This window comes from Furipterus horrens, unplaced genomic scaffold, assembly GCF_987537825.1.
Source record: "Furipterus horrens unplaced genomic scaffold, mFurHor1.1.pri manual_scaffold_7, whole genome shotgun sequence".
Lineage (NCBI taxonomy): Eukaryota > Metazoa > Chordata > Mammalia > Chiroptera > Furipteridae > Furipterus > Furipterus horrens.
The window spans coordinates 45894984-46039162 of NW_028327177.1; the positions used below are offsets into that span (position 1 = coordinate 45894984).

At 37.9% G+C, this 144179-nt stretch overlaps 3 protein-coding genes, 1 long non-coding RNA gene and 1 pseudogene across 6 annotated transcripts in view; 4 read left to right on the top strand and 1 right to left on the bottom strand.

Annotated features, from left to right (window-relative positions):
• Positions 1-5285: 5285 nt before the first annotated feature.
• On the top strand, positions 5286-73705 carry NSMAF (neutral sphingomyelinase activation associated factor). The gene is made up of 31 exons (XM_090283659.1): positions 5286-5686; positions 21948-22037; positions 26559-26637; positions 26726-26793; positions 26873-26909; positions 32051-32101; positions 34624-34695; positions 35005-35052; positions 35157-35209; positions 46558-46687; positions 48222-48293; positions 49808-49916; positions 51883-52059; positions 53583-53662; positions 54205-54295; positions 54388-54451; positions 55392-55443; positions 55547-55667; positions 56049-56180; positions 57189-57231; positions 57534-57697; positions 62501-62609; positions 63692-63750; positions 66526-66593; positions 67398-67465; positions 67896-68019; positions 69794-69877; positions 70825-70975; positions 71490-71592; positions 71720-71829; positions 73020-73705. Exons 1-31 carry the CDS (start codon positions 5628-5630, stop codon positions 73112-73114), a joined length of 2763 nt encoding a protein of 920 aa, XP_090139785.1. The 5' UTR covers positions 5286-5627; the 3' UTR covers positions 73115-73705.
• Positions 73706-74368: 663 nt separating this feature from the next.
• Positions 74369-99520, bottom strand: SDCBP (syndecan binding protein). Of its 2 annotated transcripts, none has more exons than XM_090283662.1 (9): positions 99415-99520; positions 89306-89371; positions 85197-85275; positions 84036-84145; positions 81801-81959; positions 79807-79982; positions 78296-78467; positions 76636-76727; positions 74369-75526 (listed from the first exon to the last, which is right to left on the bottom strand). In XM_090283662.1, exons 2-9 carry the CDS (start codon positions 89354-89356, stop codon positions 75472-75474), a joined length of 894 nt encoding a protein of 297 aa, XP_090139788.1. In that variant the 5' UTR covers positions 89357-89371; positions 99415-99520; the 3' UTR covers positions 74369-75471. The 2 variants fall into 2 exon arrangements, with proteins under 2 accessions (XP_090139788.1, XP_090139786.1); XM_090283660.1 differs by having other exon boundaries at positions 81801-81962; positions 99415-99519.
• Positions 99521-99561: 41 nt separating this feature from the next.
• Positions 99562-104140, top strand: LOC150004384 (uncharacterized). Of its 2 annotated transcripts, none has more exons than XR_016512291.1 (3): positions 99562-99617; positions 102601-102654; positions 103855-104140. It is a non-coding gene; the product is annotated as an uncharacterized LOC150004384 (long non-coding RNA). The 2 variants fall into 2 exon arrangements; XR_016512290.1 differs by having other exon boundaries at positions 103868-104140.
• Positions 104141-124672: 20532 nt separating this feature from the next.
• Positions 124673-125057, top strand: LOC150004385 (ubiquitin-ribosomal protein eL40 fusion protein pseudogene; annotated as a pseudogene).
• Positions 125058-135536: 10479 nt separating this feature from the next.
• CYP7A1 (cytochrome P450 family 7 subfamily A member 1) overlaps positions 135537-144179 on the top strand; it is an 8886-nt gene continuing 243 nt past the window's right edge. The window contains exons 1-6 of the mRNA XM_090282840.1: positions 135537-135659; positions 137144-137384; positions 138547-139124; positions 140745-140875; positions 142466-142641; positions 143213-144179. The exon at positions 143213-144179 is cut by the window's right edge and continues 243 nt beyond it. Of these exons, the coding sequence (XP_090138966.1) occupies positions 135580-135659; positions 137144-137384; positions 138547-139124; positions 140745-140875; positions 142466-142641; positions 143213-143512 (1506 nt within the window). The 5' untranslated portion in view covers positions 135537-135579 and the 3' untranslated portion in view covers positions 143513-144179. The remainder of the gene's footprint in view (positions 135660-137143; positions 137385-138546; positions 139125-140744; positions 140876-142465; positions 142642-143212) is intronic.

Here is a 144179-nt window from a genome sequence, read left to right on the forward strand (position 1 = left end):
CTGATTTCCAGGTACCTAAGCTGAAAATTCTCTTTGTTATTTAAGCAATAAATGAAAATGAAAAGAGCCAGTAACAGTTCCTATCTAACTTTCAAAGCTGTCCATATGGGTTCTGAGCATCTCCCAGATGAGTTACACAGTAGTCAAATTTTAAATTTTAAATCAGATCATGTCACTCCCTTGTTCTTAATCCTCCATGGCCTCTATCACACATTGTTGACAATGACAATGTTGTTATTAATAATAATGATGATGATGATGATGATGGTTCCACATGCTCTGGCCCCTGCTGTCTTGGCACCACCTCCATGAGTGTGCTCTAGCTACTACGGCTCCTGTCTCAGTGCTATTTCACTTACTATTCCTTCTGTCTGAAATGCCTTTTTCCAAGATCTTCACATTCAAGCTTTGAATTCATTCATTTACCAGCTCAAATATTGACTACCTTCTTATGTAATCTACACTAATTTCTGATAGCAATACCTACCCCTTTCTGCTCCATTTTTCTTCATGGTACTTACCTCTGCCTGGATTTATATTATTTGCTTCTTAAACCTGTCAATCTCACCAGAATATAAGTTCCTTAAGGGCTAGTCTTTATTTTATTCACAACTTTGTCTCCACAACCTGCAACATTTCCTTGCATAGAATAAACACCCAATAATTATTTATTGAAGAAACATAAAGAAAATAATAATATCAAAAAGTGATCTTTCTTAAGAAGAACTATCAATGTAGAGTCCTTGACTATTTTTTTATTTTAGTAATGGGTACACACCATTCCCTGCCTCCTTCTGCCTGGCTGTTTTCCACTAACTTGCCTGCAAGATCTGCTCATTTTCTTAGCCTCCACTGCTGCTACAGGCTTGCCTATATTAACAGTTCTGGTCTATGAGAAGTAAGTGGAAGTCTGGAGTGCGTTTCTGGGAGTGCTTTTGGTTGCCTGGTAAAAGGTACAAACAAAGCTGACTCCTTTTTCCTTATTTCTGCATAGAAGCCAGGAATGATCATGGTGATGAAGAAGTGCTCTTGTGACCATTGGCTATAAGCCTAAGAGAAATATTATAGCATATTACTGAGCTGTTCAAACACTGCCAATGAGAAAAGGAACTCAACTGTTGACTTAGTTTTCTGTTAAAGTGCAACAAATCATAACAGACACAGTGGTGACCAAAGAAAGTGCAAAATTAAACAGATAATTATTGAGCAACCACTAAGTGCAAGACACTGCAGTGAGAGGTAATGTTGATATTAAGACCAACAAATTCCTGTTCCGAAAGAGTTTGCAAACTAAATGGGGAGACAGGCCCTAATAATGTAAGGTGGAATGGGATCACTGCTAAAATCTCCATCTGACTGTGACCCTTGTGAAGTCTCTATGCACAATGGTGTCTGACATATTGGTGTAAAATAAACATGTACTGAGTAAATGAATGTGAGATGAATTCCACCTGGGTACATCAGGGAAGACTTCAAAATCTTGAGTGGCAATTTTAAAGTATGGGTAAGATTTCAACAGGGGGAAGTGTTTGGAGAAAGGTAAAAAAAAAAAAAAGCATTTTAGGCAGAGAGACAGGGAAGGCTGAAAGGTATAATGGAAGAAAGTTGTAATATATAAGAGAATAGTGATTGTCCCTTTTTTCTAGGTTAATAAAAAGTGTGTTATTACTTTAAACATCAGGAGCAATAATTAAATATTTCTGCTTTTATAAGATCTTAAAAATTATTTTAAGCATTCTTCAGAAATATGCAATAGTTAAAAATATTTATTTTACAAACAGAATAAAGACATTGGGTCTAGTGGTTGACACCCAGCAAATGGGAGGTACATAAATATCCTCATCTGCAATCAAATGCAATTTTATAAAACTGAGTACAAGGTTCTTGGAAGTTTTTAGGGTTTAGTCTGTAAAGTGAAAATAAAAACATCACTGAGAGCTTAAAGATATGTTTTATGATTACAAAATAGCTCTGAATGAAAACTGTTCCAAGAGAACAAAGCTCTGACTTTTATGAGGACAAGAATAGGGGTGGGGATGCTGTATGAGGAGATGAGATCTCTTCCAGAGCTTACCATATCTCCTGGGATGTGTAATCACCTTCATTTGAGATAGGTAATATTACCTCGACTAGTTTTCAGCCACTAAAGATCAAGGTAAGGTAAGACTGGCTTAAGGCTGAGTAAAGCCCTATTGAAAGTTCAACGTTCTGTCGAAAACTTCATTTACTGAAGGATATACAATTCAAAGTAATCTTTCATTCAGCCCCCTCTGAAAAATTTTCCTTTGCTGTATATCCTGAGATTTTTCCATCATGTCTTCTGTGGTAGGTATCTACATAGTAAAACTTTGGAAATATGCTACTCAATTTAATTCATAGGCACCAAAACAGAAGACTTTATCCTCCTGCGCCCCCCCCCCTGCTTCCCCTAATCAGTCATGGCATTGGGTAGAAGGACCTGTATAGCAAATCAACGTTAAGAAGTTAAGCAGGAGAGAAACCAGCAGAGAATCAACATTAAGAAGTTAAGCAAGAGAGAAACCAACCAAGGAGACTAAGAAAGAGTATGAAGCAAGTTAATTGAAAAGCAAAGAAAGTAGTGGGACCTTGGACTTAATTAGGGGAGAGGGAAGGTGCCTCAACAAGGAGGTATGTTGAAAGCTACTGTCAACTAATCTGAATTCTGCTGAGAGTTCAGAAAAACTGAAGCTAGAAAAGTGGCCAATGAATGTTGTGATTTGACAAGAACCATCACAGTGGCGTAGTGAAAACAGCAGTCCAGTTGGAATGGATTGAAGAGAATGCAAGGTGAGAAAATGGAAACAACATCTGTAGATAGATTTTTCAAGAAATTTTGCTAAGAATTGGGAGCTAGAGGAAGATGTGGGAATAAAGGGAACATTTTTCTGAAAACTACATATTCTGATGGAAACAATTTGATAGTAAGGGAGAAATAGACAAAGCAAGAGAAAGAAGGGAGAAAGGATAATTATAAAGGCTATTCTGTTGAGAAAGAAGGTGGCCTTTGATAAGAGTAAATATACCTCAAAACAGCAGGGACGAAGACAAGGGAACAGATGCTATGAGGCTGGATGATTAGATGGTGGGAGAATGAAGAAGTTACCATCTCAGTTTTCTCTTAATTCTCCACAAACTCTGTAATAGCAGAAGTATCTATCTGCTGAGCTATTCAAGAAAATCCTTTTGGGCCTGTTTGTTCCCCTCCTCCTGTCACAGATAAAGCTGGGAAGTGAAAAATCACAAAGGGTCGACCATGGGCAAATGCTATACCTGTATCTGCTAGTTGGCAATTATCTTCCCACAGTGACTGGAAGACAGAAGCCATATCCTGACTGATGATTATATTTCAAATAAATGGTTTTCAAGTCCCCATGGAAGGCAGTTCTGAGTTGTAGGAACTGGTACAGAGACAGAATTCACATTTGTAAGCCCTCTTTAGTAAATGCTCTAAGAAATGTAAGTCAGGGGCCTATGTCTGGTGTCGGCTAAAACTAGTTTGGGGACAGACTTGAACTTTCTCAGGTAGGGGACTTTAAGAGGGGCTAGGGTCACCATAGGGATAAGGCGTTGAGCTGTTAAAAACTATGTCAGCTAAGTCTTTTAATGTGGGGAATAGGTAATGGATAAAATCATTTGTGCTGAGAAGCTATAGGTTTTATAGGCCAACGTTGAGGCCTACTTGAGAAAAGGCTCAAAGAATCCTGGTTAGAAGTTGGTCAAAGAGAGAATCTTTGTCACTCTCCACCTACCAGGATCACATTATCCTTCAATGTTTAACTAAAAGAAAAATTTCTATGTTTTTCCACTTTATCCAGCCAAAGTGATTTCTCTCTTCTGAACTAATAGCATCTATTATAGTGATTCTCATATAGAAAGTTATTGTAGTACCTTTTAGCAAATTTTATTTTCTTACTTCAACATGTACCTCTCATGCATTTGTCTTGGCTACCTGATGAGGTCATAATTTCCTATAGGAATATGGGCTAATGTCTCTGACATCTTTTTACAGTTAAAGGTTCTGCATAGCACTTGATCACATGAAAGGGACTCAATGCAAGTCACAGGGTAACCATGTATCTTCATTCATTCTAAAAAATTTTAATGAGTACTTGCTATATGCATATAATTTTTCCAAGTTCAATAAGACCCAGCCCCAACTTTTATTCTTGGCTCCCACATTTTCCCATCAGAGTCCTGAAACATACCAGAGAGCTCAAATACACATTTGCCTTGAAACTGGGTCAAAAATCTGACCCTGTAGCACCCAGTCTATAAGACAATTATAAATATGTGTCAGTTATTACACAATTTAGATGTTCATTATTAAAGAATCTCTCAAAGGTAAACAATCATAGACTCACACTCAGGACATATTAAGTGGTCACAATCACAGTGAAACACCACTCATACCCACAAGGATAGCTCTAATAAAAAAAGTCAGACAATAGCAAGTGTTGACAAGGATGTAAAGAACCTGGAACCCTTATACACTGCTGGTGGAAATGTAAAATTGTGCAGCCACTTTGGAAAATAGTTGGACAGCTTCTCAAATGTTTAAACATAGAGTTGCTGTATGATCCAGCAATTCCACTCCTAGGTATGTAGTTATGAAAAATATGTCCACATAAAAACTAGGACAGAGCAGCATTATTCATAATAGCAAAAAAGTAAAAACAATCAAAATTTCTATCACCTGGTGAATGAATAAACATTATTGCACTGTATAGACATTTCCATGCAGTGGAATAACTCATCAGCAATAAAAAGGAATGAAGTACTGATACATGGCTAAACCTAGAAAATAGTATGCTCAATGATATAAACCAGACATAGAATGCTACATATTGTGCGATTACATTTATATGCAATGTCCAGAATAGGCAAATTCATAGACAGAAAGGTGATGAGTATTTGCTACAGCTGGGTGTGGGGTTTGTGGTGAATGTGTGATGACTGAAGGATATTTGTAGGGGGGACGGGTTGATAACTAATTAGTATGGATTGTTTTTAGGTAATAAAAATGTTCCAGAATTAGAATGATAGTTGTACATATCTGTGCTTATATTAAAAACCACAGAACGGTACACTTCATATAAGTAATTGCTTGTTGTGTGAGGTATATATCAATAAAGTTACAGAAAGAAGAAAAGTCATGCGACCAATTATTTCAACTGCCAGGGCCCCAAACGTTATTTCCAGTCCCCGTGACCAACAAAGTGGCATCGTTTATGGGCAAGCATCCGTTTTCATGTGTAAAATGTTAAACATGGAGCAGTGCACTGGCCGGTGAAGCGCGAACACTGAGTGTGGAAGGGCAGATCCTAGACTGACCTCTCGGTCCTTGGCGAGCACCTGGGCCGCCTCGGGTCACCGCGCGCCCCTCCTCCGGGCCTGAGTCACTGCGCCAGAGTCCCCACGCGAAGATGCGGTGAGTGCGGCCAGGACGCTGCGGGCCCCGGGGCGCAGCGACAGGCTCTCGGCCGCCGAGTGGCGCCGCACGGAAAGCTGGGCCGGCAGCCTCCCTCTCCCTGCCCGGACCTCGCAGACCAGCTCCTCCTCGGCGGGCGGCAGCGGGTCGGAGCCGTGCGACCGCCCGCCCGCCCTCCATGGCGTTTATCAGGAAGAAGCAGCAGGAGCAGCAGCTACAGCTCTACTCCAAAGAGAGGTAAGTGCCCGGCCCCGGGACGGCGAGGAAGGTCGCAGCCACGGGTCTCTAGAGGCAGGGGTAGGAGTCGGGTTGCCGGCGGGAGAGCTGAAGGAACGATCCCGTGTGGGCCAGGCTCGGAGGCCGCGGCCGCAAGCGCGTTCGGCGCCCGGGCCGGGGGCCGCGCCAGAGCCCGGAGTCAGGGTCAGACCCCGGGGCCCTGGTCCGGACCTGAGACCTCCGGGGCAGGAGCTGGGGCCTGGGCCGGGGCTGGATGTCGGGGCGCAGGCCGGCGGGCCGCAGTGGTCCCGGAGGCTGCGGCCCGGGTCACCCGGAAGAGGCCGCGCGGGCTCGGGGCGGTCTCTTCACGCGGGCGTCCGGCCCGAAGCTTGGGGACACCCCGCTGCGCGCGAGCCCCGGCGTTCTCTGGGGGCGAATGGCAGGGGTTGTGTAAGCTAGCGCGGCGGACAACCCCTCATTCTCACCGCAGCCGCCGCCCCCCCGCGCTCCCTGGCCCCGAGATAACCGACGTAAGATCGCGGCGCTTGGCTCGGCGCGGAGGAGCTCCAGCCGGCCCGCTCGGAAGTCCGCGACCCCAGAGCCCGCACCCGGGTCGGAGAGGGGAATGGGGCGGCGGGAGCTGGGGGTGGGGGGGCGGAAGAGGCGGAGGACGTACACGCTGATGCTTCACATCACGGAGTCTTTTTTTCTGACATGTTCAACTTTTTCAGACATAAAGCAGATGCTCCACTGGGCCGGGAGGAGGGCCACAAACAGGGTCTCATTCTGGGAAAGCCAGCGTCCAGTCCCCCAAATGTTTGCTGCTAAGCAGTGAATCTTATTGTACGTGTCATTGAAGGCTTTGCATTCGAAAGCTTGGTGGGGCACTGCAGTCACCACCTGCATCCCGGGAGGGACTGGAGTTCCAGGAGAAGCTAAAATAGCCCCAGGGCAGTGCCCTTTCAGAGTTTCTGATCCTCAGTCTCCACGGGAAGCATCTTGTAAGAAAGAAAGCTTACTTCTGCCCCAACCAGACTTCCCAATGCATTTATGGTGACCGAAACAACGGCAGATGGCAGAAGGAACTGGGGCTGAATTATTTTACACGTATTATTTTAGTTGTGGGAGCTAGTTATGTCAGAGTGCTGCTAACCTGTCACGTTGTGTGATCAGTGGACACCAACAAAGCAGCTTATACGTGCCGATACAAGTGTAGACTTGAAGGTTTGTGTGATCTTGCAGCATCCACACTTGTTTTAGAGATGTTGGCTGGACCTGTTTTGTCATATATTCATATGTCTTTCTAATCTCTACTGTTGGCCTGGCCATCATATCCATAGTCTGAATTTTTTTTCACTAGCGTGGAGAAGGAGATAAGATATACCAAAAAACATCTTGCATATGGCTTCCAAGAACTTTTTAGCAGTGTCATTACATTTTAGCTGTAAAAAGTCTTTCTTATTCACTAATAATTGGACTATAAGGTATTCACACTTGTAGAGGCTCTTCTGACTTCGTTTGTAATGCTTGCTTCATGTAGAAAGAGCTTGAGTCTCTTTGTTTCTGTACCAGTAACATTAGGATATGATGGTATTCTGTGTTAAATATAGAGGTATGTTCAAATTTTACATTGTGAGAACTTTAAAACACTTGAATTGCCATCGTGTTCTATGATCTAAGCATCATTTGTAACAATTCCATTGCCTCTTTGATAGGCAGGAAAACCTGTTTTCTTTAGATCTAGCAGTTATTTCAGTGGCAGTAATTTGTGTTGAATTTGGTTAGCTTACATAGCTCTGCATTGTCACAAGAGTCTGCAATTATATTTCTGTGTAACGTCTGCTTTGTTGGTATTCATTGATCAGACAACATGACAGGCTAGCAGCACCCCAATGTACGAGCTAGCTCTCATAACTGAAACATTTATTCATTAGGCAGGAGGCAGCAACTGTTCCTGAAAAAGTTAGGGCCACATATTTTCTATTTATTTGAGGCCTACTTGCTGACTGCCCAAATTCTTTAATGCTCTCTGCCCCTTGGCTCTGTAACTTCGGATGGGCAGACTTGAACCAGGATGGATGGTGTCTGTAAAATATCAGTTTGAATGACAGGAATCTTGTCTCACAAACTGATGTGGGCTAGAATCAAGCAGTCTCTCTATAAGTCTTAGGATTCATTCTGAAAGACAATATTGCAGCCAACTTTGTTCATTCCCAAGTTTACCATTTTTATACATGTTTTTTCTGGCTAAATCCTTTGGTGTCAATTATCACTAATTAGCAAAACGATTGATATGGTGTATTGACTAGGGCATATATCCAAGGGAACTGTTACTTTCCTTGGGGCTGTTTCATGAAAAGGCCTCACCTCTTCAGAACTGTGAGTTCATAGGTCCCTCTCATGCTGCTTTAGAGATTTTATATTTCTACTGCTACCAAGTGATGACCCCAGAGAAGGAGAAACTTGAAGTTAGCATTTATTTCCTTTACTGTTAAGTTGATGCTAGTGCATTTCACGGAAGTGGTAATTCAACAAAGTAGAAGCAGAGAGCCTAGGAGATTCCTGGATTGGTGGCTTACGTCATGGTGGTGGCGGAAGACATGGAGAAAAGTGAATGGATTTTAGATGTTTTAAGGAGGTAGCATTGACAGATCTTGGTGTGATGGATTGTATGTAGGAGATAACAGAAGAAGAATCCCAGCTAGAGTTGTCAGATGAACAATGAATAATCTTAGGATAACTATATCCTGTGCAATATTTCATATAAATATTTATATATTTATACTGAAAAATTTTTGTAATTTATCTGAAAGTCAAATTTAACTAGGTGTCTTCCATTTTTATTTGCTAAACATGGCAGTCATACACTCAGGTTTGTGGTTTGAACAACTGTGATGCCATTTATTGGTGATGTCTATGAAGAAATGCTCTGGTAATTTTCAATATACGAAAATGAAGAGATACTTGGCCTTTCAAATTAAGTACACTAGCATTCTGGTTAAGATTTAGATGGCAGAAACCATATTGATTTTACTGTTTTTTGTTTTTGTTTTTTTAATTCCCCATGTAGGTATTAATGAAGATAAAGGGGAAATTTTTTTCAAAAGACAATTCGCATATCCTCCTTTGGAATTGTTGGACATGGTAATGTGTACAGTGGGTTACCAGTTGAGGATATTCTACAAACTGCTGCTATTTAAGATATTTCTATTTTAAGATTTAAGAATAAAATAATTGTTCAATGATTTTTATCTTCACATCTAAAAGTGTGGGGGACTAAAGCTATTTTCTTCTTGGGTGATGTAGAAATTTAGATAATTGAGGCATGTTCTTACTGGGGGAGAGTCAGTTTTCTCTCTATAAAGTCGTAGAACAGGTTACATAACTATGGCTCATAAACTGCCATTCCAGGCTAAAGCATTAGAGATCACAAATTCTGTACTGGGCACACATATTACATTAATAGCTTTACAGGCACTTCTTAGACTTCAGCTTTGCTTCAGACATTCCATGTGTATAATTCTCATGGTTATGCTGATATTAAATTTCTTGGCTAATATTAAATATCTTCCACTTCATATGTTTATTTTATCAGTTGATTATGTATTCATTATACTAAAAATACTTGTTAGAAAGCAAAGTGATTTGTTATACTCTTATTTAATTTTTCATTTCTAAAACTGAACATCCTATTTTTAAATATCTCTATGGGATATACCAAGTGTTGAAAATGGAGGTAAATAGCAGAATCAGCACTTAGAACGGCCAATGAGCTGAAATAAATTGCATTACATTAAGCTTATTAATTGTGATTAGATCTTCTATTTCCTTAATGAATTTTTTTTCTGATTGACTTATTAATTACTGAGATGCTTCATGATGCAAACTTTGCCTTGTACTTCTATCAAAGTTTGCTATCTGTACTTTCAGTGTATGTTATTAAGTCTGCGTAAGTTTAGAATTGATATCTTCTTAGTCAATTGAATTTTCATCAATATATAATGACCTCTTTTAGTATTTTTTTATATTTTATCTGATAGTAATATAAAATATCAGTTTTCTTTTGATTATTTGCATTATATACAATTTTTCATTCTTTCAACTTTTGTGTGTCCATAGGTTTTAGGCATATTTCTTCTAAGGCTTATAGTTGGAATTTTAAATAATTCATTCTGATAATTATTGTCTTGATAGAAGAGTCCATTTACATTTACTATTATTACAAATATATTTTGATTGATTTTTACTTTGTTGTCTTATTTTTCCTTAGTTTGAATTAAGATCCCTCTTGTTCCCTTTCATTTTTCCTGAAGTGTATAGAAGATATATAGATAAGATATAGATATAGATATAGATATGTAGATATAGTAATTCAGTTTTTCTAGTGGTTACCTTTGAAATTTTAATGTTTGTATTTAACTTAAGGTCTGAAGCTAATCATTCTCTTTACCCTACTCTCTAATAAGGACCTTGGAATATTTAACTCCTGTTGACCCATCCTAAATTATAATTTGTTATTTAAATCTACAAATTAGACATTACCTTAGTCTCCCCTTATCCATGGGGATACATTGCAAGAAGTACAGTGAATGCCTGAAACTGTGGATGGTACCGAATCCTGTATATATTATGTTTTTTCATATACATACACACATACATACACTTTACAGCTCTTCTTTGGCATATTCGAATTGCCAGCATTACTGCTCTTTCACTTTGGGACCATTATTAAGCACAATAAGGATTATTTGAACACAAGCACTGCAACACCACAACCGTTTATGAGATAACTGAGGCAGCTAGTAAGTAACTACTGGGTGGGAGGAGTTGGACCAAGGGCTGATTCATGTTCTGAGTGGGACCCAGCAGAAAAGCACAAGATTTTATCATGCTTCTCAGAACAGTGCCACCATTTAAAACTTATGAATTGTTTATTTCTGGAATTTTCCATTTAATTTTTTTGGACTGTGGTTGACCACTGATAACTGAAACCACAGAAAGTGAAATTGCCAATGGGATGAGGGGTCTACTATATAATTGTCCAGTTAATGCTAATGTAGTTTTACATGCATATTTTGTTCAGCATTCATTCTTGCATATCATATCTTCCCTTTGGAATTACTTTCTCTTTCCTGAAGAATATCCTTTAGAAGTACCCCTGATGAGGGTCTGATGATAGTAAATTATGTTTGTTTTTGCCTGTCTGAACAGGTCTTCATGTTATCCTTGTTTTGAAAATCAGTTTTGCTAGATGTATCATTCTCTGAGCATCTTGAAAATTGTGCAAACGAAGGCAAATGGCCAGGCAATATGCTTGCTAGAGCAGCATTCGCTGGAGGAAACTCTACAGGGAAAAGGTAGTGACAGGTGTGCCATGCCCCACTATTGCAGCATTTAGCTGCCTTGGCAGGGTCGGGCTTCAGACTCCAGGAGAAACCTGCATCCCATGGAATGCTTGGGTTGGGATATAGTAGAGCTACACTGTGATACAACCTTGGCTCCTTATATCCAGCTCAGCTTTTGTGGCTGTGGATAGGCCTTGCCCCTTTCCTGGCCTGACTGGGGACTGTCTATGCCTTTGCCCTTAGGTCTGTATGATGTGACAGGACAGGGCAGTATTTGTTGTATCTGTGTTCATGGTTAGGGGAGTATGATTAAGACACTGGGATCCTAGTCTCGTGGTTGACCAGAACTGTTTCCTTTAACACAAGACCACAGCAAGTTTCCATGTAGCTTTGCAGAAGGCTACTTTTTCTTCTGGGAGACTAGCCTGCAATAAACCCATATCATTTAAGTCTTAATTGTTCCTTGTAAGTAATGTCTTTTCTCTGGCTGCTTTTCAGATCTCTCTGTAGTGTTTTGAAATAGAGATTTCTTTATATTCATCTATCCTGATTCTGTAAACAGTTTGGAAAATTTTGGAGCCAAGCCTTTAGCTCTTGGAATATTGCACCTCCCCATTCTTTTATATCTTCTAACCACTCTTTAATATTATTTTTCTGTACTATGTTGTAGGTTATTTAAATCCATCTTACAATTTACTAATTTTCTCTCTAGTTGCCGAATTTTCTGTCTGTTCCATTAGGTTAAGTTTTAACTTCAGTTATTATATTTTAAAATCTCTAGTTTTATTGGGTCAATTTCTAAGTGCCTGGTCATTTTTTATAAGGGTTTGTTTTGTTATATTTTGATGTCCTTATATTCTTTAAATTTATTTATTGGGATGATCATATACAGAAAATAAATTATCCATGGCCTTTAAAGATTTGATTATTTTGCTGCTTATACTGACACTCATTCGATAATTTTATTTCCTTACTTGTTTTATGATTCTTGATTGTAGCCTCCTGTTCCTTGGAGTTTATTCTTGGGAATTCTTAGAGGCCTGCATTTGAAGGGTGTTTTTCCAGAAAGTGTTTTTATTTACTTCTGCTAGCCCCCCACCTCCATGACCATCCTTTCAAGGCACATGGTCCTAATCAATTCAGACTCTAGACTACTCAAAGAGTTGGGCAAAACCCCAGGGGAGAAGACTGCTCCAATGCCTGCTAACTTCTTTGTTTCTCTTTTCTAAGTTTTTCTCTTTTTCATCACTTCAGCCAAGCATTTGAAATTTTTTTTTAGTAATATATCTAGCAATTTTAGAGTATCTGTACTGAGATTGTTTTTCTCTACATCTACTCTGCCAAGTGCCTGAAAAGGAATTCCTGCTGATTCTTTAAGTGCAGGTTTATTTAATAAGTCTATAAACCCACTGCTTTAAGAAAAGACTTCTGAGGTCATCTAGTCTGTATCTCCCTCCCCTCAACTTTACAGTTGAGGTCTAAGTAGGTAAAATGATTTGATTAAAAGTCCAACAGCCAAGTCATGGCTGAATTAAGGCTAAAACAAATGTTTTCTGATTCAAGTCCAGCCCCTCTTCCACCATAACATGATGCTTTAAAAAAAAAAAAAAATACTAGGCCAGTGCTTATTTTTATAGTATCTCTGGAATTTAGAATGATGCAGGAATGATCAGAAGCCTGGTTTATGTAGACATTAGAATCTTGTTACTCCAAGTGTGATCTATGGGTCAGCAGCATCAGCGTAGCCTCTGAACTTATAAAATGCAGAATCTCAGGCTCCGCTCCAGATCTACTGCTCAGAATCTACAAGATTCCCAGGTGGTTATACACACTCTAAAGTTTGAGAAGCAATGTTTTAGAAAACAGTACTTAAGCATTTATCTTGATTTTTTTGTTCGTTTGTTTGTTTGTTTGCTGTTTTGGTTCCTTCATTTTGCCATTTGTTCTTAAAGATAATGAGATTGGAAAATTGAAACATGTCTTTGGGGATTGTTTCAGTGAAAGTGACTTTGATGTCTGAACCATGCAAAGTAAGTGCATCTCACATAGTCAGAGAGGAATGTAATTTCCTAGGGTCTGGCCCAGTGATAGAGCTTTAAACTTACTCCCAAGCAAAGGGATCAAAAGGCCAGATGAGCCCCTGACCAGTGTGGCTTAATTGGTAGGGCATCGATCCACAAAGTGAAAGGTCGCCAGTTGGATGTCTGGTCAGGTCACATGCCTGGGTTGCAGGTTTGGTCCCCAGTTGGGGCACATGCGATTCACAGCTGATCAGTATTTCTCGCCTCAGCTCTTTCTACCTCTCTCTAAAATAAAGTAAAATAATATTAAAAAACAGAAAGGCCAAATGAACTAGTGAGATTGATTACACTGGAGGACAGCAGGCATGTGATGAATTGCTAATCCAGAGGAGGACAAGCCAGTAATCTACTTGAGAAAACAATTGATTCATGGACTAGAAATAACATTTAGTCACTCAGACGGTGCTATGCAGGTATGTAAAACATGGATAATAAAATCAGTGAAATTGTATTACAAAAGAGTGTAATGTATGTCTTAGGTGTCACTGAAGATTGTTACGATGGGTCTCAAGATTGGAATCTAGTGCTAAAAAGCTACAGACCCATTCATAAGGAAAGACCTATTAGGAGATAAAACAATGGGATCTGAATTTCAAGAAGATACAGGTCTGCTGGGGAATGCATGAACCAGAGATAGGGGGGAAATAGAGAACTTATTGGAAAGAAGAACAGAGATAACATAATTGTGTTTATTTGTTACAGGGCATCTAAGCAGGTAGAAAAAATAGATGAGAACCTGATGTAGATTGAAAATAGGAAGTGGCAATACCAAAAAAAATGACAGGAGGCCTTACTTAGTCAGTGCTTACTTAGCTATACTTACAGTTCTTTGACTTCCCTTGTTGGAGTTTATTTATCTTAAGGCAGAGAATTTGAGAACTTTACAAAATTCTAAATATTAAAGAGAAATTAGTCAACTAAGTAGCAATGAAAGAAACCTGCAGAAAAAGCTGTCATATCCAGTTATTTGCTGTTGGAGCCCAGGAGGATGAAGGAAGATTCTGTCACATATAGAATCAGATTTTTCAGAAGACAGTTATTGGAAGTTTCAAGGGGAAAAAAAATAGGTGTTTTTATGGGACAGTTCTGGAAAGGATATTGAACCAGGAGGTTTGTGAAACTACAATTCAGAACATCCAGTTCAAATGGTGCTTGGTGAAAAGTTAAAAAAAGAAATTAGACAAGCAAAGAAATATAGAATGGTTGTGTATGTACTGTTCCTCTGGGCAGTACAAAAAGATCAACAAACAAGTATAGATTGAGAGATGTTATAGACTTACACAATTAGCATTAAGAAACTTACTGAGGAAAAATAAAATGAAACTCAAAGCCCCAAATGAGTGGTGGTTCTTAAAAATGCTGTGGATGAAAACAATTTTTAAGTCTCCAAAAGTTGTGTTTAAAACTTGGCTGCTGCCTAGGGCCCAGCCTGGTAGTGTAAAGTTGATTGATGATGGAAGAAGTGGCTTTTATTTTGCGTCTGTTAATGATACCAACCACTAGACTGAAAGTGACAGATAAACTTCCATAAGATGGGTGAAGATGCAAAGGGCACCATATACTTGTGTCTCCTGGCATAAACTTCTGGGAGAGTTTGAGGTTAGAACCCCACAATTGTTCCAGTGATGTAGGAACTTTGAAAGGTGCAGAAAAAACATAAGTAGGCCAAATGCTAGTTCTAGATCGTACAGATAGTTTGTAAAACCACTGGAAGAGGAAGTTGTTGTCACCAGTCTCCAGCATGAATTTCCACTATGAAGTCTTATTGCTAATCTAATCTCTTTTACCGAGTTCTGACTGGTAGATCAGGAAAATGCAGTAGTTTTAGTTCATCTAAACTTTGGCAGAGAATAAAATTTGTTTTTGTGATGTCTTAATAGCAGATTTGAGAAAGGAGAAATAATGTTAGTGTAGATAGGTGGAATGATATTTGTTTGAATGAGTCTATTCAGAGGTTGCCTGTCACATGTATTACTGGGGGAACATTTCTAATGGTGGATCTTAGGACTGTGTTCTTACCCTTATCTTTTCAACATTTTTCTTAATGCCCTCCTTGTTTGAGAGGCCGTTTTAGGAAGCTTACAAAAACAGCCCAATTTAGGTAAACTGACTCTCTAGGTGGTGGGGGCACTACAGTCCAGCTTAATCCAAGGATAGTGTTGGGGTTCTCAGAGTAGAAATGGTAACTACATGACACTCGTGCCCTTTCCTGTACCTGCTCACACATCACTAAGGTAGCATGGCACTTTCTCCCATTGAGCCCCTTTTACAATCCTCCTCAACACAGTGGAGCCTGTTTTACACCTCCAATCTAAAGAAATGATTGACTAGCAAAATCATCTGTATGCATAATCAATACTGTTCATTAACAGAGTGTTGAATAATTGCTGAGTGGCCATGAATGCAAAGGCTGCCTGAAATGAACTTATTTTATGTTGTTGGTTAAGTGTTGAACACTATGCTTTAAAATTTGGGTGACGTGAGGATGGGACAGCATCTTTTAAGAAAATTAAGCTGCTGAATGAGTAAATTCATCTAAAGGAAATGCCACCAAGCCTCTGTAAACATGGAATAAATTAAGGAATACTCAGGGGCAGGACCGAGTCCCCTTAAAGAAATAATTCATAGTCTGATATAATCCTAATGAATGAGATCATAAAATTATGAAAGGGATTTAAAAAATTTAAAGCATAGATAATACAAAGGGAGCAGAGCCACATGGAGGGTGGGCAACATGGTGCCTGGCCAGTGATTTGCCCAGGATTTCTCCAGGGGTAGAGACCCCTGGTGGAGGGTTTTGCCCCACCACTACCACCCTTCCTCCTCTCACCATCCAGTCCCCAGAATCCCATTCCTTCCTTTCCTTATTCTACTGAGGGCAGGGAGGGGAGGCAGACCTGGTTCCAGGGATACCATGTCAGACTCTGAGGAGGAGAGTCAGGTCATGCCTGGACGGCACCTCCGGAAAGACCTCCTCCTTAGCTCCATGTTTTGCTCGAGAAACTTTTGGGAAACAATACAAACAATCTGTAGGATTGGATTTTTTTTTTGAGAAGGATAGCATTGCCAGGAAACTTGAATGTTACTCTTCAAGTTTGGGGTGTAGGAGGGCAGACAATAGGGGGCAAGATGTCGGGTAAATATATCTATGGAGCACAGGGAATCCACTTGCTATATGATATTACAAATTATCAAAGCTTTGAGAATTTAGAAGACTGGTGTACTGTGGTGAAGAAAGTGAGCAGAGTCAGAAACTCAGCCACTGATTGCCTTGGTGGGCAATAAAAATACAACTTCCCTGAAGTAAGCAAGGTGATTGAGAAAACGCCTAAAGATGTGTATAATATTTTTAATAACAGTTTTGATGATTGATACATGTAACTGGTCTGTTGCTTTGGCCAATTCCTGTTAAGAATGCAACCATAGCCTGCAAGCCAAGTGCTGCTGTTTCGATTCCCAGTCAGGGCACATAACTAGGTTGCACGTCAGGTCCCCATTTGGGGGCGCGAGTGAGAGGCAACCAACCACACAGTGATGTTTCTTTCCCTCTCTTTCTCCTTTCCCGTCTCTCTAAAAATAAAATAAACAAATAAATAAATTAAAAAAAAATGCAATCATATAATAAAGTATGCAGTCACACAGAATGTTATATATGTAAAATGAAAATATTATAGATGAACATTTTCCTGAATATTATTTACTGCATATTCTGTCACTGGCTCAGTTTTGTATGATCATGTTATTAGGTCCAGTGAGAGTGAGAGGAGAAACAACAGGAGAACAGGCCATAAGTTTAAAAGATTTATTTTCCCAGCTGCACAAATGGACTGAGACCAGGAAGGCAGGAAAGTAGGAAGGTGTCAACAGCAAACAAAAAAATGCATGGGTTTTTAAGGGGCAAAGGGGAAGGGAATTGAAGGGACTCTCTGTTGATGGCTTTGGGGGAGTTGACCCTCAGAACAGAGAGGCTTCCTAAAACAGAAGAGTTATTAAGTTCTTGCCAGCAGACTACGGTATCTTTGAAGGACATAGGCCTTGCCAGGAAGCTGAGATATCTCTGAAGGACACAGGCCATCACTGGTGTCAGCAGTTACTGTGGGGGCAGCAGATTTATTGGGGGTTAGGTAGTCCCTGACACCAGCAGTTACTGTGGGGGCTTGCTAAAACCAGGCCTGGGTTCCCAGAACTCAGGTCCTATGTCTAAGACATGTAATTAAAGATGTTACAATTTGTGTTTCTAAGTTGATGTTACGTTAGTATAATAGAATGCATTCATTTTCTTTTTTGGAGATAAAATTATTAGTTTGGCCAAAAAGTTTGTTGGTTTTTTTCCTGTTAGATGATTCTAATAGTGCTTAGTTGTCTTTTAACTTCATTTGAAACTATTTTGTTAGATTGTATTGTGAGAGCTGTCATATCAGCATGCATTTTAAAAAAATTATCAAAATTGGTGAATTTTTGTGTAGTCATTTTAATATTGAAGATGGAAGAAAATACGCAATGTTTTCGGCATATTATGCTTTATTACTTCAAGAAAGGTAAAAATGCAACTGAAATGCAAAAAAAAAAAGATCTGTGCAGTGTATGGAGAAGGTGCTGTGACTTATTGAACGTGTCAGAAGTGGTTTGTGAAGTTTCATGCTGGAGATCTCTTGCTGGGCGATGCGCCATGGTCAGGCAGACCAGCTGAAGTTGATAACAATCAGATCGAGACATTAATTGAGAACAATCAACCTTTATACCACACAGGAGAGAGCCAACATACTTACAATATCCAAATCAATAAAGTTATTGGTGAATATGAAAACTGTGTCTTTTATTTTACAGAAAAAACCATACGGACTTTTTAACCAGCCCAATATATTTTTAAAAATTTAAGCCATGTAATCTTTTATGTAGAGAATGTAGTTTGAAAAATCATTGTTCAAAATAGCATAAATCTTTATCATAGTCATTACATACAAAAATTTTAAAACAGGTATAACTGAACACTTCAATAAAAAGAACAAATAACCTCAAAAAGTTATTTAATTCTTCAGTTTTGAATAATATGATTTTGTTTTATCCCTTCACCAACCACGTGTTTTGCATTCCTTACAAAATACATATATTAATAAATTACTTGAGGATACAACTCATTTACCAAAATAATGATTCTAGTTCTATAATAATCCCTATAATTAAATTTTATTGTGGTGAAAAACATATAACAAAGGTTTACCATTTAAACCATTTTAAGTATATAGCACAACAGTGTTAAGTATGTTCACATTGTTGCGTGACAGATCTCTAGAACTTTTTCATCTTGCAAAACTGAAACTCTGTACCTACTGAACAACAACTCCCCTTTTTCCCTACCCCTGGCTCCTGGCAACCACCATTCTATTTTCTCTTCAAGTTTGACTACTTTAGATACTTCATATAAGTGGAATCATGTAGTATCTTTTTGGGACTGGCTTATTTCACCTAGCATGATGCCCTTAAGGTTCATCTATGTTGCAGCATAGGACAGAATTTTTTTCTTTTGAAAGGCTGAATAATAGTCCATTTTCTGTGTATATCACATTTTCTTTATTCATTCATCTGTGTATGAACATTTAGGTTGCTTCCACATCTTGCCTATTATGAGATGTTGCAGTACACATGAATATGCAAATATCTATTTGAGATCCTGTTTTTATTTCTTTTGGGTGTATACCCAGAATTGGGACTGATGGATCATATGGTAGCTCTAATTTTAATTTTTTGAGGAACCTCTATACTGTTTTATGAAGCTGCTGCACCATTTTACAATCCACCAACAGTGCGCAAGTGTTCTGATTTCTCTGCATCCTTATCAACATTTGTCTTTTTTCTGTTTTTTTCTTTTAATAGTGTGTGAGGTGATATCTCATTGTAGTTTTGATTTGCATTTTCCTGATGATTAGTGATATTGAGCATTTTTTTCATGCACTTGGATATCTTTTTTGGAGAAATGTCTATATAAGTCTTTTGCCCATTTTTTAATTGGGTTAATTTTATGTTGTTAAGTTTTGTATATAATTTGGGTATTAAATCCTTATCAGATATATGGTTTGCAAATATTTTTCCCATTTCTGTAGGTTGCCTTCTCATTCTGTGGATTGTTTTTTGTTTTGTTTTTGTTTTCTGCACAGAAGTTTTTAAGTTTAATGTAGTCACATTTGTCAAATTTTGTAGCCTGTGCTATTGGTTAATATTCAATAAATGATTGCTAAATTCAATGTCAGGAAGCTTTTCCCCTGTGTTTACTTCTAGGAGTTTTATCGTTTCAGGTCTTACATTTAGGTCTAATCCACTTGAGTTAATTTTTGCATACGGTGTAAAGTAATGGTCCAGCTTCATTCTTTTGCATGTGGATATCCAGTTTTCCCCAACACCATTTGTTGAAGTGACTGTCTTTTCCCCTTTCCCCATTGTGTGGCCTTGGAATCCTTGTTAAAGGTCATTTGACCATATATGTGAGCGTTTATTTCTTAGCTATTCTGTTGTATGTCCGTCTTTATGCCAGTACCATGGTTGTTTTCAAACAGTAGCTTTATAATATGTTTTTAATTAGGAACTGTGAGGCTTCCAGCTTTTCTTTTCTTTCTCAATTGTTTTGACTATTTGATTCCATATGAATTTTAGGTTTTTAATGTCTGCAATAAATGCCATGCAGACTTTGATAAGATATTGCATTGAATCTATAGATTCCTTTGAGTAGTCTGGATATTTCAACAATATTAAGGGTAGAATTATATTTTAATAATTATATGGAAGAGCTGGTTGTCTGTGAAAGCTACTCAAATTTCAAAGCAATAAAATTATGCATTGTCTTATTGAAGAATACTTACTTTACCTTCTCTAAGAGAAGGAGAGGGGAGATCAAGAGGGAGAAGTAGGGTTGCATAGCTCTAGCCCAAGCAAAGGGTTTTGAGTTATTAAGATACAAACTAAAAATAAGGGGCAAGGTAATTAGTATCTCTCTGAATTATGCCTTCCTGGAAATTATCTGATATATGAATGAACTGTTCCTAGCAATCTTAACTCTTGTGATTATATTGAAATTCAGAGTATTAATAGTGAGTGCTTTACATTTAGCTCTAGCAGGTTAACCTATGATTAATTCTTGTTCATATATTTTAAAATGTAGAACAGACCAATAAAAGTTGCTTGTTAAGATGGTAAACCAGTTCCTGCTCTCATTATTTTTAACTTACAAGTTATTTTTCTTTTGGTTCAGATATTTTTAATGAGCAATATCTTGTTTCATGAATGAAATTTCTTCTTTGTAAGGATATTCATTATAGTCTTTTAACTTTTTCTGCGTTGTCTGTAGTCGAGTCATGTTCTGCTTGTTTTGATCTAGTTTTTTCATGTTGGAGCCCTGTAATCTTGAGTTGGTCATTCATACTTAAGTGTGAAGTGTGTAATTCTCTATCACTGTTATCTGTTGGACTTCTCTATGGGATGATGTTGTAGAGACCTGGCTCTTTCAAAAATCCGTAGGTCTTTTCTCTCCATCTATTTAGTTTTTTCCCAAAATAATGCAACCGACTGCTGCTGGGAGTGGTACATGTCTTCCTGCTTTTTGCTTAATCACCCTCTTTTTGCTCTGTAGCCCTGCCCTCCCCTGTACTTGATGTCTAGTTTGGAGCCTCTTGTTCAGTTTCTATATAGAAAAACCATGTGCCAGAGTAAAACATGGATAACCATCAGGGGAGGAATCTAGGCCACTGACCTCATTCAGGCTGTCAGTCATCCACCTGTGCTTCATCCCTGCCTTCTTGGGATGTGATACCTGCAACTATGGACTTTCTGGAAGTGCTGTGACTTGTGTTGGTTTTCTCTTCATTGGTGCCTTCTCTGGAGGCATCTGCTCTTCTGGTTTCAGATCACTCCTAATTCCTCCCATCTGCTTTACATAGTAGACATTTATTGATATCTCTTACCTGTTTTTATGTCTTTGCAATTTTCTTTGGTCTGTGGGTTTAACCATTTAAAAAATATTTTGGTTCCCTTTTTAGTAGTGTTCCCAGAGGAAGGAGAAATAAACATGTTTAATCTGCCATATTTAATGTAAATATCTTCCTCCATCACACACCAGAACTTTAAGACCCATTTCAAGTCCCACACTTTTCATGAAAACTTTTCATGGTAACTCTAGATGCTGTTGATATTTCCTGCTTCTTACCCTAAAACAAACAAAATAGTTGTTTGCAGTTCTTTGTCATTTATTTGTTTCTGGGGCCATATAACTAAATTTATACTTTTCCTTGCTACTTTATTTTGTTTTTAAAAGTTTAAAGCATGTAAAACTTTATAAAGAACTAGATTTTAATCCCATTTAGTTCCATTTACTTATTTACTAAACACCCATTGTGTAGAAAGCATTACTTTGGTTATTACAGGGGATATTGTGGGAGTAGCAAGATAGACTCAACTAACCATGGGACTTGACATTGGAGGGGATGTGTGTGGTGGGGAAGGGGACATGGGGATGCCTAGTGTGTCAGTCAGGGGGAATGGGGTCAAAACTCCACCAGTGGGAAAGCACCAAGCTTGTTCAGGCAAGAATAAGTTTTATTTCATGAAATTTGGGGATTTGGTAAAGAAATAATTAATGTGCCTGGTAAACAGTTTTATTTATGCATTTATTTTTGGCAATGCCAGCTTATCTGTCTATTATTTTCTCATTGGACAGAGAGGAGTACTTGGCATATAATATGCACTTAACAAGCATTTTTAAATTTATTGTATGAAAAGCACTTTGGGAATGGATGCTATATATATTCTGCTTTCTTATACTTTAAAAAAAATAAACATGAGGTTTCCCTTCTTCCAACCCCACTTTAGATTTTCTTTGCTCCTGCTTAACTTGGAGGAATACTACTTTGAACAGCATACAGCTCATCATATGCAGCATAAGGGCAGTCAGAATGAAAGGTAAGGAAGAGTTTTGAATCTCTGTGGGCTTTCTATAGTCTGATATTTTTAAATTAAATGTATGGTCATATAGGTTCTTCTCTCCTTTCATATTGAGAAAGCAATGAGAAGAGGTGGGATTTTTAAATTGCTGTCATACTTCAAATATTTTTCAAAGCTAAGGATCAGTATGTACTAATTCCTTTAAGGTTGTATCTCAAATCAGCTGGCTAGGACTCTGATTCATTCTGTCATTTTTTTCTCTTGCATCCCTTTTGTACTTATACTTTCATTGATTTGGCTTATGATGTTATAAAGTAATGATCATAAAACAGAGTTCTATAAAAATAAGTACTGTCAATTTGCACTAGAAGCAACATTTTCTCTATATTTTAATAACTACTTATTACTTACTATAAAGAACAGATTCTGTTTCTTTGGTCATACCTTCTGAAAGTTACTTACAAAAATATACAATGAAGTCTTTATTTAAAATGCCAGCTTGGAATTAATTAAGATGGAAGTTGTCCCATCAAAAATGTTTCTGCTAATGATTTCTCGTTGTCACTTAACAACTATAGGCCCCAACTTACAACATGCTTTCATATCAGATGCTTGAATTTTTATTGTTCTTCATGATTTGTCCTGAAAAGATCAAAGCCTTGTAGTATTTGTTTAAATACAAGCCAAAGTAAAAATGATTTAGCTTTTTGTTTATTATCTTAGGACATGTTTTCCTTAGCATTCAATCAAATTAAACAATTATTATTCCTTGAAAGTAGCTCCTTGCTTTCTTAGATCTGAAATTTAGCTCATATTCATCTCTCTAATTTCATACCTTTTTTTTTCCTCTCAACACTCCTGTGTCCTGTATCATATTAATGGCTTGCTTAAAATTAGATACATTCGTTTATTTTTAAAACACAAATATAAGCTAGCGAACTGAAATCTAGTTTTATAATTTTAAAATTATTATTAGGGTAAAATGGTTCAACCCCATGGAAGCAAATTTGGTAACATCTAGAACAATTGCATGTGCATTAACCTATTGATCTAGCAATGCTACTTCTGGGAAACAACCTCAAAATACACTGGACAGTTTATAAATGGATATATGTACAAGTTTCTTTATTATAGCGGTACTTGACTAGAAACAGTCCAACAAGGAACTGATAGAATAAACCACACAGAGTACACATAGTGGAGTACCATGCAGCTGTGACGAAGGAATAGGGAAGTTCTCTGCCGCAGTGGAGTGATGAGCATGTTAAGTGCAAACAGCAAAGGGCAGAATACTGTGTATTGTATGCTATCTTTCACATGAGAAAGGGGGGAATAATTTTTTATTATGTTTTTAAAATTGAAAAATAATTTATATACTTTAAAAAGCATAAACTAAAAGTTGATGGAAAAGGTTATCGGCACAGAAGAGGGGGGAATCTAGGTGGTAGGTAATGTGGAGATCACAACTCAGCCTCTCTGGTTGTACCTTATTTTATAACTTTGGTTTTGGAACCATAGAAATATTCTTTACATATTTAATACAGAATTAAATTTCAACAGTAAATTTAAAAAATCATAAATTGAAACAAATAAATTTAACTATATAAAGTTAAGGGTTTACCATAGAGAAGAATTTTTTTAATCAACTTCACAGCATAATAATTTGACTATGTCTCTAGTAAGATATATCCTAAGTTGAAAACGAATTGCAAAAAAGTTGTAAACTTTTTAGTGGCAATATTATTGTTAATGATTTTGATATTATTATTTTGGAACTGTTTTATGCACACTTGCACATAGATTTATATAAGTTAAAGCAAATGAGTAATATGCTAATACCAGGACTTAGATTGTCAGCACAAAATAGATACAAATCTAATGCTAAAGGAGTTAAGTAAAAGCCTTGTAATTTTATGTTTTAATGGAAATACTTATATAGATTTATATACTTTTCTTTTAAAAGAAGGTATTTTCTAGCTCTTCCCTCTGGAAAGGCCTAGAAACCACTCAGTAACAAAGAGTTCAGAGATTATGGTCTCTTGAGAATCTCACTTCCTACTAAAAGGAATAATGGCTCCTCAGAAAACAGACTGAGTCTCTCTGGGGCAGAAAAGGTGCATGAAGAGTCTGGAGCATCTTGTCATACTGACAAATAAGGAAGGTATCAAAAACTACTGTACTTTGAATCAAAAGTACACAAAGATCAACTTAAAGAGTTGGGCAAAAATATGGGACAAATTAAGCATCGAAAAATAATGACTACAATGGATTGAAATAGATCAGAATTGTTAAAATCCATGAACTCAATATATATTACTTTTGAAGAATACTAGGAAACCAACTGATTTTTTTTTGAAACTTGATTAAGGTAAAGGATCAAGTTTTTTTGTTTCCTTGTACAAATTGCTTTTCAGGGCACCTATATCATAGATAAGTTGTTCTTTGTTAAGGAGGTCTAGATAATAAACACAGAGAAATGATAAAAATTTCAATCCCTAATGAATAATGGATCTACATTCATTACATAGATGCAGATTACAGCTCTTGGGTAAAATCTGGCCTGCCACCTAATTTGTAAATAAAGTTTCGTTGGGACACAGTCACACTCATTTGTTTATGTATGGTGTGTGACTGCTTTTCTGCTACAACAGCAGAGTTGAATGGTTGTGGCAGAGACCATATGGCCTGCAAAGGTTAAAAATATTTATTATGTGGCTCTTCATAGAAAAAGTTTGCTAGCCCCTGATCTAGACAGAATCTTCAATGGCTGCCTAATCTAGCAGGTGAAAAGCTACCGAGATTTTATAATGTATATATCAAGGCTGACATCACCTGAACCCATTGGAGTCTCCTGATATGAAGTACATGCACGGTGCCACTGAAGCATTTCTTGTCAGAAATCAAACTGGAGTCTGGTTAAGTCTTAATTTTGTCAATTATTTGAAGGAAATGGTATAGAGGAAAACCGCAGAGATGCATTCAGTAAAATTCATAATGTAGAAAAATGAAAATTGTTTTAGATTAAGAGATAATAAGAGACATTATCAATTAAGTATAATATGGACTATGGGTTTTGGTTTGAACAAACCAATTATTAAATTAAAAATTTGATTTGTATGTATTTGACTATATACTTGATGACATTAAGGAATTATTAATTTTTTTGGTGTGATAATGATAGGTCATTTATTTAATGAGTCTATCTTTAGAGATGTATTTATGAAGTGTATAATTTTCAGAATTTTCTCTATAACCCAGCAGTTAGACACAAAACAAGAATGACCTCATGTTAACAGTTGCAGAAGCTAGGTGATTGGTACTTGGAGTTTTCTATTCTATTTGTATATGTAAGAAATTTTTATAAAAGTACTTAAGTTGTTCTTAAGGAATTTAGGATGTTTGAAAAGTAAGTACAGTTAACAGCATGGAAAAAATGATGTAAAATCAAGGATGTAAAAAATCCTTTCAGAATGAAAAATTGCAAACTCTATCATGAACCTTTACCATGATGAATCTTTTCATCCATTCAATACATACATATTGAGCACTGAAGGTAGAAAGCTTCCTGTCCACAAAAGAACAGGGAGTATTACTCTGGTTATGGTAGAAGGAGCAGGGACAGTATTCAGACTGTAAGACTATATTTCTCAGTGTGATTTTTTTTTTAGATACTGTAAGTTTCCAACCAATAGATGATTTAAACTATATAGAGATGACAGATATAAATCCAAGAAGTGGAATTAAAAATCTTAAATCTAATTGGTACTCTTTAAAATTACTTATTATTGCCCTGGCTGGTGTGGCTCAGTGGATTGGGTGTCGGCCTGCAGAGCAGAGGGTTGCTGGTTCGGTTCCCAGTCGGGGCGCATGCCTGGGTTGCAGGCCGGGTCCTCCATTTGGGGTGCACAAGAGGCAACCACAAATTGCTGTTTCTCTCCCTCTTTCTCCCTCCCTTCCCCCCCTCTCTAAAAGTAAACAAAAAAAATTAAAAAAAAAAATAAATAAATAAAGTAAAATAAAATTACTTATTATTATGGAACAAATTTTTTCCTGAATCATACCCCAAAATCACTGTTAAAAGAGTTTTATGTGGTAAATTCAAACTCAGTTTATTTTGCCATTACAATAAGTAAGAAAAAGCTCTCTTACATAGTCAATTTTAGTATTGCCTTCTGAATAGTTTTTTAGATACAGAGAGTTAAAAGGATTTACTAAAGACAGGATAGAATCAGTGTTTCTTAACCATCAGTTCTCTGCTCCTCAGAGTGTAGTTGTGAATACAAAATGAAGTAACACAGATAAAATGCATGGGTAAGTGCTCACCAAATGAATCCGTATTACAGTGTATGCAGATTTCGTTAACCTAGGAGATGAGGAAAATTATTTTGCTATATTTTCTAATCTTTCTTACCCTTCTCTTTAATTCTTTTGTTGATCTTTTATTAGTTGATGCTTTCTAGTTAAAATGTATTATAATTCTTTTGTGACTTTTGTTAACATTCATTAATAATAACCCTTTCTTTGTACTTTGATCTCTAGGAGAATCAGGGGCTCCTTAAAAATATGTTCAAAATCAGTTATTTTTGAACCAGATGCAATATCCCAGCCCATTATTAAGGTAAATCCACTGTAAAAATAGACATTCCTGTTATTTGAATATATTTTACCTTTGCTTATTTTTATATTTTTCTCTTAATTTTGTACAGATTCCTTTGAGAGATTGCATAAAAATAGGAAAACATGGAGAAAATGGAGCCAATAGACACTTTGCAAAGTATGTCATTGTCACTGTTTAATTTTACTTCTACCAAAAAAAATGTATATATGTTTAATAACTTTTTTCTGCATTTTAGGGCAAAATCTGGGGGGATTTCACTCATTTTCAGTCAGGTAAGTCACATAGTAAACATTTTGTCCTAACCTGAATGAACATTTTGTGTGTGTATGTGTGTGTGTGTTTAAGCATGATTAAATTGTAGGAATCTCAAATGAAGGCCATTGAAATAGATGTTTACATTCTTTTAAACAGTTTAATCACTAAGGAATATATATTTTTAAAAGATATGATCCCTAATGAGATAATTAATGTTTATTAAGTGTGTGATACCCGCAGGCTGTAGCTTCATCTTTAGGAGTCCTGGCCCTGTTTGATGATTGATATCAAAGGACTGCGGTTCCTCCTGTGTTGGGTACCCCAACCCGCAGAGATCCCTTGGTGTCACAGATGAAATGAAGACTTCCCCGGCAGCCTGTGCTAGGGAAGAGAAGACTGGCAAATGTCTGAGAGACAAATGCTTTGATTGCCTTCCTCCAAGATCTTTTACTGAGTGCAGTAAGCTTAAGGGCATATAGCATGCAAGTAAAGCTCATCAACCAATGTTAAACAGTGCTGATTACAGAAAACAGATATCATTCAGGGATAACAATTGAAGGAAAGTTGAGATCTCCCTCAGGTCCGGGTGTGTTGGACACAAAGACTTCAGGTGGCCATAAAATAGGGAAGGGTGAGTTCATTTTAAGTTAAAGTTAAAACCTCTGCTGCTAGTACAATAAAGCGATCAAGGGAGGTAAAAGAACAGGGCAAGCCCCAAAGGACATAAAGCATTTTCTCATGGCCTGATTCCCACCGGGGCCCATTGGCTATAGCATTGAGGCACATATGCACCCAGCTTTCCCAGTTTTCCAGTCAGGTCCTACGGGCTTCATTTCCTTCACCTCACCTGCGCAGGGCTCCAAGTCTTGGTACTTTCCCAGGAGGATCCCAACACTCCTGTGGCCTCCTCCTCATTTGGTATTTGGGAGGCCATCAGCCACTTAAATGGATATCAGCTTGACTCATAATGACAGTCAAGGCAGGGACTCAGGATATGTAGCTTTGTATAATTGTGATGCTTGGCATCATGACTTTTTAGTCATTCCATATTTACTTGGTATACAACTATGCACCCAGTACTGTACTTAATACTGGCAATACAGAGATAAACTAAAACATGGTTTTTCTCCTGTCATATACTTTATTTGTCTGTAGATTTTTGAAAAATTGTCAGTAAGATAGGAGTAGAGATTATCTACCACTTTCTTTTGGCTCTGGATTTTACCTTCGTCTTTAAAATGAAAGGGTTAGAGGAGATCAGTGTTGCCTCAGCTACAAACTAGACCCCTAGTTCCTTGAAGTATTCAAAGAAAAAAATCTTTCTGTGATCAAATAAGTGGAGGAAGAACTGTGGGAAACAAAGATACATAGATTTTTTTATTTCAGGACTTGACTCAAAGCTTTCACATAGAGAAGTGCATTGAGTCTCAAGGAGGCCAAAGGTTAGGAGCAGAGAGTGCTCCCAGCTGTTTTCAGATCACCAAATCCTTTGGTCATGGAACACTTTTTAATGTATACTGAAAATTATGTTATGAAAGCTGGGAGAGATCAGATTAGATGATTTTCCAGGTCTGCACCCATGAGTCCATTAATTTTAAGGCAGAAAACATTTCATAGTCTATCTTTAACTTTCTATCTTTGACTTTAACTGACATATAGAAAACAGTTATAGCTGTGTATTACTCAGGGCACATCAGAGAAGGAAAACTCTGATTCCAAAAAACCTCCGCTGCCTTGCGGCATACCTCTTCAGGGGAAAGGCTAAGGGAGTAAACCCCGACAGAAAATCCGGAGCCGGAGTCCCTAAGGCGGTTTGACGTTGTAGTCAACACCGGCAACTCCTGCGGCGCACCTGAAGCCAAGCTGTATTGACTCCGTCTTTCCCTTGGACCCTTCAGCTGCGAAGAGAGGGGGGGTCTGCTGCATGGGCAACAGCAGACCCTCCATATCACCCTGCCCAGGCTCTGTAGCTTCAGCTCCACTGGAGAGGACACTCCAGCGTCATCGCAAGATGTCGATTCAACACGGGAGGAGACAGATACCGTGTCACTCCCGAGTTGGACTGCACAGCCATTCTCGGCGGTGCAGATAGACTCTTAAGAAGCTACACCATCGTCTCTCGAGACGGATGGCTGCCGCCGCCGACTTTGGGAGAGAACACCATTATTAATAATGCTAGTCTGCTCTTATGTTTTCCTTATTTCTATAGTATCATTCTATATCATTGTCTTATTCTGAAAAGTCTGTATCTTGAAAGGAAGAAATACTTTTCAATTGGAAATATGGTTTCCATTAGAAAAATATACATTTTGGTAAAACTTTAGTAACTTTGGGCTTAGAAATAAAGCCCTCAAATTCTCCCACCTACTCTTAATAGTTTGTAGAAGAGGTCTTATATCAAACAAACTCAAAATCAACTCTTTTAACACCAGGGCATGACTAGACACAGGTTAACTGTTTTCAAGTTTTATTTTAAGCTTCCTGAGTGTTAAATACACAATCAAGAAATACAACTTCTATGTTTTTTTTTATTATTTACTAGGTCACAGTGTTTCAGAAACATAATGGCCTCCTCTTATCTGCAGGGGATACATTCCAAGACGCCCAGTGAATGTCTGAAACTGCAGATAATACTGAACCCTATGTATATATCATGGTTTTTCCTATACATTGTACATTTTCACTTAATGGAAGCACTTTACAGCTTTTCTGGGCATGTCCTAATTGCCATCATCACTGCTCTTGTGCTTTGGGGCTATTGAAATAAGGGTGACTTGAGCACAAGCACTGGGATACTATGACAGTCTTCTGATAACCGGGTCAGCTACTAAGTGACTAATGGGTGGGTAGCATATTCAGTGTGGATATGCTGGACAAAGGAATTATTCATGTCTGGGTGATTGGAGAAGGAGGACATGAGATTTCATACTGCTTCTCAGAACAGCACACGATTTAAACTTATGAATTGTTTATGTTCCATTTAATGTTTTCAGACCAAGGTTGACTACAGGTAACTGAAACCATGGAAAGTGGAACCATGGATAAGGAAGGACTACTGTATATTAGTTTCTTTAGGATTTAGTTTTGCTTCCAAATTTTCTTTTACTGGTAGATTAAAGAGGGTGTGTGTGTGTGTGTGTGTGTGTGTGTGTGTGTGTGTAAAGAATAGTTTTAATTCATGCACTGAATAAGTATTGCATTCAAGGTTTTAGAGATATAGGGAAGAACAAAATATCTGAAGCTCCCCCTCCCCATGTATCTTCTATAATGTCAGGTAGTGATAAATGTCATGAAGAAAATGAAAATAGGACAAAAGGATAGACTACGATAAGGGATACATGTGCTAGTCTAGATAGAATGGTCAGGTACGCCTCACTGAGAAGGTCCTACTTGAAGGCACACCACTCAGAAGGCGAGAGGGAGTGAACCATGAGAAATGGTGTTTCAGAGGCAGAGGGTGGCAGGAGTGAAGCCCTGAGGTCCAAATGTCCTCTACAGGCAGAGGGCGCAGGGAGGGTGAGTGTGCCTGGGCCGTGGATCGAGGGGAGTGCTGGGAAGGCAGGTTCCAGCAGTGACAGAGACCATGTCATGGAGGGCCTTCTGGGCCACAGTCAGGGGTTAGAGTAAAACACAGAAAAGGAAAGCCACTGGAGAGCTGACAGGGAAGGGGCATGATCTGACCATGTGTATTTGTACATCTCTCTGGAGGCTGGGCAAAGGATGTGCTGTAGGGGCCAAGTGTGGAAGCAAAGGTGTTCAGAAACCAGGTGTTCTCGACCAGGATGACAGCAGAACAAGGGTGAAGGGTGGTCAGTGTCTGGATATATTCTGAATAAAAACTAAACAGATGTGCTAATGGACTAGTTCCAAGTGTAAAGGAAAAGAGAACAACTCCAACTAGGTGGTGTCCTTTATTGTGATAGAGAAGCAGGCTTTATTTAGAATGCAACCTCTCAGAGGAGACGTTTGCAGGCATTTAGAATTATTTGTTGGGGCTTCAGAGAAGCAGAGGCCGGAAAGGTAAACTGGAAGTCAGCAGTTTTGAGACACATTTTTAAGCCCTGGGTCTAGAGGAGGTTTCCCTGAGACTGGGTGTGGACAGAGAGGCCTGAGAAGGCCCTGCAGAGAGCACTCAGGAACGTTAAGAGGCTGGGAAGAGAGCAGGGTTGTGAGGAAGACAAGAGGAGCAGCTGTGAGGTCAGGCAGAACCAGGAGCAGGTGGCGGGGGAGCCAAGTGGAAAACTGCGTCAGGCAGAGCCATCAGCTCTGTCACGTGCTCCAAGAAACAGTCAAGAAAGTCCGGAGAAGGGCCTCTTGGATTTGGTGACATGGAGATCTTGTGCATTTTTTATGGCCCTCTCAGGAGTGGTCTCAGGAACGTGGTATGGGAGAAAACCTGTCCTGGGCCTAAGACAGGGTGAAGTTGGCCCTTGCAAAGAGTTTTGCCACAAAAAGGAGCAGAGGGATGGCCAAAGGAAGCTGGAGACCGTGGAGGGATTTTTACTATGGTTTGTATCAAATGGGAGAGAGTGCAGCATATGATCACTGGAGCGAAGTTTTTGGTGGGGGAGGTCCACATTCAGTGCCCTAGTAGAGGGACTGGTTTCTGAGAGTCCAGGAAGAGCCTCCATCACAACAGGAGAGAAGGCAGGGAGAGAAGCACAAGTGCGCAGAGACTGTCAGCTCTGGCAGATGATGGTGCTGTCTGACACAGTTCCTAACATGCAGTGTAAGGACAGGTGGCCCGGGCATGTGAGAGCGCTGTGTGTCCAGGTCGCCTCTAGGGAGGAGGTTTCTTTGTATTAATGAATGTATGCCATGCCACAGCGATTTGTTTTACTCATTTTTAAGAAAACTGGCACTTAGGTTTGCTTCCTTAACCTACTTGGTTACTTGATACAAATAATGACATTCATGAAAAATCTTAGATATTTTATTTATTTAGTAGTAGTTGATACTGTGTTGCCTTGATGTATCTCTTTAATTTAATATTTGTTATTTCAACATCAGAAACTCAAAGCTGTACTAATATTAATGTAAATGCTTTTGGAAATTGGAGATCATGTAATGATTTAAATTCAATTTATAATATCTGAATTTATAGTAACTTATTACTATGAACATTTTTATTTCATAAATATTGATTTGTCTTTCTCAGGTATATTTTATTAAAGAACACAACATTGTTGCACCATATAAAATAGAAAGAGTAAGTAAAGCTTTTCATTTATTTCCATAAATTAATATAGTGCTTTTATACAGTAAGCTTTCGTGACTATTAACATCTTTAATCTTTAATCAAATATAATAATAGTGGGTATTTAAAAACTTATTACCTAATAGTTACAACAGAATTACCCAAGGGAATCACATATTTTAGTCCAAGAGATTTCAATTACCTTTTGACTTTAAAAAATGTGTTTAATAGGCAAAAAAAAAAAAGCTTAAATTACTAGAATAAAAATTGAAATCAGAACATACATCATTTATAAGATTATTTACTAGATATTGTTGACAATTTTTTTGAGAAATATGGGTTATAAAATACTCTTATTTGAGAACTCAATAAATTCAATAACTTATAAATTCTCTTAATTGGGTAGGAGTAGACATGAATATAATATCTGGTTTCCCAGGATTTGTCAAGTAAGCATAGACATTACATTTAACCATCTTGTGTTTTATTTAATTTTTTATGCTTCAGCTTAATGTATTGTAAAGGGATAATTCTACCAAAAGAGAATTTTTACAAGACCTAGAGACAGGGCTAGTGCTCCTTATAATGACACCTCTGTCAATTAGGAAAAATCACCCTCTCTGGGGAAACACAGTCTCATAGGCAAATCTCAGTCCCAGTTCAGGTGTGTTTCTCAGCCAGCAGCTTGTGGAATGCGTGAACTATGACATGCAGTGTGGCCTTTGGGTTTTATGTACCAGAAACAGTTGTATGCACTGGTTACTCAGAAACTAGAAATACGGAGATTTAATTACCCTCAGGTGGTTCTGTTGGTATTTGGGGCAGGCTAGTTCTTTATTTTGTGGGGCTGTCCCTCAAATTACAGCCTATTCCCATTCACTAAATGCCCTAATACACTGTTCCTCCATTGTGTGTAGCACTGCCACACACCCCCAAATTGAGAACCACTGCCTGGGGTGCTCTCCCTCTAAAGGCTCTCCTGGTAGTCACCTATAGTGCAAAGCTGCACTCGGTTCCTTGAAACATTATGTAAAAGGAAATGAGTGAGGTTGCCGGAAGCAAAGAAAAAGTCTTTTGTTCCCATGTGAATTAGAAAACCAAAGGATTCTCAGTTTTAAAAAAGGTTGGAGAGTGTTGCAGATAGTGACATCAGTAATAAGGATGAGAGATGTCAGGTTAGGAAACCCCAGACCCTTGTTTTTCTCATGGACACTTCAACAACCCTGCATGTACCAGCTTCCTTTGTGAGGAATTTGAAAACCTATTAAAACCTGCTGTATTCCAGGTTAGCATAAAATCAGCCCCACTGAAGCTAGTAGGAAAATTCATAGCTCCCCTACCCCACCCTGGCACAGTGCCATATGATTGGGAGGAAATTCCCAGCTCCCAACTTCTCCCTGGGGAGGGAAAGATAGCCCTGGACCATATGTTCAATGTTCTGACTTTTGGAGGCAGCTGCCTGAGGGACAGGCTCTGTCTTGCCCATCTCGGAGCACTGACAGGACCTGGCCTGCGCTAGATGCCTGAGGTCCACCAAAACCAAGAAAGAGCAGAGCCTCCTGCTGCTGCTCCAGAGGACCCGTGGTACAGCAGGCAAGGCCAATGCAGCTAAGCAGACTCTCCCTCAGGGGAAAGAGGAGAGAAGAGCATGTGACAAACAAAATTAACCATCACAACATATATGCACCCAACCTCAATATATGCACTTAAACATATGAAGCAAACTTTGATAGAATTGGAGGGAGAAATTGGCAGCAACACAGTAATAGTAGGAGACTTCATGCCCCACCTTCAATATTGGATAGAACGTCTGGACAGAAGATTAATTAGGAAACAAAGGACTTAACACTACAGACCAAATGAACCTAACAGACACAAAGAACATTCTTCCCAACGGCAGCAGAATACACTTTCTTCTTAAGTACACATGGAATAGTCTTCAGGGTTGATCACATGTTAGGTCACAAAGCAAGTCTTAATGAATTTAAGAAGATTAAAATCATACCAAGTATCCTTTGCAACCACAATGAAAAAAACAAACAAACTAGAAATTCATAGCAGAAGGCAAATTCACAAGTATGTGGAAATTAACACCCTTGAACAACCAATGAGTCAAAGGGTAAACATAAAGAGAAATCTTAAAATATCACAGAACAGACACAGACACAGCATACCAAAATCTGTAGGATACAGCCAAAGCAGTACTAAGAGGGAAGTTTATAGTGAAATGCACCTATGATAAAAAAAAAAAAAAGAAAGGTCTCAAATTTTAAAACCCAACTGTACACCTCAGGGAACTAAAGAAAGAACAGCAAACTGAGTCCAAAGTCGGCAGAAGCGAGAACATAACATAGCAGTAAGTCCCACAGGCTCTGCTCCCTGGAGCTCATTCCTGGGTGGCATGAGGGAGGACACACTGGGCGGATACATACAGCATTCAGCCAGGGATTTGCTAATGCTCTTCACGTATTGTTTGACATGATTCTTTTCTTCTTTTGTTTCTGTTTTTTCTTTTTTTTTCTTTCTTTTGTTAGGGCAAAATGGAATATGTCTTTGAATTGGATGTTTCAGGGAAAGTGGAAGATGTTGTGGAGACGTTGCTTCAGGTAAGCCAGTGCCTCACTCAGGCATTTACTTGGCAGAGAATTCAAAGCAAACTTAGGCAGAAACTTCCTTTTAAAGTTTTATATATATACATCTTACTGAAACCCTAATCTCTTATATATATGAATCATATTTACTTGATTATGTTAAATTTGAAAATGGTATATTAGGAAGAAGCCATAAATGTATCAGGAGCAATCTTAACTCTTAATAAGTAACAGAATGATTGCTATTTTTCATTGCTTCTGAGGAAAGATCTTTATATCATCCGAGAGAAAAAAATAAATTCATGTATATTTATAATATTGTAGCTTCACAGAGCATCCTGCCTTGAGAAACTAGGGGATCAAACTGCTATGGTAAGAGTTTCTAAAGATCTGTATCTTTATTATAAATTAACTTGTATTGATTTTTACTTATAAATACTTATATCCATACTTTTTAAATGATTCTCTTTTAATAGATAACAGCTATTTTGCAATCACGTTTGGCTAGAACATCGTTTGATAAAAACAGGTAAGGTTTGTTTTTTTAAAGTATATTTTATTGATTATGTTGTTACAGTAGTCCCCATTTTTTTTCCCTTTGCTCCCCTCTGCCCAGTAACCTCCTTTCCTCCAGCAATCCCACACTGCTTAGTTCATGTCCATGGGTTGTGCATATAGTTCTTTGGCTTCACCCTTTCCTATATTATTCTTAACTTCCCCCTGTCTATTTTGTACCAACCAATTATGCTTCTTAATCCCTGCACCTTTTCCTTATTTTTCCTTCTTCCCCTCCCCCTTCCAGCTGATAACCCTCCAAATGATCCCCATACCTATGATTCTGTTTCTATTCTGGTTTACTTAGCTGGATTTTGTTTTTATTTCTTAGATTCAGTTGTTGATAGTTGTGAGTTTCTTGTCATTTTAATGTTTATAATTTTGATCTTCTTTTTCTTAACTAAGTCCCCTTTTACATTTCATATAATAATAACTTGGTGATGATGTACTCCTTTAGCTTTACCTAGTCTGGGAAACACTTCATCTGCCATTCTAAATGATAGCTTTACTGGATAGAGTAATCTTGGTTGTAGGTTCCTGCTTTTTATCACATTGAATACTTCTTGCCAGTCCCTTCTTGCCTGAAAAGTTTCTTTTGATAAATCAGCTGATAGTCTTATAGACACCCCTTTGACACCCCTTTGTATGTAACTCTCTTCTTTTCTCTTCTGCTTTTAAGATTCTCTCTTTATCTTTAACCTTTGACATTTTAGTTATGTGTTTTGGTATGATCTTTCTTGGGTCTAGCTTCTTTGGGACTCTGTGCTTCCTGGACTTGTATGTCTATTTCCTTCGCCAAGTTTGGGGAGTTTCCCTTCATTATTTTTTCACATAGGCTTTCAATTTCTTGCTCTTCCTCTTCTCCTTCTGGTACCCCTATGATTTGGATGTGTTGGTATGTTTAAAGTTGTCCCAGAGGTTCCTAAACCTCTCCTCATTTTTTCAAGTCTTGTTTCCTCATTCTGTATTGGTTAACTTTTTTTCTTCCTATATTCCAAATCATTGATTTGAACCCTGGTTTCCTTCCCTTCACCATTGGTTTTGTGTGGATTTTCCTTTGTTTCATTTAGCATTACCTTCACATTTTCCCTTTTGTGTCTGCCATATTCAATCAAGCATATCTGTCAAGCCTGTGAGCATCTTTATCACCATTGTTTTGAACTCTGTGTCTGGTAGGTTGGCTATCTCCTCATCGCTTAGTTTTCCCACTGGAATGTTGATCCATTCCCTCTTCTGGGCCATACTTCTCTGTCTCCTCATCTTGACAGGCTCCTGTATTTGTTTGCCTCTGTGTCTTAGGAGGAGCTGCCCCACTTGTTACATTGTAAGGGGCGGAGCCTTAGGGATTCATTAGTACAGGACAACCTGTTTCACCACATTGTGGTGCTGTGGGGGGCGGGGGGGGGTCTGAGAGGGAACAATGCCGCCTGTTCAGCACTCACCCCTTATCCAGGCACTTCTCCCACTTCCATATGGACTGGCACCTCTCTAACTGTTGCTCTGGCCATTATTCCCAGAGTGGGTGGGTCTGCGGAGGTTCTAGGACCATGGGGGCCCTTTAAAGAAGCAAACTCTACTAAGAGACCAGCAGTTTCTGCCTCCACCCCAACCCCCACTGGTTTGCACAGTCAGAAGCAATGAGGCTTTATTTTCCCTGGCACTGGAACCATGAACTGCATGGTCTGGTCTGGTGTTGGGAGAGCTCCCCAGGTGTCCCTCCTGACTTTTTAAAATGTGTGACTGCACTTTCCGCCGGCCAGTTGCTGCTGCCGCTGTTGCCACCACCACACCACATCCTTTCTGCCCTAGCTTCTCCCCTCCTAATTGTCTGGATGAGTATTTCTTCTTTATTTCTTTGTTTGTTGGACTTCCATGCAGCTCTGTTTTCTGGAACTCCTGGTTGTCTCTAGTTTTGAGGTAGTTGTACTCCTTCTTAGTTGTGGAGGAAGACTCAGCATGTCTATCTAGGCCTCCATCTTGGCTGGAAGTCAAAACAGGTAAGTTTTTAATGATTTTATTTACTAGTTATGAAAGCAGCAGATGTCTTCTGTTTGCCTCGCTCAGCATGTCCACAACTGACGTTACCCTCTGCCTCACCCTAAATGTGCTTATCTTAGAGAGTGGCTCCACCTCAGTGCAGGAGCAATGTCAGGGGCTTCCGCCACTCTTCTCCATCCTGGCATCTGTCCTCATGCCTGCAGACTGATGCTCTCTAAGGTCTTTCTGGACTGTCAACATCAATCTTTTCACATTGTTATTGCGTCAGTCCAGGCCACCATCACCTCCCACTCAGAATGCTATGACAGCTTTCAGCTTGTCTACCTAACTCCAGCTTCCCTTCCCTAATCGTTTTGCCCCATTGTACCTATTGTACTTTTAAAATATGTTCTTTCTAAAGAACGTATTTAATTGTATCACTGTTTAAACTCTTCAAGACTTCCCATTGCCTTCAGCATAAAATCTTAACCTTACTTGGCACACAACAATTTATGTTCTAGTCCTTGTTGACTACCTAGAGTTACTGATTGCTCCTGAATTCTGTGCTCCAATTCTTTGCATTAAATGCAGTTCCTAAGTGTGCTCCCTGGTTTCTCACCTCTGAGCCTCAGTACATGTTCCCTCTACTGAGAGTACTCAACCTTCCTCTTTTGCACCTGGCTCGCTCTTCCATATTCTTCTGATTTCAGCTTAGCTGTCAGTTTTTCTGGAAAGTCTTTCCTGACCCTTCAAATTGTGATAGGTACCTTTCTGAGGTATCCTGTAGGGACCACAAGACTGCATTTTTACTGGTCTAATATTTTTTTAATTTTCTTAGCTTTTCTAAGTATACAGTATATTTTCTGATAATAATTATACTTTATTTTTTAAAGTTTTAATGTTTATGTTACCATAGTTGTTCCATTTTTCTCCCTTCACTCTCCTCCACCCAGCTCGACCCCCACCTCCATGGTCAATCACCGTTGTCCATGTCCATGGGTCTTTCATGCATATTCTTTGACTAATGCCTTCCCGTTCTTTTAATCAGGCCTCATCCTACCCTCCCCTCTTACAGCTGTCTGTCTGTTCCATGATCCCATGCCTCTGGTTCTATTTTGTTCATTAAATTACCCTTATAAGTGATATCATATGGTATTTGTCTTTTACCAACTAACATTTCACTTAGCATAATACTCTCCAGTTCCATCCATGCTGCCACACAGGCAAGCGTTCCTTCTTTTTTTTTTTTTCCTGCTGTGTAGTATTCCATTGTGTAAATGTACCACAGTTTTTTTAATCCACTCATCTACTGGGCAAAGGACCTGAATAGACAATTCTCTAAGGAGGACATACAGATGGCCCAGAGACCCGTGAAAAGATGATCAACACCACTAGCCATCAGAGATGCAAATTGCAATGAGATATCACCTCACATTGGTCAGAATGGCCATCATTAATAAATAAACAAGTGCTGGCAAGGATGTGGAGAAAGGGGAATTCTAGTGCACTGTTGGTGGGAATGCATACTGGTGCAGTCACTGTGGTAAACCATATGGAATTTCCTTAAAACATAAAAAATGGAACTGCCTTTTGACCCAGCAATTCCACTTCTGGGAATATACCCTAAGAATCCTGAATTGCCAATTCAAAAGAATTAATGCACACCTATATTCATAGTAGCACTATTTACATTAGCCAAGATTTGAAAACAATTATACCTTAATATTAACCTGTTCTCTTGTTTCTTACCTTGTTAAGTAGATTTCCTTATATTAATAGATTTGGATTATTTGTCTATATCTTTATCTGCAGTACTACTGTATTAATTACTATAGCTTTATAATTACTATACTTGATATCTGGTAGTTCAGGGCCCCACACCTTACTTCCTTTTTAACTGTGTCTTTACTATTCATGGCCTTCAGCACGTCTATATAAATTTAGAATCAGCTTAAGTTTCATAAAAGAAAGCCTGCTGAGATCTTGATTGTAATTATAATGAATCTCTGTTTATTTAGGTCTTCTGTAATGTCTTCCTTATGACTTTTGTCACAAAGGTCTCATGTGCTAGATTTATTCCAAGTACTTCATATTTTTGTGTTGTAAATTCTATCCTAAATATTTTTATTTTCTGTTTATTGTTGATATATAGAATGTAGTAGATTTTTTTTGTATTCATTTTATTTTCAACAGCCCTGCTAAACTTTGTGATCAATTTCATTACCTTTATATGTAGGTTCTTTAATAGGTACAGAATGTTATGTATGAATTATTGCAGTTTCTATCCACCAGGTATCATTTTTATTTTAGATTTTTGCATTTGTAATCATTCCAGCTTAGGACAAAGTAGAAAGTATTGGTTGAATAGATTCATTTATATATTATTATGTGCTAGGCTTTTGCTAGAAGCTTATGTTTATAAATGAGATTAATTTGTAATATTCTGTTTTATTGCTGTCTTTGTGAGATTTGTGACCCTTAAAACTTGCCCTTAAAGCCATCTGGCCAATGATGTGTTTTCTGTGTTTATGTTTGGTTCTTTTTCTGTTTCACCTGTATGGCACTCATTTTCATTTTTATACACATAAGATATATTAGGTAAGTGGATTGCCCTGGAGAATAGCTTCCATTTTAGAAAGGAAAAGGAATAAGAATAATTAGCTTCTTTTGACCTACTTAGAATACATATTTTCTTTCTTCTTCTTCTTTTTTTTTTTTTTGCTATGCCTGTCACTTTATTTTTTTTTATATATTTTTCCATTACTGTTTATCCCCATTATACCCTCTTCCACCTCCATCCTCTGCCCCTGCGACCACACACTGTTGTCCATGTCCATGATTCCTTTTTCTTTCCTGCTCTGTCCCTCCATCCCCTAACCTCCTCCTACATAATTTTTCTAAGTAGCAGTTTAGACTTCAATCCTGGGCTTCAGCATAACATTATTTTTTAAAGTTCAAGGCCCTGGCTGCTGTGGCTCAGTGGATTGAGTGTCAGTCTGCGAGCCAAGTGTCACTGGTTCAATTCCCAGTCAGGGCACATGACTAGGTTGCACGTCAGGTCCCCAGTTGGGGGTGCAAGTGAGAGGCAACCACACAGTGATGTTTCTCTCCCTTTCTCCTTTCCCCTCTCTCTAAAATAAATAAATAAATAAACAAATAGTTTTTTTAAGTTGCAAAACTTATTTTTTTTAAAAAATTGTTCATTATGAAAGTTTTAATTTATCCAGTCTCCAAGATGTCTAACTGAAGAATTTGGGGAAGAAATTTTTACAATACAAAATGAGATATTCCGGTATTTATATACTTCATTTAAAAGAAAGGTAAAGTTTTGCTAAAAAATACAAGCTTTTATCATATTTCTGAGGAAATACTTTTTATTGAAGAAATACAGGATAACTATATTTATTTTTTCCTACTGCCCATTCTGAAAATTTTAAATCCTTGCAAGTTAAAAGAATAATATAATGACTACAGATACTCTGAGTCACCAGGTGTTAATTTGTTAACATTTTGCCAAATTGGCCTTAGTTTTTACATGTATATGTTCTTAGTTGCTTGTTTTCTGTGTATATACATATACATAATGTATGTATGTATGTATATATGTATGTGTCATGTATGTATGTATAGGTAATATGTATATGTTCGTATTATATATATAATAACATATATGAGTATAATTTTTTCTGAACCATTTGAAATTACATTGCAAGACATCATGACTTTTCACTCATAACTACTTCAACAGATATCTGTTAAAAGGATATTTTCTGACTTTCCTCCATACCATCGGTTCTCAACCTGTGGGTTGCAACCCCTTTGGGGGACGAATGACCCTTTCATGGGAGTCGCCTAAGACCATCGGAAAACACATATATAATTACATATTGTTTTTGTGATTAATCACTATGCTTTAGTTATGGCTGGGGGTCACCACAACATGAGGAACTGTATTAAAGGGTCGCAGCATTAGGAAGGTTGAGAACAACTGCTCCATATCATTAGAATACTCAAGGGGTCGTCGGCAGCCGTCCGTCTCGAGAGACGATGGCGTAGCTTCCTGAGAGTCTATCTGCACCGCCGAGAATGGCTGTGCAGTCCGATTCAGGAGTGACAATCCCTGCCGCACTTGGTACAGGTGAAGGCAGATGGCTGTTGTTGCTGCTGCTGACGCTGCTTCCGCCTCGATCTTTTCTGGACCGCCTCCTCGTTGCGCTCAGCCTCCACGCGTGACGTACCTTGCCTGACCGCGAGCCTCCAGGCTAGGCGGTCGTCTGCTTGAACTTCCCATGTGTTGAGATTGATGGAGCATTGTGTCATGTCCTTTTTGCAGATGTCTTTGAACCGCAGTTTTGGGCGCCCTGTCATCCTCTTGCCTTCTGCTAGCTCGCCGTAGAGGAGGTCTTTGGGGATACGGCCTGCATCCATTCTTTTGACATGGCCGAGCCACCTGAGGCGTCTCTCGCTAAGAACTGCATGCAAACTGCTCATATTGGCTCGCTTCAGCACCTCGGTGTTGGGGACCTTATCCTGCCAGGCGACATGCAGGACGCGTCGCAGGCACCTCATGTGGAAGCTGTTGAGTTTCCTTTCGTGCCTTGCGTAGGTGGTCCACGTCTCGCTGCCATAGAGGAGAGTGCTGAGTACGCAGGCTTGGTAGATGCGCAGTCTGGTTTTCTCAGTGAGGCTGGAATTGTTCCACGCTCGCCGGTTCAGTCTGGCCATAACTGTGGCTGCCCTGGCGATTCTCCGGTTGACCTCCAAGTCGACTGACAGAGAGCTCGAGATGGTGGACCCGAGGTAAGTGAAGTCGTTGACAACCTCCAGGGTGTATCCGTCGATGGTGATGCATGGGGGAGTCCCCGTGCCTTGAGCCATAACATTCGTCTTCGTCAGGCTGATGGCTAGTCCGAACTCCTTGCATGCGTGGGAAAGGCAAGTGACTAGCTGCTGGAGTCCCTTTTCGGAGTGTGATGTCAAAGCTGCGTCGTCGGCGAAGAGCATCTCACGGATGAGCACCTCTTTGACTTTGGTCTTGGCTCGTAGACGGGCCAGGTTGTAGAGCTTGCCATCGGATCTGGTGTGAATGAAGACACCCTCGCTGCAGTCCTTAAAGGCGTATTGGAGGAGCATGGAGAAGAAGATTCCGAACAGCGTAGGCGCGAGGACGCAGCCCTGCTTTACTCCGCTGCTGACTGGGAAGGCCTCAGAGGTTGCGCCGTTGTAGGACACCGTGCTGTGCATGTTGTCGTGAAAGGACATGACCACAGCAAGCAGATGTGGTGGACAGCCAATCTTCCGTAGCAAGCTGAAGAGTCCGCTTCGACTGACCAGATCAAACGCCTTCGTGAGGTCAATAAAGGCGAGGTAGAGTGGTTTATGCTGCTCGTGACACTTCTCCTGCAGCTGGCGTAGGGAGAAGATCATGTCCACTGTTGATCGGCCAGCTCTGAAGCCACACTGGGACTCTGGGTAGACGCGGGAAGCAAGGGTCTGCAGGCGGGCAAGAGCGACCCGGGCGAATACTTTGCCGACGACGCTGAGGAGAGAGATGCCCCGGTAGTTGTTGCAGTCGCTGCGGTCTCCTTTGTTCTTGTACATGGTGATAATGTTGGCGTCTCTCATATCCTGGGGGATGTAACCCTCCTTCCAGCAGAGACAGAGTAGATGGTGGAGCGGCTGTAGCAGGACTGGTTTCCCGCTCTTTAGGATTTCTGGAGGGATTCCGTCGCTTCCTGGTGCTTTCCCGCAAGCGAGGCGGTCGATGGCTTTGCCGAGCTCTGCCGCAGTAGGTGGGGTGTCTAGCTCCTCCATGACTGGTAGGTCTGGGATGGCGTTAAGAGCAGTGTCTGTTACGGTGTTCTTCGTTGCGTACAGCTCGAGGTAGTGCTCGGTCCACCGCCGCATTTGCTGTTCCTGGTCAGTGATGACCTCACCTGTCTTGGACTTAAGGGGGGCGATCTTGGAGGGGATTGGGCCTGTTGCCTTCTTGATACCCTCATACATTCCTCGTGCGTTGCCTATATCGGCGGCTTCCTGAATGCTTCTGCACAGGTTTAGCCAATAGGTGTTGGCACAGTGGCGGGCGGTCTTCTGGACTTTGTTCCTGGCAGCCCGTAGAGCTTGAAGTGTACTGGGAGTGGGCGTGACCTTGTAAGCCAGTAGGGCCTTCCTCTTAGCCTCGATCACGGGTTCCATTTCTTCCCAGTGAGCCTCATACCAGTCAGCGTTCTTCCGCTCTTTCTTCCCGTAAGCAATAATGGCGGAGTTGTATATGGCATCGCGGAGACGTGGCCAATTGGATTCGATAATGTCATCTGCCGCCACTCCCTCGCCGAGTGCATCTTCCATCTTGTTGATGAATTGCTGGGTCTTAACTGGGTTGCTGGCACAACTGGTGTTGATGCGTGGGCGACCCTTCATCTTGGAGTGGTGCAACCTCTTCGGCATTATGCGCACCTTGCTTACCACGAGGGCGTGAAGAACACGCTTGTTAACTCCATAGAGCCACCCACAGGAGGCACAGAGAGATTACTTACCCTCCGATTGTCAACAACTTTCGGCCCAGTCAGCATTCTTAGCGCGTATGCCCCAACCCTCTGCGCCACCACCGAAGAGAAAGAACAGTTCTACCATGCACTGGACGAAGCGTTATCCAAGATTCCCATAAGTAACGCTCTCTATCTCCTTGGAGACTTCAACGCAAGAGTAGGAGCCGACCACATGGCCTGGCCCACCTGCCTTGGAAACTTTGGGAGAGGAAAGATCAATGAGAATGGTCAGCGACTGCTTGAGCTTTTGTGTCACCACGGCCTGTGCGTGACAAACACATTCTTCAAGTGCAAAGAGATCCACCAGGTGTCATGGAGGCACCCCCGCTCCCGTCATTGGCACCAGCTTGACCTCGTCATCACCAGAAGAACGGATATTGGCAGCACCCTCCTCACCCGCAGTTACCACAGTGCAGACTGCGACACGGACCATGCCCTCGTGGTAAGCAAGGTACTCAAGGGGTAACAATTTTAAATAATGTCATGTCATTTATAGCTCCATATTCAAGTCTCCCCATCTGTACCCCAAATGCCCTGTTTAAAATAGTTTACTTTGGGTTAATTTCAGATTTCAAGAAAAGATGAAAACATAGTACAGAGTTCTTTTTCCCCTCACCCAGTTCCCCCATTGGTATATGTTTAGTGTCACAATGCTGCCACTTTTTGTTGAATGTGTTCCTAGATTTGTGATTTCTTTGATTTTATTTATCAACTATTTGTCACTAGGGTATAGGTACACAGTTGGGTTTGTTTTTATATTGACTTTGTCTCATGATTTACAATTTCACTCATGAGTCATAATGGGTTTTTGGTATATTCCATAGTTTTCTGTGTACATAATTATTTAATCTGTGAATAATGACAGTTTCACAGAAATCCTTAGGGCTTTTATTCCTACTTCCTGCCTCATTGCACTGTTGCAGTAATAGATGTGGTGAGAGTAGACAGTCTTGCCTCCTTCTTGCTATGATATCGAAGGGGTTTAATGTTTCACCATTAAAGAATGATGCTAGCAGTAACTTTTTTATAGATGCCTTTTTTTTTTTTCCAAATGAGGAAGTGCCTTTTTATTCCTGGTTTATTGAGAGTATTTTTGATAATAGGCTTAGAATTTTTTTAACTAATTGCCTGCATTTACTGAGATGATCATTTTTTTCTTCTTTATTCTGTTGCTAATATCAATTATATTGATTGATTTTTTGATGTTAAATCAAACTTGTATTCATGGGATAAATCCAACTTTGTCATAATATATTTATTAGCCTTTTCATGTATGGTTGGAATTGCTTTGCTAATATTTTGTAAAATATTTTTGCATTTATGTTCATGAAAGATGTTGCTCTGTAAATCTTTATGTATTTGTCAGGATTTGCTATTGCCAGGGGATTGCCAATATTATTAATCTTTTCAGAGAACCAACTTTTGACTTTATTAATTTTTCTCTGTTTTTCCATTTTACATATGACCGATTTCCACTCTTACAAATTCCTTCCTTTGGCTTACTTTGGGTTTAACATTTTTGCATATCTGCTGTCCAGTCCTGATCTGGCTTTCTGCTTCTCTAAAGATCTCTCTTCACCCTTCAGCCCCTAGGTCCTTCTGTAATAGGTTGGTCCTTCTCCTGCCACTCAACTGTTGTCCCCTTCATTTAGGTTTCTTTGCATCTTCAGCTTTCTGATGGGTTTTTTTAAAATAATGAGGATTGTGTTGCTTATCTAGCTGGATTTTGTTGTTAGTGTGAGAACTGTGAGGTCTTCTTTACATCCTTACTGGAAGTGAAGACTACTCTTGGATCCTTTTGTCTTGTGACTCATGAGGGAGATTTATTTTTAACCCAATTACTTAACTAAGTAATTGCCTTAAAATATTGATTATTTGGTTCTTTCCTCTCTAAATTCTTTTTAATTAGTAAAGCACAAAGACTGGATTTTTTTTTTTTTTTTACTGTTAATAGAATTTCCAAGGAGGTAGTAGAGAAATCATCTTTGATTGGTATTACTGCAGTAAATCCACAAAAGAATACACAGTTGACACTTGAACAACGTGGGAGTTAAGAGTGACAACCCCCCATGTAGTCAAAAATCCACATATAACTTTTGACTCCCCCCAAACTTAACTACTAATAGCTACTGTTGACCTCACTGATAACATACAGTCAATTAACACATACTTTGTATGTTATATATTCTTACAGTAAAGTAAGCTAGAGAAATTAAAATGTTATTAAGAAAATTAAAAGAAAGAAAAAATACATTTACAATATTTATTTAAAAATCCTCGTAGAAGTGGGCACTCACAGTTCAAACTGTGTTTATGGGTTAGCTGTACTTGGGAACTGACATTCAAGTAATTGTAACTGTGTATTTATAGCCTTATGAAGTGTAGTGTGAAATAAATGCTGTTAATGCAAAAATGACCCATGTGATATAAAAATAGGCCTTAATGACACAAAAATAGAAGATGTTGTTAATATAAGAGTAGTTTCAACATCAATTTATTTTGCAAGGAGTAAGAGCTGAGCTAAAGGGTTATTTGGCTTCACTTACTTATCTCTCTTCCCTTCTGCAGTACATAGCCTCATCTGTTTTTTAAAAACTGAATATTCATTATACCATTTAAAAGAATGTCAGTTTTATTTAAGCAACCAATTTATATTACCATTTATTTTGTATTCGATCAGTGTTTAGACAAATTTTATGCAAGCCACACTGTAACTCTCTTAAAGTTAAACCAGAAAGTAGATCAGTTTCTAATTTTTTTTTTTTTCTTTTTGGCATTTGCTTAAAATTATCAGATTCCAAAGTGTTTCTGAAAAGCTGCACATGGAATGCAAAGCAGAAATGGTGACCCCTCTAGTGACAAATCCTGGACACGTGTGCATCACTGACACCAACCTGTACTTTCAACCCCTCAATGGGTACCCAGTAAGTGAAGACTGCAGGGTCAGATGGAGAGCTCTTTTAGTATTGGAGTATTCACCTATACTCTCTTTACTGTGAACTTGACTTTACCACAGTGTTCTCTGATTTTAGAGAGGATTAAAATTACCTCCCCCGCCCCCTCCATCATCTGTCTTTCACAGTCTCCCTGTGTAATCCTAAGGAGTCTGGGTTTGAGCTCTTTTGATCAGTTTTGATTTTGGGGTCACTTGTTCTCAGTGTTGTGAAAATAAACACTTCACCTCCCCATTTTAGTAAACGGTCATGAGAGTTTTATACCCTTCTACTGAAAAAGACAAGTGAAATATACTAAGATTTTGAAGAAACGAATGTTTTATGTATATGTATGCCCATGTTGGTACCATGTTGCTTTTCCTTTATTACCAACGAAATCAGTAGATCTGAATCTTTCCCAATGAACTGTAGAGGTGCTGCAATAGGGCAGCTGTGGGGCTCCTACTGTGATGGTGCAGCCAGTCACAGTTAAGGTGAACTCAGATATCTACACCAAGTCGTATGAAGATGTGTTGTTTATCTAGATCTGGCCCCTTTGGGGAGTGGTTCATTAAAAGAACAGAAACCATAATACACGCTGATGGTGTTTGGCAGAGCAGCTGAAAGAACACGAGTGTTTTCTGCCATAGAAGGCTACACCCTGGAAATTCTCCAGGGTGGTCAGTCATTGTACGTCACTAAAACTTGTAATGCTTTTGGCAAGTGAAAGACGAAGCTATAATAATTCTGTCCACCAGGGGGTGGGGCACACTCACCAAACCCTCCAATAGAAGCACTGCACATTGCTGGTGTGCGTTCTCCAGTGGTGAAATAAATTGGCTTGACCACTACGGTTACTATAGCTTGGGGCGAAAAACTTTTGGAAAAATATTTGAGTGTGTGCCATAGCTTCAGGATTCATAGTATGAGCATCGATCTCTCCCACTCAAAAAGAGGAAAATGAACTTGTCACCTTTTAGCCAATCTCATCACCATTTCTTACCTTGTTTCTCTTACTAGCATTTTAAAGTTCTAGAGAAACAAGAAGATTGCTGTCCTCATAAAGAAAAAATTAGAGGCCCTGCTTTATACTATAGCTGTTTGTGAGCCTTAATACACTATTGTTTTTAAGGAGACAAAGACAGGATTCTAAAAAAGATGAGTCAGTACTAAGCAAACCATTGCTCTATAAAAGAATAGCAAAATTCCTGAGAGGCCATCTATCCCAATCCTTTAATATTCTGTGTCTCTCAACAGCCTTGCAATGACCTGAAAGATGAATGTATTACCCTATTTTTTTGGTACTGAGTGGAGGTAGGAAGACTTGTCCAAGGTCATAAAGTAAAAAAGGGCAGACTAGGATGTAAAACCCAGATATGCCTTAAGGTCTCCCTTTCCGATTGTTCACTTTGTAACACATTGAGAATACAAGATTTGGTCATTTGTTTCTGCTTTCTGATACTAAATATCAACTTTTAACTGTGTCAGAATGTTGACATTTGAGATTGTCTTTTTACTTTTACAGAAACCTGTAGTCCAAATAACACTCCAAGATGTCCGCCGCATTTACAAAAGGAGGCACAGCCTCATGCCTTTGGTGAGTTCAAGTGGAATGTCAGTTTTAGGTGAATGATTGTCCTAGTTTCAGTTTAACCAATGGTTTATTAACTTATAAACACCTATGGCGTGTCTGAACAGTGTATGTTGTGTTGCAAGCAAGTGGACTCTGAGTTGTGCTGCTCTTTCTTTTGGATGAGCTAGAAATTTATAAATAACTGCTTTCTCTACATAGAGGTCGTTTGTGAACATGTATTTGGCTCCAAGAGCAAGAGGGAGAGGGTGTGCTGCCTTGAGTTTCTCACTCGTGTGTTCTCAGAGTTTCTAGGTTTATGCAGGGATAATGTATGCAGAATAATCCAGTGTGACTCGCACCATCTGTTCATAACAGCTAAGCCTCAGAGTAAAATTTGGAAGCTAATACAAAGTTAACTCTTCAATGGAATTTTAGTATCTTCACAGTTATATTAATTTAGCCTTCAGCTTGGTAGGTGAGAGAAATGAATAAAATAACCAGTTAAATCATATGGGCAATTCTTCCCACCATTACCATAAATAAGCATATGTCCATATGTATGTTAGCCCTACATGCTGACCTTGGAAACTAACCCCTAAAAGGTGAGATTCCAAGGTGTTTTAATTTGACATCAATATAAACTCATTTGTTTTCCTTTGAAGATTAACCGATAACCTGGTAGCATTACAAAAGCACTGGAATTTTAAGCACCTCATTGTTGTTTGAAATTTGTGAAATATACCAGTTTTCCTCCCATTTAACTTAAAAGGCTACTCTTCATTTCTAGTGCTAATGGAGGATCATGGAAACATATTGTTAAAAACCTCCTCTGGGTTTGCAGATATGGTCAGAAAAAAGAAGAAATTGACATTAAATGTCTTTTGTGTCCTGGGCAATTTATGTACAATATTTTGTTATCATGACAATCCCTATGAGGTAGATGATGTCCTATTTTATAAAGAAATTGAGATTCTAAGAGTTCATTTCCTCTCTTCCTTCCCTTAAATAGTAAATGGTGAGAGCCTGTGTTTGAACCAAGGACTCTGCTTTCATCATTTCATTGTCTATTCCTGTCCTGCCTCAGCCTCACCAACACAACAGTCACAAAGCTCGTAGTTTTCTTAAGAATAACTACAAGTTACTAGTTGAATTGTTATTATCAGTTTGTCAGATTGACATAATAATTAATTACAAAAGAAAGATAAACATTTGTATTTGAAGAAGATATGAGAAGACATGAGCCAATTTTGAATTCCAAAATACTAAATTCACAAAAACTTTTATCAATAAAAGTATTCAACACCAAAAGGAATTTTATAAAATTTAGAGATACAAGTCTTGTTCCTAGGAAATTTATATATATTTATATGGGTATGCATTACTGAATCAAATTTATAGTTGGAAACTATAAATACAAGACCGACAAGTAAAAAATACAGATGTTTAATTGGAAGGTTTTTGTCATTTTGTGGCTTATATAGCAATTGCAAGATTAATAAAATGCTATTTGTTTTATTCTTTTCTTTCTGAATTTATAGGGCTTGGAAGTGTTTTGCACAGAAGATGATCTGTGTTCTGACATCTACTTAAAGTTCTATGACCCTCAAGATCGAGATGACCTCTATTTTCATATTGCCACATATCTAGGTTTGGTGCTCACCTTTCATTGTATCTACTCATGTGAAAGTAGTTCAACTCCTACGTAACTGAGATAGGATATAAGAGAAGAAAAAAGAAAAATGTTATATCTAGAATCACCTCTTTGTGGTTCTACTTATTTCTTCTCATTAGTAAGTATAGTAGGCAAGATAGCATTTTTAAAACTAAGGGAAATGTAAATGAAGTTTGGTAATAGTTCACTTTCATTGTGCGTTTTAAAAACTCTTATTAAATATTTAAATTTTTTGTGTGTTTTAACAACACAGAAATTGAATGGATTATAAAGACTCCACGTAATTATTTTTATGTCCAGTCATGCCTTGTATTAGTTTATGAAAACCAAGATTCAATTTCTTAATGTGAGACAGTGAGTTAGCCAGTCATATGTTTGTAATCATTAATCGTGGTCTTAATCATGAAGCTAGGAAAAAATACAAAAGGAACACATGAACCTTTCTGCTCAATGTAGATAGTACCCTTGGGACTGAATTTGCTTTTAATTAATATTTCCTCAGTATTTCATGTGAATTTTCCCACTTTTATTAGAGAGAACACCTGTGTTTTTCTTTTCAAACATAAATATATTAAGTTGTATGTCTGAATTATTTAATTCTTGTTTACAGATTTACCAGATGACTAGAACAGAATAATTTTTAAAAATAAATTTTGAGATTATATTAATACTATCTTAATTTCATTTGCTGTTCTGGTGTATAGTGAAGCCATTTATGAACTATATTGTGAAATACTCCCTTAGGAATGAAATTTTTCCTCAAGTAAGAACAGTTTATTTTCAATAAGGAATATATCTTATTTTACAGTAGGTTTAGAGTTTGTTTTTTTCTTCTCACATTAAACTATTCAGTTTAACTTAATGCATAAGTAAGTATAGATTTGGTACAAGTTTACTGTTATCTCCTGCCCCCTGGTTTAATTTTTTTCATTTTATTTTTCTAACTCTAACAAGATTACAACAAAAAACTCAACTGTCATGGTGAGTCCTAAAATCTCAAGTCAGAAACTTGCTATGACCTAAAAAGTCTGTCTTCTATAAAGCTGTTAATTTTCTCTGTGTTTATTTCTAATATTGTTCAGACTTTCTCTGAGGTGTTTGAGAATTAAAAATGAGGAGAAAAACTTTTTCAATTTTTAAAGCCCTTTCCTAGTATCTGATTAGAGAAGAAACTTGGTAAAAGTAAATAAGAATAAATGTTGAATCATTAATGAGTTAGATAAGTTGCTTGATGCAGCCAATAAAATGTTATAAAACAGAAAATTTTGAACAAAATACAACAGTTGTCTCATTTTATACTCTGAAAGGACAGTTATCATTGGCGCCACATAATCTGTGGTTCTAGTTTCCTTAGGTATTTCTGGGGGTGATCTTTTTGGTTCTACCATAGTTTGCAAAATCATGTCTTCCTGTCAAATACCTTTTTTCTCCATCAACAATGTTTTTGTTCCTCACATGAAGAACTAATATAGCTATTGAAAAATTAGCAGTAGTGCACCTCTTCCAGATCTGAAAGAAAACTGAAAGAGTGTTTTACAAATAGTCATGGCTTCTTAAAGGCTTTAAAACTTAAGCATATTTGGAAAGATTCTTTGTTATATACTATCACCTATATGTAATATAGTAAATGCTATATATTGTTATGAATATTTGTGTATTTGCTCCATACTTTTATGTTTCATATTATATATGTCATATATGTGATATGTTTTATATCATATATTTAATAACTTTCCCTTCTGGATCTTTGAGATATTCATTCTTAATGGAAGAGCTATTTAGTGAAAACAAACTCTACCCCACTTTTGTTTTTCTTAAAATGCATTTTTCAAAAATGCATTGAAGGGACTACATTTAAAGTGTCCAGTGTTTACATGCCACATAAAACTTAGCCAACATTTGCCAAGTTGAGTAGTGACCGGTGGGCCCTGTCCTCCTCAGAGCACCACGTGGCGGAGCGCACAGCTGAGAGCTACATGCTGCAATGGCAGCGCGGGCACCTTTCCAACTACCAGTACCTGCTGCACCTCAACAACCTCGCCGACCGCAGCTGCAACGACCTGTCCCAGTACCCCGTATTTCCGTGGATAATCAGCGATTATTGCAGTTCAGAATTGGGTAAATGATACAAAGCTAAGTTTTTAAAGGACAGAAAAAATTCTGTTGTAGAATTATGATGTCATCTTTGAACAGATTAGAACCCATTTTGACTTGATTAGTAAAAAGATTGTCAATTTTTATTTCCAAGATACTGGATAAGTGTTATATAAGTTATATGTGTTTTATATGTTTTCTCCATTGTTTCTTAATCCTGTAGTTTTCCACTTTGAATGTTGTCTCAGATTATCCTATTTTTAAATTTACATTAAAAATGTGATTACCAAACTAGTAAATATTCATTATAGGACATTTAGAATGTTCTGAAATATTTTAAAAAGTAAATAAGGAGATAGAAATTATCAATAATTATATTACTATGAGGTAGCCATTTTAATTTTGTGGTATAAGTAGCTCTCAAATTATTTTAACAAAAATAGTGGTTTTATTGTAATTTTATTTTGTAATATTTTTAAATTATATATTGTGAACAATGCCCTGGCTGGTTTAGCTCAGTGGATTGAGCGTCGGCCTGCGAGCTAAGTGTCGCTGGTTCGATCTTCCAGTCAGGGTACATCAGAGAAGGAAAACTCTGACTCCAAAAAACCTCCGCTGCCTTGCGGCATACCTCTTCAGGGGAAAGGCTAAGGGAGTAAACCCCAACAGAAAATCTGGAGCCGGAGTCCCTAAGGCGGTTCGACGTTGTAGTCAACACCGGCAACTCCTGCGGCGCACCTGAACCCAAGCTGTATTGACTCCGTCTTTCCCTTGGATCCTTCAGCTGCGAAGAGAGGGGGGGTCTGCTGCATGGGCAACAGCTGGCCCTCCATATCACCCTGCCCAGGCTCTGTAGCTTCAGCGTCATCGCAAGATGTCGATTCAACACGGGAGGAGACAGATACCATGTCACTCCCGAGTCGGACTGCACAGCCATTCTCGGCCGTGCAGATAGACTCTTAAGAAGCTACACCATCGTCTCTCGAGACGGACGGCTGCCGCCGCCGCCGATATTGTGAACAATAAATTACTTTTAACAGTGCACTTATTGAAACTTGTACTTGAAAGAGATGCAGATTTTCTAGGAATATGATCATTTATTTCTCTGATAATATTCAGGTCCCCAGTTCTCAAATTATACTATTATTACAGAATAATATATTCACTGTAATTCAAACTTAAAAAGTAAATCATAGATGAAAAATGTGTTGGTTTTTTTGTTTTGTTTTGTTTTACTTGGAATATAGTTTTTGTCAGTAGGCCTTTTTAAAAAGAAATCGATATTCATGGTGTTTTCAAATTATTCTTGAATGGCTGTTGCTAAATGAAAACTCAAAAGTTCTCACGTCTACAGCTATGTAAATGACTATCAGAAATACTGTAATTGTAATGGATCTGTCTCAGTTTTTAAAAAACTTTATTTTTTGGAAATAAATAAATGTGTGCATGTGGATCCATTCTGAGAGGTAATGTTATTAAGTATAAGCTCACTTGCTTCATTTATTCTAATTAATTAATTAGTTTTTAAAATGTGTTTATTTATATAGATTTGTCAAATCCAGGAACCTTCCGGGATCTTAGTAAGCCAGTTGGAGCCCTAAATAAGGAGCGACTGGAGAGACTATTGGTGCGTGGATTTAAGGAGTCTTGGTCTATAAGGAAATTCCTAAGCGATGCCTATGTTTTTATAGTAACTGAAACTCATTTAGTCAAGACTTAGGGGAAATATGTCCAGGGTGATTACGTTTTTTTTTCCCTTATTCCTCTCCCTCTCTGCCTGTTGCCTTTCCCTATGAATTTAGCTGCTCACCATTTGCATTTTTTGCCTACAATTCAGAAGTAGGAAGCTGACCTGATCATGATCTACTAACTTATTCTCATGAAGGTGCTCTCTGGTAAATCGCACAAGAGACTAAAAATCCCTTCTATTCAATCCAGCCCCAACACTGTTACCACTGTGCCAAGAAAACCAAAATACTTATCACAGAAACAGTGTGTTTATTCACAGATTCCAGCCCCCTCTTTTTATCTTTCCATTTCTTATTTAAGAAAGAAATTAAGGGTTATATTGGATGCATGTCATGATTTGTTTTAAGCTTTTTTACTACTTGAGTCAGTTGTTATTTTCATAGCCAACACTTACTAGTATTTTTTTCCTACATATTATAGACACGCTATCAGGAGATGCCAGAACCGAAATTCATGTACGGCAGTCACTACTCTTCCCCGGGTTATGTTCTGTTTTATCTTGTTAGGATTGGTAAGGTTCTTTATCATTACCCAAGTCAGTGTTATTTCACCTGGATTCATCAGTGAATCTGTAGCTCATAAACTCTGATTTTTCCCCTCTAGCTCCAGAGTATATGCTGTGCCTACAGAATGGAAGATTTGATAATGCAGATAGAATGTTCAACAGGTTTGATATAAATGCCTCACCTACCATTTTTAAAACTTCCTAATTAAATATACACAGTATGTTTATTTCAAAAACTATATGTGAGCAAAAATGTAAAGATATACAAAAAAATTACTAATTGTTATCTATTCCTTTCAGGCTTTTTCTAGGGGTGTGTGGGGGGGTGTGTGTGTGTGTGTGTGTGTAAATGTGAGAACATATTTTAAATACAGTTTTCTGTCCTGCCTTTTGTAGCCTCATATTAGATCTTGAAGTTTTTATGTATTATTAGATGTTTTTCTAAAGTGTCATTTTTTAAATTATTGTATCACATCATAATGTATGACAGAATATATTTTAACCATTTCTCTATTGTTGGACATTTAGACTGTTTCCAGCATTTCATTATTCTAAATAGTTCTGCTTTGAATTGAATACAATTCCATATGCGTGTGTAAATATATAACTTTTTAAATTATAAAAGTAATATTTCTTTACCAGAAAAATATCAGAAAATATAAAGAAGAAAATAAAGTTCACTTGGCGTCTGACCATGCTGAGATAATATTCATTGTTAATCTTTGGTCTCTGTCTTTCCAATCTCTTTTAAAGCTCTACACATGTTTATTTGTAATTCCTTTCTGAGATGAGCTATTAAAATAGTTGTGCTAATTTTTTAGTGTGTAAACACCTGCCTCCATTGGTTCAACAATGAGGTAATATGTGTATGGATGTTCGTGGCATGGACTTAGAAACCATCCACCTGGGGCAGTGTTTTGCCTCCATGTTCACTCCCATGTGTGCCTAGATATGCAGATGGATGTTGAGAATTTGAGTAAACGAGGGAAATGAATTAACATAGTTAAAATGTAAAACAGTCCTCTAGGTGCAGAGGAAACACTGTGGTCGCTGTGTCTATACCCTAGAATTAAAATCAGTTTAATAATTTTTATATATTTAGTATTGCAGAAACTTGGAAAAACTGTTTGGATGGTGCCACAGATTTTAAAGAGGTAAGCGGTTTAAAAAGCAAATGATTCACAGGGCTGGTGGTTTCTAACTGCTTTAAAAAGTGTTTGTTGCTCTTCTTTTTTTTTCCCCTCCTGGAACTTTCAGTTGATTCCAGAATTTTATGGTGATGATGTCAGCTTCTTAGTAAATAGTCTGAAACTGGATTTGGGGAAAAGGCAAGGAGGGCAGATGGTGGATGATGTGGAACTTCCACCTTGGGCACAGAGTGAGTACCACCTCGGAGGTGTTGCATTGTAGACATTCTTTTCCTGATGGTGCAATTTTAGTAGTAATTATTTAGTTGCATAGATTTTTAAAAATAACAGCATAATTCTCTACCTAAATGAGGCAATATCAGTCCTATTCCAAATCAAAAATATTCTGGGTCTATGCTGTAAAAATATTGACATATATCTGAGAGACCTAAATGTGGTGAAAATGATTCTTGCTCCACAAAATTTATACCTTATGTGATGGGGGCAAAACTTCATTAGGAAATATGTGCCTCTTGCCTCTCCTAGAAGCTTTATCTACTTTCGGATAGATGAAGGAAATGAGAGGAGATAAGATGGATGCTATCATGTTTTGATCAAATCTAATCTAATAGGTCCCCAGGACTTTCTCCAGAAAAGCAAGGATGCACTGGAAAGCAATTATGTGTCAGAGCACCTCCATGAGTGGATTGACCTAATATTTGGCTACAAGCAAAAGGGAAGTGAGGCTGTTGAGGCGTATAATGGTATGTAATAGTCACTGGAAGTTCATTTAGCATTTAACAGAAAAAACAAAAACAAAAAACTGAGAGCAGAGCAGTCAAGGTTATTTCTTCAGCAAAAGCATCTTATATCAGCAAACAATGCCTGCTGGCTCAGTGACCCGGGATGAGATACTGAGTAACATAGGAAGTACTTTTGCCTTAAGAACATCTATTTCACAATGATCCCAATAGGTCTTTTTCTAAAGTCTTCTCATTTTAGCATGTGCTCTCTCTATCCCATTAAATAATTTCAATTAAAATTCAATCACAACAGCCCTGGCCAGTGTGGCTCAGTTGGTTGGAACATTGTCCCGTAAACTGAAAGGTTGCAGGTTTGATTCCCAATCAGGACACATAACTGGGTTGTGGGTTCAGTCCCTGTCCAGAGCACATACGAGAGGCAACCAGTCAACGTTTCTCTCTCCCATAGATGTTTCTCTCCCCCTCTGTCTCTCCCTCCCTTCCTCTCTCTAAAGTCAGTGGGCATGTCCTTGGGTGAAGATTAAAAACAAATTAAATCAGAACATGATAGGTCAGCAACCTCAATTGCTATGAAGGGCCCCGGAGTTTCTTTTTCATTCAGCTGAAAGAAACCAGCAGTAATGCCCCTCCTCATCAGTTTCAGTTTTTACCTGCCTCCAGGTGTCTCAGGTGACAAGGACGGGGAGCTGGAGGTTCAGGCTTGCTTTTTCACTCGCCTGAGCAGAGAGCAGTCAGAGCGGCTGTGCATCCCCTCGTGGGAACATAATGCTGACCGGGAAGAACATTGAGACAACAGGTCATTGACCTGTCAATGAAATTTCTACTAAGCAAAAGATCATAATTCAAATTGATATTTCCTGAAACTGGAAATTAGTCCGTTTTGCAAAGTGAAAATCAATTTCTTTGAATAAAAGTTTAAAGTTGTTATCGGGCTTTTCAGTGCTGAGCAGGGGGTGTATTGTAACTCAACAGTACATCTTTCATGGTGTTTTATGTCTCTCTTTTCAGTGTTTCATCCCCTGACCTATGAAGGAGGTGTAGACTTGAACAGGTACTTATGTCTATATGGAGCTTCTACTTGAGTTACAAAGTACCTCTTTAAATGATTAATGCACTTATTTAGTAATGTTAAGGTATGGAACATTTACAACTAATTATATCTTGTTTTTATTATTCATGTGAGTTTACTGAGCCTCAGAAAGTTTTCAAAAAACCTGTAAAAAGATGTAGACAATCCTGCTGTTAGTATTTGGAGGTTAACCTCTCTCCTGTTTAGCTATAGTATTTGAAATGTGGGCTTCGGAGAAACTTGAACCTGGGGGCTCACTGCATTGTTTGTGTTCTGTCCTAAAGCATTGACGATCCTGATGAGGAAGTGGCCATGCTGACCCAAATCTTGGAATTTGGGCAGACACCAAAACAGCTCTTTGTGACACCACATCCTCGAAGGATCACTCCCAAGTTTAGAAGTTCGTCCCAAACCTCCAGCTACAGCGCTTCTGTAGCAGATTCTCCAGGTAAGTTTGCAAAGAGATAAGGTGTGAGCCCCTCCTGTTTGTCTGTGATTAAGATGTTATGACGATTCTGAAGGAGATGAAACAAACTGTTGTGCTGCTTAGAGGCGATTATTTTACCATCTTGTTGCAGTTCTCCTGGGAAAAAAAAGGTTTTGTTGTTATGTGTTTATTTTTAACTATTAACCTTAAAGGAAATCAAGTTACTTTTATTCCCTGCTCATTTGAAACCTGGCAGTATTTTTGTTGTTATGATTCTGAAACCGGAGAAGCCAGTGTTCGTGCCGCCTGTCATTGACCAGACCCAACAAGCTTAGACAGGATTGAATCTTCAGGGCGCTTTGTTCAGGTGGTTGGCGATCTGAGAAGACAGCGGGTTTGTACCCTAACAGACTGTCTTAAACTCCATTGTAAATGGCCCCTTTTTATAAGGAGAAGAAAAGTGTAGGTTGTCAGGCACAGTTGCTGGAAGGAGAGTCTGGAGACCGGATGTAAGGTATAAGCAGTCCATTGAGCAGGCGGACACTGGGTGAGAGGGAATCTACTCCCAGACCACCTCGTGGGCCTGTAAGGGTAGGGGGATGATGGGGACTCCTGGACCCCCCCAAGGGCCCACAGGAGTCCCACCTGGCCTCTGCTGAGATGCACCTTTTAAGCTCGAAAACTGCGACAGCCATGGCACCAGAGGCTCTGGGAAAGCTCCTGATAAGGGAGCTGCATAGGCTCTGTTTGTTATCTCGGTGGAGGGTTAGCCATGTTTCATTCTGGCTGCCTCTAGATTGATGTTTAGTTCCTGACATTCCTTAGTTGCTGATGTAGTTAAGGGGTTTGGAATTCAGGGAAAAGGTTAATCAGATAAAAGCTGCAGCATTCTTTCATCTGTGCCCTGGGCAGTGGTCTTTGTGTCCTGGGTGATGGTTGCCTCACCCTGGAGTACAATGTCTCAGATACTGTCTTGATTGCTTGCAGTCCTCCTGAGACACAAAGGTGGGACTGCTTATGGTTTCCAGGAATCAAGGTGGGTCATACCTCCAGTTCCTGAAACGATAGTTTTTTACATACATTGATTGCTAAGCTGTTACCTGACACTAAAATTTTCCAACAATTGAGGCCCCCATCAGTTCTGTTTCTTTTCTGTGCTTTTCCAAGCTGCTGTTTGATTCTTAGCTATTCCTTTTTTATTGGCACATCCTGGCTGTGGCTCCTTTATTAGTCACCCTCTGCCCTACTCTTTCCTCAGAATTACTTCCTCCATCTCTAATTCTCCTCTTCCATCCCCAGCCTACAGATCTTGAATTCAAGTTGCTCTGTTGTTTTTACTTGATGGTATTTTCTTTTTTAAGTATATTTTATTGATTATGTTGTTCCAATTCTTTTCCCCTTTGCTCCCTTCTGCCCAGTACCCCTCTTCCCTCCAGCAGTCCCACCCCCCTTAGATCATGTCCATGGGTCGTGCATGTAAGTTCTTTCGTTTCACCCTTTCCTGTATTATTCTTAACATCCCCCTGTCTATTTTGTACCAACCATTTATGCTTCTTAGTCCCTGCACCATTCCCCTATTTCTCCCCCATCCCCACTCCCAGCTGATAACCCTCCAAATGATCCCCATACCTATGATTCTGTTCCTGTTCTGGTTTGCTTAGTTGGATTTTGTTTTTAGTTTTTAGATTCAGTTGTTGATAGTTGTGAGTTTATTGTCATTTTAGTGTTCATAGTTTTGATCTTCTTTTTCTTAAGTAAGTCCCTTTGACATTTCATATAATAATGGCTTGGTGATGATGAACTCCTTTAGCTTCACCTTGTCTGGGAAGTACTTCAGCTGCCCTTCCATTCCAAATGATAGCTTTGTTGGATAGAGTAATCTTGGTTGTAGGTTGCTTTTTATCACGTTGAATACTGCTTGCCAGTCCCTTCCTGCCTCCAGAGTGTCCTCTGAGAAATCGGCTGATAGTCCTATAGACACCCCGCTGCAGGCAACTCTCCACCTCTCTCTTGCTGCCCCCAGGACTCTTATCTTTATCTTTCACCTTTGGCATCTCAGTCATGATGGGTCCTGGTGTAGTCCCCTCTGGATCCAGCTTGCTCGGGGACCCTCTGTGCTTCCTGGACCTGGATGTCCATCTCCTTCACAAAATTTGGGAATCTTTTCTCATTTTTTCCAATTCTTGCTTCCTCATTCTGCACTGGTTGACTGTTTTTTTTCTACCTTATGTTCCAAATCATTGATTTGAACCCCGGTTTCCTTCTCTTCACCATTGGTTTTGTGTGGATTTTTTCTCATTTCACTTAGCATAGCCTTCACTTCTTCTCTTATATGTTTGCCATACTCAAGCATGTCTGTCAAGCCTGTGAGCATCTTTATCACCAGTGTTTTGAATTCTTCATGTGTTAGGTTGTCTATCTCCTCATCTGTTAGGTTGTGTATCTCCTCATCTGTGAGGTTGGCTATCTCCTCGTCACTTAGTTCTCCCACTGGAACTTTGATCCGTTCCCCCTTTTGCACCATACTTCTCTGTCTCCTCATTCTGACAGGCTCCTGTGTTTGTTTGCCTTCACATCCCAGGTAGAGCTGTGGCTCCTGTTACGTTGTAAGGGGCGGAGCCTTAGGGATTCGTCAGTACAGTGCGACCTGTTTCACCACGTTGTGACACTGTATGTGGGGGAGGGGTCTGAGAGGGAACAATGCCCTGCCCAGTAGTTGCCCCCTTTCCAGGCACCTCTCCCACTTCTGCACTGGACTGGCGCACCCCTAACTGCTGCCCGGGCCATCGTTCCCGGAGTGAGTAGGTCTGCGGACATTCTAGGACCGTGGGGGCCCTTTAAACAAGCGGACTCTGCTGAGACTGGCAGTTTCTGCCTCCACCCCAACCCCCACTGGTCTGCACAGTCAGAAGCAATGAGGCTTGATTTTCCCTGGTGCTGGGACCGTGGGCTGCAGGGTCCGGAGAGGAGCTGGGAATGCTCCCCAGGTGTCCCTCCTAACTTTAAAATATGTGACTGCGCTTTCTGCCGGCCTGCCGCTGCCGCCGCTGCTGCCACCACCACACTGCATCCTCTCTGCCCCGGATCCGCCCCTCCTTCCTGTCTGGATGAGTACTTCTTCTTTATGTCTTTGTTGGCTGGACTTCCATGCACTTTGATTTTCTGAAACTTCTGGTTGTTTCTAGTTTTGAGGTAGTTGTATTCCTTCTTAGTTGTGGAGGGAGACTCAGCATGTCTGTCAAGCCTCCATCTTGGCCGGAAGTCCTTGATAGTATTTTCTTATTCAACCATATCACAGACATTTACTAATTATCTGTTTTGTGTCAGGCATATATTAGGTGCTAAAATGAACTTGATGCTGTATTCACCTCTAGTATTTGGAAAGGGTGGAATGTTCCGCACCATTGTAAGGGGCAAGGAAACAAGTGACTCCCAAATCAATGAAAAATAAACAGCAGCAAAGGACAAGTGTAATAAGGGTCTGTGAGCCAGAGTTAACAGTATTAGCTTATTTATAAATCAGGATGGGGCTAGTCCACAGCTCAGCACAAATGCTTCTGAGGACAAAGTATATCTGAGATCAAAGGGGGAGATATTCATCACCAAACACAGGGAAATGGGAAAATGTAGCCAGATAGCCCAGCAAACAAGTTAAGAAAACTTCAAAGGAGAGCTGGAGACAGACCTATAACCAGATCACCCTCAGTTAATCTAGCTAATCACGTTAGATTGTAACTCTGGAATATTCAGCATGGAAAAACGGAGAAGGAGAAGGGGAGAGGGGAGGTTTACTCATGTTAAGATAAAAACAACCAGCTGTGTCTTTTCGGCACGCCCCTTTGAATTGGCTTTTTGGTTGCTCCCAGAGCTGCAGATCTGTGAATAAACAATTGCTTTGGTTACTGCTGAAGTCCTGTGTCCCGGTGTTTTATTGTGAGTGTTTCTCACATCTTTATCTAGTTATCTATGTTTTATGTTTCACATAAGACAGCCTCAACCTGCAGGCCCTTAGGAGTTTGACACTATATGGAACTTCAGGAGCAAAATCTTTTTATTTCTTCATTTCTTATTATCTCCAGTTCTGCTGTCTGTTCCAGGCACAATGAGACTCCTTAAGCACACATGGCTGAGCAGGCTTTCAGGTGTGGAGCAAGAGCTCACCAGTGTCACCTGACCCGGGTTGGCTGGGAGTACTTCTCTAAAAGATAACCCCACAAGGTTAAGTCTTAAAGACCATAGGATTATCTTGTGATGCCTCTTAAATGTGCATTTTGCTTACTCACCAGGCCCATACCACTGTCTTGTGATTATTTTAAGGGATAATTGTTCCAGCCTTTCTTAACACAGAAGTGAAGGGATTATTTAGCTAGTCCTGTGCAGGAGCACTAAGGGTAATTGCTTTCATCTCTGCTTTCTCCCCCTCAAACCCAAAACAAAGCTGCAGCATTCTTAGGGAACCATCAGACATTGGCATAGATTGCTGACAAGGAAATGGTCATTCAGGCTTGTATTTCCTGAAGTTCTTAATTTAGGGGCCACGTGAAAACTTGGCAAACATTGATAAAAGTATAAAAATGTTCTAGTATTTAAATATACTTTTAATCATTCTCTAGATTATTTTCATTTTATTTAGATTATACACCTTATTTTTCCTTGACTAACATGGAGCTATCTAACAAGTACATTTCAAAGCTATTATATTTTGGTGGGAGATTTTGTTTTCTTGGTTGTTTGATTTTAATGGAAAATATTGTTGACTCTAATGCTTGCTGTCTGATGCTTGTTAGTAATTTAGTTGACTCACTTAGCCATAATTTAATGTAGTCTCTCCAGGTGAAGAGTCTTTTGAAGACCTGACTGAGGAAAGCAAAACGCTGGCTTGGAATAACATCACAAAACTGCAGTTACACGAGCAATATAAAATCCACAAAGAGTAAGACTGTCTCTGTGCTGTCGATGTAGAAGTTGGGGTCTTGGCCTGGGGTGAAATTGTTTTAAGCTGAGTCAAGGGGAAAGTTCTCTTTCAATGCTGTCTTGATTGTTTTTTATCTCCCCAGAATGTCCATAGTAATCAGCCATCTGAGGCCAATGTGGCAAAGGAACTTTTGGCACAAAACAGATTAGTGTCAGCCTACCATGTTGTCATTTCTATAGTCAGTCATTCTAGAATTTTAAAAACAGTACCTGTACTTCCAAGACATTGAGCTTGCTGTTAGACCTAGAGTGGTTGTGAGTGTCTCTGTCTTCTGCTATTGAGGATCTTTTTATACTTTGGTAGAAAGACTAGAGAAGCACTGGTCACCTGAACATCCTGTTACAGGGGGGAAAATGCAGCCCAGAGACAAAACTCCACAACCACAGACATCCTGTCTGACATTTTAGTGTCGCGTACACTGTTGGTCATGGGTGAAATGGAACGTGCCAGTCTACTTTCAATCAGTGGTTTAAAATCAGAGCACAGCCTCCAGAAAAGAATACATAGTTCCTCCTTATTCATTGCAACAATGGCCTTTCTTCTCTCAAATTATCTAAATGGCATATAGAAAAGGGCCTTGTAATCCAAGGCAGTGAAGACATGATGAACCTTTAATGGGACATGCTAGACCCAGACAGTGGTATCATCGTTGCACAGATGCTAAGTCAATGCAGTTCAGTAATGAAGCAGGTGAAGTCATTGTAAAGAAGAGTTTTGGTCATGTGGGTGATAGTCAAATAAAGGGGAATTGAAGGAGAAGCATTAGTAGTTTCCAGTTGTCAGAAACATATTAAACTTCAAATGAGGCAGCTAGGGGAGCAAGAGTGGGGATGTTTCCTGGCCACAGGGATTGCCAGCACAAAATTAGAAGTTGCTAAGTGGCAGTTTGGTAATGGCAGGTATCTTGTGGGACAGATCCGGCAGACAGGCTGTGAAAAAAACAATTACTGAAAGTTGATAAAATTAAATCAAGAGCTAGAAAGAGACCAGTGTCCTAGTGCATGATTGATGGTAATTCATAAAGCTTTGTTTTTAAACAGGGCGGTTACCGGAATAGCAGTCTCTTGCAATGGATCCTCAGTCTTTACAACCTCACAAGGTATGTTTTCCCACCTGGGAAACGGCTTACCTAGAGCCGTAGTGTCCACGTTTCTTGACCCTCAGTCAAGAACTGTATGTGCATTTGCTTTCCCCACATAAAATAAATACATTGTGAGCAATTATTTTGTGGTATATTACATACAATTTTATAGTACTTTGCCAGAAACAATTATGAAAAATGCCTTTCTGTTGCTGAGAAGGTTTCCCAAAATTTAAGGAGAAGGACAGAAGAGTTTGTTTCCCATCTTCTTGCTTGAAAGGAGCCTTTCCCACCACCGTTGGAGGTGCGTCTGATCTCCGATGGGTTGGCTGGAGCAGAGGATGGGAAGGAGGGCTGGAGCCGCTGGGTCACACAGACCTGGGGCATCACAGGGCCTATGCATGTTAGCACATGGGAATGCAGATTTGCTGTGAAGATTTTCATTTTTGTCACTCAGTATATGTATTCTGGGTGTTTAATGTAGCATTTAGCTTGAAATCTAATTCCTACATTGTTAATGTGCTTTTTTGCATTACCAAAATTATGAAAAACCCTGCAATGACTTGTTGATATGACTTGTAATAATTATATTTGAATGACACATTAGAACTTTACTATTTTGATCTTTAACAAGGAGTAAGCCTAAAGCATTTCTTGCTATATGCAACATTGCTTTTCCTGGCAGTTCACACAGTATGTAATTAATTAAAGCAGGTATTGGCCTGTTATGTTCAAAGCGTGGTGACATGTACCGTTGAAGGTGTAGAGATGAAAAGAGTAATGTTAGCTATCCTGCCTAGGTTTTAAGACAGCTGATTCTGGCAGTTAGTAGCTGATTGTTTTGAGTATTTTTGTTCTTCAGTCTTTATCATATGAAATTATATTTTTCATCCATTAAGAAATAATGCTATCCAGCACTGGCTGGTGTGGCTCTGTGGATTGAGTGCCAGCTTGCGAACCAAAGGGTCGCCAGTTCAATTCCCAGTCAGGGCATGTGCCTGGGTTGCAGGCCAGGTCCCAAGTTGGGGTTGTGTGAGAGGCAATCACACATTGATGTTTCTCTCCCTCTCTTTCTCCCTGCCTTCCTCTCTCTCTAAAAATAAATAAAATCTAAAAGAAAAGAAAAGAAATAACGCCATCCAACTAAACACTTCCAGGGGTAAGTCAGTTACTACGGTCAGATTCTGTAGTCATGGTTCATTATCTTGCAGCGTGTCATTCCTTTCTCTTTCAAATGCAGTCTCAGATTTCATAAAACAGAATTTTCCACAAAGCATAGAAAATGATTCTATTGTAGACCAAAGGAAGTGACCATGCAGGACATACACTGGGCCACGCTGGGGTCACTGACACAATGCTCTGGGAGAAGAAAGCAATCCGTGCTTTACCAGGATTTCCACCTGTTGAGTTTGCCAACATTGGCACACAGACAAAATGCTTTACCTTAAGCAAAGCCTGTGTTCTTAGCTGGATTGGCCTGACATGGTTCGTTGAATCCTCCCATTTGTTGTACTTGTATGACCTTGGAAATCATGAGCATCACAGCTTTAAACCTCTGAGGCTTATTAATTATTATATTACTTCTTTGTGAACTTGCCAAATAAAGGGGAGATTTTGTTTTACTTAAGTGACAAGCGTTTATATTTTTCTGTTTGTTTCTTCTCACTCTTAGTAATTCATACTGATTTGTATGTATTCTGATAATTACCCTGAAGTTGCAGTTCTTCCTCAGATATGCCATGTACATTTAGGGACGTGGGCAGGACGGGAGCCCATCACCTGTGAGACTAGCTCTTCCAGCATCTGTGACATGGCCACCTGTGGACAGGGAGGGAATCTTTGATTTCAAGAAAAGCATTGTTTCATGCCAGGCTGGCATATGGTTTTCTATAGGATGTCCTAATTAATAAGCTTAAGCAGGCTTTGTGCTGAATACTCAGAATTTTCTAATAAAAAGGGCATTCTTTAGAATCAAAAGCAAGGTTGGGAAGAATATCAGAGTGAATTATACCCCTGAGGGAGATGTTCAGGTGACATTGTGGTCATTCTCTGTTTTTGTTTTCAAGCTAATTCGAAAAGATGTTTTATTTAAACTCATGTTTATAAAGCCTCAAGACTTCTGTGTATTGGTGTTGCAGTAATTAAATTGAAATATTAAATTTTACTATACCAAAGAATTATTTAAAACTCACCCTGACCTTTTATTTATCATGTCGTATGTTTAGAAATGTTACATATTTCAAATATGGGATGTTTGGAGTGCATTGTAATTTGCAAGTCTTGGTTTTAAAGAGTTTTTGGTACATTTCTAAAACTTCTGTTAGGCAGGGGAATTAAAAGCTTGGACATTTTAATCCCAACTTTATTATTTTTTAGAAAGTTAATGATTTTCTTCCATAAGTGCTAATTTAGTACAAGGTATCACACCGAAATTGGGTTATTGATTTTTAAAAATTGTGATATTGCCACGGTTTTGGGTTTTTTTTTAAATATTCAACTTGCTATTTTACTCCTCTTTAGCTTGTATCATTGGTGACACTTAACTCTGTGTTTACTCTTGCTGAAATGTCAGCTGTGTCTATACTGGGTTTTAAACTGATTTCCTTGTCAGGGAGTTAACACATCCTAGAATTTTGATGTTGGATGAGGGGTTAGGCCATCTGGCCCTGCTTACCACCCAGTGCATACAGGAGTGTGCTGCCTGCAGCCTCAGAGCAGGAAGGCAGCCTTCCTTGTTATCTCCAGGAGTCAGGAAATTGTTCTCACGTGATTGCCTTCTCATTATTAAATTAGATTCCACCTTGAAGATGTTTTCTAAAGAATCCAAAATGCTACAAAGAAGTATATCATTTTCAAATATGGTGAGTTCATTTTAATTTTAAGTCAGTGTTAAGATACATACACACGCGTATAATGGCATTTTGTTTCTCCCAAAACAATTGGGTTTATTCCTATGTGGTATTGACAGAATGCCTTAATTAGATTATTTCTAAATTAAAGTTAGAATTTGTTCAAGTTGCCTCATTCTCATAATAATTATGTGGTTTCATTTGTAGCCTAAAAAACTTGAACTGCTACCCAGTAGAATTCTCCTTAATAAATCTTTCCTTTTTGGAACTGTCAGACTAAATGTATATATGCTACTTAAATAACTTATGCATGTCTGAGTTGGTAGGATACCCAATACTAGAAAACCAATGATTCTGAAAAAGCACATTTTATTGTCAGTGTAAGTCACCCAAAAGATTCTGAAATTCCCTAAAGAGTTTTGGAAGTTTTCCTTACCCACATAAATCTGTAATCCTGAGATGGGTGCTTGCATTCTTGAGGATAATCCCCAGCCTACTCCTCCCCCGTGATTTCCTCCAGTGTTCCTAGCAGTTCCTCCAGCCCAGGGAAGGGAGTGAGGCCTTCCAGAGTGCCTGAACATGGTCAGGCTAGACCCTCATGCACTTGGCACATTTTGCCCTTTACTACAGTTGAGAGGAAACAAGGCATCTGGAATTAGTCAATAGAAAAAAACTTTGTAAATATCAGAAGGGTAACATAAACAGAATTTGAGCATTAATTTGGGGTGAGGGGCAAGGATCTTATAAGATAGTTTTACCATGTTAGGGACTTACTAATTATTGTAAATTATTAATGTTGAATCATTTGTATTTCAGGCCTTATCATCTTGTTTACTTTTACCAGGAGATGCCACTGTCATAAGTTCTTCATGGGATAATAATGTGTATGTACCTATGTGTGCTTCTTTGTAATTCCACACACATGTCGCTACCTTTGCGGATGCAAAGTAGTAAAGGACAGGAGCTTCCACTGTCAGGACACTGTGTTGTTTTCAAAAAGGAACAAATGTTAGATGAGGATATTTCTGTTGGATTTGAATATGATTATTTGAATCTAATAATTTCTCCAATTGAACTCTGTGTTTCTCTAAATTTTAAATTGAGGTGAAAACACAAGATGAGCCAGACCTGGAAATTCTAGTTTTAAATTAAAATTTTCAGTATTTTGGGTTGATAACATTAGAACAAGTAATTTGTAATTCTAATGGGCCTTAGTAAATATAAAATCAAACAACATGTTTCTTGAATATGTATTTAAGATCTTAAAATTAAGCGGAATGCTGTTTTAATAGTTCTCATTATCTTTTATGTTAGCTATTTTTATTCCATAGCATTTGGAAGATGCCAAGACACATTAATGGGACATGATGATGCTGTTAGTAAGATCTGTTGGCATGACAACAGGCTGTATTCTGCATCGTGGGATTCTACAGTGAAGGTTTATATATAATTTCTAACTTATAATGTTTGTATAATAAAAATAATATAAACTGTTTAACTACCTTTTAACGTGTTCAATCACTGTTTTTCACAAAGCACATGATATATAAGGATATTAATTATTATTGCTTTTTTAATGTGTACACTTCTCAGTATAATAGGAAGTTTTCATGATTTTTCTACTGTGTGTTCAGCTGGGGGGTTGATTTAGTATTCATTAGACAACAAAGTTATGGAGAAATGTACAGTAGCAACCCCTTTTACTTAACACAATTGGAACTAGCAATTGATCAGTTAATCAGAAAATGTTGAGTTAAAGTGGGGAATCATTAAAAGATAATGCATTTTATTGAAAGTTAAAACATACAAATGCATTTATATGCTCAACATCATTAGCCATCAGGGAGATGCAAATAAAAACCACAATGAGATACCATTTTACACCAGTGAGAATGGCCATCATCAACAAATCAACAAGCAGCAAGTGCTGGCGAGGATGTGGAGAAACGGGAACCCTACTGCACTGTTGGTGGGAATGCAGACTGGTGCAGCCACTATGGAAAACAGTATGGAATTACCTCAAAAGATTAAAAATGGAACTGCCTTTTGAAGCAGCGACTCCACTACTAGGATTATACCCGAAGAATCTTGAAACACCAATTCAAAAGAACTTATGCACCCCTATGTTCATTGCAGCACTGTTTATAATAGCTAAGTGCTGGAAACAACCTAAGTGCCCATCTGTAGATGAGTGGATCAAAAAACTGTGGTACATTTACACAATGGAATACTATGTAGCAGAAAGAAAGAAGGAACTCCTGCCATTTGCAACAACATGGATGGAACTAGAGAGAATTATGCTTAGTGAAATAAGCCAGGCAAAGAAAGAAAAATACCATATGATATCACCTAATACAGGAAACTAAAGAACAACACAAACAAAGGAACTAAATAGAACAAAGAGCAGAATAGCAGTCAATAGGGGGGAGGGGAGAGGAAGAGAAGGGGGATAAGTAAGGGAAGGGTTTAGTCAAAGAACCTGCATAAAAGACTCATGGACATGGACAATGGGGAGGGATATGATTGCGGGAGAGGGGGTGGGATGGGTAGGGGAGAGAAATTAGGGGAAAAGGGGACAACTGTAATTGAAAAACCAAAATAAAAAAAATAAAGAAGAGAAAACCTGGTAAAAAAAAAAAACAAAACATACAAATGCACATTCATTCAGCATTCTATTGATGTAGGACCAATATAAGCCACACCAGAATTCATCATCTTTGTTTCCAGTCTGCATTTGCATAAAAAGAAAGCAAAAACCTAAAACCATTAGAATTCCTTCAAAAGTTTTTCAAGATTCTTCCCCTGTTCTTATAAGTTTCTTGCCTACACCTAATTTTAGTAATTTCTTGGTAGTCTTTACATTAATAGACATACAACACTCATATTCCTTAGTTCACACAATACTTAAATCACATAATTGCAGGAGTGCAAGGGATGGAAACAGACACAGGTCCAGACAGCCGACTCTTGGTAAGTACAGGAAGGCAGGAATAAAGCCACGGGCGCTATGGAGCGGGAACCAGAGCGTTCGGCAGCTCACTTGGCTGATAGAAGAAGTTTGGCCTATCGCTAAAGCTGCTTCATGGCAGAATCCAGTATGCTTGTGGGCATTCAATGGGTGTTGGTTAGTCAAGAGAGTTCTTCCTCAATGTATTAGAAATGCTTTTATATTACATGTTTGCAAATATCTTCTGCATTATGTTCCATTCTAGGTGTGGTCTGGTATTCCTGCAGAAATGACAGGCACCAAAAGACACCAGTTTGACATGCTGGCAGAGCTGGAACATGATGTCAGTGTGAGTACCGGCAACAAAAGTGCACAAAATCTTATCTTCAAAGTCCAGGGGTCTGGGGGAGAATTCTTGGTTTTACTTAAGTGTTTATGACCTTCTGCTTTGTGTTATTTGCTTATTGGAGATCATAGGCTAACTCTTAGTTCTTTTCTTTGAGTTGACTCTGGGTTTCCAAGTCTACTTTGTCTTTTTTTTCTTCAGTTTGCTATTTCCCCGAGCACGACACTGAATTTTTGGGTATCCTCAGACTATTTGGGGCAACAAGATGTGACCCATTGTCTTTCATGTTTTCTGACACAGAAGGTAGAAGGGACCATCTGTCTAGGATGATGCACAGCCACAGCTGAGGACACTGACCTGATATTTGGATGGCCCAAGTGTGTGCAGCCTGGGGCAGACCCAGGGCCGGCACCTGGTACCTTTCACCCTTGTTTCCACTGGGTCCCACTGCTGCATCTTAGGCTGTAGCTCCCAGTACAGTACTGCCTTTCTCTGAGGTTGGGAATTGATGCCTAGTTTGCATGGTCAACAAATGAACTGACATTGAGAAATATTTGTTCAGTGTATAATTCAAGATGGATATGCAGCTATAACCTTGAGACTCTCCCCCCTCTTTTCCCAAATCCCTCAAGTAGTCAAAAATCAGCTGTGTTTCAGGCAGTTTGGCACCTTGCTGCAACTTACTATTCATGGAGTTAGACAAGTTTAGGCTATTTTAAAACAGCATTACATTTCTAATAGCAATACTTCATTTTATCACTAGCATATAAAAAAATTTTGTTTTTAAATAAATTATAATTCAGTAGGTGATGTTGCTACATCTGCATTAACTACACCAGTGCACTGTACCAGAGTTCAATCTGTATCATTACACCCACATATTTGAACTAGCCTAGGGAAACATAGCTTAAGACCATAATCCTGAATGGAGTGCTTGTTTTCTTCCTTAGGTAGACACAATCAGTTTAAATGCTGCCAGCACGCTGCTGGTTTCAGGCACCAGGGAAGGCACGGTGACTATCTGGGACCTCACGACAGCCACGGCACTGCACCAGATCCCATGCCATTCGGGGATCATATGTGATACTGCTTTTAGCCCAGGTAGTATTTAATACAGATTGTATGGGGGGATTAGAATTAATTATTTGAAATAAATAATAAGAATGTAAAAAGAAAAACACTTGGCTGATAAAAACACTTTGGCCTATCACTAAAGCTGCTTCATGGCGGAATCCAGTAGGCTTGTGGCAGTTGTACTAGTAGAAAACTGTATTGGATATTATTCTTTATTCCTCAGATCCCAAGAGAAATTAATTTAAAAGATGTAAATGAACTCACACCAAAGGGTCAGGAGCCCAGTCAGTGTCTTAGAGACAAAAGCATTTGTTTGTTTGTTTTTCCGTAAGAGTTGATTTGAGCCAAACTGAGGACATATGCTGGGGAGCAAGATCTCAAATGCTCCAAACGGAAGCATTTCAAGGATAGTCATTGGTTAAATAAAACAAGTAGCTCAAGGAACATGAATATTAGGCCATTGGATTCAGAAATAAAATCCCAGAAGAATCTAAAACACACTCTGCTGTAACCTGCACCTGTGTTTCCCCTCATGTTACAGACAGTCGCCACGTCCTCAGCACGGGAGAAGATGGCTGTCTCAATGTGATTGATGTGCAGACAGGAATGCTTATCTCCTCTATGACTTCAGATGAGCCTCAGAGGTATATTCTTGGGGTTATTAGTGGTGAAGACATTTAGACACAAGTTCATGATCATGCCTCTGGCCAGTGTAATAGAGCCCTTCTCATGATGAATGATGAAATGATTATTTCTAAATCATTCTTGTAGGTGCTTTATCTGGGATGGAAATACTGTTTTATCTGGAAGTCAGTCTGGTGAACTGCTTGTTTGGGACCTTCTTGGAGGAAAAATCAGTGAGAAAATACAGGGCCATAAAGGTAAAGAGTTAGTTACTCAGTTGAATTGACCTTTCTTCCTAAAATACTGAACACAAAACCTGAAGTCCTTGCCACAGCAATCAGACAAGAAAGAGAAATAAAGACATCCTTATTGGAAAGGAAGAAGTAAAACTTATTATTTGCAGGTGACACACTATATGTAGAGAACACTAAAGATTCCACCAAAAAACTATTAGAACTGAAAAATGAACCAGGGAACATACTGTCTCCAGGCAGAAAACACCCCATGTGCCTCCAAGCCGTATACATTCCCCTCCAGCATCCTGGTTGGCCAAGTGGTCTGCATTTCTTGGGTCCTTTGGGATTTAGATTTCTGTTGACAGACATTTGACTCCAAAAAGGAAGTTTTTACATTAACTTCCATATAGAGAATTTAAAAACTATAGTAAAAGCCGTAATAGTTTAATACAGCTAAAAAAAAAAAAAAAAAAGACAAAACAAAACAATACAAAAGTAATGAATCACAATGAAAAAAGCTAAGTCGTCTTCCCAGCACTATTTCCTACTCCCACATTGCTTCCAGAGGACGTTTTCCAGTTTGAGTCCTGGATGTGTGTCCTCTTATTGTTGAGGTGTTTCCATGTGTACATAATTGTTCTGTAATTTTTTTCCCCCACTTAATAGTATCTCTTAGAGATTTGCTCTTATTTGCTTAATTTACATGGTTTCCTCCTGATCATTTGGAGGATTTATGGCTTTTAATTCTTCTAGTATCTAGTTATAAGTATCCGCTAACTTCACACTGTGAACAATAACTTCTCACCTTCATCTCTTCTGTCACTCAGTTTTGTACAGTTTTCTTAATTTTATAACGTGATGTGTCTGTGCCTTTTCCCCCCCAACTTACTAGCTTTAACGTTTTTACTCCTTCTAGTAGAAATGCATGTAAATCAGTACATTTACACCAATTCCCTACCTTCTTTCTCATCTGCTTCCTGACTTTTGTTAGCAATACAGAATATTTGCATTCTGTTCTGTATCCATAATTCCCAGATGTTTTAGCTTTACATTTAAATGGTTTTTAATTCGTCACAAGTTCCTTGAACCAGGCAGTTATTTCTAATTTCTAAAGATTTTATTATAGGATAGGACAAGGCAATGTAGTACTTAGTGTATCTTGGGAACTCCTGGTCAACTCAGTCCCTAACCATAATGCCTCTCTCTCTTAGGTGCTGTGACGTGTATATGGATGAATGAACAGTGTAGCAGTATCATCACAGGAGGGAAAGACAGACAAATTATGTTCTGGAAATTGCAGTATTAAGTGCCTTTTCCTCTCCTGAATATTAAATTTAACTTTATTTCATGTATTTTTAAACCAAACTTTTAAATGAACTGGTGAACGTGCAATGATAGTAATTGGAAGTTTTACCACGTAAGAAATTTGTGGTTTTACTTTCTAAATCATGGTGACTTCATTGAAAACTATTAGTTGCCATCTTCTAAGGCAGCTGCATTTATAGGCAGATGACCATCCCGGTATGATGATGGTCAGAAGACAGATTTGAGTGGCAGAGAGTAGCTAAGAGATGCTAAACTGGGCTGAGGAAACTTTCAGAAAGCACCTACTGATAACAGAATTTTCCAAAAAAAATGTGCGGTATACAATACTACTTCTGAGTCACTCAATTTTTTCTTCATGATCTACACAATTGCTGCCTATTGGGTTTTGGGTATTTGTGTTTTCATGGAGTGGTTACTTTCTATAACCTACTGTCCCCAGATTCTAAGAACCTGGGGGAAGGATTACGAGTTCTTATAATAGTGAGTTTACTGTATATAGGAATGGTTTATTTCATTGTACCTATTACATATTCATCTTTTCTACATTAAAAATATTTTTCTGTAATTAAAAGTTTTCGTTTCCTTATTTAAATATTACAAAAATTAGCACCTTGTAAGAACTTCAAATATCAATTCTCCTAGAAAACCATACTTAAGTGACATAATGTTCTTACACATAGAACCATCTTTGGGTCCAAGTCCAGACAGCAAAGTAGATGGTCAATCCAGGAAACATTTGGTTTGCTTTTCTAAATTTCAAACAAGGTAAGCTGTAAACCAGTAACACTGACTTTCTTTTCTGAACCATAGTGATGACATGATTTAAACTTTTTCTATACTCTTTAAAAACATCGTTGTATCTTGGAAGCAGTATGGCATCGAGGGAAAACTTGAGTCAGACCAGGGTGATAGAATTTTCAGTCAGTTTTAAGTGTCATTATACACGACTTGGTCTCAGGTATTGCTAGGGAAAACCCACAGCCTCACTGAGGTCCTGGTCCTCAGCCTGAGGGGTCAGACCTGTCAATCAGGTTCACAGCTGAAAGCACGTTTCTTGACACTCCTACTCTCCCAGCACAGAGGGCTTTTCTCAGGACTCCTCAATGTCAGCTGCTGTGGAGATGACACTCCCACAGGCCCCAGGTGAACTTCACATGCCTATTTTCTAGGTCATGCACTAGTTTGGAGAAAGCTATGGACCGTTTCCAAATGATGCAATAATAAGACATTCTGATTAAATTTTAACTTTATTTATACATGTTTAATTGAAATAGGCATAAATCAAAAAGAAGAAGAGAATCAGGATAAAGTGTCAATGCGATTTTGTTTGCAGGAAGGAGTCAGGAGATAGAACAAATTACCAGGACATTATAAGACCATCTCAAAGTAGCTAGGTTACATGTTTAGAGTAAAATGTCAAAATTAGGTATTATCCTACTTAATCTACAAATAAAAACAGAAGTCAAAAGTTTATTCTACTTAGGATAAGAATTTTTACATTAAATATATCGTGATTCATTTCTCAGAAAATGATACCAGGAACTTGGACAAGTTTCCGTTACACAATGACTAGAAAATACCAAATGCAGCTAAGCAGTTATGCTACACATAGCTCAGTCTATACCACTAATTTGTTTTGGGCTAGTGTACATTTCAGTTTAATATAGACCTACATTTTAGGTTTTAGAAAGGCAGCAATAGTTATATTTTGGCTTTTATTCTAGATGCTTAACATAGTTAAGGCGACAGTTCAAGCATATTAAGTGAAGGTAGTTAAAATTTAATAATACAATCTCTTGCAACCTACATACCTTGTATAATGCTTACATGGAATGAATCCAGTGTTCTTTAATTGGTGTTTTACAGACACACACTACACACACAGGAAAAAATTATCAAAAGCAATCATCCTAAATATACTATAGTAACAGTAAAAATGCATATATACCATAGAACTGAAGTAGTATGAACAGCACTACTTGATTTCTAGAATAAAACTGATGGTTCTAACACAAAGCTAAAGCCTGCATCAGTCATTCTAATCATCATGGCTTGTAAAAGCATCAGGTTTCCAGTAGAGAAACTAATCTATGAAAGTCAGTAAATCTTCTCAAAGTTTCACATCTGTAAAACCAGGATAAGGCTACAACTATTTTGAAGTCTGAACAAGGTATCAGATCAAACAGTTAAGATTCCCAGCCATAATGTCAGATAGAAAGGACCTCATGCAGCATATGCTCTCTGGCTCCTAGAAAGCTCCAGGTGCATAATACGAAGTTAAGTTGCCAAAGAAGTAAACTGGAAAAGTTCAGCAAAGTTGCCATTGAGTCATGACTTTTAAACCTCAGGAATGGTGTGGTCCATCAGGCTTTTCATAATGCTTGGTGCCATCCTACAAGAGAGTCACTTTTATTAAAAACTGAAGTTTGGGTTTTTTTTGTTTTCAAAAATTCTGTGTTGATCCAAGAAACCTCCACTTCAAACTTAGCACCCATTAGCATCAAGTGGGATAGTGGGAAGGGGGGGGGGCAGTTCTTTTTAATGAGTTCTGATCTAAGGGTCTCATGTAATCGACTTGTTTTGCAAATATTCAGTGTGAACGGCTATCTGTATCTTGGCTAGAAAAGTTAGATAAGATACAATTAAACCTTTGTATATTAAGGTTGATATTAAAAAGAAAGAAAATGAGAATGCTGTTATGAACTGCGAGGGAAGTTGGGGGGGAGGAGCTCCTATCAGTCATTTAAGAGAGAACTTTAGAATGATTTGTTCTGACAGTAACTCCCTTTTTTATACCCAAAGAGTAACTAGTTATTTTCCACCCAGAAGCTGAAACTAACAAAAATTTCATTACAGGTGTTATGTTTTGTTTTTGTTTTTTAATCTTATTTCCACATGCAAGATAAATCTTGAGTCTGAAAAAAGGAACCTAAGTTGGCTTGGCAACAACAGCTGTGCTACAGCCAGGATTTAAAAAGCTCCAAGGAAGATAACCCTTGCTGCCCCTTTTCTAGTCTCCCCTCCTAGCTTTCCAGTCCTCATCCTCCACACACCAACCCCCCGCTACCTGTCTCCTGAGATGCTCGAGAGAATAAAAACTGAGACTCCTAACTTCCAGAAGGCAAGAATTTGCCATCGTGAACCACCATGCCTAGATTTCTACTGAGCAGGACCTACCAGCAGCCTGCAACCACAGCCCGTTCCGCTGAAAACTGGAAGCTGAAATGAAAGCACACCCACCTCTACTCACATACCCTTTTCCTACTAGGAAATGTCAAAATTTCAAAAGTGTATGGTGAATTTTATTCCATACTTGGGAAATTATGAGGGATCATCCTTACCAGCCAATTCCTCTGATTTAAATAATTTAATCCGAACCTCTAGATAATATCAATGTCATCCCTTAGGTAAAGAATGAAGAGTTTAGGAATTTTTAAAAAGCATAGTGCTTATATTAAGTCACAAAACCATAAGCATCAAATTAAAGAATTGTTTACTTACCGTTTAATAATATGTTCAAAGATGAAAGCAGGCATGATTGTAATGGTAACTACAGTCCCAGATGTTGACAGTATGTCTGCAATTTGAGAGTCCTATTAAAAACATAGATAAGAATTAATTCCAGATTTTTTACTCAGTAAACATAAAATTATAATTATGTTATTATTGGTAAAAAAATATCTATGTCCTCTTATGTTCTCCTAATGTCTCCAAAATCCTGTCCTGTGGTATTTACAATTTTTTTTCTAATTTTCTTTTTTTTTCTTTAAGATTTTACTGATTTTTACAGAAAAGAAAAGGAAGGGAGAAAGAGAGGGAGAGAAACATTGATGTGAGACAGAAACATCAATCAGCTGCCTCTATATATGCCCCCCCCCCCCACCCCCCGGGACCTGACTAGGAATCAAACCAAACCAGCACCCTTTTGCTTTTGCAGGACACTGCCCAACCAATTGAGCTATCCCACTCAGGCCTTTTTTTCTAGTTTTCCTTGCCAAGTTTAAGTCTGTAGAATCACAATTTCATAGATGGTAGCAAAATTGCTTAAGTAAACTGATCTGAATATATTAGCAAAAAAAAATTTTATTACTTAAGATTAAATATTTTCCCCCATGTACAGTATTACCACATCTCAGTTAACCCAAGTTTATAAAATAAGCAGGTCATAATGAAAACCTTTAAATATTAAAACAGTCCTATTTAGGAACGTGAAAGGAAAAAAAAACTATAAAAATGAAGTACTAATAAGAACAAACTAACTCCTACAACCTGGATTGAAAAAGCTGGGCAATCATTCTTTGAAAATGTCATTAAATCTTCAATGCCTATGTCTCCACAGAATTCAAGTTCAAGAGACTACAGAGATCTAGTCCAACCCCTTTGTTACAGGAACAATAATTCCAGATAATAGGCCAGACACTGGGTTGGCTAAAACGTCAGTTTAGTTTTTTCCATAAAATAAAAGACCTTTTCATTTTCACTAATAACTATTGATTGGGATATTTTGACTATGTTGGTTATCTCCCATGTGTTATAATGTTGCTTGTTCTCAATGTCTCAATTTGATCTCTATCAAGTTCAACAGGTCTGCCTGACCGTGGAGTATCATCCAGCAAGAAATATCCAGCATGAAATTTCACAAACCACTTTGACACATTCAATTAGTCACAGCACCTTCTCCATACACTGCACGAATCATTTTGCATTTCAGTTGCATTTTTACCCTTCTTGAAATAATAAAGCATAATATGCTGAAAATGCTGCTTATTTTCTTCCACCTTCAATATTAAAATGGCTACACAAAAATTCGCCAATTTTGCTAGGTTTTTTTAAATGCATGCTGATATGACAGCTGTCCCAATGCAATCTAACAAATATATTTCAAATGAAGTTAAAGACAACTATAAGTGCTACTACAGCCATCTTATGGAAAACAAACACACTCTTTAGCCAACCCAGCAATTCCTTTGTCCTGAGAGTGCAGCCAGCAGAGAGCACAGCAGAGCCCCAGGTCCCACTTCATTCATCTTCCCACTCATCTCAATATTTTGGAGGGCAACATGAAAATAGCACCACAGCAACCACCTAAACAGTCTAAAAAAAAAAAAAGACATTTGCTAAAATAAAACCAGCAGAACAAGACGCAAGTTCTGTCCCTTACCTTCAATCCAATGACATTCTGTCCATTAATCTCACAGATGCTGTGTTCTGTGAGGAGACCATTTCTGGCTGCAGAACTGTCTTTTACTATGGATGTTATTTTTCCATTTTTAAAGATAAAACCAACGTGTCCAGTACTATCCTTATGCATGGTAATCGTGCGTTCAAAGGGCCTGTAAACATAATAGGTTCAATTAACAATTCCATAGTAAACATTTTAATGGACTTCTGCCATACTAGATGCTGTTAGCTAATAAGAGCAACTAAGAACAGCTGTAATATTGCATACTGGCGGAATATCTTAGCATAAAAGATTAGTTAACCCTTCAACAATGGAGGGGATGAGGAGCACTGACCCCCGCGCAGTAAAAATCTGCATGGAACTTTTGACTCTGCATAACCTTAACTATAGTTGCCCCTTCACATTTGCAGATTCCCAACAGCAGCTCAAAACAGCTGACCTCTGTACAACAGATTTGAAATGCATGGGTCCGCATATTAAATAAATCCACGTATAAGTGGACCTATGTAGTTCAAGCCCATGTTCAGGTGTCAACTGTATTTTTTTTTATTATTCTTTATGGTTTTCCTAAATTACTAATCAAGACTTCCTTCTTTTAAGTATCAAAGACTTAATTGGCTTCTATGAAGTTCCTTCTAGAAAGGAAGACAGGTAGCTACTATAACAAGCAGCCAGCTATCTACTCTCAAAAGCTACCATGCCAGTTATACCTGCTCACCTCTATAATTCTGCTGTCATGTCATTATTTTGTGATAAACCTGTGTTTTTATAAAATTCAGAACAGTCTTAGCTTCCTGTGTGTCCACGTTACTCTTTTCCTTAAGATATAAAGCAAAAATGACATTAGTCTATAAAATGTTTTCTAAATACCTACCACATGAGAAACCAGAAACACAAAAGTAAAAAGTTTAACTGAGAAGAATAAAAACCCAAAAGTTAACTGTAACAATATGATAATAGGTCCACCCTTAACACTTGTTGTGAGGGCTGGGGTAAGAAAATAAATGGAGGTCCATCTTCCATGTGCTAAATGTTTAAGTTATAAACAAACTAACTGCTAAATAAAATGTTCCATCCTCCCACCATGACAACTAGAGCTTCATAACCACCCCAAAAGCCAGATTTGTTTTTTTAGAACTCATATGTACCTACAGTTCTACAGGGACCCTAGCACTTAAACAAACCCTAGACTGCATGTCTAAGCAATAAATTGGAAAGCGAGGCCAGAGACACCATGTTGCTTAGTTACTTTTCCAATGTCCATTTTGAGTGTTCTAAAGAAACAGATTAAAAAAGGACAGTAACTTCTTCGAGGATGAATTTCTATACAAAACCAGAATGCTATTTAAAAAGCAAAGTACGTAAGAAAAATCTGCACCACACACTTTAAAGATGCTAAGGCTCACCTATAACATTTGATTACCTTCTGCAACAAAATACCATTTTCACAGAATCTGAAAAGCCCCAGGAAATGAGAAACTGGTCCTTACCTATCACGAATAGTCATAGTGATCTTCTCTCCAAAAGCCTGTTTGAGCACTTTGTGCGCTTTATCAGAGCTCCAGCCTGCACAGTTTTCCCCATTGATCTGCAGTACTTGGTCCCCAAATCTCAGGCCAACCAATGAGGCTGGAGAATTTGCCTGAACTAGCTGAACAAATATACCCTAGAGAATAAGAAAATAACTCTGGTCATTTACCTTTGTTATGGTAGTTTTAACATACTGGAAAATCAGGAACCACCATTCAGGTCAGTAAGCTACCTCAGTAATTTTTAAAAATTATTTGAGTATATGTGTCATTGCCCCAAAAAAAGAAATTGAAAATTTTATCAAGGTAAGAATCCCAATAAGTAATTTATATGTCAAGTCATCAGCCATCTGCCCAACCTCAATCATCACCTTCATCTTGGGATAAAAAGACTAAGGAAAACAAAAGTAGAATTACTATAATAACTATAAGCTTCTATGAGTCTGACAATACTGAATGGGTATTAGCCACATGATCATTCTTTACAGGGAAAGCAAGTCAAGTGTTTTGTGATTTCTTTTACAGTTTAAAAAATGATAGTTTAAGGTCATAATTCTACCTTTTGAGCTGAAGGATTCCTTTGCCCGTTTGCTAAATTATTCATAACCAAGTAAGGGTAGGGTTTACTTAACACCCTAAAAAAGGTGGGCACATTCAATACCACTCCAGTTTTTATAAAGAATCCACTATGAAATAAATCTAGATAACTCAAGTACACTTAACTAAGATATTTTTACTTATATAAACTCAATCTCAGACGTTGAACAAAATATAAACAAGTATAAAAGAATGAACCTGATAAAATAGGAAACCATATATGAGAACAGACCCTTTCTACCATCTTAAGCTGGGTCAGACATGACTTCTGTCATGTGTCTACTGCTTCAGTTTAGGGCAGCACAGGAAAACCAGGCAGCATTCTGTGAGGTGGTCTGACCACTGGGGTTTGGCAGAGGGACAAATCCACCAGAAGGATAACTGCAGTGGGGAACAGGGGCCTATGAAGAGCACCTTGTCTCCTTAGGACAGAGGAAGGAGCAGAAAAGAAACCATGGCACAAGGGGCAGCAACTACTCTATTCACTGAAGAGGAAGGAAGAGCAGTGAAGTCAGAGTTTCCCAAAGAACCATGCTGACGTGTCTTGAATAAACTACAAGTGTGCAAAGACATCGACGCCCTCAGCCCCCTGGGTAGGCCCACAGTGTTAGGACTTCCTGCCAAGATCAGCCTCAGCCATTTACCACAATGTGCCATGCTCATTATTTACTATGTGAAAACGTTGGACACAATGAACTGAGACCTCAAGACTAAAAAGGAATCCAATAAGGCAATGCCTAAAACCATAAATCGTGGTAAAGACTTGGCAAGTCCTTAACAATCCTGAAAGTTTCCTCAGAGTAGCCCTGCTTTAATTCCTTCAGTATGGTTAAGGGGAGATAGGAAGTAATTATAAAGGTAAAGTAATGGCTACCCTATTAGAAGCTCACCTTTCCACAGAAAATGACCTATTAAATTCATATGGAAGGATGGAAATAACAAAACTGCAAAACCACCTTAACAACAAGTTAAATGGTCATCCTTTGGTTTAAAAATATTCATCATAGGACCACTGATTTTCACTGGTCTGTTTTTTCTTAACTTCCACATCTGTTGCCCTATTTCAATCCAGAATTCTATCTATATAAACTATGTTATAATATATGCAGACTAGTGAATTTTAATCCAGAAAGAGGGCTCAAAAAAATAAAGTTGATTCAAGGTACTGTTGGAAATTCCAACTCTGCCTCTTCCTAATAGGGCATCTCCAAGTGGAAAAAATTTAAGTTGGCTGATTTAAAGTATTCTCAATAATAGATGCACTATTATACTGTATTAACATATTTCATTCTAACACTGATCACTTAATAGCCTATAAGCTATTTAGATAACTTCAAATAGACATTAAAAATACTTACATTATCTACTGATTTAAGCCTGAGCCCAATTTTTCCATCTTGATCCTTACACAAAATGACTTCACGAATCCCTTGCTTAATTTCTGCTCTACGAATTCCAACATCATTACCAGTTACAGGAGCCACCATATAGTTCATGCTGGAAGGTCTTGCTACCAACTGCTGCCAAAAAGATACACAATGTGTCAGTATGTATAAACATTCTGTGATTAAAAAATCTAAAATAACTTGAATATACTCAGTTGTGGTTTCCCAAAACAGTAATCTGGAAATTATTTCTTTCAGATAGTTCGGTTTATGCAAAAATTACCCTGGCTTTTATTTACTAATTCCTCAGTTAACTTATTCCCACATTTATCATCTTCCATAGATATAATGACTGATGGCGGCCTTCTACATTCAATGCCATTTGTTTCATGTGTACTTTGGCTTTTCTTCAATTCAAATATATGATCCTTGAACTTAACAGTTATATCGTACTTTTGTAAGTCATGCAACATTTTCCGGAGGGTTCTTTTACATGGTCTGATCTTTAGCAATCTACTTACCCCACCCTTTCAGAGGATCTATAAAAGGGCAAGCAACCTTCTTACCTCGCAGTGCCATTGTGAGGATGAAAACTGCATGTTATGCTGAGGTGCTGGCACACCGGGCAAATATTATTTCTCATCCCCTTTAATAAACAGCTATGGATTAGCCAATTGATTGTAGGCACAAACCAGACTGCACTAGAATAGCAGGGACTCATATCAGGTACCATATTTCAAGTTTCTCATTGTTTTCAAGTTTTCTTGACCTAACTGGTTTCTTATTTTAAGTGGACCCTTTTTTCAACCAAAATGTCAGTAAGGGAAGAGCTTAAACAAGGCTTAACTGGAATTTGTCATAAAAAGCTCTCATCTACGTAAGAATTGGGATGCTCAGAGCGGCAATCATAGGGAAAGAGGAACCTCATACATACACCAGAAGTTGCACAATTTTTAATTCAGATTTCATGGTAATTATGACAGCTCCAAAATCAGCCTTTTAGACTCTGCTTGGTGATGCTGGGGTTGAAATGTGCAGGTTACATTTTCCTTTGCCAACGGGTTTCTGCTTAACCCACACCACATGAGGCACTAGAGCGGGGGAAAGCTGGAGGATGGACAAGTGCCTTGCTCCTCCTTGTCTGCCTCTGGTTGCTATGAGCAATGCCTGGGCATAGCCCTTAACCCTGGTGGCAGCAGTTAATTCCATTCTCCAAATTTTATTGACACTCCCAGAACCAGCCGCATTGCATCTCCACAGAGGTACCAGCACTGTCAACAGTGTGCTCTCCTCCAAGGTCTGAGGTCCAGCTCCCGGGAGCTCTTCCCCCAAGCTTCTAGGTTCTGATAACTTCAATGTCCTCCCTAAGATACAACCTTATTGCATATTTGCTTTTTTCAATTCTTCAGCCTCTTTGTCTAATTCCTTAAATTACCTGTTAAAATGTCTGTGATTTCTGTTTTCCCAAATGAACTTTAACTGATACAAGCCAAGTTTTCGATTAATATTTGTTAAATAAAAAATATCAGTTACTTTATTAAGCACTGGGGTTACGGCAACAAGCTTGACTCGGACCCTGTCTTCGTAAAGTAAGTATTTAACTATAATTATATTAAATGCCATAAAGTGCTATGGTCTCATGGCAATGACTTTTAATAAAAGGCTACAAGATACAATATATTTAAGATTAGTGTTTGGGGTCTAATTACAAGGAATATTAGGCCTCAACATATTAAAAAATTATGACCAAAAACTAAAACGATGATAGACCTCTACTTTGTAATAATTACTCAAGCAGCAGCTTAGTACTGTATGTTGTAAGAAGTTACTAGAGGAACTATAAGAAACTGTAATAATTTAGGTTAGAAATACAGAGACTCTGAATAGTGTTACAGTGGGACTGGAATGGATAAAATGAATACAAGAAACATGGTGGAGATAGAATCACTAGATCTTAGTTAACTGAGTAAATGCAGAAGATGAGAATGCAGTATTCAAAGGCATCTGAATTTTTAACTTCTTATAAATTAGACAAGTGGTAAGAACAGAAATGAAGTAGACTACTTATAAGTAATATTGAGAGAATCTAAAACTTCTGAGAAGAAAGGTCAATGCTAGTTATAAATTTTGAGTTAGCCACCAAGAGAACTTGTATTTATGTGTAAAGTATGGTTTTTTATAATTCAAAATTAATTACACTATACATACCCCCTGAGTTGGTGCTCCGGGGACGATGCCCATATTTGCACGTATTTCTTCTTCATTTAAAACCAGGCCCATGTATGGAAAAAGCTCCGGATACAATTTAGGATAGAGATCTAATATAAATAAATGAATGAATAAAGAAGAAGAACATTGGTAGAATATTCAAAATGAAAGCTGTTGTCATAATGGGCTTCTACTCATGTTAATAATCTCAGACTTCTAAAAATTCAGAAGAGTAGAAATAATTTTTCCAAATATCATATCTTACCTTTCCTTTTCTTAAAATAAACTGAGTTAATTAGCAATTTTGTGAACCACTGATTTTCCAATATAGAACAACTGACCAAAATGTCTACTGTCAAGGCAGCTACTTTATAACTCATTTAGTAAACACTGCTATGAAATGACCCTTCTGAACTAACTACAATTAAAAAAAAAAAATCAAAGCTTGTAAATTTATTTAGTGTCATACCATTTTAAGAATGTTAACCATATTCCAATGAAATCTTGGAAACAGTGTGTTTAAATATTAACAGTATTTAACTTAGTAGTAGAGTTAGGCACTATTTCCAAATACTCTTGTTCACATGATTTATTTAAGACTTAAAATGGATTTTCTATAAGAAACAATGTTATAAACAGTTATGAGAGGCCAAAAAAACCTATTTAACACTCCTTTTGTATCACATCATCTTTAGGGGCTCTCTCCTGAATCCCCATGAACTTAGAAAGGGGACTAAAGAGAATGATACGGAGACTAGGTAGATTCCAGGATTTGGGAAGGGCCCCCAAAGGGAAGCAGTTGGAAATTTCAACTACCCCCTAACCCCCTCAATATAGAGGACAGTTCAGAAATTCAAGAGCCACAGTATAGGTACAGTTCACATAAATGAATCAGTCTTAAATTAGGAACTCATGAGGACTAAAATGTAATGTAATTAACTTAATTTTCATTAAGCCATAAAACATATCTTCATATTCATAGTTCACTTTCTTGGTTAAAGGTTTAGGTTTTGAAATAAACTTTTTTTCTTCTTACTACTAAAGATTTAACCACCAATTTTATTCTGCATAAAATTTTTAAATTCTTGGATTCCTTATTTCTTCAAAAGAACACTTAAAAGATTTCTGTTCAAGGAGTATGAACCCAAAGTATAAACCTACTTCCATCTTGAGCGATGGGAGCAGACGCTTCAGACAAAATTGCTGGGTTGGCAGGGTTTGCAGAAAAGGCACTTTGAGCCTGAAAAAGAAAAGAAAATTCTAAAATAATGTTATATCTGTACTTAAAATTCTTATACGTTAAATTCAGTACTTCCAAAAAGAAATTAAAACACTCAAGTTGTACTCAAGAAAGTTTAATTTCAAATATTTCAGCAATAGTTTTCAAAAAATCTGCAAGTCAAAAATATTTTCATATTCTAAAATAACACTATCACATAAAACTTGACTAAGCACCATTCTACATCTTATAACCAATATTTCATAGTGCTGCTACAAATTAATAAAGTAACAGTTTCAAAATGTATTATAAAATGCATGGTTACCCATTTTACATTTTCATTATTCTTTTAGTAATCAGTCTAAAAATACTTTATTTGCATAAGAAAAAAGCTCAGCCATATTCATATAAAAGCCACATATCATAAAAACACCTACAAATTTAAATACTTAGTAAGTTGCCAGTATTTATTTTGCCCTTTTAAAATATGCTACTGAAATAAACTTTATCTTCATTTTAGCAAGTATAAGAAGCAGCTACATTATACTAAATACAGAAACATTACAAAGTATGCAAAATGCATACTTTATCACTGACATAAAAAGTTAAACCCTGGCTGCTGTGGCTCAGTGGATTGAGCATCGGCCTGCAAGCCAAGTGTCGCTGGTTCGATTCCCAGTCAGGGCACATGACTAGGTTGCATGTCAGGTCCCCAGTTGGGGGCGCGTGAGAGGCAACCATAGTGACGTTTCTCTCCCTCTCTCCTCTCCCCTCTCTCTAAAAATAAAATAAATAAACAAATAAATAAATAAATAAGAAAGAGAACCTGGAGTAGAAATGTCTAGATAATATTGAGTTCTTTCAAATAGGCATAAGTTTAAAAAAAAAAAAAGAAAAGTTAAATACATATAATTTATAATTGTTAAACAAACTTGCCAAAATCATTCTGACAACTAGACTATATTGATGTTACTCATGCTCATGTACGCCAGGACTCCGCCCTGGGCCGCCCTCACAACCCGCGTTGTATTAAGTATTCCACTGGTGCAAATCCTTTCTCCTTTACAGACAGATCTGACTTTCTGAAATAGCCATGTCATCTGAAGACAAGGCTGGTAATCAATTGTATGACCTGTCTCCAATACCACTTTTTACATATTCATAAATATGTGCACTGTGTATAGAGGGGAGAGGTAAAATGGAAACTCTTTGTACTTTACATTCAATTTTGCTGTGAACCTAAAACTACTCTAAAACACAGAATTCATTAATTTTAAAAATTATTCCTTTTTAGATTATTTTATATTCTTTCATTCATTGCTATTATTCTTATCCAAGGAAAACTGAAGTAAGAATATATATAGAAAGTTCTCTGCAACTAGATATATCTTTATTATGTAATCTGGAGTAATAAAAGAAAGATGGTACAACAAAGGCTTAAGGGCTATGAGTCACTAAATGTAGCAAATTGTTTCACACTTATCTGAAATCTCAAACTAGGAAAAAAGGGGGCAGGGAAGATCCCCAAGGAGCACACAGTTACTGCTGGGCATGTTGCTTCTGTCATTACAGAAAACACGTGGAGAGACCATGCTCACGGAGTCAACACTGCCAACCTCTGCCCACTGCATTAGAAAACTGATGAGCACTGGATCTCTGTATCATTGTATCTTAAAAGCTTATTTTGCATAAGTACAGCAACCACACACTCCTGTTAAGGATTTGTAATGGATAGAGAGGTTCAGGGATTATATAATTCTCAATGCCACAGCCTAATGGCTATTGTAAAAATAGTTTTACAGTATATGAACTGCCAGTTCACTGCTGCATTTAGCCTTGCTGTGGTGTAAAGGCCAGAGGATTAGAAAATAAACACCACCTTTGCAGGGACATCTCAAGAAAAATAAATAAACCTAAGTATCAATACTGTATAAAATAAACTACATACACAGACACATACACACACAGCCCAAGACTTCACAAGCTAGAAATATTTTTAAATCCAGTGAGAATTTTTAAATAACAAACCAAAACAAGAATAACATATCCCCCCCAACACACACACACACACACACACACACACACATTGTTGTATCTCTGAGCAGCTAGTTTTTTGCTCAGAACATAGAAGGTCTTCTTGTAATGGAAATGTCCATATAATTTGCTTCTCCTTAAAGAAGTACACCTAATGTAGAGTGTAGCCCTATTTTCCAATCCAACATTTGTCAATATCAACTTTCTTTTTCTGCTGTTTTCAAAATCAAAAACCTCCGCTCTAAGTCAACTATGGCTAATTTAAGAGTTTAATTCCATAAAAATGCACAAAAATGATAAAAACAGAGATTAGTTATTCCTTCAGATCCATCTGCAAATCCTTATCCCTTAGTGCTCTGCTGTCATTAATGGCCTGTTATTCTTAAAGGCTAAATATTTGACATAAAGATTTTTTTTTTTTAAATGTGTTTGTTCAGATGAACTCTGTGGATATAAAAACTGCATGAGCCCCGGCTGGTGTGGCTCAATGGATTGAGCTCTGGCCAATGAAACAAAGGGTCACCAGTTCAATTCCCAGTAAGGGCACATGCCTGGTTTGCAGGCCAGGTCTCCAATTGGTGGCATGTGAGAGGCAACTACACATTCATGTTTCTCTCCCTCTCTCTCTCCCTCCCTTCCATCTCTCTAAAATAAATAATAAAATCTTTAAAGAATAAACTTAAAAAAAAAAACACATGAGAAAACACTGACAAAATACTGAAGAAAACAGGGATAGAGCATTTAAGAGAACTGAACAGACCACTTAAACTGTGAGGCATCAAAGCTTTGGCACTGAACAATACATTTCAGAGATTTTACAAACCTTATTTTAATATCCACAGTGGATCTATGGTGGAAAATATGTGTTCACTGATCTCCCCCCATATTTAACCAATCATTACTAAAAGGTTAATAATTCCAGCCATATATTTGTTGCTATTATTGTTGGGGTTTTTTCATCCAAAAGACCAACATTTTTGCCTAAAAACATTTGTATTCTTGAAGTTGTTTACTTCTCACAAATCTGAAATAAACCTTTTATGCTCATTAAATAATTATTAAGAAGTAAATATCAGAGTAAACTGAGGTCAAGGCCTCAAGTGAAATGATCTTTAGAGTAAGAAGCTTTGAAGTACCAAACAACTCAAGAAAGAATTTCATCATATTTATCATATAAAAGACTTTAGAGATAAAGTACAAGAAGTCTGACTTATGTTGTAAAATTAAAATAAACAACAGCTGAAAAAATTCTAAGTTTATAAGAGATCAAAATTAAAAGTAAACTGGAATCAAGATGGATTCATTAAAAACTACAAGTTATCTTCAGTTAAAAAGCATAATAAAAGTTTACAAAATAGCCAAGACCTGATCCCAACCTCAAAATCTCTTAAGCAGAAACATGTCTCCAGAGCTAATACTTACATGAAGGACTACAAAACATTTATGACTTAGTGAGATGAGCTATACTGTAATCTCTTACAGTCATTTACGGTACAAACATGTGAAATGTCTGCTGCTTAGATCTAAAAGGAAATAAGTCACTACACTTTCTTTGTGCTTTCACATGACTACTCTTCCATAAGCATCATGTGCATTTCACTATTCCTATAATTTTTAACTTCAAAGAGAAGGCAAAGGTTTTAAAGATTGGTCAAAGCTGATTATCCAAAAATACAACATTCTAATTTTAAACAAAACTAGGACATCAAAAAGTTAAGTGTATTTTACCAACTTACATATGTTGTACTTAAATTTTAGTCATAAAATCTAGCTATCATTGAATACTTAAGTCCAGTTTTAAAGAACTGGTCTTCATTACCCATTAATTCATAGTAAAATGAAAAGGAAAGCCTTTTTAGTCTGCAATTAATAAACTGAGAAAAGTGTATGCTGTATAAAAGTGAACAAATATATCTAGTTAAGTTTCTTGCTTCACTTTACCTGTAACTAAAATGTATGGATTAGTATGTGGGGGGGGGGGGGGGGGGGGCGGAGCATGTAAACAACTTACACATACCTGAATTACTTTGTCTACCTTCAGATCCTCAAGAGACGGGTATAGAGACATTTTTGCAGGATTTTTCTAAAGAAAAAACAAAGAATTTCTATGATTCATATTTCACTGAAATTTAAATAGTATCTGTAACCAGCAACATGCACAAAAACACATGTAAACATTTAACACAATAAGAAACATTTAAATTGCAAAACACATGAGGAAATACGAACATGTGAGCTATATAAAAATTGTAATTAATAGCTACCAAACTGCCTCTCTCCCTTACCACTACTATCAAACTATATCCACTAGAGACTTTAAACTTCCCTTCAAATCAAAATCCCTTCATTTCAAAAGTTTAGAAAAAAAAACTTTTTTTAATGGTTATATGATTTACCTAAGGTTACCTATCTATCACTGGGGAAAAATACATATACACAGGAGTGGGCAAAAGTGGGTTTACAGTTGAGTACACAAGTTTTTCCCTTGCATTATTGTTTATTGTATTATTAATAAAGTACAACTGTAAACCTACTTTTGCCCAATTGTATCTACATATATAGGTACAGTTGACCTTTTGAGGATCAACTTGTATTTCCAGCTAGTTAGGAAACTGAGTATACAGCAGGCCAACTTAAGTTAAACTGAGATTTCAACTGCAAGTGTAGTTGGAACTCCTAACCCTCTCGTTGTTCAAGGGACAACTATATATAGAAAAAACAATATACTATACACCAACCATTAATAATATTTTATCTGCAGAAGACATGAATGAAATAGATAGTAAGGGCCTGAGGGATAAGAGGGAAATTTTTATATTTTAAACATTTCTATACAGTAGTCCCTCTCTATATTGTGGTTCACTTATCACGGCCTCACTGTATCGCAGGATTTTTAAAAATATTATATTTAATTATTTATCGTGGATTTTTTGCTATATCACGGGATTTTGTGGTAATGTATACATATATTAAAGTTATGTAGGTTTAAGAGTGTAGAATATGTTTAAAAACACAAGTAGTGTTTATAAAGTGTGGAAAAGGTTAATAAGGGAGTGGGAAAGGTAAATAAGGGGACTGGGAACTGTTTATATGTGTGTGGGAAGGGTTTATAAAGCCTTAAAATATATATAAATACTAAAATAAATGTAAGGCTCCTACTTCGCGGATTTTCACCTATTGCAGTGGGGTCTAGAACGTAATACCCGCGATAAGTGAGGGAATACTATATTGTTCAATTTTCTCTTAGTCACGATGAATTTCTTTTTGTAGTAGTTTAAAACAATTTTCTAAAAATATTACACAGATATGTTAAATTTTTGTTTAGCTATTTGAGATGAATATCTGGCACTTTCTTTAAACCCAATGTGACAATATATCCTCAACTGTATAGAGTTTAACATAGATTCTTGAGCTGGTTATCAGTTTATTACCTCTCATTTCCAAATCTATCCATTATGGACTGCTCTGTCAAAATTTACATATGGCTCTTTTGCCAGCTGGCAGGATGTTGTCAGTACAGGGAGCTGGAGGTTCAGTGGAGAGAATTTCCTCCAGTCAGGCTCTTGCAGTACCTGCTTCTCTAGCATCTTCCCGCTTCAAGGAGCAGCTTATTAAGCACCCAGCTCTGGCAATGCACAGCAACCCACAGTGACCCCAGCACTCACTGGTGAGTAGGTTCCCAGCATAGTGCCACCAGCAAAGCACTTCCCCCCTGAGCACCTCCCTGGGAATGACCTTCCTCAGCACCTCAAAGGGAGAATTTCCAGTAAGTTTAGTAACTCAGCAACTTTACTATTCACTGAGTGATGGCTGTACTCTCTCCAAAGCCTGAATTTCAGACATAAGAGGGCACCCTCTTCGTGGGCTGGGATACTCTATCTCAGCCCTGGGTTTAGTAGATACTTATTAAAATCTACTCTTCCTGTAGTCATTAAAGTTCTCTTTACTCTTACTATAGCCAATCTGTTTCTTTAATCATGTTACAGTTAATAATTCTGTACATTAAACTTTCACTGTTCAAATTACTACATGGCTTCTGTCTCTTGCTTAGGTGCTCAATAATAACATTTTTAAATTGATATACTTCACATACCGTAAAATCCATTCTTTTAAAGTATACAATTGAATAGGTCTTCGTAAACTGAGTCGTGCAACCACCCCTACCATCTAATATTAGAACACTTTCGACACCCCAAAATGAAACTCCGTGCCTACCCATTCTCTCCTCCCTCCACCTTCAGGCAACTACGAATCTCCTTTTTGCCTCTCGATTTGTCTATCCTGAACCTTTTATTTTCAATCACAGAACATGTGGCCTTTTGTGCCTAGATTCTTTCACGTAATATAATGCTATAGCAGGTGCCAGCACTTCATTCCTTTTTATGGTTGAATAATAGTCGATATATGGATATGCCTCATTTTGGTTTCCACTCATCAGTTGATGACATTTTGGATGGTTTTGAACTTTTTGACTATTATGAATAACATTGCTAATAATGGAAGTAAACATTTACATCCAAGTTTTGTGTAAATATATATTTAATTCTCTTGGTATTCAGCTAAGAGTATAATTGCTGGGTGATAGGGGAACTCTGTTTAACTTTTTGAGAAATTATCAAACTGGTTTCCAAAGTGTTTTTCATTTTTACATTTCCACCAGCAACACATGAGGGAAGATTCTAATTTCTCCATGTCCTCGCCAATACTTGCTATGATCTGTCTTTTTTATTACAGCCACTCTAGTAGATGTGAAGCAGCATTTCACTATATTTTAGATTTCTATTTGATATCAAGCATCATTATATGTGCTTCTTGGCCATTTAGCATAAGATAACAACAACAAAACAATATTAGAGCCAGAATAATCCAAGATAGAGGTGAAACTAACCAGAGAATGTTCCCTGACTCCACTATATACTCATTTGGTGAAATGACACACCTGGAAACCTTATGAACATTCTGTGCAGATCCTTCCTGGGACCTTTCCTAAAATCCCCACCTACAGAAAATACATAAAACTCTCAGGACAAAAGACGCCAGTTCTCACTCTTTGAGCACACCTGTGCCCCTTTTTCCTCAGGCATGTACTTTGCTTGTTCTTTGGTAAACTCTAAGGGTCTTCATGAAGCTTGCGTCCAGGGAAGCAATAAGGAGTGGCAGCTCGTCCCAGGTTTACCCAGTGATCCTGTCTCCAGGGGTCCTTCCTTTGCCTCACTGTCCCAAGCTTGAATAAACCTTACACTCACCCAGACTTGTGGTCTTGAAATTTTTCTTGCACGTGTCAAGGACCTAAAGGTCACCTGCCATGCAAAAGACTATGCAGGGGCAGAGACAGGGCCAGCCCCAGGGACAGAAGCAACATTGTAACAAAAAGATATTACCATATTCTTTCATCTTTTATATTTATACAGGAAAAGCTACTTGATATGGTTTGTACGTGGCCAAATGAAGGCAGATGTTTAAATCAACAGAGGTAATTTAAAAAACTCATTGCACTGCTTATTCTAATTCATATTAATAAAAGTATAAATTCAAGTTACATGCAAATATAGAACATAGGTCATGATTAGTCTCTCAATAAAATCACATGCCATTCAAGTTTGCAAAGTACTGCATTTTGACAATCCAAGTACAAAAATTACCAGATAGTACGGACAGAACCTATTAGAGATTTATTTGAAATCTAGAATCAGTATTGTATTTTCACAACCCGGTGCACAAAGAACCAAAAGTAATTAATAACCTAGAATATATTAGAGATGTATTTGAAATCTGGAACAATAAGATGTATATGTTCCAAATTTATGCATGACAGTTGAGCAATTAGCTGTACTCAAAGATGTTGCCCATTTCAGCTATATATACCTTCAAAACCAGGAAAATTTATAATAAAAATGTGGGCTTCTTATGTTCAAGTTATCATTTTTTTTAAACTATCCCTTTATTTTCACTTCCACAAATTATTCATGAAACGGTCTAAAGTATAAAAAATAACTAAAAAATGTTCATTGGACCCCCAATGGTAAACTGATGACCATGTTTTCTATTGTATTGAAGGTTAATAAGCATTTCAGATGGTTTATATATGGTGTCAAGGAACATGTATAAAAGTCCCAAGCAGTCTTCCAAGAGCAATGTTTTCAAATGTGGCTAATCATATCAGAATTACCTGGGCACTAGCTAAAAATAGCTCCCAGGCTGACATACATTTTGTGAACACAGGAACTCTTCTTTTTTAATAAATATCCACGGAGACTATGATGATAAGCCACTGAGAAATAGTCATATAAAGTCTACTTTAAGTAGAATAATTTTCTTCTTATCTAAAAGATTCTATTTCATACCTATTGGACTGACAAATATTCAAAGTTTGACAACACTCTCAGATCATAACGCTTTGAGAAAGTCATACATTACTAAAGTGTAAACTAGTACAATTTCCATAGAGTGATACTGAGTATCTATCAAAATTATAAATGCAGATACCCTACAACCCAGCAATACCACATCAGGTCTTTAGCCTACAAATACATGTGCACATAAAAAGTGATATGTAAAAGTTTATTCACTGAAACACCAATTGTAATAGCAGAACACAAGAAATAGAGGAGAAAGTTCTATACACACTAATATTGAAAGAGGTTCAAAATATTATCATTAAGTGGAAAAACAAGCATGATTTAGAGCAGTGTATGATAAAATATGCTAACATTTGTGTTAAAAGGAAGAGGGGAACTTAAGAAACCAGAAGAAGACTACAAACTAAACCCAAAGCTAGCAGAAGTAAGGAAATAAAGGTTAGAAAAAAGATAAATGAAATAAAGAATTGGGGAAAAAAACAGAGAAAAGTGATGAAACCAAAGCTGGTCAACACAACTGACAAATCTTTAGGTAGATGCACTAAGATATAAAAAGAAAAAGCTTTTACACTGACTCTACAGAAATAAAAAGGATTATTGGAGAGTACTATAAGCAATCATATACCCAAAAAACTGCAAAACTTAGATAAAATGGACAAATTCCTAGAAACACCAAACCTACCATGACTAAATCACAAAGAAATAGAAAATCTAAACAGACCTGTAACTAGTGAACAGATAGAATCAGTATCACAATCTCCCAACAAAGAAAAGCCCTGGTCCTGATCACTGGTAAGCTCTATTTAACATTTTTAAAAGAATTAATATCAATCCCCCTCAAAATTTTGCTAAAAAAAAAAAAAAACAAAAACGAATTGGGGGGTGGGCATGTTCTACCTCATTCTATGAGGACAGCCATTACCCTGACACTAACACTAGATAAAGATACTATAAGAAAGAAACTACAGACCAACATCCCTCAAGAACATTGATGGAAAAATCCTAACAAAATACTAGCAATAGCAAATAGAATTGGACAGCATGTTAAAACAATTATACAACTATATACCGTTAGCAAATAGGATTTTTTACTCCCTGAATACCAGGATGTTCACCATAAGAAAACTGATCAAAGTCGTCGTCGGCAGCCGTCCGTCTCGAGAGACGATGGTGTAGCTTCTTAAGAGTCTATCTGCACCGCCGAAAATGGTTGTGCAGTCCGACTCAGGAGTGACACGGTATCTGTCTCCTCCCGTGTTGAATTGACATCTTGCGATGACGCTGGAGTGCCCTCTCCAGTGAAGCTGAAGCTACAGAGCCTGGGCAGGGTGATATGGAGGGTCTGCTGTTGCCCATGCAGCAGACCCCCCCTCTCTTCGCAGCTGAAGGGTCCAAGGGAAAGACGGAGTCAATACAGCTTGGCTTCAGGTGCGCCGCAGGAGTTGCCGGTGTTGACTACAACGTCGAACCGCCTTAGGGACTCCGGCTCCGGATTTTCTGTCGGGGTTTACTCCCTTAGCCTTTCCCCTGAAGAGGTATGCCGCAAGGCAGCGGAGGTTTTTTGGAGTCAGAGTTTTCCTTCTCTGACTGATCAAAGTAATGCATCATAATCAACAAAAGGGGGAAAAAACACATGATCATCTCAACTGATGCAAAAATAGCATTTGATAGAACTCAACAATCTTTTAAGATAAAAACACTCAATAAAATAGAAATATAGGGGAATTACTTCCACATATAAGACTGAATACTTTTCTTATAACATCAGGAACAAGACAGAGACCCACTTTCACCACTTCTATTGCAACAGAGTTCTAGCCACAGCACTTAGGAAGGGAGGGAGGGAGGGGAGATATAAAAGCATCTATGTAGGAAAAATTTACAGATTATATAATATTATTAGGTTTAGGGTTTAGAAAACCCTAGACTCTACCAAAAAAAAAAAAAAAAAGGCTGTTAGAATAAACACATTCAGCAGGATACAGTCAATACACACAAAAATCAGTTGCATTCTTATACATAAACAATGAACAATCTAAAAAGGAAATTACAAAAACAAGACCCTTTACAATAGCATCAAAAAAAAACCTTAGGAATTTAATCAAAGAGGTAAAAGAATTGTACAATGAAATCTAGAAAACAATGCTAAAAAAATTAAAAAGATAAATAAATGGAAGCATATCCCATGGTCATCAATTAAGGCTTAATATTATTAAAATGTCAACACCATCCAAAGCAATCTACAGATTCAATACAATCCCTATCAAAATCTCAATGACCTGTTTTTCAGAAATACAAAAACCCATCCTAAAATTCATATGGAATCTCAAGGCATCCCAAATATCCAAAACAATTCTGAAAAGGTACAACACTGAAGGGGTCACACTTACTGATTTCAAAACATACTCAAAGTAGTAATCAAAATAGCATGGTATTAGCATAAAGACATAGAGACCAATGGAATAGAACAGAGAGCCGAGAGATAAGCCCTCCAATATAGAGTATATTGACTTCTGACAAAGGTGTCAAGACCATTTAATGAGGAAAAGACAGTTTTTTCAACAAATGATGCTGAAAAAATTGGATATACACATGCAAAACATTGAAGATGGACCCTTACCTAACACCACATAAAAAACAACTCAAAATGCATCAAGAACCTAAATGTAAGAGCTAAAACAATAAAACTCTGAGAAGAAAACATGGAACAAAAGATTCACAGTGCTGGATTTGCAATGACTTATTGGATATAACACCAAAAGCATAAGTAATAAAAGAAAAAGTAGACATATTGGACTTAATGAAAAATTTTCTATTTTGTGCAAAAGGAATTATCAACAGAGTAATATGGCAACCCACACAATGGGAGAAAATATGTGCAAATCATATATATGATACAGGATTAATATTCTGAACATTTAGAGAACCCCTAAAATTCAACAACAAAAAAATTGGCAAATAACTTGAACAGTCATTTCTCCCAAGAAGATACAGAAATGGCTAAAAAGCACTTGAAGATAGTCAACATCATCAATTATTATGGAAATGCAATCAAAAGTAGGAGAGACCACCTCACACCCACAAGCATGACTACTATCACCAAAAAAATAAATAAATACATAAAAAAGCCCTGGCAGGGTAGCTCACAGTATAGTCCCAATACGCCAACGTAACAGGTTAGATCCCAGGCCTGGGCACATAGAAGAACTGACGAACGAATTGATAAATAAATCGAACAACAAACAGATGTCTCTCTCTCTCTGTCTCTCTCTCTCTCCCCTGCTCACTTGCTCCCTCTCTCTCTCCCCTCTCCCCATGACCCCTTCTCAAATCAATAAAATTGTTTCATAAAGTGTCAGAGAGAATATGGAGGAATTGGAACCTTTGTGCTGTTGGTGGAACTATGAATTGCTATAGCCCTATAGAAAATAGTATGACAGTTTCTCAAAAAATTAAAAATAGAATTACCATATATGATCCGGCAATTCCACTTCTGGCTAGATACCCAAAAATATTGAAATCTGGATTAGAAGAGATTATTTGTGCATGTATGTTCATAGCATTATTCAGTTGTTCACACACAGAAGCAACCCAAAGTGTCTATGGAAGGATGAACGGATAAGCAAAATGTAGCATATTCATACAACAAAATATTATTCAGCCTTAAAATGTTAGGAAATTCTGCAATATGCTACATGGATGAACCTTGAGGACATTACACTAAGTGAAAGAAGCCAATCACAAAAGACAAATACTATGATTCCACTTAAATGAGGTACTTGGTCAAAATCATGACAACACAAAGGAAAAAACTGTGGCTGCCAGGGGCTGGGGGAGGAGAGGAAGAGAAGCTACCATTTCATGGGTTACCGAGTTTCAATTTTACAAGTTGAAAAGAGTTTTGGGGATGTATTGTGGTGGTGATGGTTGTATAGTATTAATGTATTTAAGACCACTGAACTGTACGCTTAAAAATGGTTCTGATGGTAAACTTTATGTCACGTGTATTTTACCACCATTAGTAAAAAAAAAAAAAAAAAAAAATGAAGGGGTAGAAATATATTTATATGTTTGTTTGTATAGGTATAAAATATCCCTGGATTCATACCAAAGAAACACAAAACAGCTGGCTCCTACAGAAAGGGAATATGGTTGGTTGGCTAGAGACCCTAGAAGGAAAACTATACCATATACCTTTTTTATTACTTAAATTTTAAGACATGTTACTGCTTACCTCCTCAAAAACTAAATACATGTACAAACAGTGTGTGCAGCAATTAGAAATTTAAAAGTGCTAAAATAACTATTACCATATGTAGGAAGTATTTTTAAAAGTTGTTTGGGGGACTCTTTCATTTTAGGAACTCTTGGCATTTACTACCTTAAAAAAAAGTACTTAAATCTGGTAAAAATAGGCAGAAAAATAGTTGAGTCATGCTCAGTTTAAGGAAGTGGTTATCTGTCTGGCTTTTTTTTTTTTTTTTAATTGAACGGTACACTAGAATACTGCTATTAGGAAATTTTCCCGCTTTTGTTCATGATTTCTAAATTCTTTCTTACAATGCGCAAACATGACTAAAAATTAATGCTGCCAAAGTTAGAGTTAGACCGTGACTATTTCCTGAACGTATTAAAAGACATTCCACTTCCTTATTTTTATTCTGTGGCACAATCATTTGATCTATCCTTTTAACGTACCATTAAAGCACAAAAGTTTATAGAAATAAGTTGTAACAGAGAAAATAAAATTTAAAAATTGTTTTACTGTTTGCCCACAACCGCTAACAGAAAAACTAAAGAATGGGGACAAATTTGTGTTTAAATTAATCACTTACATGTATTTGAGATAAAGCTGCAGCTGTTTCTCAATGTCCTTTTTCCTTTTTAATCGATTGTCTTTTCTTTGAGGCAAATGCATGTTAAGTGTTTGGTAAACTAAATGTACTTTCTAAGTAATGGATTTACCTAATGGAATACATAACAGTAAATGTGTATGCAGATAATACATACAGACTAGGGAAACCTAGAAATTCCTTTCAAAAACTGGCACATTAGAAGACTCTATGATTAAGTAATTCCACTTAGCGGAAAACTTTTAACGTACAAATGCCTTCGCTTTCCCATTATTACCAAGAAATCCTGAAACGAAAGCTCTGAGTCATGAGCTCTCAAGGGATATTTCCTTCTGAACACACCCTCCCAGCTCCAACTTCTCTGGAAACAGGCGCACAGAGAACCACCTCTCCCCAACCCCCTTCCAGAAAGTCAGTGCTTCGCCCCCTCAACAAACACCGCCTCCTCCTTCCAAATCCTGACGTTCGGATTTGCTACCCAGGAAGGTGATTAAGTACAGCCTGGAGGAACGCGACAACCGCTCCTTCTCCTCCAAGAGGAACAAAAAGGGTGGAGAAGAACCGGAATGAGTAGAGTCCCAGAGGGGTGGCGCGGGGCTGAAGGAGGCGCCCCGGGCCCGGCCCCCGAGCTCTGTCCCCGACCCTGTCACCCAACCCCGGCCACGTTAGGCCCACGAAACGCGCAGGGTCGCAGGCAGGCTGAGCGCGCCGCTCCCGCAAACTTTCGCCCCCAGGCGCACATAGGGGCCCGGAGCCCACCAAGGAAAGTGCGCCGCCGCCGCAACCTCCCGAAAACCGTTGTAACCGAGACGCTCTCCGCCAAACGACCCGGGGTCCCCACGCATCCGCCCCTCGTCCCGCGCCAGGGAAGCGGCTTGAACACCCTTCCTCCCCGCCCCCACAGGGCGGCTCACCTAGGCCGCACGGAACCGCTTGCCGACACCGCTGCCTCCAGTCACCAACACTGAGTTCCGACCCGAGGGTAGGAAAGCGGCACGCACAGGAGAACCGCCCTTGAGGCGCGTCATGGCTCCACCCTCGCCTTCCTTCCACGCAGGCGCGCTGAACTCGGTCAGGTGACCCATCCCCATGGTAACAGGGCAGCAAGGTGATGAAGGTGAGTAAGACGGTTTGTGGGGCTGCTGCTACTGCTCCCATCCGTTACTCTCTCCGCCTTTTCTACCCTTCTAACAGTTTGTGCCTAAGGACCGGGTGCCATTTACTACTGTGTAGGTCTGAGCTCAGGGTCACGTGAGTCCCAACACAGCAACTGCAAAGAATCCTGAGAATCTACCTTTTGGAGATTTCCTCTGCCAGCCTTAGACCTCCACCACTTAGTCACTATCCTCTCCAGCCACGGGCTCGGAAACTTTCTCGCACTAACGCTTTTCAACTCCTGCCCTCCTTGCGCTACAACTTTTTTCTTTGGCTTTTACCGCTCTTTGTCTGTCTGAACTAAAGTCCGTTGGCTGTTGAAGGTTTTGTGTAGTTTTGCACAAAAGTAAGAGCTATGTCCTCATACAGAAACTAAAAAACTATTTCTTGAGGGCTATGTTCTAGGCACTGTCCTAAGACCTTGGTGTATGTAATCTAATTTGGTTCTTAACATCAATCTATGAGATAGAAAGATACATCTGCATTAGCGTACAAAGAAATTGAAGCGCAATTTACCCAAGTTACCTGTTATAGTTACCATGGGGTAACATAGAATATAACATAGCATAAACTTAGAAACATTTTATTTCTAGCTGTTATTTAGCACTACAATAAGTTAATCTGTGGTAAAACTAATAAAAATCTGAGCAGAAAAGAGATGACTATAAGATGAAAACTTCGCCCTCAAAGTTTATGGTCTAGCAGCTCTAGCCGATAAAACAGACATTTAAAAATAAATATACAACAGATTAGGAAGAAGAAAATAAACTGTTTTTGTTCACAGGTGTCATGATTATGTAGACAGTCGCAAAGAATTGACAAAAAAAAAAAAAAAAAAAATCCCGAAAACTAATAAGCAATTATAGCAAGGTTGCAGGATACAAATTTAATATACATAAACCTATTGTTTTTCTGTATACCAGCAATGAACCATTGGAATTTGAAATTAAAGATACAATATCACTTATATTAGCACACAAGAAAGACATACTTAGGTATAAATATAACAAAATGTATACAAGATCTATATCAGAAAAGCTATAAAATTCTGATGAAAGAAATCAAAGAAGATGCAAATAAATGGGCAGATATTCCATGTTCATGGATAGGAAGACTCAATCTCAATCAAAATCCTAGCAAGTTATTTTTTATATCACCAAACTGATCTAAAGTTTGTATAAAAAGACAGAAGTCCCAGAAAAGCCAACATGATATTGATGCAGAAGAACAAAGCCTGAGATCTGACAGTGCCCAACATCAAAACTTACTATAAAACTACAGTAAGACAATGGGGGGGGGAGACTAGACAAATAGATGAACGAAACAGCATACAGAGACCAGAAATAGACTTATACATTCAGTGGATCTTTGACAAAAGAGTAAAGTTCTTCAATGGGCAAATGATAGTCTTTTCAACAAACGGTGCTGGAACAACTGGACTTCTAAATGGAAAAAAAAAAAAAAACAGGAATCTAGACACAGACCTTACAACTTTAATAAAAATTAAATTGGAGTGGATCATAGACATCAATTCAAAATGGAAATCTATAAAACTTATCAAAAATAACACAGGAGAAAATTTAAGTGACCTTTGGTTGGGTCATAAGTTTTGGATATAACACCAAAAACACAGTAAAAGAGAAAATATTGATAAATCAGACTTCATTAAAATTTAAAATTTCTGCTCTGCAAAAAACATTGTTTAGCCCTTTGAGTACCAATGTCGCTGTGAGCAGAGCTGACAAATTTTCCCAAAAGTGCCACCATCGCTCCCAGCAACTTTTTTTGATGCCTATAAATGTAAATAACAATGGAATAATTCATATTTTATGTTTCATTTCTTTTTTTTGTACCTCAGGTTATATATTGATATAATTTTTTCTCATGTTGATTCAAATTTTGAATTATGCATGCCACTCAAAGTGTTAGAAAATGATAAGACAGCCGTGGTTGCTGTGGCTCAGTTGGTTGGAGCATCATCCCATAAAATAGAATGTCTCAGGTTTGATTCCCAGTCAGAGCACATGCCTAGGTTGTGCGTTCTGTTCCAAGTTGGGGTGTGTATATTGATATCTCTCCCTCCACGTCTCTCACCCACCCCCACCCTCTTTCTCTCTCTCCCTCTCCTTCCCTCCCTTATCCTTGCTCTAAAATTAATGAGGCATGTCCTCCGGGAAGGATTTCAAAAATTGAAAAGACAAGCCAAAAACTAGGAGGAAGTATTTGCAAAAAAATATGTACCTGATAAAGGACTTATATCCAAATACAATAATGAGATACCACTGCACACCTATCAGAATGGCTAAATTCCAAAACACTGACAACACCAAATACCAACAAAGTCGTGGGCCAACAGGAACTCACATTCATTGCTGGTGGGAATGCAAAATGGTAGAACAACTTTCAAAGCAATTTGAAAGTGGTCAAAAAACTCAACATAGTCTCACCGTGTAAACCAGTTATCATGCCCATGGATATTCGCTCAAATTAAAATTTATGTCCACACAAAATCTAACACATGAATAGCAGTTTTATTCATAATTACCCCAAACTGGTAGCGAGCCTGATATCCCTATCAATAGGTAAAGGGATAAATAAGTTGTGATACACCCAAACAATAGAATATTATTAGGCAATAAAAAGAAATAAGCTACAAGTCATGAGAGGACATAGAGGAACTTTTAAGTGCATATTGCTATGTGAAATAAGCCAGTCTAAAAAGGCTACATACTGTATGATTTTAATGATATAAAATTCTGTAAAAAGTAAAATTAGGCAGTAAAAAGGTCAGTGTTTGGGGAATATGGGGAATAATAAGTAAGTGGAACACAGATTTTTTTTTTAGGGTGATGAAACTATTCTGTAGAGCACTATAATGGTAGGTATATGACATTATCTATTTGTCAAAATCCATAATACAATATAATATAATTATTGATTTTTAGTCTTTGTTCCTGGTTCCCATCATTTCTTCAAAAACCCTTGGGATTTCAGGAATGGTAAGTGTATCCTTGTTATTCTAATGAGGTGGTTCCTGACTGGGGTGGGTAGCCTAGGTAGCTTTAAGATGGGAGGCTTGTAACCAGAAAGACCGAGCATGTGATTACCAGGTTGGTACTTTCAGCCCCAGGGTGCTGGAGACTGAGTTTATTATGCACAGGGCCAGTATTTAATTAACTGTGCCTATATAATTAAATACCAATTAAAAACTGAACAGCGAGGCTTGATGGAGCTTTCTGATTAGTTGATATATCAATGTACCAGGGGACTAACACACCCCTAATTCCTTGGGGACAGAGGCTTCTTCACCTGGGACTCTTCCAGACCTTACCTTATGTACTTCTTTAGACGGATGTTCATTTGCATTCTTTATAATAAAATTGTAAGTATAGTGATTTCAGTGAGTTTTGTGAGCCATTCTAGCTAATTATCAAACTTGAAGGGGAATCTGGGTAGTAACTAAATTTGTCCCAGATGGAGGCAAGTGCAGACATCAGACATCACGGGGACCACATGTGCCATTTGTCTAAAGTGTGAGCTGTCTTGTTAGAAATCCTGTCAATAACTTGTGGGATCTGATGCTAACTCTTGGTTATTAGTGCTAGAATTGAATTGAATTGTAGAATACCCAGCTGGTGTCAAAAAAATTTTAATGGAATTGAACACACTGTACAACACCAAGAGCGAGCCCTGATGTAAACTGTGGGCTTCAGTTAATAATAATGAAGGGGAGGTGGGGACTGGATGAAAGATGAAGTGATCAACCAAAGAATATTCATGCATGACCCATGGACACGGACAATGATATGGGAATTGACTGATGGAGGGGAGAGGATGGCACTGGATGGAGTTGGGAAAGGGGAGAAAAAGTAGGAACAACTGTAATAGCATAAACAATAAATAAATACTAATACAAGGTCTGTTTAGAAGGTATCCACACATGTAATATGAAAAATAGATATATTTATTGAAGAAGATACAAGAAACTTTGTGTAGGGGCTTCAGCTATTCTCTGTAAAATGTTGCAACAGTCTGCTAAGAAGTTGCAAGGATCTGCTAAAAGGCCTTGTCAGTGGACTAGAAGGAGGAAATGTTATAGCCGCTCGGTGATTTACAAGCTGAGAGACCCCAGCTTAGCTCCTTCCCGTAGCCCCTACCTCCTTCCATTTGCTTGTGACTTGCTTATAACCCTTGTAAAGTTATATTTCACAGTATATCTAGTCTTTTGAAGATAGTTGCTTTACAGAGAATTCGACCCTCACTGAAAAACTGCAACCAGCGATAACCTTATGGCCCTGCGAACTTTTGTTCCTGTTACGACGCCCCTGCAGCACTGTCCTGCCCTTCTGCTTCCCAAGGCTACTTCCCACCGCAGAAGGAGCAAAACCCTATATAAGCCTTGCCCTAAACCCCATTCATGGTTGGTACTTTGTTTGAGACTCAGGTCTCGGCCCGACCACCGGCAATAAACCTTTGCTTGCTTTATACACTGCCTCAGAGTGTTCAGTCTTGCTTGTGTAGCTGCAACAATTATACATGGGACAATGACACCTCAGTCGCCTTCAACTAGGTACCTTGGGACCTCACATAGTTCTCCCAATTGCCATCCGTTGCCTTGTCATATTTTCCTGAATCTCATCAAAGTTTTGAAATCTCTTCCCTTTCAAAGGTAATTTTAGTTTTGGGAAAAGCCAGAAGTCATAAGGCACCAATGGGCTGTAGGGGGGCTGAGTCTCCTGGGTGATTTGATGTTTTGCCAAAAATCTCTACGCAAGACATGATGCATGAACAGGCATGTTGTCATGGTGAAACTGCCATCATCAGTTTCCCATAGATGTAGACTTCTGAATCAGCTGAATATTTTCCAAAGAGGAATGTTCAAACTTAATGCAAAATTTGATGCAGATTCATTGCTCTACTCAGTCATATTGAATGCAATGACCACACAGTACACATACTCACTCAATGGCATCTACCACCCCCACTGACTAGTACAGTTAAGTTGGCATTGTTTATGCATGTACATTCCAGTCCACTCTCCTTGGCTGCCAGGTTACATCAATGCCATGCAAACCATTCTTGTTATATTTACAATGGTTGGACTTTTTTTGGACAGACTTTGTATTATTATTATTATGAATAATGTATCGATATTAGTTCATCAATTACAACAAATGTACAACATTGATACAAGACATTAAAAATAGGTGACCTGTGTGTCTCATTTGGTTGGAGCATCGTCCAGTAACCAAGAGGCTGTGAGTTCATTCCTGGTCAGGGTACATACCTCGTCGTTGTCGGCAGCCGTCCGTCTCGAGAGACGATGGTGTAGCTTCTTAAGAGTCTATCTGCACCGCCGAGAATGGTTGTGCAGTCCGACTCGGGAGTGACACGGTATCTGTCTCCTCCCGTGTTGAATCGACATCTTGCGATGACGCTGGACTGTCCTCTCCAGTGAAGCTGAAGCTACAGAGCCTGGGCAGGGTGATATGGAGGGTCTGCTGTTGCCCATGCAGCAGACCCCCCCTCTCTTCGCAGCTGAATGATCCAAGGGAAAGACGGAGTCAATACAGCTTGGCTTCAGGTGCGCCGCAGGAGTTGCCGGTGTTGACTACAACGTCAAACCGCCTTAGGGACTCCGGCTCCGGATTTTCTGTCGGGGTTTACTCCCTTAGCCTTTCCCCTGAAGAGGTATGCCGCAAGGCAATGGAGGTTTTTTGGAGTCAGAGTTTTCCTTCTCTGATGTGCCCTGACTGGAAGATCGAACCAGCGACACTTAGCTCCCAGGCCGACGCTCAATCCACTGAGCCAAACCAGCCAGGCGGTACATACCTAGGTGGCAGGTTAATTCCCAGTCCAGGTACATATGCTCCCCAGTTTGGATACCTATAATCCTCAGTCCTAGCATGTATAGAAGGCAACCAATTGCTGTTTCTCTCTCACATGGTGCGATGTTTCTCTCTATCCCTTCCCCTCTCCTGCCCTCCCTCTCTAAAAGCAATGAAGAAATGTCCTTAGGTAAGGATAAAAGAAAAAAAAAACGATTAAGTTAAATTGCTTATAGGGAGATGGGAATACCTGAGAACTGTGTACTATTTACTCATTTTTCCATAGACCTAAACTGTTCTAAAAAATAAAGTCTATTAATTAAAAATATAATAATTACACAAGTAAAGTTGTGATGGGTGTTTGAAGAAAAAATTCAGAACTATGGAACCAAAAGTAGTCATCCTAGAAGATATGGCTTTTAAGCTAAAGAGTAAGAATTAGCCAAGTGACAAATGGAAGAAAAGTTTCAGGCAAAGAGAATAACAAATGCAAAAGTATTGTGGTTGAATGGAAGCTTGATGCATTTCAGGAGCTGAAAGGCCGTTTTGGCCAGACCCCAATCATCAGAGAAGGAATGGCTTAAGACAAAGCTAGAGAATTAGGCAGGGCTGTACAGAATCTACTGGAAAGAGTAACATGATTAGATTTACATTTTAAATGATTACTGTGGTTACTGCTTGGAAGATGGATTGAATGTGTAGATAAGTCTGGGATGCACAGAGATGCACTAGGAGAATACCACAGTGAAAATGTAGAAAATCAGAAAAATTCAAAAAATATGAAGATAAGAATCAGGAAGGCTTAGTGGTTGGTGGGATAAGTACCAAAATAAGTACCGTATTTCTGGCATGAGCATATAGATAGATGTTGGCACACATGCTGATGTGGGGTACAGTAACATGAGCAGATAGATGAGGTAGGAAAATTAGAAGATTGATTTTGGATTGTTTGAAGTGACATGTGGGTTACCAGTTCTGGTAGGCTGAATATTGGCCCCCAAGATGCCCATGACCTAAACTTCCAAATATATGATTATGTTACCTTCCATGGCAAAAAGGACATCATAGATGTGATTAGGGTAAGGGTTTTGAGATGGGGAGATTGCTCTGCATTATCCAGTTGGACATGGTATAATCACAAGGGGCCTTGAGTGAGAATGAGAGAGAGAGAGAGAGAGAGAGAGAGAGAGAGAGAGAGAGAGAGAGAGAGAGAGAGAGAATCAAAGTTGGTAGAAGATGTAAGGAAAAAAGCAGAGATTAAAATGATGTAACCATGAGCCAAAGGATGCTGGCAGACTTTAGAAGTTGGAAAAGATAAGAAACAGATTCCCTTCTGGAGACTCCCAAAGGAATCAGCCCTGTCAACATCTTGATCTACAGAATAACCTTGATGTGCCCATCACCTATGTCTGCAGAAAACTATAGACTTACTCCCTAGCAAATGAAGGAGTATGAGTGAAAATTTATACACTGAATAGTGAAACTCCTGGTCCCTTTTTTCTATCTGTTCATTGTCTTTAAGGAAGCTCACAGTCAGGGTCCAGGAAGCACAGAGAGTCCCAAACAAACTAGACCCAGGGAGGAACCACACCAAGACATATTATAATTGAAATGCCAAAGGTTAAGGATAAAGAAAGAATCTTAAAAGTAGCAAGAGAAAAGAAAGAACTTACCTACAAAGGGATACCTATAAGACTGTCAGCTGAATTCTCAAAAGAAACTTTGCAGGCGAGAAGGGACTGGCAGGAAATATTCAAAGTGATGAGAGGCAAGGACCTACAACCAAAATTACTCTACCCAGCAAAGCTATCATTTAGAATGGAAGGGCAGATGAAGTGCTTCCCAGACAAGGTAAAGCTGAAGGAGTTCATCATCACCAAGCCATTTTTATATGAGATGTTAAAGGGACTTATTTAAGAAAAAGATCAAAACTATGAACATTAAAATGACAACAAAATCACAGCTATCAACAACAGAAGCTAAAAAATAAAAACAAAAACAAACTAAGCAGACAACCAGAGTGGGGACAGAATCATAGGCAGCGGGAGCCTGTGGAGGGGTTCAGCTGGGAGGGGGAAGGAGGAGAAGGAGGGAAATAGTGCAGGAATTAAGAAGCATAGTAGGAGGGTGCAGAATAGACAGGGGGATGTAGAGAAGAGCTTATACATATGACCCATGGACATGGACTGAAGGGAGTGGGGCTGCTGGAGGGAAGGGCATTGCTGGGTAGAGGGAAGTAAAGAGAAAAGAAATTGGGGCAACTGTACCAGCATAATCAATAAAACATTTTTAAAAATTATAAGGGAAAGTGATTTCTAACCTAGAAGTCTATACTGAACCAAACTATATCATTCAACTGTGAGAGAAGGAAGACATTTTTATATAAACAAGGAATAAAAAAGTTTACCTCTCATACTCTCTTTGTTATGAAATAAATGAGCAAGTGAATGTATATTTTCTTCATAAAAATAAGAATACAACAAGAAAAAGGAAACAGGGGTGAGAATGTTCCCACAACACAGAGGCATAAAAGAGAGGCTAAAAGAGTAGGAGCCCAATACTGCAGGGAGATCCTGGGATGACAACTACACAAGAGGCCTAGAAAGCAGCAGTCCCACTTGAAATTTGGTGATAGAAAGCTTTAGGAGGGATGTTTAGAAGAAAAGTAATATTTTGAACATACAGAGGAATTCTTGCTTCTGAGAGTAAGGATATAAATTAACGATAAGAAATTAGAGTAAAAAACAGCAAAGAAAAAAAAATTAGGCAAATTGACCAGAAAAAGAAATGTAATCATATCACTTTACATGATTCTTCTTTGAATCATACTTACATAGGCATAATAAGATCAACATATTAATAGTTTAGGCCCAAACTATGATCATAGTTTAGTTACAGATGCTAATGTAGTTATTTTCCAGAACATGTTACTTCTTTAGGATTTTCAGTGGTCTGATACACTCTAACAACTACCATAGTAGGTTATGGCTAACCAAAGATTATATTAAATTTCTTTTTATTAGATAATTAAATATTAAAATCTCTTTAATATTCCATGCTATGCCTGAAGTACAGTGCTCCTATTTAAAAGGATATCTCCTTGGATCTATTCCTGGTTTATAATGTTGATTATGAGTAGGACTAAAAATGAGAATAACTACATTTTTACTCCATTTTCAGAACTGAAAATTTTGTCTTTTTAAGATTCCTAAAATATTAATAGTGACTAGTACTATTGTAATTAGCATTGTTGTTATTTGTAAAGATTTAATTTTATCAAAAGGACAAAAAAACAGTCAATCATTTGCAGGTCATTTGCTCTACTGAATTATGTAACTTCCTCTTCCTTTTAGAAACCTCAGCCACGTGGCAAACCAGACTGCCCTAAACTCCTTGTACTGTTAGCGTTTATTCAGAACGCAGTTCTCTCCTCAGTGTTTTATATCAACAAGATTATGAACAATGTTTTATTAAACAAGGAAACTACCACTTAAAACACTCCGCAGCTCACTTTTCCTGGAACCAATTTGTTTATGCACACTTTAGAGAATCTCATTTAAAAGAAAACATGTTCATGAAAAAATATATACTTACTGCAAATTATATTTTGTCAATTCAATCACTTTTTAAATGCACAAGTAGTGGTCCCTATTTAAAAAGAACATTGAAATAAATCATCTTGTAAAATCTAGACAATTGTGAAAGTAAACAATTGTCCCTTAGTGAATATCACTTTTTCAGTTTGGATATGTGTAGCTGGTTATTTATAACAGAAACTTGTGTATAAATAATAATAGTCTCTGTTTCTAAATGACCATTTCCCCAGGTATTTACAGTGTTTACAAAGCTATTTTTTAAGTTCTTCCATCATAGATGACTAATCCATAGTCAAATAATCATCTGTACCAAAAATTCCATCGCAATTATGAGCCACACCTTTGACAGATGGTAAAAATATGGTTGGTTGACATACCAATAAGTTAAACATAGCTCGTAAACAAGTTAATTAATTAATAGTATGGCATTTGGCTCTCCTTTCAAAGGTGTGTGTTGAATTTTACTTTCCTAAAAAACTAAAATTCTACCGTAGTTAGAAAATCCTTCCCTCCACGAAATAGACATATTTTGTGGGCTTATCAAAAAAAAGAAGGAAAAGGAACAAGGATAAAGTGACTTGTGATTTTTTTTTTAATTATAAAAAGGAGTTTCAGTTGTCAGTTGGGTCATTTATTTTGTCTCAAGGCTCTATTTCCTCCCTTCTTGCACTGGCCATGATGAGTAATACTTATGTGGACCCTGAGAAAGAAGATACCTTCTAAGGAGGGCTCCCAATGGCTAGCAGGGCTGGTAAAAAAAAACAAGACAAAACAGACCCCAGCAGCCATTTCTACACAGGGGCTTCTTGTGAACACTGCACTTCAGGGAGAAGCCTGCATTATACTATCTGCCTTTGTACTGAACTGCCTGCCTACACTGTTCCTGCTGTCTAAACCAGCCCTTGTAACAGAGTTCCTGGAATCCTATTTCAAGCAGTAGAACTGAGGCTTTGCCCACTCAATTGGGGCTGCCACAGCTATATCCTCATCAGCTTCTTAAGCAACCAATCAGAACAGCTCCATTCTGACCAATCAAGACAGCATTTTTTGGATCAATCAAACTGCAAGGATTTGGGAGTCCTCATTTACATGAGGATGGACCTAGCAGGAGGGACCATGGGCAAGGACTTTTGTCTGTATGTCAGCTCCCCTCTGGCTTTGAGTGCACTTTCCCCTTTCAGGGAAGATTGAAGACTGCATTTCCCCTGTTAGAGCTGAAACACCAAACTTGTCCCAACAGGAGCAGAGCAGAGCAGACCAGTGCAAAGCAAAGCAGGACAGAGTGCACCAGCACAGGGCAGACCAGTGCCAGGCAGAGCAGACCAGCAGGGAGCAGAGCAGAACTGTCTAGCCAGAAAGGGGCCTGGCCCAAGGGCTTCCTCAAAGCTGTGCTGTTTTCATAGTTGTGCTGTATCACGATTAAGCTATTTGCACTGAATAAAATTTCCTTCTTCACTGTACCCCAAATTGGAGACTCCTGTTGGTGTGTTTAAATGATGCCAACACCTTCAGTTGACACTTATAAGGAACGATATTTAAATATATGTTAGCCTACTTGATGCAGGATTCCTCTAACAGAAAATGTAAAGAGATGATTGATAATATACAAGAATTTACTATAGTAGGGTTGAAATAACCACATTGGTTAAAGGATAGAGCTCTTTCTACATCAGGGCTCAAAATCATTGTTATAGGAACACTACAATTTTTGGCCACTTATATTTAGCTTAATTTTTAATACTTTCTAAATATTTAAGAGCATCTGAATTTGGTTAAGAAAGTAAGATCACTGAAATCTCTGAATACATGCACATTCCACAGGAGATGTGCAACATTGACATTTGGGTTACCCTGGGTTCCAGATTTCATTGGCTGATGTTTCTCTACCACACAAGACAGTACTCTTTCAGTTTATTAAAAATTGTATTTGCTTTTAGCTCTGGAATTCTATTTGAGATTCTTCCCTAAGTTCTGAATACCCACACCCTTAAGAAGAATGCCAAATGCTCCGTTCCAAATTACACATGGTCAAAAGCGTTCCAGATGTTCAGAATCAACCATGTTAGTTGTATTTACACAGCCAGTAAAATGCATAATTTCTGAACTGTATCTATATGAAAAATTATTATAGTTTCTTTCATTCATTTAGTTTCTTGAGTGTGAATAGTGGAATGATCTTATTAATTTGACATTTGGATCTCACCCTCATCCTTTAGCTCTTGTTTTTGTCCTTATCATATCATTTTACATGTAAGCAGAAGTGGTCTTTTTTTGCTTTTTGTCCCTGTTGTTTCTTTAGTACTAATCATTACTTCATCTTATAGAAACTTCAGGAAGGATGGGGCTATGCTTTAAAGGGTGGTCTTTAATACCTGGCACAATGTCTGAGGAACAAAAGAGATTTCTAGAATTCTAGAATTATTATATTTTGCTGTTTCTAGGTTCCACATTGTTTTTCATATTTCAACTATTCAGAACTTAAGGTTTCTGTCATTATCAATGTTAATAAACTATTTCAGCTGCCAGACCAAAGAGTAAGTTGAGACAGTTTTCTTCATCTGCCCACCTATCCTCTTTAGCCATGCTCAAAAATACACCTTGAACAGATTGTCACCAGGTTGCATTATTTGCATTCAGAGCACTTTCAATTGTTACATTTTTAAATTTAAATTAGGATTCCTGTCACTGAAAATGCCTTCAAAAGGATTACACAATAATGTAACTCAAAACCACGAAGTACTAACCAGATTGTCTGTACAATTAAAGAAAACAAAACAAGGCCAGAAAGAAATGGAATTTCCCTATCTTACCCTGCACATATTTTAGGAGGTCTAGTCTCCTCTCTGAAGATTGGCCTCTTCTCTAGTGATTAACTCTATGAAGGCCCACCCTCTGCAAGGGAGGCCTACACCACAATAAACCTAACATCTGTTAAACACCTGTATAAAATGAGCAGGGGAATCTTGCAGGTGTGAGATCTGGGCCCTATACAGGAAGTTGGGAGAAATAGGTGTACTGCTGTTATGTGAAGCCAAAGGCCTAGATAAGGATATTGAGGAAGAACAGTAGGGAAGACCAGAATTCTCCACCTGTGTGAGAGGAGCAGAGATGGGACCAGGATTTTGGGATGTAAAGCAGCCCTCTGAGCTATGCCAACAGCAAAAAGCAGGAAGAATTCCATGTGCTTAGTATAAGTGACTTTCCTATTTAAAGGACAGGGTTATTACTGGAACTCTTGAAAAGTAATAGGATGACATCCTTTTTTAATATATTAAATCCTAAGAGCCAGTAGAATGTCCAATCCACTCTCCACAGTGGGAGGTGCAAGCACTCTCATATCTATTGGTTCTCAAGTCAAGATAGAACTGGCTCTCCAGGGTCGTATGGCTAATTCTTCCTGGTGTCCCCAAAAGATGAGTAAAGTACATTTAGATGTTACTTTTCTGTACATTCAAGCATATCCCTTCAGTTCCATTTCTCTGGGAAACCTCCCTCTCAGAGCTTCATCTGAGCCATTTGCTCTTCCAGCAGCCACAGAGCTGTTTTCCAGGACTTTCATTGTCTTCACCCTTGACCTTACACCACCATTGTAGGAGTCCTTGACTTCTGAGTCACCTCATTTACTCTCTCATTTTGGAAAAAGCACACCCTCTAGTAGCTTCCTGAAGAAAGGATCATGAAGTATAAAATGTTTAAGGTTTTGCATTTTTCAAGATTTTATTCTAGATAATAAGTGAAAATAAAATTATGGAAGAAAGGAAATTAAGAGGGCAACCTTGATTGAAGAATTGGTGTTAAAATGTGAGAGAAATATTTTATTAGTTACAGTTTGCTCTTCAGTATTGTTTTCTCAGTACATTCAGTTCTTCATAAAATTGTACATGCTTGTATTTAAAACGTTGCACTCTACAAAAGCATGCTCTAGAAGTTACAAGGCATATAGGATAAAGAGGGTTGGGGCACACCACACTGCTCAACTTTATAATAAGAACACCACCACCACCACCAAAAAAAAAAATCTATTTTTAAAAAATGGTTCTGTTCGTTTCCACTAGAGATCTAGGGGCATTTACATCCAAAACACCAGATTTATCAAAATTAAAAGTCTGATTCAGGAAGCTTCATCATTCTTTTTAAACACAGAGGGAAATACTTTTGCAACTTTCTTATCTGTCTTTATAGCTGCACCAGCTATAGCTTAATGTCAGTGAGTGTAAGGCACTCCTTGAAACCACTAACCTAGCCCTTGCTTTCTCTAAAGGAAGTAAGCACTGTAGGATCTCTTTCTTAAGTGTTTGTATATTGCTAAAGCTTGTTCTTTAATTGTAGAGAAACTTTTCTCCTGATTTCTTGGAACTCACATGCTGAGAAAATTTGTGTATGAACCAATACAACCTCAGCATTATTACCTTGATGTTATTCCCCATTTACTTGTATCTGAGCTAAACCACTTTGCTGAAACATGTGCGATAGCAGAAGAGACCTTAGGTTTTGTTCTTTGAAGACTTCAGGGAATACACTACCCCTAGAGTCCTACCACTGCTTTGGTTTGTGTTATTTTGTTTTGTTTTTTACTTCCTCAATATACTCTTCTTGTTTCTTCTTTTTTCTGTACAATCGATGAAAATATGCTTGATTTAGTTAAGGTTATGTCCAATTGCACCCAGAAACCTAAAATAAAGTGGCTTAAACATAATAAACATTCATTTTTCTCACACACACAAAATAGAAATCCAGAAGTAAGAGCACCTCATGAACTATCTAGTAACTAAGCCACAAATTGGAGACTCAATGGTTGAGTAATACTGAATATGCAGATGGAAGGATATGTGGTAAATATAACCTGAGATCCAGCCATTTTAAGCTGATACATTAATAACATTGCTGCAGTTGGTGCACAGCTCACAGTGCAGTGTTAGAGTATCAATATTTTGCTGTCCTTGTGGGTGAAGTTATCTAATGTAATACCTGTGCCTAATCAATGGATGTGGACCAGGTATAGACAACGAGTGGAATGATGACACGTGTTCAAATAAATTGGAAATTAATCTTTCCTAATGAACTGTGGTAACCTAATATATACGTCATATGGGAAGCAGAATTGACAAAAGCATGGTAATTAATAAAGAGGTCAAACATATGCATCAATTCTAGAGTAGGCTATTAGGATCCCATAGTGTATAAAAATGTGACATCTTCCCAGGAAATTTCAACATTCACAAAACCATCAGTTGTCTATGCTTCTTATCACCAGATGTCTTCAGCTTTTAACTATCCCAGTGATTCCTGTCCTGCCTTTCTACACTTCTGATTCTATAGAGTTGACTGGCTCAGTTTGGGAACCCCGGCATTCTACCACTGCAGCTTCAGAAACATATCCACACTTGCTCTAAGCCTAATGGACATCGTACCACTACTGATTGGGAAAATACTGAACAGTTCTTACGCTGATTCAAAGAACAATGAATGTCGATGTAATGAAAGCTATTAATGTCATTGTCAATATTGCTTTGAAGGCCACAGTTTGTGAGACTAGGGAAAGCATTACCTCGTCAACTGAAGGAAAATAGAACACATCAAAAACAGAACTTGATGTTCATGTTAAAACTTATGAAAGCCAGAAATAACATCAATGGGTCCACTAGCATAACATTTAGATAATTTTTTATCAGTTTGAAGCCAAACTAAAATGTTATATAATGCTATATAAAAATTCAATACAATATAGACAGGCCTTAAGCTTATTTGTTAAACAAAGCTAACAATAAGATAGACACATTGTCGAGTTAGCAACCTGTTTAGAACTAGAAAGGGTGATCTCTAAGCCTCTGTATAAAGCTAACATAGTGTGATAACCCTACCTTTGTATGCCATTATTTCACTGATTTTATGTTGCAGCTGAGTTAGACAACAGTTATCTTCTGTCACTTTGTCTTGGGTAACAGTCAAACATAAGGACTTATCATGCCCTAAGTATGCACCCAACATTTTGTTATCGATAAAAAAGTGCTGTAAGGTATAATATGCCAAGGAATCTTTGGAAATTATGTCTTGCAACCTAAGGCTTTCTTGTCAGTTTGCCATATCACAATATTTCACTTGGGAAAAAATGTAGATGACATAAATTTTCACTTAGGAGAGCATAGTTCCACCAAATTTGAGGCCATCTTCTCCCCAAGAGAAATCTTATATAAATTATAGCAAAGGAGAAAAAGAAATGTGCATTTGTGATGCATTGCGAAGTGATTATAGCTTGTTCTAAGTCATGTAAATTAACTCAGGCTTGCTCTTATGGACCATATCTTTTAGAAAATCAATGAAATCTGTTTTTCAGTGTTCCTAGTGAGAAAATGAAGCTATACAGCAAAAGTAAACATTATCACTGCCAATTATCAAGCTACTTCTTTTGTTTGTGTCCCTCCTGAGATATGAAAAGGAAGTTTCTTTACTATACAGAGAACTCTGAAACATTTTGGTGAAGTAGTCTAAATACAAGATGGTTGAGAAATCAGGGCAGAGAATATCCATGTACTTAAAAGGATCTTAAGTAAAAAATAAATGAAACTACCTTGTAAAACTATTTCACTTGAGGTCTGTCATTTGGCATTCTGAATCTCATGGCTTTATGAAAAAAAATTAATTTGGGTATTGTAAGAGGAAAAGTGTTTTTTCAATCTTTGGTCGAGAATAATTTAAAAACAAGGCTTAAATAATACTCAAGTGAAAATATAACCTTAAAAACAAATATTAGAAAGCTAGAAAGACTGAAGAAAAAAAAACTAGGCATACAATTCAGGAAGACCGGCAGAGTATATGAAATAACTTCAAGGAAAACAGAAGAAAGGAATCAATAAATATAAAAGCAGAACTTAATAAAATAGGAAAAAACAAACAAATATAGACTTGACTAATATATTGAAAGGTTGTTCATTAAAAACTCACTAAAATAGATAAATATGATCAAGAAGAAAGAGAGGCTAATACAGACAACAGCAAAAATAAGAAAGGAATATAACTACAGGCACAGAGATTTTTAATGTTATAAGAAAATACTTTGTACATGTCTGTCAACACACTGGGAAATTTAGATAAAATGATTACCCAAGAAAATGTATTGAATTGGTTTATTGAATTAGTTCTGCTTTTTAGGGAGGACAGACTAAAACAGCTCAATTTTTTCTGACCAGCCAAGGTTTGCCGGCAGATCCTGTAGTTCTTCTTGTCTTAGTTGTAGTCCTATTTATTTTCAAAGTTTGACTTTTTTGTGCAACGTAAGTCCCTCCCCTCCACCAGATAACATCTGCCTTACGCTTGGAAACCTGTGGGTAAGAAAGAGGGGCAGAGTGGAATTTATCTCTCCATTGCAAGGCCTCTCTCACTGGGTGGTTGTTGTTGGTACTTCCTCTTACCCAGGCTCCTCCCCACATCCCTCCGGCAGCAGAGCTGTGGGTGGAGTGTTATAAGCAGGAGCAGCTGTCATCTGGCCTCAGGCCATCTGTTTCCATTTTGGTGCTTCCTCTGGTAGTTGGTTTGGTACAGTCTTAGAGCCCTGACCCTGGGGGATCTTTTATCAGCAAGGCCCTGTTTGTAACCCACCATCAGCTCCTGTATCCTTACATAGTTTCATTTTACACAGACCCTTAGTACTGGAGCTATCTCCCTCCTCCAGGCCATCCTCTCAGGCATGCCCTTATCAAGGTGACTCACAGCAGAGAGGGCCCAGTCCAGTTCTACACTTGTAGGCTGCTTCTGGTGAAACCCTCTCTCTTTTCTGTCACCCCAGTGGTTCCAGCAGGTCTTAGCTGTGTCATCCAGATGCCAGGGGCACAGGACAAGCTTCTGGAATTGTTCTTTGGAACTCCTCATTTGGTTTGAGGTAAGGCGAGGAAACCCCTCAGCCTTCTTCTACCTGGGTAACACACAGCACATTGACAGTTGTCACCACAGAAACCTCATCCCTGACCTCCAAAAAATTTCCTTACTTCCACGAAAATCCCTAAAATACTAGATAAAATGTAATAGTTTTCCTTTCAAATGTCCAGCTAAGTGTCATGCGAGAAACTTCCAGAAACTCGGTTCTTCTCACCACTGCAGTAAAGAATTATATATCAGTGAGTCTATTAGCGTGCAGGCAGGGTTTACTGGTGATATGTTCTCATGGAAGGGAACAGTCCTTGCTGAGGTGGGGGAGAAGGGCAAGAGCAAGAGAGGCAACGGAAGGGGTGGCCTCAGGCCAGGGGCCAGAGGCCTGGCAACCTGAGAGAGAGCCAAGAGAGTGAGTCCTTTGTTCTGAAGGCTTATATAGTTGGCAGGATGGGGGCAAAGGAGTTATATATTTATTGACAGGTAAAGGTGGTGTTAGCTTTCCAGGACAGGGATGTGAACACCCAAATATGTTAATAGGCTTCTTCCTTAAGGTACTATGGGCCCTTTCAGCTTTTTCTGGCTTGGGATGAAAGCACAGTTTCAAAGGCTTTCTTTTTGGGATAATGGAAAAGATACCTAGAATTTTAAGGACTGCTGAGTCAGTGGGTGGCACAGGTACCCTTCTTCCTCCCTGCCTTGGTTTGCTATCTATCCTACCTAGCAGAAGCAATTTTTTCTTGTCAACCTTTTCTCTTGGATGTATGCAGCCTTCTGTGGGGCCTGGCTTCCCAGGCCTTGGCTGCAGTGCTCCACTTTGCACGGATTGTAACAGAACCTCTGGGCTGCTCTGATTGAAACAGAACCCACAGGCCATTTAGTTAGGGGCCTGATTGCCCGCCACCAGAATTACAACTCTCAGTACTAGAGTTTAGTGGAAAGAAAAAGAACTGTTTACTTAACAGTTAAATAGATTTAGATTATTTGTGGATTTCTGCTGTTGAGTCTTATGTTCTTTAAAATACCCACAAACACATAGTTCTGTCTCCCCCTACCAAACTAGGCCAGCCTTAGAAAAGTTGGAAACACCGTTTCCCTACTTCTTAGGCACAGTTCAGCTTTACCAATAGCTGCCCATCACTCAAATCTGATTGGGGAGGTCCTTTCTGTGCTGTGGTGCCCTTCAGCTCTCAATGCAGAACCGCCTGGATTCTCAGCCTCCTTGTAAACTGCCTTCTTCCTGCAAACCACGTGGATCTCCTCTCCTTCACAAAACTGCATGGCAAGAGCCTCTTAAAGCGGCCTGGAGAGCCCTCTCAAATCCACATGGAGAACTCAGCTTCTTTAATTTGCATTGAGAACCTAGCTTCTCAAAACCGCATGGAGAAGCCCCCTTCACCAAGCCGCATGGAGGGAACACGCGAGAGAGAACAACCTGGAGAGCCCCCTCCTCCAAACCACATGGAGGGAGAGTGCAAGAGCAAGGGAGAGAGAGCGCAAGAGAGAGAGAGAGCCAGAAAGAGTGCAAGACCCGAGACCCAGCTAAAATGTTCGCAGCTGCTTATATATCCCTGATTGCGTCCTCTGACGCATGGGTGTTGCAACCAGTTCTGACCATTCACAGAACCCTACGCAGGCTCTGTAGGTTCCCTCCATACCATCCCACAGTTCAAGACTCCTCCCATCTTCTTGGGCCTTGGAAGTATCAAAGCCATTTTGCATAACAAAGACACTAGCAACTAGCCCCAGGCATGCAAAGATGTCTTAAAAGCTGCTTCCTTTTCCCCATCCCCCAGCCGCAAACTCTGGGGTTTGTTTTTGGACACCCTTGTTTCTGTAACAGCTTTAGGAAATTCCAGCTCCCCCACCATTCTGATATTCCATTTCCACTTTGTTTTGCCCCTGAGCGTTTCTTCTCCTTTCACATCTAATAGTTCTAGCTTAGTGCCTAGAACACAGAGTTGGTAGAGTTGGGAAATATCTGCAGTATGTGTGGAACTGGGGGGATAATGTTGGAGAATGGATCAGGAAACACAATTTCCAGGGTGAATATGAGTAAGGGATATATTGTTTAATTATTGTTGCTGTTTGCCTACTGAATGCCTGGGCAAGTGTAACCTGGATAAACACAGATTATATATAGAAATGTAGAAAAAAATAAAGAAACACTGCATACCCATTATAGCATTACCCAAAGTTAACTATCTTAGTGTGAAATTTAAACATCATTTATTTGCTCAATTTTGTTTTAAAAAGCCAAAGTCTAGGGCAAGTCATTATTTATAAATAATCATAAACAACTAAGAATTGGAGTTATCATAAGACATTTATAATGTTGCTGACCAGTAAAGGAAGGGTGGGAAGTAGAGGGCCAGACGGCAAATGAAAGGTAATCATGGTGTCACTTGGCAGTCAGCTGCCTAAACTTTGGGGTTTCAGCTGGGTTCTTAAAGAAGAGAATTTTAGTAGTGTATGTAAAATGTCTTTCCAAGTAAAGCTAATGCTTTATGACATATTACCCCTTTTACTTATTTGAGGTATAATTATGTCAATACCACTCTTATGTCTTCAACTAATTACTTAAGTATCCACCTATCTAAAGCTGAAGAACATCTAGTACTCCTATTGTAAGCTCTTCTCATCAACAAGATATAAGAACCCAAAGGAACCACTTAATCCAAAGAGTATTGTTCCCAAACACCATACAGAAATACAAGTACAAAATCCCATTTGCTCACCAGTAGATTCTAGTTTTATTTATTTATTTATTTATTTATTTATGAATGATTTTAGAAAGAGAGAGAGGAAAGGAGGGAGCTCAGAGAAACACTGATTTGCTGTTTCACCCATCCATGCACCCATTGGTTGGTTCCTGCATGCACTTTAACTGGAGATCAAACCCACAACCCTGGTGCATTGAGGGGGGGACACGCCAACCAACTGAATCACCTGGCCATGGCTGGATTCTAGTTTTAAAACATCTTTGCTATAGGCGCTCTCCCTCCCAGGCGCACATCATCACCTTTCCCCTCCCACTCCCCCTCTTCTTCCCTCCCCAGGAGTCTCACCTTTACCTTCCCCTTTCCTAAGCTCCAAAACCCCTTCTTTTGCCTCTGCACCTTGTTTCCTGAGCCCATTTCTTCTACCACTCACTTTTTTCTACCCCTGTGACTTTCTAAATAAACTTTCTCTTATAAAAAACATTGTTTCTATACATTATGGCACTGTTAAAAACTGGTTCCAACTGACAACACCAAAGGCTGTGGTGGGAAAATAGGAACTCTCATTTATTGCTGATAAGAATGCTGAAAGGTACAGCCACTTCGGAAGATCATTTGTCAATTTATTACAAAGTTAAATATAGTCTACCGTATTATCTAATAATCATGCTTCTATATGTTTTCCCAAATGAGTTTAAAACATGGTCACACAAAAACCTGTACAGAAATGTTTATAGCAGTTTTATTCATAATTATCTAAAATTGGAAACAACAAAGATGTCATTCAATACGTGAATGAATAAAAATACAGTATGGTACATCTGTATTAGACAGGGTTCTTCAGAGAGCACAGCCAAAAGGATATATGTGCATATATATCCTACTGAGAACCAGGAAAACTAATGGTATAAGTTCCAGTCTGAACCCATGAAAATCGATTTCCCAGCTTGGAGACCCTCAGGCAGAAAAAGTGAATTCTCTTTTGCTCAGTCTTTTGTTTTATTTTGGCTTGCCCACATTAGAGAAAGTTACCTGCCTTACTCAGTCTACTGCTTCAAATTTTAATCTCATCCACAAACACCCTCACAGATACACCCAGAATCATGTCTAACTAAGTATCTGACACTACACGGCCCCTTCAAGTTGACATAAAATGAACCTTCACAACAAGCATACAGTGGAATATCATTTAGCAATAAAAGGAAGTGAGCCATTAAGCCATGCAAAGTCAGAGAAAACTTAAATGCATAGTGTAAGTGCAGGAAGCCAATCTGAAAAGGCTACATACTATATGATTTCAACTCTATGAGATTCTGGGAAAGGAAAACATAGAGGCAGAAACAAAACCAGTGGGTGCCAGGGATTTGTATGGGATGTAGTAATGAACAGGTAGATCTTTAGGGCAATGAAACTATTTCATCTGCTCCTATAATGATGGATATATGCCATTATGCATCCATCAAAATTCATAGACCTGTGTTGACACAAAGGGTGAATCCCAATGTAAGCTATGAGCTTTAATTGATAATGTTAACCTAAAATTAAAAGATCAAAGGAAGAGGCAACCAGCATTCATTGGAGATTCACAAGAATTTGGGATGCTCCCTTCAGGCAGAAATGCAAATAGTTTTCCAATTAGGTGGTGAAGCAAGAGAGATGTTTATGAAAAAGGGAAGGGGAATAATTATGTTAATAGAAGAAAGGAATTTCTATGGGTTAAATAAGCTAACATAGTGATGCCAGTTCTAAAGAATGTTTAAAATTTTCAGTCCCATAGTCATATCTGCTTTTCTGTTAGCTTTGCAAATAGTTGTTTGGAATACTATGCTTCTTTAAGCCCAGTTCAAAGGTTATTTTGGCCATTTTTAACATTCCAAAGATTTGAAGACTAAGACATGCAAGGTAGTTCCCTCTAGGATGGTAGCTCTGAGTCCATTTTAAAGTGGCTTGGTTAATATTATTTTTTACAATATCAATATGGCTTCATCAATTATAACAAACATACCACATCAATTCGAGAGGTTAATAATAAGAGAAACTGTGAGCAGAGAAGATATATATAAACTCTCTGGACTTCCTGCTCAATTATTTTGGTAAATCTAAACCAGTCTTAAAAACAAAATCTATTAGTTAACAAACAAACAGACAAACAAAAACTGGTTTTATATAGCCAGATGTTGCCTTGCTGTGACATTGCTACTTGTCTGAATCCTTTTGCTGGCTGCAGGGTGACTTAGACTTGATATTCTATTTCAGGCTTTTAAAATTTTTATATTCATATATTATTTTTCCAAAGTCTAGCTGTCTTACCTAGGGACCTTGAATTCAGAGGCTTTTTCTGTCTCAGTTATAAAATGACCAGACACAGCTCTTGACCAAAAACATCCAAGTTTTCTATAAGCCATAGTCCCCAGTATGGATTCTCTCTTAGCTTTTGGTAAGTTTTCATTTCCTGCTTGCTAGCTAACTTAGATGAATTTATATTTCACCATAGATTTACACAATTTTACAAAAAGTAAGAAAAATCAATCTATTTTCAAGAAACAAAACATTCAACAAATCTAAAATGTTGATATTGTCCGACAGAGAATTTTAAATAACCATAATTAAAATGCTAAAAGATCTAGTGGAAAAAGTGATCATTAACAGAAGGGAACTTTCATTAGAAAGACAGAAGCTATGAAACAGTCAAGTGAAAATGCTAGAAATAATAAATCTGAGACTGGAGATGAAAAATTTCCTCAATGAGATTATAGCAGCCTGGAAACAACAAAAGAAAGACTCAGTGGACATGAAAATAAGTCAATAGGAATGATACAAACTAACATAAACATAATTAGAGTCCCAGAAGAAGAGAGTAAAAGAATAGTAGAAAAATGTTTGAAGTGGTGATGACCAAAAAAAATTTTTTAATTAATGACAAAACACAAGGTAGAGATTCAAGAAAAAAAAAAAAAGAAACCCTGAAAACATCATGGTCAAACTACTGAAAACCAAAGTTGAAGGAAAAATCTTGAAGGCGGTCAGATGGGGAACAGCACTGCACGTGAAACAGCACCACGGCCTGGCATGAGTCAAGCAGCAGTTGCAACTGGCAGTCTGACCAATGCCGGGTTTTGCATCTTTGTCCACATGCTATGAAAACGGAAAAACTCATGTGGACTTATTCTGGTATCTTTAAGTTTGGAGCTCCTCCAGGGTCTGCCCCTCTTAATGGTCTTACTGTCTCATCTTGTAAATACCATGGCCTTGGCTTACAACAAATCAAGATTTCCCCAAGCCCAGGTTTTGCTGGCTCCAAAATGTGGGCTGCAACACTGAGCTCTGCTTCTTAAGTTGGGTTTATACAGTGCTTTCTAGGATTCTAGTTTAAGGTTTTCTGAACCCTGAGAAAGAATTGATCTGGTGAGATGAACTCCCCATGTGATCAACCAAAGGCTCAAATTTTATGGATAGTAAGAGTTTAGGAGCCATTTGCTGACAGGGGCTCCTCACATACTTTGTTACCTGGCGAAGAACCTCAGGTTGAGTTTCCTGAACTATTACCTTCTTGTTTAATCTGGCTGAGTCAAACACTGCAGGAAAACCCTGGTTTTACCTTTCTATCAATGGAAAGACATCTGCCTTGTCCAAATGGAACTACACAAATTATATCCTTTTTTTGTATCTATACTGACCAATCAGAACTGCATGATTTGGAAACTCATCTGCATAAAATTGGGAACTTGGGTGGGAACTTTCTCTCTAAAAGATGGCCTCCCTTTTGTCTCGGTGGAACACAACTTAGGTTACTATCTAACTCTTGTCTCTAAGGTTTCAGCTCCTTTTGCTCAAATAAATGCTTTTTATTCTTTAACAGGCTAAAATTAATTTTGGTTTACAGTTCCCTCAGTGAGAGTTGGTCCCGTCCTCCAATTTTAACTGGAGGAAGTGTCAATGTACATGGTTGTCCACTAGAGGGTGATATGAGTCCTAAGTTAAAACGAGACCAAGGCAGATTCTTGCACAAATGTCTTCACACATTTAGGGGAAAAAAAGTAACGAAAAAACTCTAAAATAACCAAAATTTAACTAATTTTCATACTACTTTTTGGTCTGTGCTATGGTAGTATTTTCTAAAAATACACATTAATAGGAAAAAAATTAAGCAAATGCAAGACAAAAAATATTGCTAGATAGAAGGATAAATCCATAAAAAATTATAAATATATAGTCACCTTAAAAAAAGTCCCATAATACATTAAGCAAAACTGTCAGAATTTAAAGGAGAAACAGGCAATTCAACAACAATAACTAGGAGATTCAATATCTAACTTTCAATAATATACATAACAACTAGACAAAAAGCTAACAGGGAACTAGAAGACTTGAACGACATTATAAGCAACTTAAACTTAACAGACATATACAGAACACTCCATACAACAACAGCAGAATATGAAGTCTTAAGTACATGTGAAACATTCTCTAGGACAGGTATATGTTAGGCCGCATGGAATGAATTCAATAACAAAACAAATTGGACATTCACACAGATATGTGGAAATTAAATAACACACTTATAAATAACCAGTGGTTCAAAGAAGAAAACAAAAGGAAAGTAGGAAGTATCTTGAGATGAATGAAATAGAAAACATAACATACCAAAAATTAATGCAGTAAAAACAGTGCATAGAAGAACACTTATAACTCACCTATATTTTAAAAAAACCTCAAATTAATAACCTAACCTTTCACCATAAGAGCCTAGCAAAATGTAGGAACAAGATAAACTCAAAGAAAGCTATCAGCAGGGAGAAAACAATAAAAACCAGAGGAGAAATGAAATAAAGAATAAAAAAAAAAATAGATACAATCAACAAAACCAAAAGTTGGTTCCTAGAAAAGATGAACAAAATTGACAAACTTTTAGCTAGACTGACCAATGGAAGGAAGAGAAATACAGAGAGAGACAACGAGGCGGCAGAGTGCATTGGTGGTGGCCTCTGTTAGACGTCCTAGCAGCCGCAGATGCAAATCTTTGTGAAGACCCTGACTAACAAGACCATATCCCTAGAGGTTGAGCCCAGTGACACCACTGAGAATGTCAAAGCTAAAATTCAAGACAAGGAGAACATTTCACCTGGCCAGCAGCGTCTGAATTTTTGTGAACAAACAGCTGGAGGAGGACGGTTGCACTCTCTTGGACTACAACATTCAGAAAAGGTCCATCCTGTACTCGGTGCTTCGTCTGCGTGGTGGCATCATTGAGCCCTCCCTCCACCAGCTCACCCAGAAGTACCACTGTGACAAGGTGATCTGCCTCAAGTGTTATGACCGCCTCCACCCCTGCGCTGTCAACTGCGGCAAGAAGTATGGTCACACCAACAACCTATGCCCTGAGAATGTTAAATAAGGCCACTCCATCACCTCCTCTGGCCCACAGAGTGGTCTTCTGCCTAATCCATGTGACCCTGGTGCCTCAATAAAGTTTTCCTTTCATTGAATGGAATAGTAAAAAAAAATTTTTAAATACAGAGAGAAAAAACTTGATTACTAAAATGAAGAATAAAAGAAGAAACATTACTGCCACATTACAAAAATAAAAAGGGAAAAGAAATAAGAGAATGCTTACGGCAATTGTATGCAAACAAATTAGATAACCTAGACAAAATGAACACATTTCAGAAAGATACAAACTATCAAAACTGACTGAAGAAATACAATATCTGAGTAGACGTATAATAAGAAAAAATACTGAAGTTGAAAAATTTTTAAATTTCTACAAAGAAAAGCTCAGAACCAGATAGCTTCACTGGTGAATTCTACTGCCAAACATTTAAATAACAAATAACACCAAACCTTCACCATCTCTCCAAATATTAGAAAAGGAGGGATCACCTCCCAACTCAGTCTTCGGACTCCGTATTATGAAAGTCAGATAATGATATTATAAGAAAAATAATCTACACATCAAGATGTAAAAATTCTCAGTAAATACTAGCAAACTGAATATAGCAACACATAAAAAGCCCTGTACACCATTACCAAGCATGATTTAGCATACAAAAATCAACCAATGAAATATGCCTTATCAATACAATAAGGACAAAAACAACATATTTATGTCAGTAGATGCAGAAAAATTATTTAGCAAAAGCCCAATACCCTTTCATGATTAAAAACAAACAAACAAAACAAAACACTCAAAAAAAAAAAAAAAAAAGAAAAAGCTAAAATAGAAGGGCACTACCACAACATGATTAAGAGTGTCTGTCAAAAACCCACAGCTAACATCATACTTAATGGTGAAAGACTAAAACTTTCCCCCCAAAGATTAGAAACAAGACAAGGATATCTGCTCTTTCCATCTCTGTTCAACATTGCACTGGAAGTAACATCCTGAGCAGCTGGGCAAGAAATAGATGTAAAAGACATATATATCTGGAAAAAAACCTATCTCTATATTGAAAATATACATTCAATATTGTATATTGAAAAATTTAAAGAATCCCCATAAAACCCTCCTAGAGCTCATCAAAATGTTCAGCAAAATTACATAATGCAAAATTAACTTCTAATCAGCTTATTTCTATACACTAGCAATGAGAAATCTGTAAATGAAATTAAGAAAACAATTCTCTGTAAATAGCATCAGTAAAAATAAAATAAATTGGAAATACATTTAACAAAAAAATGCAAGGCTTGTATACTGAAAACCACAAAACATCATTGAAAGAAATTACATCAGACTTCAGAAATAGAAAGATATCCCATGTTCATGGATCAGAAAACTTAATATTATTAAAGTGATAATACTCTCCAAATAAATCTACAGAGTGAATGTAATTCCTATCAAAATCCCAGATTCTTTTCTTTTGCAGAAATTTACAACCTGATTTAAAATTCATATGGAAATGTAAGAGATCCAGAATATCCAAAACAATCTTTAAAAAGAATAAAGTGGGAGGACTCACACTTTTAGATTTCAAAACTTACTACAAACTAACAGTACTCAAGATTTTGTGGTGCTGTCATGAGAATAGATATGTAAATCAATGGAAAATAGAATTGAGAGTCCAAAAATAACCCCTTACATGTACGGTTAATTGATTTTCAATAAGGGTGCCAAGAAATTTCAATTGGAGTGAACACACTTTTCCACAGATGGTGCTGGGACACCTGGATACCCACATGAAAAAGAGTAAGGTTGAACACCCTACCTCATACCATATAGAGAAAGCACAAAAAGGATGAAAGACCTAAGTATAAGAGCAAAACTATAAATCATTTAGGAGAAAACATAAGTGTTAAGTCTTTATGACCTAGGATTAGGCAATGATTCTTACATATGTAATACCAAAAGTATAAGTAATCAACAAAAATTTAGATAAACTGGACTTCTATCAAAATTAAAAACCTTTGTGTAGCCAAAGACATTATCAATAAAGTGAAAATGCAACCCACAGAATGGGAGGAAATATTTGAAAATTATATCTGATAAGGGTATAGTATCCATAATATGGAAAGAACTCTTCATCTGAACAATAAAAAGACAAATAACCCAGTTAAAAAATGAGCAAAGGATCTGAATAGACACTCTCCAAAGAAGATTTACAAAGGGCCAATATCACATAAAAATATGTTCAACATCATTAGTCATTAGGGAAATGCAAATTAAAACTATAATGTGACATATCCACTAGAATGTCTATAATAAAAAAAACCGGACAGTTATAAGTGTTGATAAGGACATGGAGGAACTGGAACCCTTATACATTATTGACAGGAGTGTAAATGGTGCAGTCACTTTGGAAACCGGTTAGGCAGTTCTTCAAAAATATGTGTTCACATAAAAACTTCAAGTTCATAGTAACAGTATTTATAATAAGTAAAAAGCGGGAAAAGGCTCAGCTCCCTTGCACTCCCCTGGCCGTTCTCTTTTTTTCTATCTTCCTGAGCTCTCTTGATCTCTTGGTGAGTTTGATTTGGCCCAGTGAGTCCAATGAACCATTGCTCTTTCTTTCTTTTTTTTTTTTTTTTTTTGCTGTTGAACTTTCTGGCCTAAGTTCCAGAAGGTTCAGATTAAGGTGAGATCATAAAAAGCAAAGCAGCTACTTAACCTTCTTTAATTCTAGGTCTTTAGGCCTGCCTTTAACTTGGGGTAAAGGAGTTCTCCCAGAAATAGCATAACATAGCAAGAATTAAACTGGGGCTTGTAGCCAGAGCTTCCCAGTATTAAGTCATCTATGAATGGAGGCAACAGTGTCCATCTCATAGTGCTACCATGTAGTTTAAATGAGGCGAGCACATGAAGATCTTGGCACAAAACATTGATTCATAGCCTGACCTTTTCTGTTAACAGAAATGACATTTATCAGACATCAAACAGTGGATTTGTTCTCCTATTGTGGTTGTATCACTTTGACCAGAGAATTTTGACTGTCTTACCTACTTCTGTACCTTCAGAACCTAAAAGGTATCTTGCACAAAAGATACTTTGGCACTAAGTTAATATGAATGAATGAGTGAATGAAATGCATGAAGAAATGTTTGCTGAATGATCTACTTACATCTCCCTCATTACCTAATAGTACCTTCCATGTACTTGATGTTCAGAACATGTTTGATGAATCAGCTTAATATCTGAATCTGTAGGTAGCATGTTTACTCTTTCTTAGATCTGTGGCCAGCTGCTCTTTGGTTCCACTGAACTTCTTGTGAGGTTCTGAGTTGTAAAGGAGGAATGCTGGACTTCAACTCAGAAGAATCTGTGGTTGTGTCCTGGGTTTGCCACTTAATAATTACAAGCATTTTTTTTACAAAGCAAATTTTACTCAAGTAGAGCAAAAGAAAGACACCAGGATGCAGACACCACTATGAAAGAAGCAAAAATTACATGTACAAGTGGATGCAGGCCAACTCAGGAGTGAGTTGCCTACAACAGGCATTTTTGAGCATAGATTGTGCTAAGCCCTAGGCTAAATATTGTACATGCATTATCTTTATCTCAGCCTCTCTATTGTGAGTCATGCTCTATAATTATCCCCATTATACAGATAAGAAAGCAAAGTCTTGGAGAGTGTAGCATCTTGTTCAAAGGAATATACTTAGTCAGTGGCAGAGCCAACATATGAACCCAGATTTAATTCTAGCTTCTGTTCCATTTGAACAATTTCATGTTATATTACATTAGTCACTTAACCTTCATGCCCCTGTTTCCTTACCTTTAAGACAACTAAAATACTTGCCCTGCCTGAGTTGATTATTTAAAGCTGGAAAACACATATATATCAAAAGCATTTTTTTTTTTTACAGAAGGGAGGTAAAAAGAGGGAGAGAAACATTGATCAGCTGCCAACACCACCAACTGGTAGATCTGGCCCCCAACCCAGGCCTGTGCCCTGATTGAGAATGGAATCATCCACCTTTCTGTTTGCGGGATAATAGCCAACTCACTGATCCACACCAGTCAGGGCTCAAAAACATTAAAAAAAAAAAAAACCACTCCAAATTAATGTAAACATTACTATGATTCTCTGAAATACAACTTATCGACACTTTCTTATTCTCTAGTCCTATGATATTGTATTTATTCAATGGACACATTTAGATACACTGTGCTTTTGCAGCCTCAACTCTGTGTTTGAGACTTAAAACTGTATTTGAGAATTAGATATATCTTCCATAACATAATTGTTTTTCCTACAAAAAAATTAAAGATGTGGCTCAAATATAAGCCATATTTCCTAAGAGCTTATTATGAAAACCCAAATTAATCACAACAAAACCTTAGCAGCCCATTCTACTCTGTTGTCCCACTAACTTGTCCTGAATTAGGAACCTGATGTGCAGTCTTGATCCATGGGAACTCCAGGATGCTTTTGGAAAATGCCAAGCATTGCAGTAATCACGGCAATCTGCATTCCACCATAGAGAGTGGACTTGACTTGTAAATTCAGGAAAAAAACTGGTTTGACTCAATTGTTTGACTATATTCACAGTTCATTTTATTTAAAGCAAGCATATTGATATATGAGTTCTATGTAAGTATGTTTACTGCATTTCTTAGTAGAAACCACTTAAATGGGCCATTAGTTTATATAAACTAACAGCTTTAGTTGTTCAATTTGCTTTCTGTTCCTCTTGTTTGAGTTTCCATGTTTTGTATATATCTCTTCATGGGCAGCTGATATTGGACTTGGGCCCTATATTCTCTGAGGCCCAGAATAAGTTCTTTCTCAACACATCAGTGAGCATGTTCACTACTCTCTACAGATAAAGAAGAAATTCACAAGCTATGGAGGGATTAAAAAGTTCAGGTTAACTCAGTTCATTCTGCCAGGCCTTTTGGCAACTAAAACATATTCCTTTTTGCATCAGGGCACTTAATGCTTCCCTGCTGCAGTCCAACTGCCACAACTCAGGGCCCAGGGCTTCCTTGTTAATGCAGTGTCCCCAATGCTGACAGTGTCTGTTACATGCAGTAAGTGCTCAGTGAGTGTGTGAGTGTGTGAGTGTGTGTGTATATGTGTGGGGGTGGGGTGGGAAGGGCAGAGAGAGGGGAGGGAAAGGAGAAAATAAAACTTTACAATGTGAAAGAACAGAGAATAAAATATCAAGCAGCCTATTAAGTTTTGACAACTGGAACAAATACCTGAATTCCTACTCACAGGATTAGAAGCAGAATATTAGGGATGTGATAGATGCCACTTATGGGCATGTGACAGTAGCAAGAAGCAACATCTTCAGAAGGAAGACATCAACTATATGTAATGAAAAAAATGAATATGAATATTCAAGCTTCTGCTTTTCCTCAGCCCACAAAGAAAACTGTGTGTGTTTCCTGGGCTTTTGCTGAGTAAAAGAGAGAAAGTGAAGGAGTAAGAAAAGATCTGGGTAAGGGAAATTGAGAGAAATATTAACCAGGCTATATTTGAAAGGAGTTTATGGTGTTCTGAGAGGGGGTGAAGAAGACAAAACTTAAGGAAGATTTCCTGGGGCTGTGAATGTATTTTTCCTTTACCATTTGGAAAATCTTTTAATTTCAGTGTAATTAGAGATTCACAGGAAGTTGCAGAGGTAGTACTTAGGGGTCCCATGTACTCACTCCTTTATATGCTTGTTTGATGTCTTTATTTTTGTTTGTTTGTTTGAGATGTGACTCTACAGGGTTGTTTGGATGTTAGACTGGTGTTTTCTCCAACTGTAATATTCTGCTGAGACAGGCCATGCAAAGGTTTAGCTTTTAATATAGAAAGCAGACACAATAATTTTAAAAAGTACATCAGACAAAATGTGGTTAATGTGCACAAAGTCCTAAAAAACTAAATAGATCAGGAAATCTAGGCACTACCATACAATAATTGATATTAATAATTATGATCATGACTTACATAATAAAAGATTAGTATTCTCTGTTTAAGGAGGCAATGAAAAAGCATAAACTAAATTTATGGGTTTTATAGTCAAAAAATGGAAACAAACCAAATACCCACATGTAGGGAATCAGTAAGCTATAGTACATTTAGTCAATAGAAGAATGTACACACGTTAAAAAATGAAAGTATGTAAAACTATACACATATAATACATAGATATGGGGTGTCACAGGAAATGTCCACAGCATGAATTTATTATTTTACATGCTATAAAAGGCCTTTATTATAACCCCATCTTTGTGTGCATGTGTTTATATGTGACTTACCAGCTGTCTCTATGTTGTCAAATCTACTGGTCATTTCTTTGTCATCTTATTTGACCTCAAAGTAGCAATATGATGTAGTTAATCACTCATCTTCTTTTTAAGATACCATATTTTCTTAGTTTTCCTCCTGGTTCTTTCTTATCCATCTCCCCTTCTCCTGCTCTCTGCCTGGCCTCAATAAATGGAATGCTCTGTGGCTTCGTGTTGAGCTCTACTTTTTTCTCATGATTTATTGTCTCCTTAGGTGAACTTATAAAGTCTTTTGCTTTAAGTACCATCTGAATGCATATGACTTGAGATTTTTATTTCCAATCTTGGCTTTTCTCCCTAGCTTCAGACTCTTAAGCTTAACTCTCAATCTGATATTGATCCTTGGATATCTAATAGGTCTCTCAAATTTAAAGTATCCAAAAGAGCATTTTTGACCTTTCTCCCTACTCTAATGCATCCCTGTGTCTGAACTATCTCTTTATTGCCTTTGGTCTTTGCATCTTAACCATGTTTCTCCTCACTCACTCTGCTTCAATATCACTTACCCTTTTTTCTGGTTTTTAGATATACCAAGTTCATTCTTGATCAGGACCTTTGCACTTTGTGTTCCCTCTTCCTGAAATTCTCTTCCTTCTGATTTTCAGATCTCAGCCATCATCTCCTTGGAGAGTTCTTTCTTGATCATCATGTCTAAAGTTGCTCTCATCCCCCAATAGCTCTCTACACCTAATTTTATTTCATTCAAAACACTTATATTTCATTATCTATCTCTACTAAAATAGAGTCTCTGTTAGAGAATCTGTCCATCTTATGAACACCTATAACCAGAACACCTTTGAAGAGTTCTTGACACAGAAAATGGAGGCCTAGACAGATGCATTGCGTCTCCCTCCACAACTAAGAAGGAATACAACTACCTCAAACCTAGAGACAACCAGAAGTTCCATAAAATTGAGCTGCTTGGAAGTCCAACACACAAAGATATAAAGAAGAAATACTCATCCAAAGAGGTAGGAGGGGTGGAGCCAGGGTGGAGAGGACATGGTGTGATGGCAGCAGCAGTGGCGGCAGCAGGAGGCTGATCGAAAATGCAGTCACACACTTAAAAAAGTAGGAAGGAACACCTGGGGAGTGCTCCCAGCACCAGAACAGACCACAGAGCTCCTGGTTCCAGCACCAGAGAAAATAAAACCTCATTGCATCTGACTGTGAAAAACAGTGCAGGTTGGGGCATAGGAGGAAACTGCCAGTCTCTCAGAAAGTCCATTTGTTTAGAAACCCCCATGGTCCCAGAACATCCACAGACCCATCCACTCAGTGATCCATAGCCAGAGCAACAGCTTAGCGGGGCACCAGTCTCATAGGGGAAGCGGGAGAGGTACTTGGAAAAGGGGTGAGGGCTGAGCAAGCAGCATTGTTCCCTCTCAGACCCCTCCCCCGCACACAGGCTCACAGCATGATGAAACAGGCTGCCCCCCATTAGTGAATACCTAAGGCTCCACCCCTTACAGTGTAACAGGTGTGACAGCTCTACCTAAATCACAGAGGCGAACAAAGGAGCCTGTCAAGTTGAGGAAACAGAGAAGTATGACCCAAAAGAGGGAACAGATCAAGGTTCCAGTGGGGAAACTAAGTGATGAGGAGATAGCCAACCTATCTAAACAGATGCAGAGTTTAACACACTGGTGATAAAGATGCTCACAGACTTGAAAGATATGCTTGAGTATGGAAAATACATAAGGGAAGAAGTAAAGGCTAAGCTAAGTGAAATGAAAGAAAATGCACATGAAAGCTATGGTGAAAGGAAGGAAACCAGGGTTCAAATCAATGATTTGGAACATAAGGAAGAAAAAAACAACCAGTACAGAATGAGGAAACAAGAATTGAAAGAAATGAGGAGAGGCTTAGAAACCTCTGGGACAACTTTAAATGTGCTAACATCCAAATCATAGGGGTGCCAGAAGGAGACGAGAAAGAGCAAGGAATTGAAAGCTTATGTAAAAAAATAATGAAGGAAGACTTCCCAAATTTAGTGAAGGAAATAGAGATACAAGTCCAGGGAGCACAGAGAGTCCCAAACTAGCTAGACCCAAAGAGGACCACACCAAGATACATCATAATTAAAATGCCAAAGGTTAAAGATTTATAGAGAATCTTAAAAGCAGCAAGAGAAAAGAAGAAAGTTACCTACAAAGGGGTTCCTATAAGACTGTCGGCTGCTTTCTCAAAAGAAACTTTACAGGCAAGAAGTGACTGGTAAGAAGTACAGTAGTCACTTTCTATATCACGGTTCACTTATCACGGCCTCACTGTATCGTGGGTTTTGCGGTACTGTATACGTATGTTGTTAAAGTTACATAGGTTTAAGAGTGTAGAATATGTGTAAGAATATAAGGAGTGTTTATAAAAGTGTGGAAAAGGTTAATAAGGGAGTGGGAAAAGTTAATAAGGGACTGAGAACAGTTTACAAGTTTGTGGGAAGGGTTTATAAAGCCTTAAAATAAATATAAATACTAAAATAAATGTAAGGTTCCTACTTCACAGATTTTCACCTATTTGGGGGGGGGGTCTAGAACGTAATACCCATGACAAGTGAGGAAATACTGTATTCAGAGTGATGAAAAGCAAGGACCTACAACCAAGATTACTGTATCCAGCAAAGCTATCATTTAGACTGGAAGGGCAGATAAAGTGCTTCCCAGACAAGGTAAAGCTAAAGGAGTTCATATTCAGCAAGTCATTATTACATAAAATTTTAAAGGGACTTATTTAATAAAAAGAGGATCAAAACTATGAGCATTAAAATGACAACAAACTCACAAGTATCAACATCTGAATCTAAAAAATAAAAGCAAACTAGGCAAACAATAAGAACAGGAACAGAATCATAGGTATGGGGATCATTTGGAGGTTTATCAGCTGGGAGGGGGAAGGGGGAGAAACAGGGAAATGGTGCAGGGCTTAAGAAGCATAATTGGTTGGTACAAAATAGACAGGGGGAAGTTAAGAATAACCTAGCAAATGATGAAGCCACAGATCTTGTGTGTACAACCCATGGACATGAACTAGGGGGATGGGATTGCTGGAGGGAAGGGGGTACTGGGAAGCAAAGGGAAAAGAAATTGGAACAACTGTAACAGCATAATCAATATAGACTTAAAAGAAATAGAAAAATTATAAAAGAAAATCAATATTACAAAAGACATATTTTGCGGTGGCAAACTCTGCTTTCCATTACTCATCGTGATTTCGAAATCAGTAGTTTTCAGGCCTGCTGCCAGATCTGGTCCTAATTTAATTCATTAATACAGAGTTACCAATCACACATGGCAAAAAATAAAAAAATAAAAGTTCTTGGCACAGAATAGGTGCTCACTTAATATATATGTTTGCCTATAAAAAGGTTGGAAAGGATATATACCAAACAGTTAACAATGGTTACCCTTGAGTGGGCAGTAGTAGGAAAGGTAAATTATGAATTGACTTTCACTCTCTACCAAGATATGTTTCAGTTAGTTTTGTTATTTGAAGTTAAATTGTATTATTCTAACAATTAGAAAAATTAATATACATATTTTCAATTAGAAAAAATGGTTGATAAAGTTTTGATGCTTACATAAAATAGCTTAATTAAAAGATGCATTTATATGGTATACTTTTCTCAGGATGTTAAGTAAATAACATATTACCATGTATAGTAAAATAGCTATGATTCTTTAAAGGCACTGAAACATTTCACCCAGTTCTCTTTCCTTTGAACCTGACCACTATACCTCTCCTAAATCATTTAAATTGATTTATTCTTCGAAAGGTAACAGATCAAATCATTAGCTTGATAATAACTTATGCTTATTTTTCTTTCAATTATTACATTTTACACTTGTTTAATATGTTCATCCTGAACAGGTTTATTTGTTTTTGTTATAAACATACTAACCTTGTAATATCAGTTGTCATTCCCAGGTCTGAATGTTAAGTCAGCATGTGTTTGAAAGACCTTCAACTTATCGAGTATTGCAGGTCTCTGATTGTTTTGGAACTTTTTCTGATACCTGTGGACTTAGTTCAAGGCCACTAATTTTTTGGTTCTAATAGGATGAACAAATGGTTAATTGTTTGCTTTGGTCACTCAAGTGCAAGACCTTACCATGTATAAAAAGTCTAGCTGCACTTTCTGTGTAGCAACATCCTTACCTTTCTCTTCAGGTTCTCCTCAGAGGTTTGGCATTAGATTTGTTAAATGATGACCATATCTCTGATCTGGGGGATTGTGACAGCAATTTGTTGTTGTTTGTGGCTTTTTCTTGGAATGAGGAGAAGGTAAAAAAAGTTTTATTTTTAAATTGCATCTAAGTTCATTCAGTTAATGTTCTTTTATATTCATTGTTATGTAATTAATTTGGCTCTGTACTTACACTAACATTTTCTTCTCAAATTAAAACATTTTTAATTTAAAATTTAAAGCGGAATTTTTAAAATTATATTTAACAAAAGATATAATGGCCATTTTCTTTTTGGCATTTGCATTACCAATGGTAATGCAAAAATGTACAAACTTATTAAGTGTAACTGACAGCAATTTTATGAGATCTCTTTGTATGTTTATGTGGGCATATAAAGAAGTTTGGGCTAGTAAAGATACACGTGGTAAGTGGGATCTGCAATGAAAATTTTTTTTTTTTTATCATGTAGGTCAGATAGATGTTCTGACTAAATAAATATTCTCTCTTCAGTGTTCTTGTGCATTGCATAAACTCAGCCTAAGTGTAGACAAGAGCACAGAGCCTGCATTGATCATTCTATCATTTTATTTCTTATTAAAGATATTTGACCATGATGAATTGGGAAACTGTTAAGTGTATGTGACATCACTTTTATTTGTATATGTCATTTATTTATAACTGGTTCAAGAATGCAAAAAATACAAATAGAGTCAGATATATAGCCATAGTTTAACTTCTGATTGGCACAAAGAGATTTGTAAGGTGGGGGCAGGGGAGTAGTATGTAAATATTCTCTGTTATGTGTTGTATACCTTTTACAAGTATGTTCTGTCCCTTAAAATATTTTAATTCAGACCTGATAGTTTCTAGTTTTAATTAAACTACTTATCTTTGAACTAAGAAAATAAAAATAATTGTTTTATACTATGTTATTCTATCAAGAGGAATGGTTTATGTTGAAAAATAAATGTTTATATTTTTAATTTAAAAAAGCATTTAAAATAGCATGAAAGAATATTAAACTACAACTGATGATTCTGCCAATACTTAATTTCATTTTATAAGCTAATTTCTCGACTGAGATTCTCCTTAACTATTATCACAGAATAATATCTTTAGACTATGAAAATTGTGAGAATTTCAATTCTGCAATCCTCTCTGTTATTCAATACTCTATATCTTTAAAGAAAACAATAAAATACTTAGGCAAGTTGTGCTTAGAAAAATATCAATGCTAGAACATATTTTGATCTCTGTATTGAGAGCAAAAATCTTGTTGGCCTTGTTCATCCTTTTATCCTCATTATTGAGGAAAGTGAATAACATATAGTGGACATTCAGTAAGTGTTGTAGAATGTAAGCATGGATGGGTGAGTGGATTTTGTAAACATTTTCACCAACATGTAATCTTACTAGGTTAATATAGCTATTATTTTAATAAAAGATCAGGGCCCCATCAACACTAGAAAGTATCTACAAACTGTAGAGTTTTGAAGTTTGAAGTCAGTAGTAAAATTTTAAAAACTTGGTATAAATATAAAACTGTCATTTTCTCTATCTATCATATGTTTGTGTCTTAAGAAAAATGGGAGAACCTCCTATGGAGAATGGGCTGATTCCATACCTGGGATGTGCTCTGCAATTTGGTGCCAATCCTCTTGAGTTCCTCAGAGCAAATCAAAAGAAACATGGTCATGTTTTTACCTGCAAACTAATGGGAAACTATGTCCACTTCATCACAAATCCCTTGTCATACCATAAAGTGTTTTGCCATGGAAAATACTTCGATTGGAAAAAATTTCATTTCACTACTTCTGCAAAGGTAACCACTTTTGCCTTTATACAGCATTCTGTTTATTTTCTACTTCTTTAATATGTCAGTCTACTTAGTTATTTTGAGGTACTTTGACTTAGAAATGTTGAAGAGAGTTACCCTAACATGAACATTCTTAGGAATATAATCAGACATAACCTTTTAGTATTATCATTTAAAAAGTCAAAATAGATATAGGTTTATCTTTTCTTTCTTTCTTTTTTTTTTTTTTTTTTTGGTAAATGGATGTCATCATACATTGGCCCAAACCAATAGAATCCAGAGCACCAAGAGCAAATCCTAATGTGAATTGTGGATTTGGGGTGATAACAAGGTGTCAACATAGAGTCATCTTTTTCTTTTAAGTATATGTTATTGATTATGTTGTTACAGTAGTCCCAATTTTTCTTCTCTTTGCTCCCCTCTGCCCAGTACCCTTCTTCCCTCTAGCAATCCTACCCCCCGGTTTATCATTTCTTAACTAGCTAATGAAAATAAAATTAAAATTAAGTATTTTACTGAGTCAGATGACACTGTATGAGTAAGGTACAAACTCACTCATGTCAACCATGTCTACACAACACCCAGTATGCATGTGGTGAGAACTTAACATTGAACAATTGTTTTACCACACTCATGCCATAACTTTAATTTATTAAGGAATTGACCAGATATTTTGACATCACTTAGATGTAATCTAAGGGGCTCTTTTATAGAGAAAACAATTAATCAACATTAACTGAGTTTCTGCAAGGAAATATTAGACATGGTGTCAGCCTCTAAGTAAAGTTTGGTTAAAATACATCTCTGAAGAATATAAAAGAGAACTAATGATTAAAAACCATGATTGATTAGTACCAAATTAAAATGCAAATAAATGCCTTAGCATATTAAAACTAAGAAACAGACAAATAGAGTGGCTGAGGGAAGTTTCACTGAGGAGCAGGGATTTAAACTTGGCCATAAAGAAAGGGTATAAGTTAGCCATTTATTAGTAAAATGCTATGAAACTGTATGTGGAAAGGCCAATTTCTACTCCCCCTTTTAAACAAGTAGACTTTTTTAAAAATAAAACTTTCCCAATTATTAAAGTATCTAATTTGTTTTTCAGTCATTTACTAGCACTGGGTCAGGTTTAATTTCTTTTTCCACATGTTTTGTTTACTGGCAGGCATTTGGGCACAGAAGCATTGACCCAAGTGATGGAAATACCACTGAGAACATAAACAAAGCTTTTATCAAAAATCTGCAGGGTGATGCCTTGAATGCCCTCACAGAAGCCATGATGAAAAACCTCCAACTTGTCCTGAGACCTCCAGTCGCTCCTGAATCAAGGACACCTGCCTGGGTGACTGAAGGGATGTATGCCTTCTGCTACAGAGTGATGTTTGAAGCGGGGTATTTAACTCTCTTTGGCAGAGATCTTACAGGACAAGATGCACAAAAAGCACTCATCCTAAATAAACTTGACGACTTCAAGCAATTTGACAAAATCTTTCCGGCCCTGGTAGCAGGCCTCCCCATTCATGTGTTCAAGACCGCACATCAAGCCCGGGAAAAACTGGCAGAGGGCTTGAGGCACGAGAACCTGGGAAAAAGAGACCACATGTCAGAACTGGTCAGGTTTCTGAATGACATGCTCTTCACTTTAGATGACATGGACAAGGCCAAGACTCAACTTGCTGTTTTGTGGGCATCACAAGCAAACACCATTCCGGCCACTTTCTGGAGCTTATTTCAAATGATGAGGTAACCAGCAACTTATTCAGTTCTTTCTTTCTTTCAGAAGAAGACAGCAATTCAACTTTTAAAAAAATCATAAGCAGCTGTGACTGGTAAACGTGTCTTATAGAAGCAGAACTTCCCAGGGAAAGGAATGTGCTGGTCAGGCCACCTGGGCCCAGAGCCCTTGCTCTTAACCACAAGCTGTCTGTCCATTGTGATACCAACTTAAGTCCATGAATTTGGTCTTTGTAATCATAAATATATACATATAAGTGATTACTGACTTACAGACAATGAAGGGGCAGGGCCTCTGCCTTATTCATTTGTGCATTAACAGTATGTTTTTTCACTCAATTAGTCATTTGTCTTACTGTTTTTTTTTTAATTGATTTTTTCAGAAAGAAAGAGGAAGGGAAAGAGAAAGAGAAACATCAATTTGTTCTTCCACTTATTTTATGTGTTCCTTGGTTGTTTCTTGTATGTGCCCTGATTGGGGATCAAGCCTACAACCTTGACATATTGGGATGTAGCTCTAACCAACTGAGCTACCTGGCCAGGGACTCTGTCTTACTGTTCACTTGACCAACTACAATAGCTATGAATCAATTATTCTTGATAGGATTTAGCTAGATTTTGCCTTTCAAAACTGTATGTAGCTAAAAAAAAAAAAAAAAAAAAAAGCCTGTAACATATTATTTTATATAAACATGATTTCTTTCCAAAGTGTTAGTGTTTTGGAAATTTGACATTCAAATGGTTTATTGAATTATTTCAGTTAAATTAGATGTTTAGTATCACCTAGACACAAATTTACTATTCCCTGGGATTGAAAATGCCAAATTTCTATTGATAGCTGATAATTTTATGTCTGTAATACAAAAAATATTTTCAAAACAATTTTGGATTAAAAAACCCATCATCAATCTGTCTCAAATGCTGACTGTCTTCCAGAGCTTTTACTTGAGAGAGCGCTGTCCAGAACAAAATCATATACGTACAGTAAGGTTACAACATCAATTTAATGTCATATAGGTAATAGTAGACACTTTATGGTAATCACACAAACAGTTAGGAGATATCAAAGATTTCTGAGAAACAATGAACTGTAATCACATCATATAGATTTCTTACCATGGCACTGAGGCTCCAGTAAACTTTAATGCATTAAAATGAAGTAGCATTCATTTCACGACCAAAGTGCTTGAACAATTACAAATGGAAAAGCGGTTGTTCTACCTGAAATTGTGGTATGGATTTTAGGAGTAAATTTAAATTTCCATTTCTGATTTAGCCAGTACTTTATAACTGTTACTTTAGATGTAATTTTTCTTCTCAGATACTATGTAAATGACTAATTTGACCATTTAATCTTCACTGGAATCATTTATTTATAAAAATCTGTCCAATTTTACTTCTAGATAGGAGGGGCCTTTTAAGGCAGCATTTCTTGCTAATACCCGAGGACTTACACACAATTACAAAATAAAGTAAAAAAAACAAGGAAATATCCTCTTTCCACCTTTTCTCTGGTATTTTGATCACCTGTTTGAAAGATAGGGGAAAAGCCTATATATTTGCAGATTATTTTGGTATAGAAAAAATTTATTTGCTGTATATTTTTTCTTTTCTCTTAAATTTTACTAGGAGCCCTGAAGCAATGAAAGCAGCTACTGAAGAAGTGAATAAAACACTAGAGAATGCCAGTCAAAAAATCAGTTTGGATGACAAACCTATTTGTTTGAATCAAACACAACTGAATGACATGCCAGTACTAGGTATGCATAACTTAGTATGTTAAATTTCACTTACTGCTTCCTACTAACAGTAATTGTCAGTATATATTATGTACTTGCTTGTTTTAGGCACAATGCTTAGTATTCCCTGTGTGTTGTTTCTTTTGATCTTCACAACAAACTATGATCAGGAACTGTTTCTATTTCTATGTAACAAGGAAACTGACAGTTAGAAGCTAAGTTGCTGTCCAGCATGGAATAGTGGAACCCATTACACATTAATGTGGGACTCTTGACCCCACACTCTCAACCATTTCTCTGCACATACTCTGTCTCTTTTGTTATTACTCTTAGACTAATTTTACAGTTAATCGGGAGCATATTACTCATTTTCATGAAATAAAGGGGAAAAAAGTACCATCAGGAAACCACGGTTAGCCCTAGTTGGTGTGGCTCAGTGGTTTGAGCAGTGGCCTGTGGACCAAAAGGTCACTGGTTCAATTCCTGGTCAGAGCACATGCCTGGGTTCAGGCCAGGTTCCCAGTTGGGGATGAGTAAGAGGCAACTGGTTGATATTCCTCTCACGCACAGATGTTTCTCTCCCTCTCTTTCTTCCTCCATTCCCCTCCCTCTAAAAATAAATAAAAAAATTAAAAATAATAATTTGCATTAAAAATATTAATAATAATAATAATTTGCATAGGTTGGGTAATGGGATTAAAGGTTTTTCTTATTTTTGCTTTTTTATATTTTATAGAAACATACAAAATTTGTCTTTATAGTAAGAAAGAGATTTCTTTTTGTTTTTGTTATTTTTGACTATAGGAAAGAAACTAATGCATGCTTTTAGCGGCAGTGTGTGCTAGTAGAAGGGACTGGGAGGCAAGAAGCATAGGTTACATGTTGTGGTCTGTCATGGGAGACCTTGGACATGTTACCACTTCTGGGGGCCTTACTTTTCTCATTTGTAAAATAAAGTGCTAACATGCTATGATTTTGCACACAATCATATGCAGAGCACCCAAAACATGACAATTAAAAAGATAGAGGCTGGTAGGTCAAGTTGGACCTTCTCATTAGGTTGGTGTGTTTTAGCTGCTCACTAGACAGTACAATGATAAAGAACAGGTCTTGTCAACACTGAATTGAAGCTGCATTAAGAGGCTGGCAAGAGAGTTCTATATTAAAGGATTATCAGTACATTAAATCTCAAAAGTGATAAACTTTGAATAATTCACATAAAAGTGATTTATTGATTTTTACCAATTGTATTAGATGTCTAGTGACATATATAAGTAAGATTATTTTTCCATAAACTTATGTAAGTCTAGTTCTTATTGATGACTGAGATTATATCTTTATCAAAAGATTATTAACTCAGATTATCAGATTAAAAAACACAATCAGACACAACCAAGCCATTCATCACAGCATAGTGATAACAGAAAAAAGTTTGGAAAATTTGTATCTAGCCAGCTTCCCACAGTCTATTTAGCTCTGCGTTTGGAGCTGCTGAAAGTGTTTCAGACTCTATATTATGCGGTCTTTAAATAATTAATTTGTTCTTCCTTTTTCCCTCCATCCCTCGGCCCCTCCCTTCCTCTCCTCCTTTCTTTCTTTAAAAATATTTAGATAGTATCATCAAGGAGTCTCTGAGGCTTTCCAGTGCCTCCCTGAACATCCGGACTGCTAAAGAGGATTTCACTTTGCACCTCCAAGATGGTTCCTATAATATCCGTAAAGATGACATCATAGCTCTTTATCCTCAGTTAATGCATTTAGATCCAGAAATCTACCCAGACCCTTTGGTAAGTGCTTATTCATTAAAGTCAATATCCAGGTGATACCTATCCAATTGAAATAAAGAGGAAATGTACCATTACAGAATTGATTTGATTATTGAGGCCACCAGGGTTGTCTCCTTTAGTATGTCAAATATTCATATATTTTGGATAGTCTGGACAATGGCCTGAATTTTTCATTTTTTCCCCCTGATATTTGTCATCTCATAATCTCTGCTAGATTATATTTGCAGCCATGATAATAAAGCTTCTGCTTTTTCTTTTCCTTGAAAAATGCCTGCCCCAAATCCAGGAAATTAAAGGCTTCTAGTTTCTGATATGAATCCTTCTTTCTAGTTCTGTATAACTGAGGACCTAGTCCCCCAGGCAGAGTAAGAGGCATCACAAAACTTTCTTGTTCCCATCAGTTCTTGTTAAGCTCCTGGTCCTCATTACTTCCTGATTCATGGTGGGGTATTTGTTCAGTTACTAATAAATTAGATTAAAAAAATATTCTTTGGAGCTTCCAGTTCAAAAACAGAGATACATTTATTTAAAACTAGCTTATAGGTTTGTTTTCTTTGTATTTTCATTGCAGACATTTAAATATGATCGCTATCTTGATGAAAATGGAAAACCGAAGACCACCTTCTATAGCAATGGGCTCAAGTTAAAGTATTACTACATGCCTTTTGGGTCAGGAGCAACAATATGTCCTGGAAGAATATTTGCTGTCCAGGAAATCAAGCAATTTTTGGTTCTGATGCTCTCCTACTTTGAACTAGAGCTTGTGGAGAGCCATGTTAAATGCCCGCCTTTGGATCAGTCCCGTGCAGGCTTGGGCGTTTTACCACCATTAAATGATATTGAGTTTAAATATAAATTCAAACACTTGTGAATACATGGTTGGGGAAAAAAGGAGATTATATGATGTGACAGGCTGTGAAGGACACCACTTCTTCATCCCTTTGGCCAGATGCACATATTGGTGGTGGAGCTGATTCAGCAGGTCCGGTTCTGTTCACAGATACTTGCTTGTGAATCTTAACATTTTGGTGATGGTTTCCAGAAGTTATCTTGGACTGTGTTAATGAAGAAACTAGTTTCTGGAAGTATTATAATGTGTTTTTATTTGAATAAGTCAATGAATGTTTATGCAGTTAGGGAATAACCTTCATTATTTTCAGAGGAAAAGGTCTTTTATTTTCCAGAATGAAGATATTCTAATTGGCAGGATATTTTTCCTATGGAAACTGCTTTATTTTTATAAAAACCACTCAACAATTGTGAAAAAGTTACAAATTCACGTTTTAGTGAAACTGCATGATTTTTGACTAGATGTGGAACTCTTCAGGTATAGATGTATAATTATAAAGGATATTTTAAAGGATTATATTATGCTTTTTAATGAAAAGAAAATGTTGTTCAGCTTTCCTTGGATCCAGTATTCAGGAATTTAAAAATGATCTGTTTTCTTGAAAACACTAAAATGGTTTTAATATTTTCCCTTTATGTTTTACTTTACTCTTTCTAAAAAATCTAATGTCTGTGTCAGGTTTCAACTA

Excerpts from the sequence above, each read along its gene's own strand:
- NSMAF (XM_090283659.1), top strand. The coding sequence starts at position 5,628 with ATGGCGTTTATCAGGAAGAAGCAGCAGGAGCAGCAGCTACAGCTCTAC. Across the intron at positions 35,210-46,557 it reads ACATCGTTTGATAAAAACAG|ATTCCAAAGTGTTTCTGAAA; the intron begins GTAAGGTTTGTT and ends TAAAATTATCAG. Across the intron at positions 57,698-62,500 it reads TTCTGTAGCAGATTCTCCAG|TCTCTCCAGGTGAAGAGTCT; the intron begins GTAAGTTTGCAA and ends AATTTAATGTAG.
- SDCBP (XM_090283660.1), bottom strand. The coding sequence starts at position 89,356 with ATGTCTCTATACCCGTCTCTTGAGGATCTGAAGGTAGACAAAGTAATT. Across the intron at positions 85,276-89,305 it reads AGGTAGACAAAGTAATTCAG|GCTCAAAGTGCCTTTTCTGC; the intron begins GTATGTGTAAGT and ends TTTCTTTTTCAG. Across the intron at positions 84,146-85,196 it reads TCCCATCGCTCAAGATGGAA|ATCTCTATCCTAAATTGTAT; the intron begins GTAGGTTTATAC and ends TATTTATATTAG.